Consider the following 144,179-nt stretch of genomic DNA (forward strand, 5'->3'; position numbering starts at 1 on the left):
ATATGAGAAAAGACTCTGAAAAAGAATGAATATATGTATACGTATAACTGAATCACTTTGCCGTATACTCTAAACTAACACAACATTGTATATGAATATACTGCAATAAAATTTTTAAAAAGGAAAATAAAATAAAATACTGAGTCCTGGGGCTTGGCCACAGATCTTCTGAGTAAGTAGGGCTGGGACAGCTGTATTTTTTTAAACTCCCCAACTATCAATAACTCCACTACACTTTCTGGTTTGAGAAACACTGAACCACTACATGAGCAAGAACTGATGTGTACAGAACAGGCCTAAGAGAGAGGATATAAAAATCTAAGTCAAGTTTTGATGACAGAGAAGGGTAAGGAAGCCTACTGCAGTTTGGGACTTTGTCTGGGGCCAAGAAGGGGCCACACAGGGTAACACTTGGATTTGGGAGATGGCACCCAGGTGAAAAGAACGCCCTTATGGGAGGGGTGGAGGGCTCTGAAGAAAGATGACTCATGCTGCTTGTCTGCCCCAAGCTGGTCCAGGCCCCAAGGCGCACACCCCTCACAGTTTGCTGTTCTGTCTTCTCTTCCACAGCTTGGCATCACCCAGTCCTGTTAGTTCTTCCTCATTGATCTCTCTGAAATGTGACTCTTCTGTGTCTACAGTTGCCACTTTAATTCTGGTATCAAGGCAGGAGCTAAGGTCAAAAGAGGAGCTTATTCGAAAGCTTTTTCCTTACAAAGCCATTTACTTAAAGATATTCTGCTGGTTCTGAGTATTTCAAAAGATACTTTCCACAGACTTACACTGGACTCCTCTTTCAATAAACTTTCACAAAGTGATGACATAAAGACACCTGGTTTACTATGGCCAACCGAGCACCCATATTACCTCCTCAATCCTTCTGCAACTTTGCTAAAGTAATAGGAAAGGCATATGAGAGGTATAAACCATCAGGGACAGAGTTACAGGGGAGAACATGACAGCAGATGTCCTCCTGGAGGGAAGAAAGTAAAGAAACACAAGAAAATTTCCAAGAACTGAAAAGATCACCTCACTGACCAGCAGAATTAAGTGAAAGAGATCCACACAAAGTAACATCTCAGAAAATTCCACGGGCCTAAAGATAAATAAAGCTTCTGGAAAGAATTAAAGCAGGTCGCATACTGAGGATCACAAATCAGAATGCCATCAAACTGCTCAGTTACAACGAGACAGACTGGAAGGCAACGGAGAAGTTCTGCAGGAAAAAGATTACCAACCTGGAAACACATATCCCACCAAAGTATATATCAAGAATTAAACCACGTTCAGACTTGTAAGGAACTCAAAATAGTAGCCACGCACGCTCTCTTGAGAAGTTCCTGGAAGATGTGCTATAAGCGAATGAGGAAATAAACCAAGAAAGGGAAAACGTGGGGCAGAGGAGAAACTGAGGCCTATTAATAATTTCAAGTGTTGATTTGAGCAAAAACCTCTTCACCTTGGGCAGCGCCAAACCAGAAGTGGTTAGGAGCACACTGCCAGCAGGAGCCAGGAGAAGACTTACACAGAGAAGGTGCAGAAGCAAAGCAAGATTATTGATTGGCTATAGCTGAAAGCCTGGTCAGCTGTTTGTGATGAGTTGTCCTTGGGTTTCAATTTCTTAACCTTGAGGCATTTACAGGCTTAGGTTTTGGTTTGTTCACGTAGGCTCCAAGGCATTAGAGCCCCTCCGTCTGGTGGACTCCTTGATACTTAAGTTAACACATGGGACCCAGACACGAGGAGATTCCACCGAGTAGAGGGAGAAGGCAAGTTGGAGGGTGAGAGCTCTGTACAGGCTCAGAACACAGGCAGTTCCGCTTAGAGCAAGAAGACAGAGAGTGGAAAAAGACATGCAGTACATTTGGTACGTTGGCATTTGACAAATCTGATGATATGCATGGAAAAATCAGTGACAAGGGCATTAAAAAAAAGCTAAGCCAATGAAAAAGTGAAGCAATGAACTCCAGGAAAACCAAGTATTTTATAAAAAAGGAAAAAAATTACTCCAGTATTTAGCTCAGCAGTAAGAATACTGTCTATCAAAACAATGTGATTATTATGTTTATATCAGGAGGTGGGGGAAGGCAGTAGGATGGGGAGTACAAGAGCAAACTTTCATCTGCCATGTTATCAAGCCAGTAGCTAAATTCTCAGGCTGATAAGTGGAGACATAGGACTTAGTATGTGGACTCTGCGAGACACAGATAGGAAGGACACTTTTCTTTGAATTCCTATTGGAAGCTTTTGAATTTTGAACTATGTGAATGTATTGCCTTTCTGGAACTGTTATATTTGTTAAAAGACTCATCACATGGAATCTCTCTGGCAGGATATTCAATGAATTAATTACAGTGGTTGCCACTAGTGAAGGGATTTGTACTTTTTTTTTTTTTGGAGGGGATCTGTACTTTTTAAATCTGTACTTTGTTACTGTATTATTAAAAAGATACATATTTTTCCCCAAGGCAAAAGAAGTAAGAGTTGAAAATGATGGCCTCTGGGGAGTAGGACTGGAGAGAATGAAGGGGTGGAAAGGGTAGGGATATTTTATATCATTTTGTGTTTTTATATACAAAAAGGTTTTTATGTTAATTTTTGGTATTATATTTTAAACAGTGTACATGTTGTTCTACATGTAAATTAAAATTAATTTTTTAAAATGAAAACTATGGCATTGTTTCTTGAACACCAAGTTTAAACACTGTATATTCTGCACCTTTAGGCAGGCAAAGGTGATTCTGAGCCTCTCTTCCTGTAGCCAGGGTGTTTCTAAATCATGGAAAGCTCTTTGGGCCCCTCTGCTGGTAAGAGATACACTTGTAAAAGAGTATTAAAGTCTTAGCTAAGAACCTCAGGTAAGCTAACAAATTCATTAACTGAGTGGTTTAATTTCCATTAAAAATCCCATTAAGCTTTCTGAGTATGTTCCACATTCACTGGTGATGTCATAAAAGGAAAAGTTTCATACTTTTCTGTGAATTCCAAAAATCTTATTTCCCCTCAGCCAATATTTTCACATACTCGAATAAAATCTTGTTTCTGATACTCAGAGATGCTTTCCTCTTGTGCTAGAACAGTAAAGAGAACAGCAAATTGTAAACTTATTAATTTTTTAACCTTGTCAGGTAAGTTCCAGATGCCAAGTGGACAGAAACAAGCTGTCTGAAGACTTGTTACTCTTTGCTTTTTGAGGCAACTTTCTCCGTCTCCTGCCTCAGGTGGTATGGCTCCCTGGAGAGAGCTCAGACAGGTGAAAATCTACCTAGTCTCACCCACATATCTGTAGGACATAGAGAGTTAAAGAATACCTTTACAGAATACTTTTACCTCTTTATTTCTGAGTACCTAAGTAATACATGCTTGCTTTAAAAGTTAGACAATATTTTTTTCAATTGGCAAGATTCTTTTAAAGGAAATTCCAGATCTATTTTAAAACTTTTTTTTTAGTTTTATACCCTATGGATCCATCAATTTCACTATTTGGTGACTCTCCTATAGATACAGGAACACATGTACAAGGCCACAAGAGTGGCCACTGTGACACTGTAATAGCTAAAAAATGGGAACAATCTAACTGCCCATCAACAGGGAAATAGGTAACAGATGGTTGATTACTTATGCTATGATGTCTTATTCAGCAATTTAGAAAAATAAGATAGTTTACATGAACTAACATGGATATATTTTTTTTAAACACTGTGGAATTAAAAAGTGTATTGTAGAAAGATCCACACAGCATGGTATCATGTATTTTTTTTTTTTTTTTTTTCGGTACGCGGGCCTCTCACCACTGTGGCCTCTCCCGCCGCGGAGCACAGGCTCCGGACGCGCAGGCCCAGCGGCCATGGCTCACGGGCCCAGCCGCTCCGCGGCATGTGGGATCTTCCCGGACCAGGGCACGAACCCGTGTCCCCTGCATCAGCAGGCGGACCCTCAACCACTGCGCCACCAGGGAAGCCCGGTATCATGTATTTTTAATACTATAAATTCTCTCTATGTACATATGGACACAGAAAATATCAGGAAGGCCACATACGAAACACATAACAAGGGAATGGGAAGGGAGGAGGGCCAGGATTCAAAAGGGGCAACTTACAAAATATTGATTCATTAATTACTTGAGTAATTAAAAAGTAATGTAAAGATAATCATCTCTCCATCCTCATCCAATCCCACCTCCCCAGAAGTAATCAACCTTAAGAGTCCTTCCATAACTTTCTCTATTTTCATGCAAAGATATACAAATATACATGCACATACAATGTTTTCTTTTTTTAATTATCTAAAATAGGATCAGACTATACATAATATTCTACAATTTTCCTTTTTCACTTAGTAATATTTCAAAGACACCTTTTCAGGTAATATATAGATATATTCCATTCTTTCTTAATAGTTTCACTATAATCCATAGTATGAATGCATCATAATTTATTAAAAATTCCCTTATTTATGAACATTTCAGTTTTTTCTAGTGATTTCTTGCTACCGTATCGCCTGAGTATATGACATATACACATGTATCATTTAAATATAATATGGCAGGGCTTCCGGGAAGATGGCAGAAGAGTACGACGCAGAGATCACCTTCCTCCCCACAGATACACCAGAAATACATCTACACGTGGAACAACTCCTACAGAACACCTACTGAACGCTGGCAGAAGACCTCAGACCTCCCAAAAGGCAAGAAACTCCCCACATACCTGGGTAGGGCAAAAGGAAAAAGAATAAACAGAGACAAAAGGATAGGGACGGGACCTGCACCAGTGGGAGGGAGCCGTGAAGGACGAAAGGTTTTCACACACTAGGAAGCCCCTTCGCGGGCGGAGACTGCGGGTGGCGGAGGGGGGTAAGCTTCGGGGCCGCGGAGGAGAGCACAGCTACAGGGGTGCGGAGGGCAAAGCGGAGAGATTCCCGCACAGAGAATCAGGGCTGACCAGCACTCACCAGGCCAAGAGGCTTGTCTGCTCACCCGCCGGGGCGGGCAGGGCTGCGAGCTGAGGCTGGGGCTTCGGTCGGAGCGCAGGGAGAGGACTGGGGTTGACGGCGTGAACACAGCCTGCAGCGGGTTAGTGCGCCACGGCTGGCCGGGAGGGAGTCCGGGGAAAAGTCTGGACCTGCCAAAGAGGCAAGAGACTTTTTCTTCCCTCTTTGTTTCCTGGTGCGCGAGGAGACGGGATTAAGAGCGCTGCTTAAAGGAGCTCCAGAGACGGGCGCGAGCCGCGGCTAAAAGCGCGGACCCCGGAGACAGGCATGAGACGCTAAGGCTGCTGCTGCCGCCACCAAGAACCCTGTGTGCGAGCACAGGTCACTATCCACACCCCCCTTCCGGGGAGACTGTCCAGCCCGCCACTGCCAGGGTCCCAGGATCCAGGAACAACTTACCAAGGAGAACGCACGGCGCACCTCAGGCTGCTGCGTCACGCTGACCTCTGCCGCCGCAGGCCCGCCCCGCACTCCGTGCCCCGCCCTCCCCACCCCCGCCCGGCCTGAGTGAGCCAGAGCCCCCGAATGAGCGGCTCCTTTAACCCCGTCCTGTCTGAACAAAGAACAGACGCCCTCCGGCGACCTACACGCAGAGGCGGGCCAAATCCAAAGCTGAGCCCCTGGGAGCTGTGAGAACAAAGAAGAGAAAGGAAAATCTCTCCCAGCAGCCTCAGAAGCAGCGGATTAAAGCTCCACAATCAACTTGATGTACCCTGCATCTGTGGAATACATGAATAGACAACGAATCATCCCAAATTGAGGAGGTGGACTTTGAGAGCAAGATTTATGATTTTTTCCCCTTTTCCTCTTCTTGTGAGCGTGTATGTGTATGCTTCTGTGTGAGATTTTGTCTGTATAGCTTTGCTTCCACCATTTGTCCGAGGGTTCTATCTGTCCGTTTTTTGTTTTTTTTTTAATTTTTTTCTTAATAATTACTTTTTATTTGAATTATTTTATTTTAATTTATCTTCGTTCTTTCTTTCCTTCCTTCCCTCCTTTACACAACAAATCATCCCAAATTGAGGAGCTGGACTTTGAGAGCAAGATTTATGATTTTTTCCCCTTTTCCTGTTTTTGTGAATGTGTATGTGTATGATTCTGTGTGAGAGTCTGTCTGTATAGCTTTGCTTCCACCATTTGTCCTAGGGTCCTATCCGTCAGTTTTCTTTTTTTTCTCTTAATAATTATTTTTTTATTTTAATAACTTTATTATATTTTATCTTACTTTATTTTATTTTACTTTATCTTCTTTCTTTCTTTTTTCCTCCCTTCCCTCCTTCCTTCCTTCCTTCCTCCCTCCCTCCCTCCCTCTCTCCCTCCTTTCTTCGTTTCTTTCTTTCTTTCTACCTCTACTAATTCTTTCTTTCTACTTTGTCTCCCTTTTATTCTGAGCCGTGTGGATGAAAGGCTCTTGGTGCTGCAGCCAGTAGTCAGTGCTGTACCTCTGAGGTGGGAGAGCCAACTTCTGGACACTGGTCCACAAGAGACCTCCCAGCTCCACATAATATCAAACGGCAAAAACCTCCCAGAGATCTCCATCTCAACACCAGCACCCAGCTTCACTCAACGACCAGCAAGCTATAGTGCTGGACATCCTATGCCAAACAACTGCCAAGACAGGAACACAACCCTACCCATTAACAGAGAGGCTGCCTAAAATCATAATAAGTCCACAGACACCCCAAAACACACCACCAGACGTGGACCTGCCCCCCAGAAAAACAAGATCCAGCCTCATCCACCAGAACACAGGCACTAGTCCCCTCCACCAGGAAGCCTACAAAACCCACTGAACCAACCTTAGCCACTGGGGACAGACACCAAAAACAACGGGAACTACGAACCTGCAGCCTGCAAAAAGGAGACCCCAAACACAGTAAGATAAGCAAAATGAGAAGACAGAAAAAACACACAGCAGATGAAGGAGCAAGATAAAAACCCACCAGACCTAACAAATGAACAGGAAATAGGCAGTCTACCAGAAGAAGAATTCAGAATAATGATAAAAAAGATGATCCAAAATCTTGGAAATAGAATAGACACAATGCAAGAAACACTTAACAAGGACCTAGAAGAACTAAAGATGAAACAACCAACGATGAACAACACAATAAATGAAATTAAAAACTCTAGATGGGATCAATAGCGGAATAACTGAGGCAGAAGAACGGATAAGTGACCTGGAAGATAAAATAGTGGAAATAACTACTGAAGAGCAGAATAAAGAAAAAAGAATGAAAAGAACTGAGGACAGTCTCAGAGACCTCTGGGACAACATTAAACACAGCAACATTCGAATTATAGGGGTTCCAGAAGAAGAAGAGAAAAAGAAAGGGACTGAGAAAATATTTGAAGAGATTATAGTTGGAAACTTCCCTAATATGAGAAAGGAAATAGTTAATAAAGTCCAGGAAGCACAGAGAGTCCCATACAAGATAAATCCAAGGAGAAATACACCAAGACACATATTAATCAAACTGTCAAAAATTAAATACAAAGAAAACATATTAAAAGCAGCAAGGGAAAAACAACAAATAACACACAAGGGAATCCCCATAAGGTTAACAGCTGATCTTTCAGCAGAAACTCTGCAAGCCAGAAGGGACTGGCAGGACATATTTAAAGTGATGAAGGAGAAAAACCTGCAACCAAGATTACTCTACCCAGCAAGGATCTCATTCAGATTTGATAGAGAAATTAAAACCTTTACAGACAAGCAAAAGCTAAGAGAGTTCAGCACCACCAAACCAGCTTTACAACAAATGCTAAAGGAACTTCTCTAGGCCAGAAACACAGGAGAAGGAAAAGACCTACAATAACGAACCCAAAACAATTAAGATAATGGGAATAGGAACATACATATCGATAATTACCTTAAATGTAAATGGACTAAATGCTCCCACCAAAAGACACAGATTGGCTGAATGGATACAAAAACAAGACCCATATATTTGCTGTCTACAAGAGACCCACTTCAGACCTAGAGACACATACAGACTGAAAGTAAGGGGATGGAAAAAGATATTTCATGCAAATGGAAACCAAAACAAAGCTGGAGTAGCAATTCTCATATCAGACAAAATAGGCTTTAAAATAAAGACTAACAGAAGAGACAAAGAAGAACACTACATAATGATCAAGGGATCGATCCAAGAAGAAGGTATAACAATTGTAAATATTTATGCACCCAACATAGGAGCACCTCAATACATAAGGCAAATACTAACAGCTATAAAAGGGGAAATCGACAGTAACACATTCATAGTAGGGGACTTTAACACCCCACTTTCACCAATGGACAGATCATACAAAATGAAAATAAATAAGGAAACACAAGCTTTAAATGATACATTAAACAAGATGGACTTAATTGATATTTATAGGACATTCCATCCAAAAACAACAGAATACACATTTTTCTTAAGTGCTCATGGAACATTCTCCAGGATAGATCATATCTTGGGTCACAAATCAAGCCTTGGGAAATTTAAGAAAATTGAAATTGTATCAAGTATCTTTTCTGACCACCATACTATGAGACTAGATATCAATTACAAAAACGATCTTTAAAAAATACAAACACATGGAGGCTAAACAATACACTACTTAATAACGAAGTGATCACTGAAGAAATCAAAGAGGAAATAAAAATATACCTAGAAACAAATGACAATGGAGACATGACGACCCAAAATCTATGGGATACAGGAAAAGCAGTTCGAAGAGGGAAGTTTATAGCAATAAAACCCTACCTTAAGAAACAGGAAACATCTCAAATAAACAACCTAACCTTGCACCTAAAGCAATTAGAGAAAAAAGAACAAAAAAACCCCAAAGTTAGCAGAAGGAAAGAAATCATAAAAATCAGATCAGAAATAAATGAAAAAGAAATGAAGGAAACGATAGCAAAGATCAATAAAACTAAAAGCTGGTTGTTTGAGAAGATAAACAAAATTGATAAACCATTAGCCAGACTCATCAAGAAAAGAAGGGAGAAGACTCAAATCAAAAGAATTAGAAATGAAAAAGGAGAACTGACACTGCAGAAATACAAAAGATCATGAGAGATTACTGCAAGCAACTCTATGCCAATAAAATGGACAACCTGGAAGAAATGAACAAATTCTTAGAAAGGCACAACCTGCCAAGACTGAATCAGGAAGAAATAGAAAATATGAACACACCAATCACAAGCACTGAAATTGAAACTGTGATTAAAAATCTTCCAACAAACAAAAGCCCAGGACCAGATGGCTTCACAGGCGAATTCTATCAAACATTTAGAGAAGAGCTAACACCTATCCTTCTCAAACTCTTCCAAAATATAGCAAAGGGAGGAACACTCCCAAACTCATTCTACGAGGCCACCATCACCCTGATACCAAAACCAGAAAAGGATGTCACAAAGAAAGAAAACTACAGGCCAATATCACTGATGAACATAGATGCAAAAATCCTCAATAAAATACTAGGAAATAGAATCCAACAGCACATTAAAAGGATCATACACCATGATCAAGTGGGGTTATTCCAGGAATGCAAGGATTCTTCAATATATGTAAATCAATCACCGTGATACACGATATTAACAAATTGAAGGAGAAAAACCATATGATCATCTCAATAGATGCAGAAAAAGCTTTTGACAAAATTCAACACCCATTTATGATTAAAACCCTGCAGAAAGTAGGCATAGAGGGAACTTTCCTCAACATAATAAAGGCCATATATGACAAACCCACAGCCAACATCGTCCTCAATGGTGAAAAACTGAAAGCATTTCCACTAAGATCAGGAAGAAGAGAAGGTTGCCCACTCTCACCACTCTTATTCAACATAGTTTTCGAAGTTTTAGCCACAGCAATCAGAGAAGAAAAGGAAATAAAAGGAATCCAAATCGGAAAAGAAGAAGTAAAGCTGTCACTGTTTGCAGATGACATGATACTATACATAGAGAATCCTAAAGATGCTACCAGAAAACTACTACAGCTAATCAATGAATCTGGTAAAGTAGCAGGATACAAAATTAATGCACAGAAATCTCTAGCATTCCTATACACTAATGATGAAAAATCTGAAAGTGAAATCAAGAAAACACTCCCATTTACCATTGCAACAAAAAGAATAAAATATCTAGGAATAAACCTACCTAAGGAGACAAAAGACCTGTATGCAGAAAATTATAAGACACTGATGAAAGAAATTAAAGATGATACAAATAGATGGAGAGACATACCATGTTCTTGGATTGGAAGAATCAACATTGTGAAAATGACTCTACTACCCATAGCAATCTACAGATTCAATGCAATCCCTATCAAACTACCACTGGCATTTTTCACAGAACTAGAACAAAAAATTTCACAATTTGTATGGAAACACAAAAGACCCCGAATAGCCAAAGCTATCTTGAGAACGAAAAACGGAGCTGGAGGAATCAGGCTTCCTGACTTCCGACTATACTACAAAGCTACAGTAATCAAGACAGTATGGTACTGGCACAAAAACAGAAATATAGATCAATGGAACAGGATAGAAAGCCCAGAGATAAACCGACGCACATATGGTCACCTTATCTTTGATAAGGGAAGCAGAATGTACAGTGGAGAAAGGACAGCCTCTTCAATAAGTGGTGCTGGGAAAACTGGACAGGTACATATAAAAGTATGAGATTAGATCACTCCCTAACACCATACACAAAAATAAGCTCAAAATGGATTAAAGACCTAAATGTAAGGCCAGAAACTATCAAACTCTTAGAGGAAAAGAACAGAGGCAGAACACTCTATGACGTAAATCACAGCAAGATCCTTTTTGACCCACCTCCTAGAGAAATGGAAATAAAAACAAAAATAAACAAATGGGACCTAATGAAACTTCAAAGCTTTTGCACAGCAAAGGAAACCATAAACAAGACGAAAAGACAACCCTCAGAATGGGAGAAAATATTTGCAAATGAAGCAACTGACAAAGGATTAATCTCCAAAATTTATAAGCAGCTCATGCAGCTTAATAACAGAAAAACAACCCAATCCAAAAATGGGCAGAAGACCTAAATAGACTTTTCTCCAAAGAAGATATACAGACTGCCAACAAACACATGAAAGAATGCTCAACATCACTAATCATTAGAGAAATGCAAATCAAAACTACAATGAGATACCATCTCACACCAGTCAGAATGGCCATCATCAAAAAATCTAGAAACAATAAATGCTGGGGAGGGTGTGCAGAAAAGGGAACAGTCTTGCACTGCTGGTGGGAATGTAAATTGATACAGCCACTGTGGAGAACAGTATGGAGGTTTCTTAAAAAACTACAAATAGAGCTACCATATGACCCAGCAATCCCACTACTGGGCATATACCCTGAGAAAACCATAATTCAAAAAGAGTCATGTACCAAAATGTTCATTGCAGCTCTATTTACAATAGCTCCGAGATGGAAACAACCTAAGTGTCCATCATCGGATGAATGGATAAAGAAGATGTGGCACATATATACAATGGAATATTACTCAGCCATAAAAAGAAACGAAATTGAGCTATTTGTAATGAGGTGGATAGACCTAGAGTCTGTCATACAGAGTGAAGTAAGTCAGAAAGATAGAGACAAATACCGTATGCTAACACATATATATGGAATTTAAGAAAAAAAAATGTCATGAAGAACCTAGGGGTAAGACAGGAATAAAGACACAGACCTACTAGAGAATGGACTTGAGGATATGGGGAGGGGGAAGGGTAAGCTGTGACAAAGCGAGAGAGAGGCATGGACATATATACACTACGAAACGTAAGGTAGATAGCTAGTGGGAAGCAGCCACATAGCACAGGGAGATCAGCTGGGTGCTTTGTGACCACCTAGAGGGGTGGGATAGGGAGGGTGTGAGGGAGGGAGACGCAAGAGGGAAGAGATATGGGAACATATGTATATATATATATAACTGATTCATTTTGTTTTAAAGCAGAAACTAACACACCATTGTAAAGCAATTATACTCCAATAAAGTTGTTAAAAAATAAGAAGAAGAAATAAATAAATATAATATGGCAGCAAAAATACAGATGTATACATAGAAATATAAGCTCATATGAAATAGAAAAAGAAAGAACCAGAACTATTTATCTTTGCACCCTGGCACTCACACACCCACCAGCAGTACACGAGGGTTCCCATTTCCCCCACATATGCTCACCAGTTTAGATGTTATCAATCTACTACCAAATACAAGATTTGGAAGAGCATCTAAGCAAGATCATCTACTACAACCTCCTTGCTTTACAAGTGCAGAAGCTACGATCTAAAGCCATTAAATTATTTACCCAAATCACACAGCACCTAAATAAATGAACTGGAAACTAGATCCCAAGTCACTTGCCTGGCATCCACTCCCCCTTCACCTAGTAACAGCTCCCTGTTCTGGCAGAGGGTGGTGGGCAGAATATTACCCACCCCGCCGCCACCAAAGATATTCATGTTCTAATACCCAAAACCATGAATGTGTTACCTCACATGGCAAAGGGACTTTTCTGGTGTGATTAAGTTAAGGATTTTGAGATGGGGAGATGATCCTGGATTTATCTGGGCTGGAGTGATATGAATGCTGCCTTTAAAGATAGAAAAGGGCCATGAGCCAAGGAATGCATGTGGCCTCTAGAAGCTGGAAAAGGCAAGAAATGGATTCTCCCCTAGAACATCTGGAAGGAATGCAGCCCTGCTGATACCCTGATTTTAGCTCAGTGAAACCCATTTCATAATTCTGACCTCCAGAACTGTAAGATAATAAATTGGTGTTGTTTTAAGCCACTTCATTTACGCTCATTTGTTACAGCAGCAAAAGAAACTAGTGTGGGGAAAGCACCGGCTTCCTACTCTGTAGTTTGGATGGAGAATACAAAAAAATCAGCCAAGGGCATATGACCCAGGCTTGGGTAGTCAGCATATGCCATGCCCCAGGCCTATGTGACCCATGGATCGGCAGGTCAACAATATTGGCCTATGAAAGTCAGACCCAAAATTTGTATTGGAACTGTTTGCTAAACAGAATTTCTATTTTTCACTGGACTTTACCTGAAAGCATAGAAGTTTGGCATTTCCCAGGGCTACCATGAGGGGAAAGCTAGCCTGAGAACAGAGTAACACAGAGATGGACAGAGCTAAGAGATGGATATAAACAGCTCCCTCCTCAATGCTGTTTACACACTTGATCAATCTGAGTCTGAAGGCAATTTCAGTCTGTTTTTCATCATTCGTAGCCTAAAACAAATTCTGCCTAATTCACCAAATTCCCAGTCATATGCTTTTGTCATTATGGTTCTTTCTGAAGATAATTTTAAGTTATTTTTTTAACGCAACTGATATACTAGAAAACTATACAAAACCATAGAGCTAACTAAAAGCACCAGATTAATAATTACCTGATAAAGCATTAGCCAAGATCCCAGGTTAGTGGGTTCCTTTCCTTAAGTACAATAAGGAGCAACACGTTTCAGTTAAAAGCAGAATGAATTTAAGTTTCACATGGAAATAAAAGACCTTATGGCCTTCATAGGTTGTAAGATATAAACATATTCTAAGGGACTTCCCTGGTGGTGCAGTGGTTGAGAGTCCCACCTGCCAATGCAGGGGACACAGGTTTGATCCCTGGTCCGGGAAGATCCCACATGCCACGGAGCAACTAAGCCCATGCGCCACAACTACTGAGCCTGTGCTCTACAGCCCGCGAGCCACAACTACTGAGCCTGTGCTCTACAGCCCGCAAGCCACAACTACTGAAGCCCACACGCCTAGAGCCCATGCTCCACAACAAGAGAAGCCACTGCAATGAGAAGCCCGTGCACCACAATGAAGAGCAGCCCCCACTCGACGCAACTAGAGAAAGCCCGTGCACAGCAACGAAGACCTAATGCAGCCAAAAATAAAAAATAAATAAAATAAATAAATTTTTTTAAAAAGAGTATATTACTAATATTAAAATATATATATTCTAAAATTACAGTGTTTTCCAGAAATCTTTGGGAATATGCAAGCCACTTGGGGACAAATACCAGGAGGAATAGTAAGTACCTCTAGCCCTTTGCTCTGACCCTTGGAAAGAAAGTGCATGTTCTGTTGGTTGCAGATATAAGTCTAGTTGTCTAGAGCAGGGGAAGCCACTTGGTTTTGTAAATAAAGTTTTACTGGAAAATATCCACACTCACTTGTTTACATATTGTCTATGGCTGCTTTCCCACTACAAAAGTAGAGTTGAGTAGCTGCCCACAAAGCCAAAAACATTTACATTTCTCTGGACCTGCAGAGAAAACATTTGCCAACCTATGAACCAGAGAGTTGCCTTATTCTGGGTCAGGCTGGGGAATAATGGCTCCACGAGAAGCATGGTTAAAGGTATGAAAGCAACCTAAGTGTCCATCAAAAGATGAATGAATAAAGAAGCTGTGGTATGTATATACAATGGAATACTACTCAGCCAGAAAAAAGAATGGAATTTTGCTCTTTGCAACAGCACGGATGGACATGGAGGGTATTATGCTAAGTAAAATAAGTCAGAGAAAGACAAATACTGTATGTTATCACTTATATATGGAACCTAAATTATAAAACAAATTAATGAATATAACAAAATAAAAAAAGAAGAAGGATTAAACCAGTCTACCAGGAGGGTTAGATTTCACATCAAACCAAACACTCCCTAATGCAGTAGTGCCTGTTACGTGCAGGCACTGGGCTAGGTGCTGGGAGTATAAAGATGAAGAGTATCCAGGCCCTGACCTCTAGGAGCTTTCTGTCTCTGGGGAAACAGATACATAAACAGAGCACAGCACATATGGGATTTGTGCATTTAAACAAAGGTGCATTTAAACAAAACAATAAGCAGAGAATGCTTGGCACAGTGCCTAATACATAGTAAGCAATTAATAGATGTAGCTCTTAACTCTTAACAATTTTTATTACAATTCCCCAAGTGCTTTGAGAGCCACCTAACCCTAGCGGAGGTCAGAGGTATTTCACCAGATTAGGCACTGAAGCAATGGAGCAAGAAGGAACAGCATGACTCCAGGCATGCGGGATTAGGCTGTGAGTGTGAAAAATATTTATTTTGTCAGAATGCAGTGAGTAATTTCGAAGTCTTGGGCTTAGCATTTGCAGAAGGGAAGAATCTCTTAAAGCATCTGAGACTCAATCATGAAAGATTCCTCATGTTACTAACATATAAAGAGCAAAAAGAAGAAGAGAAAGACAGGTTCAAGGAAGAGTTTGTTTTAGGATAAAGAAGCACTAAAAGGCTTGTAGGCACAGCGGAGGGAAAAGAAGGGAGGGACAAGGAGACCAAAATCCCAGGCCTTGGGAAGTAGGTGTGTTCCTTGGAGAAAGCAAAGAAGAAGGGTGTTGCTTGGAAAACTAGCCCCGTACACTGAGGGTAAGGAGAGAGGGAAGGAAGAGGCGGGCCCCTCATTCCAGATGGGCAGGTGGCAGGTTTAATAAGCAGGGAACTTACATACTAGGCTTGTCTTGGGTGCCACAAGATGGAGCAGACCTCCACACAGGCCACCAGAACCTTAAAATGTATATAAAGACTTTAATGGGGTTCAGTCACATATACGGACCATCCAGATGGTCTCAGCCACCCGTCGTACTCTCAAGGCTGTGTGCCCTTGGGGCAGCTCCTAGTGTGGGGAAGGCAAGCGGATGCATATTCCAAGGACAGGGAGAACGGAGGGGCCTCCAGCTGCCCTGGTCCAGCGCAAGGGTCAACCTGCAGTCACATCCTCTCCATGACCTCCTCCAAAATTCCACCCCTCAGACAGGCTCTTACAACCTTACACCCGCCCTCTTCCATAACAATCGATCCTTCAGCAGGGGGTCCATCAGCATGGAGGCAGCTCTCAGGCTACACTGGAGGCAGATCCCACAGCAGCAATAGAGGCACATGCAAGAGAAAACACAGATCAAGATAACGATTTTCAAATAAGTAATTTTTTCCACCAAGAGCTCCATGATCTGAACTATTGATCACTTAGTCCACAGGGCTGGGGGTCAGATCAACCAGGGCACTCACTTGTGTCCTCATGTGATTGAATAAAGATGATACATTAGCAGACTCATCAGGTATGAACACATAACACTTCATGTGGATAATGGCACAGGTGTCTCCTTGTGAGGCTGTCATAGTGTCCGAGGCCATTCTATTTTGAAGGACAGCTTTTCAACGTTCAGTAAAAACAGGCTTTGATAGCTATAATTTAAGACTTGCTGCGAGAGTTTAGTAAGAGCTTCTGTGTGTGCTTTCACGTCCTCCAGGCCAATGGAGCAGCCAAATGATGGAACCAGTGGAAAACAGACCACCTGGCCTTAAGGAGAGGGAGGCTGGCGGCGTTAGGGATCTGATCTGGTTGTGTGGATCATACGTGCTGGCCGAAGGAAGAGACAGTGTCTGACGTGAGATATGCTGGGGGCGGGCTGGGTTAGGGTTCAAAGCAAAGCTTTCCCAACTCTAGTGTTAATTACCTTACCATTTCCCATAATGTTCTTCAAGTGGTTAGCAATCATCTCCGGCCTTTGACACTTTAACCCAAAACGTGGTCTTCTCTCTTCGGCCACTTGCCAGCATTTGACGTCGTCATCCACCTCCCTCCCCAGCTCCAGTATACCCTTCTAGTCTTCTTGCCTTCCTGCCCTGCCTGTTCACTCGCTTCATGTCCCCTGCACCTGGCCTTCCTCTGCTGGGCTGCACCTCTGCACATGCTCCCCTCCCAGCTCAGTCTTGTCGACACAGATCCTTGTTAATTTCTTGCTGATTTTAAACGAAATACTGACTTAAAGAAAATATATAATTTACATGTCATTAGGACAAGAAAAATGACAACAACCTGGTTTATAAGTGTCACCATTTTAAAGATTAAGATTAGCCACTGGGACTTCCCTGGCGGTCCAGTGGTTAAGACTCCACACTTCCACTGCAGAGGGCACAGGTTCGATCCCTGGTCAGAGAACTAAGATTCTGCATGCCAAGCAGTGCACCAAAAAAAAAAAAAGATTAGCCACTGAACAAGAAAAATCGAAATGCCTAACAGTTCTCTGTGTGAAATGTGTGAAACACATTTGATAGAGGTTTTCTCCAATTAACAATTCTAAAAATGTGTAAGTTATGAAACTAAAAGAAACTTTTCTAAACTATCAATAATAAAAGATAAATTTCAGTTAATGACATTAGGGGGAAGAGTGGATTCTCTTTCTATTCCACTTTAAAAAATAAGAAAATTGGGGCTTCCCTCGTGGCGCAGCGGTTGGGGGTCCGCCTACAGATGCAGGGGACACAGGTTCGTGCCCCAGTCCAGGAGGATCCCACATGCCGCGGAGCAGCTGGGCCCATGAGCCATGGTCGCTGGGCCTGTGTGTCCGGAGCCTGTGCTCCGCAGCGGGAGAGACCACAGCAGTGAGAGGCCTGCGTACCACAAAAAAAAAAAAAAAAATAAGAAAATTGTGTCATATGAAAAAGAGATCAGAGAAAATGCATCCAAAAACTGTACTGGAAAAAAATATTATAGAAGTACGTCTGTGAACTAATTTTATTTTATTTTATTTTTTAACGTTTTTATTGGAGTATAATTGCTTTACAATGGTGTGTTGGTTTCTGCTTTATAACGAAATGAATCAGTTATACATATACATATATCCCCACATCTCTTCCCTCTTGCGTCTCCCTCCCTCCCACCCTCCCTATCCCACCCTTCTAGCTGGTCACAAAGCACCGAGCTGATGTCCCTGTGCTATGCAACTGCTTCCCACTAGCTATCTATTTTACATTTGGTAGTGTATATATGTCCATATATATTCACTACCACTCTCTCACTTTGTTCCAGCTTAGCCTTCCCCCTCCCCGTGTCCTCAAGTCCATTTTCTACTAGGTCTGCATCTTTATTCCCATCTTGCCCCTAGGTTCTTCATGACCATTTTTTTGTTTTTCTTTTTTTTTTTTTAGATTCCATATATATGTGTTAGCATACAGTATTTGTTTTTCTCTTTCTAACTTACTTCACTCTGTATGACAGACCCTAGGTCCATCCACCTCACTACAAATAACTCAATTTCGTTCCTTTTTATGGCTGAGTAATATTCCATTGTATATATGTGCCACATCTTTTTTATCCATTCATCTGTCAATGGACACTAAGATTGCTTCCATGTCCTGGCTATTGTAAATAGAGCTGCAATGAACATTGTGGTACACAACTCTTTTTGAATTATGGTTTTCTCAGGGTATATGCCCAGTAGTGGGATTGCTGGGCTGTATGGTAGTTCTCTTTTTACTTTTTTAAGGAACCTCCATACTGTTCTCCATAGGGGCTGTATCAATTTACATTCCCACCAACAGTGCAAGAGGGTTCCCTTTTTCCCACACCCTCTCTAGCATTTACTGTTTGTAGATTTTTTGATGATGGCCATTCTGACTGGTATCAGGTGATACCTCATTGTAATTTTGGTTTGCATTTCTCTAGCGATTAGTGATGTTGAGCATCCTTTTGTTTGTTGGTAATCTTTATATCTTCTTTGGAGAAATGTCTTTTTGGGTCTTCTGCCCATTTTTGTATTGGGTTATTTGTTTTTTTTGATATTGAGCTGCATGAACTGCTTGTAAATTTTGGAGATTAATCCTTTGTCAGTTGCTTCATCTGCAAATATTTTCTCCCATTCTGAGGGTTGTCTTTTCGTCTTGTTTATGGTTTCCTTTGCTGTGCAAAAGTTTTTAAGTTTCATTAGGTCCCATTTGTTTATTTTTGTTTTTATTTCCATTTCTCAAGGAGGTGGGTCAAAAAGGATCTTGCTGTGATCTATGTCATAGAGTGCTCTGCCTATGTTTTCCTCTAAGAGTTTTATAGTGTCTGGCCTTACATTTAGGTCTTTAATCCATTTTGAGTTTATTTTTGTGTATGGTGTTAGGAAGTGTTCTAATTTCATTCTTTTACATGTAGCTGTCCAGTTTTCCCAGCACCACTTATTGAAGAGGTTGTCTCTTCTCCATTGTATATTCTTGCCTCCTTTGTCAAAGATGAGGTGACCATATGTGCGTGGGTTTATCTCCGGGCTTTCTATCCTGTTCCATTGATCTATATTTCTGTTTCTGTGCCAATACCATACTACCTTGATTACTGTAGCTTTGTAGCATAGTCTGAAGTCCGGGAGCCTGATTCCTCCAGCTCCGTTTTTCTTTCTCAAGATTGCTTTGGCTACTCGGGGTCTTTTGTGTTTCCATACAAATTGTGAAATTTTTTGTTCTAGTTCTATGAAAAATGGCAGTGGTAGTTTGATAGGGATTGCATTGAATCTGTAGATTGCTTTGGGTAGTACAGTCATCTTGTGAACTAATTTTAAAATGCTATTTTTCTGGATTTTGTGAGTTTGTAGCACTTGTCATCTTTTTAAAATTTATAATTTGTTGTGATTTGTTCTCATTCTAAATAGTCTCTTCTGTAGTTTTTAATTTTTCTTAAAGGAAGTCCCCCAAACTGCATAAGTTTTAGATTCCACAAAACCTGAATCATCCCAACTAAGCTGCGATGGTATATTAGTTTTATACAGGCAAATTACCACACACTTAGAGGCTTAAACAACACAAATTTATTACCTTACAATTGTGTAGATCAGAAGTCCGACATGGGTCTCACTGGGCTAAAATCAGTAGCAGGGCTGTATTCTTTCTGGAGGCTCTAGGGGAGAATCTGTTTCCTTGCCTTTTCCAGCTTCTGAAGGCTGTCTGCCGTGCTTGGCTTGTGAGCCCTTCCTCCATCTTCAAAGCCAGCAATGACGGTCAAGTCCTTCTCACATCCCATCACTCTGACCTTCAGTATTCACAGTGCCCTGACTTACTCTCCTGCCTCCCTCTTCCACTTTTAAGGACCTCTGTGACTCTACTGGGCCAACCTGGATAATCCAAGACAGTCTCGCTATTTTAAGGTCAGTTGATTAACAATTGTAACTTCATCCACAGTCTTAATTCCCTGTTGGTATGTAAGGTAACAAATTCACAGGTTACTGGTCTCAGGACATGGGCATCTTTGGGAGTTATTCTTCTGCTTTCCACAGAGGGTGTAAGCCTGGACCACTGTGAACCGGGCTTCTCCACACCCATACCCACACCCAAAGGCTGAAGCTATCAACAGAAGGGAGAATAAGGGTAAACCTCAGGAGATAGGCAAGGTGTGTACTGAAGAGAGGAAGGAGAGGAGATAGGGAAAGAGAGAGAGGGAACACTCACAAGCCCTGGTAACACCGAGTTCCTGACTCCACCCCCTGTTCTTCCTTGCCCTTCTGCTTGAGCAAGCTAGAGTTCAGTTTCTGTCACTTGCCACCAGCAGAATCCTGATTCTGTCGGTCATTTATTGAGAGTACACTATATGGCAAGCACTGCAAAACACTTCACATGTACTTGGGCTTTTTTAATCCTCACAACCACCCTGCAAAATATTAGTTTTTTTGCATTTTAAATATGAATAAGCTAAGGCTCTATGAGCTGAAGTTCCTTGCCCCAGGTCACACACCAAGGCTCAAACCTAGTCTGTCCAAAGATTTAAACAGACTTTATAGATAGAATTTGGAGCTCCTCTTCTGTGGGTCTTTTCCTTCTGGAATTACCCCCTAACTGTCCTGTGGTTATTCAGCCAGAAAAACTACAGGTTTTCTATTGGGGTTTTAGCTGTTCCTAACTAGGGCCTGACTCAAGACAGAAGCCATGAAAACAGGAAACTCAGACAGTGCCATTCATTTCTCCAGAGTCAAACTCCCTCCAGATTTTGCTGGCTGGTCTCTCTCCAGTGGCCCTCTTCTGCCTTCCAAATCTGTATGACTAGACATTGCCATTTGAACATCTCAAATCCAGCATCCAAGGCTGAACTCTTATTCCCAAGGTACAATGTTCCTTCTGTATTTCTTATCTTAATGGCTGACACAACTTTCTAAGCCAAACACAAGGCAGGTATCTTTGACTTCTTCACTCCCTTACCTACCAAATCCTATTGACTCTCACTCCTTAACACTTCAATTTCATTCCCATTGAATTGAATTGCCTGGGCTCACTTCTTTTCCATTCTTTGCCAGTATTATTGTAACATCCCAAACTCACTCCCTATTCTTCAGTTTACCCCCTTCCTGTCCTTTCTTTACACTGTGGCCAAAGTGATCTTTCTGAAATATATGTATCTGCTCATATGACTCCTCTGCTTAAAACCCTTTAGCAGTTCATTGCCTCCAGGAAAACATGTCAGACATTTAGTTGGATTGTCAAGATCTCTGCCTGCCACTTTAGCCTTTAGATACTCCTCCACACACAGTCCTCCGATACTGTCCACACACTAACCCCTCTGTTGAAACACCCTTTCCTCCACCATCCAGCTAACACCTAATTATTCCTCAAAAAAGGATCAGAATTTTACCTCTGCAGAGAATTTTCTGACACGCCTTTATGAAGAGCTTCATGAAGGATGAGACTCCCTTTTCAATATCTGTGTTCCCAGAGCCTAGGACAATGGCTGATATGTATTTGATTCTCCATAAATATTTGTTGAACAAAAAATGAAACAAAATGTTTAAATAATAGAAGGTAGTCATATTGTAAATATACTTTGTGGATGCTTCTATCCTAGACTTTTCCCTATCTAGATAAAGAATTTTAGTTCTTCCAACCTTTCCTTTTAACACTTTGGTGAACCTCCACCAAAAAAAAAAAAAAAAAAAAAAAAAAAATCTCCAGCTTCATCATACTGCATTCAACCTGAAGTGAACATCCCTAACGCAAGTGTATTACTCTTGGTTCTTTCCACTACACTGACCATCAGTGTGATTGAGTGACCTAAAAGTTTTTTTAATAATTTGGGTAGCAAAAGGAACTCAATGCACCTAAGGCATGTCATCAGAATTGCCAAATTTCTTAATAATAACTGGGAAGAGCACCCACATTTTCCATTTACGTAAGAGTTCCCTGTGAATGTAGTCACCCTCGCTCTTTTGGTTAGAAGTATGCTAGTGAGAAACTATGCAGTAATGAATATTATCATTTCAACCTGTATCGACATGAAATGGCACGTAGGAATGGAATACATGCAAAGAATTTGTTTGACATTAGCAAGATAATTTGGAGTGGAAGTAAAGTCTTATTAATACAGAGAAGTAGCAACCCAAACACAAATTGGGCTCAAGATTAAAGAATAATGCATGCAGTATTTTTCCTAAGCTGCTTTGTAGTATTATGCCACTTGAGGGCACCAAAGATTTTTAAATATTTTCGTTTTCTGATGAAATAAAAAGTTCTCAAATGTTTTCAATGAACATTTATTGAATTTACTGTTAATATATTTAATGGACAAGGAGTCGTAATAACGATACAAAGATAAACAAAACATGATCACTGGCTTTGGTGAGCGAGCTCAAGGTCTGGTGGGAGTGGCCTTAGCACTACAATGGAGAATGTAATTTTTTGAATTAATTATTGGCATTAGGTATAAGCATATCTAATCTATCCTTGACAGTGGTTCTCTAAGTAGGGTCCAGACTCCTGAGACTCATCTGAGTCCCTTTCGGGGTTTAGGGAGGTCAGAAATACTTTCATTATAATACTAAGATGTTTTTTCTTTTGTAATTTTCATTTTCTGGTGCATGTACGGTGGAGTTTTCCAGAAGCTAAGTGACATGTGATAATGTTATTGCTCTGCTAACTAATGGAATGTGTGTTCGTATATTGTAATTTTTTTTTTTTTAGAAATCTCTAAGGTGTAGTTGGTTTAGGGTATGAATTCATGCATTTTCTGAGATTAACTAAGTTTGTTCTCTATTCTCCTACTGGGCTCTTGCTAACTATCTTCAGTTATACTTGCTATGATCTCTGCAAACTCATTATCCAATAAATCATGGTTTTGAAGCCCACAAGTTTTTCTTGTACCTCTATGGAAACAACACTACTAAGTATACCTTGACATTTTTATATTCTTTAATATTGAATATAAAATTCAATATTTTTAAGTTCTTGAAACTTTTAGATTTTTTTTACCTAAAATATTTCATAACAATATTTTATATGAAAATTAACTATATGTTATGTTTCTTATGTTTAAGAATAGATGGCTTAAAATAGGGAGATTGAAAGACTGGTTTTTTTCAGTGCACAGTTGTGCCAGGGAGGCTCAAGAGGGAGGGGATATGCGGATACATGCATGCATAAGGCTGATTCACTTTGCTGTACAACAGAAACTAACACAGTATTGTGAAGCAATTATACTCCAATAAAGATCTATTCAAAAAAAAAAAAAGAAAAGATGTTGAAAGAGCTGAAACCGACACCCAAGTGTTTTCTATCTCACTGAAGGGAGGAATCTACTCCAAAGAAACTGGGCAAGGATTTCCCTGGTGGCAGAGTGGTTAAGAATCCGCCTCCCAATGCAGGGGACACGGGTTCAAGCCCTAGGCAGGGAAGATCCCACATGCTGCAGAGCAACTAAGCCCATGTGCCAGAACTACTGAGCTTGCTCTCTAGAGCTCGCGAGCCACAACTACTGAGCCCGTGTGCCACAACTACTGAAGCCCGTGCACCCTAGAGCCTGTGCTCTGCAACGAGAAGCCACCGCAATGAGAAGCCCACGCACCACAACGAAAAGTAGCCCCCGTTCGCTGCAACTAGAGAAAGCCCATGTGCAGCAACTAAGACCCAACACAGCCAAAAATAAATAAATAAGAAAGTATGAGGCAAATAAATTATACAGAACATCTAAGGGAGAAGCAGTTTAAGTTATTTATGACCTTGTAATAAGTCACAATAAAAGATAACACTAAAAAGCATGAGTTAACAAATTTCATCTATGTAAGAGCATACAATCTAAGTCAAAAGAGCCATTTCAGTTATCTAGGTCAAGATTTTCCCAAATACAAAAAGTCCTTCATAATATCTATCAAAATTGGTCACCCAGCTCCTGCTTGACTACTGCCACTGCTCACACCCTCTCAAGCAAACCACTTTGTAAGAACTCTAATCGCACAATTTTTCATTCAGTGAGCTGAAAACTCCATCGTTCCTCCAACATTCTTTGCTTGGCCCTTAAGGTAGCCTGACATAGTGGAAAGCACACTAAATTAGGAAATTAGAAGACCCCATTCATAATTTCCACTGTACCCACATGCTAGCAGGGTGACTTTGGGCAAATTACTAACCTCCTAGGATTTCAGCTTGTAAAAATAAAAAGTACTAATCCTTTCAACTACACTCCAGTCACACTGGTGCAAGGAGCGAAGAATATATTTAAAACTACTTGGTAAACATAAAAATGTTTATTCATGTGACACATTTATTTAGAAAAATTCCTTGTTAGATTTCTCTCCACTATGCTGCACAGAAGAAAAATAATAACAAAAGCTAATATTTCTGATTGTTGACTACATGCCAAGCTCTCAAAATGGGCTTTACATGTTTTGGGGTTTTTATTGGTCTTCCCCAAAATTTTATGAGACAGCTCCAAATAGTATCCCATTTTATACCTAAGGAAATTGAGGCACACACGTTAGGTAACTTAGCCAACATCACACAAAAACCACCTAATTAATCCCTTTTTGTAATAGTCCTGCAAATACTTAAAGCCAGCTTCAGCTTTCCTACCTGCTCTCTAGTTGCCTTATCTTTGGGGGACCCTCACACATACATTTATCTTTTGCTCAGAATAGCCTGGAGTCAAAGCAATTGATAGATGGACCTTCTGAGACCCAAGAATGCCTGTGCTAATTAGATTCAACAAGACGAATACCCATGAAGAGCCACCCAGCCTGCATTGAGAGATATGCTAGGAAAATCTAACCTCTCTTCATAATTATCACCAAGTCAAAAAGAACAGCTTGAAACTTTGCCAAAGTGAGCAACTGCAATTTCAGCAAAATTCCTGTCTACCAAATCAATAGCTAAAACTCAAGGCAAACAACCAGTATTACTCTAGAAATTTTTCATTACATCTTATAAAACAAAGAAATGTGATTTTTATTTTTTAACACACTGGAACTGGAGCATCCAAATGACTATTGTCCTAGAGTAGTCACATTCGTAGGCTCTGTACTTCATAAGACTCATCAGAGCGCTGGGCACATAGAAGCTGTTAAGTGTGTGAATAATTTTGGTGATGCTGCCATTACTTAGGGGGCATTTTTGGAATTCTTTTGGTTATGTCCTCCAAAGTCAAGACATGTATTTATTTTGGGGCTTCCCTGGTGGTGCAGTGGTTAAGAATCTGCCTGCCAATGCAGGGGACACAGGTTCAAGCCCTGGTCCGGGGAGATCCCACATGCCGCGGAGCAACTAAACCCGTGCACCACAACTACTGAGCCTGTGCTCTAGAGCCCATGTGCCGCACCTACTGAAGCCCGCTAGCCTAGAGCCCGTGCTCCGCAACAAGAGAAGCCACCACAATGAGAAGCCCGCGCGCTGTAATGAGAAGCCCACGCACTGCAATGAAGAGTAGCCCCCGCTTGCTGCAACTAGAGAAAACCCACAGGCAGCAACAAAGACCCAACGCAGCCAAAAATAAATAAATTAAAAATTTATAAGACGTGTTTATTTTAAATAATCTTTGATAGTAGCACTTCTTGGCCTTAGAGGACACTGCATAGCAAGTTGTGAAATGCTTCCTTCCTCTCAAGTGTGAAACAAACCACGGAAAAGTACATACAACATATGAACAATTTGAACATGCTTTAAATGTAAATTCAATGTATTTTTGGAAATACCTAAAGCACCTATTCAAAGAGATTTTTTTTAAACAAATTTTCAGGTACTAAGAATGGACCTAGGTATCTATACAAAGAATCTAAGACTTACGTACCCTGGACTTAGTTATATATACAGATATTTAGGTAAAAAGGTCATGTCTCTTGAGGAAGGGTCACGTCTTTATATGCTGAGCCTCCTCATTCATTAACACTACATTTTGTTTATGGCAATTGCCAAATAATTATTCAATTACTTGCTTTTTAGTACGAGTTACTTTGGAGAAGAGAAAAAAGGTTTATTTATTAAGAGAAAAATTACTTATTAGAACCTCATTTTTGCGGGGTCATTACCTAACAAGGTATTATTGATGGACTGCCTTGGGGAACTTCTCTTGTGCAGGCCAGATCCTTGTTCAACCTAACCCCCAACATGCCAGTTATAGTTTCCTCTTCTATTGCTAACATGTACCCCTCAACATAGATGACTCTTTACCTACTCACACCTGCATGAGGCATTTGCAAGTCTTCCCTCCTACCTGTAAGAAATCATACTTACGAACCTTGATGTTAAAGGATTTTTAAAGCTCCAGCTTATACTGAACCCCATAAGGGTTCCTGAACTCTTAGCCTACACAGGCCTAAAATTTGCCTATAATTCCCTTCTGCCTTCTGTGTGCCTTAAGTTATTATTCGTTAAAACTGAGCTACGACATCCTCTGGAAAACCTCCCCTGAACCCTCTTACCCTGCCCTTAAGTAACCCTACACACTGCACATACTTGAAAACTCATTTGCAATATGTTTATCCTACAGAGCTGTGATCAATTTCAGCACAGGGGTTATCTTTATTCTTTTTACTTTCAGCACAGGGCCTGGCCTAGCAGGCCCTCATTTTACTGACTTTACTATTTTAACTTGGGAGGTTGCAGATGTAATAAATATTTACTACTAAAGAAGTCACTGATCAAATATAAATGCAAACTAACAGAGTTTGTACCTCCACACTTTTTCACTCTCCATTCTGGATCAGATCTCTTCTCATCTAGGCTGGATGACAGATCAGATTAACTGAACCTGGAGCCAGTTAGACTGTTTAGCCCTGCCTCTAGTGAAGTATGGTAGGGTTCTCAGTCCTTGCTGCAGCAACTTATTCCTTATTCTTTTCTATGGATTTAGAGCCCATGTGGTACCTGTGGAATGGCTTAACTACATCGTTTTGCAGCTTCACTAGTTGAGGAAGTTTCCTATCTCTAGTTTCTGGGTTCAGATTCAATACACTGATTTTACTTTTTTCCCCCATCATGAGACCTTTCCCTCACTCCAACCTCAGGAATAATTCTGGTTCTGTCCTCTGTGCCAAATTGTTGGCCTGAATATGCACTACTGAGAGATTATCTGAGCTATTATCTGGGCAGTCTTACAAGCATCCATCCACCAGACTTCAAAGGCAGGCACCAAAAATCTGATGGGAACCTGATGTCTTGTAATAGTAACTTCCAATACCAAACCTTGGACCCTGACTTGTTTCAACTTATTTCAACTTGTTTCAACTTATTTCCTGTTGCTGGTACAGAGTCGCTTCTGATTCTTGACTCGTGTTTAACAAAAAGGATAACATACTCTTCACCACAAACTCCCCCATCGCTTCAGAGAAAAGTTCTAATTTCTACCAAAGGCTTTGCCTAAAGGCTCTTCCTTTAAAATAACTGAATCATATTACTGTTGACAAAATCAAGAATGGAAAAGACATTTTTTTATGTTTATAAACACATGAAGTACAGAATGCTGGCAGAGTAACGAAGTCAAGAAAGAAATTACTGCACTTTTAGGGGATAAAAAAATTTGTCCTTCTAAAACTCTCCATGTTTTACTAAAGTTTTCCCATTTTCTCAATAGAAGTCTCTATTTGTATTGCATTGATAAATCTGCATTTCTTTCAGTGTGATTCAGGATTCAATGTATTTTATCCTGGATAAATACTAAATCATCTTTACAAAAACAGGAAAAATATTTTCTTAAAAGTATTTTACAAGACTGAAAAATCATCCAGGTAATGGTGCAAAGATCAAATACCACAACCCAACTTTTACTTGTTTCCAAAGGTCTGGTCCTTAAGACTTAGAAGGGATCAGCAAACTACTGTCCCTAGATAGCTAATTTTATTGAAACAGAACACATCCAATCATTTATATATTGTCTATGGTTGCTTTCATGCTATAATGGCAGATTTGACTAGCTGCAACAGATTATATAGCCTAAATATTTACCATATGCCCTTTATAGAAAGTCTGCCAACACCCAATTTTAAAAAAATCTCCCAGAAGGAAATTACAGACATCTTAATAGGTGGCATGAAGCCTCTATGCCTCTCTTTGGGCATAAAGATTGGTCCCTATATGCCTTACTTCTCAGTACCCAAGTTTTATCCATTCTGCCAAATGACTCACTCTACAACTCACTTCACCAAAATAATAAATGCTAAACATTGTCAGGACATTAAGTTCAAATTTGAGGGGAAATACTAACTCCAAACAAAATACTTTTTCACCTCACCAAATTAACTTCTTATAAAGCAACTACTACTATTACAGTATCCAGACTAACCGAAGAAAAGTATCAGTTAATTGCTAGTTTGCCCATTTCTCCAGTCTTTAAAGAAAACCACATTAAAGATGCATTAAGGCTGAATTTGACAACAAATTCCTTACTGAAAAGGCACTCTCATATCTAAAATGTCATTACAAGGGAACCGTCCTACACTGCTGGTGGGAATGTCAATCGGTACAACCACTATGGAGGACAGTATGGAGGTTCCTTAAAAAACTAGAGTTACCACATGATCCAGGAATCCCACTCCTGGGCATATATCCAAAGAAAACCGTAATTCAAAAAGATACATGTACCCCAATGTTCATTGCAGCACTATTTACAATAGCCAGGACACAGAAGCAACCTAAATATCGGCAAAGGAATGGATAAAGATGTGGTAGGGACTTCCCTGGTGGTGCAGCGGGTAAGAATCCGCCTGCCAATGCAGGGAACATGGGTTCGATACCTGGTGCGGGAAGATCCCACATGCCGCAGAGCAACTAAGCCCGAGCGCCACAACTACTGAAGCCCGCAAGCCTAGAGCCTGTACTCCACAACGAGAAGCCACTGCATGGAGAAGTCCGCGCACCGCAATTAAAAGTAGCCCCCGCTTGCCGCAACTAGAGAAAGCCCGCGTGCAGCAACTAAGACCCAACACAGCCAAAAATAAATAAAAAATTAAATCTTAAAGAAAAAAAGATGTTGTGTATATATATACAATGGAATTATTACTCAGCCATAGAAAAGGATGAAATAATGCCGTCTGCAGCGACATGGATGGACCTAGAGATTGTCATACTGAGTTAAGTAAAAAATATGATACTGCTTGTATGTGGAATCTAAAAAAATGGTGCAAATGAACCTATCTGCAAAACAGAAATAGAGTCACAGATGTAGAAAACAAACTTATGGTTACCGGGGGGGGGGGCAGTTGGGAGGAATAAACTGGGAGATTGGGATTGACATATACATACTATATATAAAATAGATAATAAAAACCTACTGTATATGTATAGCACAGGGAACTCTACTCAATACTCTGTAATAACCTATATTGGAATAGAATCTAAAGAACAGTAGATATACGTATAACTGATTCACTTTGCTATACAGCAGAAACACAACATTGTTAATCAACAATACTCCAATAAAAATTAATTTAAAAAACAAAATGTCATTACAGAATCACAAACCTCTTAACACAAAAGTTGATACCTAAATCTAATTTTCTCAAGTCATCAATGTCACCCAGACCTAATGAGCTTATTCCATGATCTAGTGTCCATTTAAGAAGGGTAAACAGCTTTTAAAAAGTCATATTCCTCTCATCACGATCTCCAGCCCATTATCTGTTCATCTTTAGCATCCCAGAAAAAGGAAGGAACCTTAAGAGAAATGGAGTTAGCAAGTCAAACCCCAGCTTTGAATTATTTCCACAAATCACATGAAATGATGTCATTGTTGGAGGCAAATCTATTTTTAAAAGTTTGAAAGCACTGAAGCCCATCTTTGTCATTAGTTCACAAGAATATGATTTACCACTAAAGTTTGATAATTACATTTCAGAAAACTGATTTTACTTTATCTTTAAGGTGAGGTTTACCAAATTATCAAGCTTAGTTCATAACTGAGCATAATGTCAAATAAATGAAGCAGAGATGAAACAGTTCAGTTATAGTTCACTGTGAGAACTCAACCAGATGTTTCACACCATACACAACCATTTAGAACAGTTTCTGCCTGTTTAATCTAACATAATTTTTTAAAATATGTACTACATGCTACTGGGAGTTCCTGTTGAATAACATGGTGTTAAACAGTAGTCATTAAACAGCTAAAATTTATGGAACACCTACTATGTACTCAGGATATACACCAAGTGTTAGTGATTCTCTTCATCCTTACAGTAACTGTACAGAATAAACATCCCAAGAAGCTGACTCCCTGGATTAAGATCACAGCTCACATAAAAGGCAAAACCAGAATTCAAATCCAGGTGTAACTACTTCCACCACACTGCATGTCAATACATTAGAATCGGGCTTCCCTGCTGGCACAGTGGCTGAGAATCCGCCTGCCAATGCAGGGGACACAGGTTCGAGCCCTGGTCCGGGAAGATCCCACATGCCGCAGAGCAACTAAGCCCGTGCGCCACAACTACTGAGCCTGTACTCTAGAGCCCATGAACCACAACTACTGAGCCTGCGTGCTGCAACTACTGAAGCCCACGCGCCAAGAGCCCGTGCTCCGCAACAATAAATCACAGCAATGAGAAGTCCATGCACCACAAGAGTAGCCGTCTCTCTCCACAACTAGCGAAAGCCCACGCGCAGCAACGAAGACCCAACACAGCCAAAAATAAATTTATAAAAAAAAATACATTAGAATCACCATTTTTTTAAGCTAATGACATCAATGTGCAAATTTGGAAACTACTACAACATGGAGTCTTATGTATACCAAGAGTTACGACATTGCTGCATTAAACATGCTACAGTAATGTCCTAACACACCTAATGATCTGACACAAATTTCAATCACTGTTTCAGATTAGGTTTCTACAAAACAAATATTACAAATGGATAAGGTAGAGTGAAACGTACAGGATAAGTTAAATGTCAGCAAATGATTAACTGCACAAGTTATGCCTCACAAGTATACAAGAGAACTTCAATTATAAAACCTTTTAAAGTAGGTGATGACTCAATTACACATATTCTCAAGCCCTTAACTACTAACTTTTCAGGTCCATGTGTTACATGGCACCCAGAATTATATATTAAAATAATCAAAGCTCTCTTGGGAGTGCCATCATTTTTCTAAATTCTAGCATTCAGCCCTAAGGCAGGAAATTAACATTAAATAACAAAGTAGGATCAAAACTTCTCTGCAGCACTTGGAGGTTTTAGGGATTTTACTATTGCTTGAAATGCTCTGCTCACTCATTCCTCAACAGCGAAGTAAGGATTACAACCTCCAGAAACACGACTGTGCAAAAGAAAAGTCACAATATCCACCTCTCACAATTGGTGATACTCTATTATTTAAAAGCCTAGCAATATATTCCTAAGTTTATAAGCCAAAATAAAAATCTCACTTCGAAGAAAAATTTCACAAGTGCCTTTTCTAATCCAAGTATCTGAATTCTAATAAAAGCACATTTTAATAAAACATCTTTCACAAACTTTTGGAGTAAAAGATTATGGATCATCCCAGTAGAATCTGATGTCAGGTTAAGGTCAATTATATTTTGGGGAGGGTCAATAAGTTATTTAAGACATTATTATTTAAACTTCTTCCTAAATAAGTTTAAAATGTTTATATAATCATGTTCTAACATCATTACATATAAACACTAGCAAAAGGAACTAAAAATGTTTAGATACCAAGCCCTTCAACATACTGAACTGTAATTAAGGTAAACCTAATATTATCAAGTCGATCTGATTATTTTTAGATTAACACTTCTACATTTTAACTTTAATAAAAATTATTTATGGAAATAAGTTATTCTAACCCTTAATATAAAACAAGATACAATTTTGGAAATGCTATTTTAAACCCATTACCATAAGAATTTTGCTCATTAAAAAAAAGAAAAAAAAAAAGGCTGGGAAGACAGGAGAGTAGTAAAAAGGAAGGATCACAAAGGAGGAAACACTAAAAAGCTTTTCAGCCTGACATATATTCACTACCCTTAGCTGCAGCAATAGTTTCACAAGTCAAAGGTTATCAAATTATATGCTTTAAATATGTAGTTTATGCCAATTTATACCACAATAAAGTGGTTGTAAAAAAGAATTTGCTGCAGAGAAACTGAGTTTGAAGCAATTAAAAGTAGTAAATTTTTTTTTCAGGCCTCTATGTCCTGGGTTTGGCAATTTCACACTAGATGTACAATGTAACTAGTTTCTATACTACTTGTGGGCTCCCTTTCAAACAATACAGTTCAAACTCTACCAGCTGCCCGTATTTCAACAGCAACTTAAAATTATGCTAAGCTTTAACCATTCTATCAAAATACATTTGTATGCCTCCACCCACTCAGTAGCCAAACTAGTTAAGGCTGTAATGTAACACATAATCACACTGTTGTGTCTTGCCACACTAAACACATTCAATGACAATGTGTGAATGCACAGTAAACAAGTAATAACTGCTGATAAAGAGTTAAGGCAAAAAAAGAAAAACAATTATCTGAATAGAAAGCAGAAAATGCCAAAAAATTAAAAATTCCAGAATATTTTCTGAAAGCTATTTAGAAAACACATTAAATTAGATCAAATGTAAACCACTTTTCTCAGATCCCTTCTAGCTTGTGTTAGCAAATACAATTTGCATCTGATAGATTTTATTAACCCATAAACGAAATAGTGAAATCTAAGAGTCCCCAAAACATTCAATATATGATACTGACAGCGCTTTGTGAAAGCATACTTTCAGGTTCTCTTGTGGCTAATGCTACATTTTACTTTAAGTGACTGGACTGACTGCAGCATATTGTATAATAAAAGCTGATTTTAAATGATAACTTTAAGATATATTTAATACTTTGTTACCACTCTAAGCCACCCTCCATAAGTTTTGTGGGGTTGAAATTGTGTTTTATTTAAATTTCCCCAACACCACCAGTCTCAGTGTAAACCAAAAAAATCTGGCTTCTGGTGGAAGCTGGGAAACTTGGGTAGGATTACTGAAAGGGAAACAGCAAAAACACTGAAGCCTTCTGAGAAAACACAATTTAAAAATCTTGAGGATTACCTCAATCAGACATAAAACCGAAAACATTTTTGCTCTAAGATTATGCTCTTTACAATCAGAATATATTTAAACATGGGAGTGGGATGGAGGAAGCTAAAGTAAATGTGGATAAACAAAATCAGAAAAATCAAAAATACAAAAAAAAAAGAGCAAAATTACTCTTCCAGTGAGCAGTAAACAGAAATGATTCTAAAATTAATGTGCAAATGAAAAATAAAGTGGTTAACATTCATTTAATAAACTTGTTAAGCAATTGATAATAAAAAAGCTATTTTCCATAGCTTGCTTTCTCTAAACTCAAAAGGTAATCACCATCTTTAATAAAGTTTAACTTTGTTTTAATAAGTGAATAAACCACATTATGTTTACAGACCAATACCTTTAACACTACAGAGAACGACAATATTCTGAAAATCCAGTTTATTTTTCATGTTGTGGACAGATCCAGTCAGTGTGATCAGTTTTTCTGCATGTGTAATAATTTATCAAAATAAGTTTTCCCACAAGACTCTTTTCCATCAACTCTGAAAATCCTGGTCTGACAACATACCCAAATAAAGCTCTTGAAAATCACCTCTTAAAATTTGGAAGAAAATGTGGCAAGTCTTTGCTGTAACATTTACTGAACTACAAATGGCTAAAGAGCAATTTATGTTTTAAAAGGTGACTAGTACAATAGTTGAGTTCAGGAAATTAATGTTTTAGTGCACTTTGCTCCAGTTTTAGCCAACATGCTACATTGTCCTTTTTTTGCAGGGGGGAGGGGTGAGAGTGGGGGGAGCCGCACAAAGTGGACTTGAGGATTTCCACTGTACGAAAAAGATATGACTCTGCAAGCAAAACAGTGTAAGCTGCCTTTTTTCTTAAGACCTGGACATTTTAAGACAGAAGCTTTGCAAAACATTACACAATTTTTTTATTATTAAATGAGAAAATCTCATTTGTTACATCGTCACATTGCTAGTCAGAGAAATGCTGCAGTGATGAAGAAAGTCAATGTTGGATCAACCAAAGTCCTCATTTCTACAACATTCATTTAACAAAGAAATAATGTTCAACACAGCCCAACACAACATTCTTGGTTTTCTTCATATTGAAGTTCCCCAAAAAAATCATCTTCTAATGGGGTATTTTACTACATAAATTATAGTTCTTCATTTTTACAATTCACCCCAAACTGTATGAGAGATGTATCACACTAAAATTTCTAAAGCTGTTAGGAAATCCTTCACACATCGTCGTCATCTGATGTGTCACTGCTACTTGTCTCTGTGTCATCATTCTCAATAGTGGGTTTGAAAGTGCTGTTTTTCCAGGGTCCAAACTTGAAGTCACAGATCAGGCCATTTTTCAAAATACCATTTTTCCTCAGACCGTTCTTCTGTAACTAAAATGTCAACAAAAATAAATGGAATAAATAAACTATCCTCCAAGAGTTACTACAAATTAAGAATGCTCTAATAATCAAATGTACCCATGAATGCAATAAAGGTAATAAAACTCCATAGATTATGATATCATTTTTGAAAAACTAGTTAGATATAGGTAATTGATCCAACCAATATAACAAAGTATTTCCTATGAATAAATCACTACCTTTGGGAGAACTGCATTTATAACTTACCAAACCACTATTAAAAAAAAAAAAATATATATATATATATATATATATGTATATGTATATGTATATATGTATATGGTGTATAGTACTAGTCTAGTGAAAAGATTTTGGATCCAGACAGGGTATGTGTGAATTCTAATTGTCACTTGTTAAGGAATTAACCTTCCCAAATTTTCATTTCCTTAATGAGAACTGTAATAAGTATCTTCAGGCACTGCCTACAATATAATCAGCAACCATTAAGCTACAGCTGTTATTTTTATTATTCTGACCTAACTAGGCTATTAACATACCCCACAATCCACTTTACTCATACTCTGCAGAATAACCAGAATACAAAGTACTCCAGTAAGTAATGAGTATTCAAATAAGGTAAGTACAAGGTAACAAAATCAAACAGAGGCCTTTGCTTAACCACAGAGATTAAGATATTGAAAAAAATAATAAGTTATTTCTGAAAATCAGAACTGAAGGGTTAGTATGGTAAGTATGGTATAAGTAAGAAAAATGTCTGAGACTCTGGTAAGTTTTATCAAAATGAGAAATACAAATTTCTGTAAGACCAAATCCAGTTATATAATAAGTTAATATTTGGAACTATCTATAGGTATCATAGTCTAGAGGGCTTTTTTAAGTCATAAGGATAGGGTAAGATCCAAACCCAAAGGGCAACTTACATCACAGCTAATTTTGCTACAGACCTTGATAACTAGAAATAACAAGTCTAGAGTCTTATTAGCTCTCAATTTTCCTTTTTCCCTCCCTATTTAGCTACCTCCCTTTACTTTGAACAAATGACCTCACCACCAACTTTACTAAGAAAAACAAAAGCCATGTTCTCAGTGTTCTCAGTCTCTGCCGTTCTCAGACACTGTGATGGTTACAAATACGCCTCATCTCTCTCTTAAAGGTACACCTTTCTAATCCCTCAAAGTTCTATCCTTGCTTCACATGATTTATCACCCAGTGCCACCTAATCTTTCCACAGCTTAAAATCAACTGTGGACAATTATGATAAAAACCAAATCTGATCTTTATCTCTGATTTCTCTAAATGCCTGAACCCTCCCCCCACCCAGGGGGTGGGGGTGCGTGGGGGGGAAATACACACGCACACACACACACACGTCTATTTTACATATACATGTATTTATGTAAAATGCATAGAATTACACATATACATACATATGTGTGTGTATATATATATATACAGTCTCCTAAAACCAGCTCCTCCTCCTCCATTCCTGTCTATAATAATGATATAATTATCAGTTCATAAGTTGAAATTTCAAAATCCTGCTGATTCTATTTCAGATCTCAGTCTCATCAAGACCACATTTTACTGTCATTTCTCTACTTCAGGCCCTCATTTACCCCTTCCCTAATTATTACAATATATTCCCAACTAACCATCCTGATCCTAGTCTTCACAATTACACTTCCAATATACCTTACACTATACCTGTACTTCCACATGTACAAATGGTTTCACATACCTAAAAATACCTCAAAAGGTTTCCTATAATAAAACACAATCTATACTCCTGACATGGCATACAAAAACCTTAATATGACCACAATGTGTTTTTTCAACCTTATATCACAGTTATAGGCACAGGCTATGAAGTCAGCCAGACTTGGGCTCAACTTCCAACTCCACTAATGATATACACTGTACAGACCTAGAGAAAGTTACCCAACCACTATGAGCCAATTAAGTTGTGTCGTCTACACAGCAGGACTAATGATATTACCGACTTCATACAAATACTACAAAAATGCACTTAGCACAATTACCTAGAGGGCATTAAGAGCTCACATGACGTTACTCACAATTAGGGAGGCCACGTTAATTTATCATTCAAACTAGGGCACTTTTGAGAATGAGTAAACATGTGCCATTAATAAATACAGTGGGATTAACATGCATAAACTGGGACTCTCCAAGGCAAACTAGGACTTAGACTCACCCTACTTATTACTGTTATCAAGATCTTTCATTAAGATCTTTCTACCCCATGCTCCAGCCACTCTGAACCCCAGCATACCCTGAACTCTTACTTTTGCCTTTGTTCACTCCCTACACCAGGAATGTCATTCCCTCATCTTACCTGACAAAGGCCAATTCAAACCCAACTCAGTTATGCTTTTCCAGATCACTGCAACTGGCGCTTACCTCTAGATTAATTAATTAATGTAAATTCTACGTGGGCAAAAATTTTTGTTTTCCCAGCACTCTAGAATAGGACCTCAAGAAACATTTGATGAATTTGCATGACACTCTCTCTCTCTCCTGTCCTCACCTTAAATATTTTGAAAACTGCTATACCACATTCTGCTTTATGTGGGAATCTACCTATCTTCATTAAACTGCAGCACTATGAAGGAGCTCATCTCTATAAACTCTAAAATCTTGGGCATAGTGAACACTTAAATGTTTGCAGAATTTGAGGAGAATAAAACTCAGATTAAACTCAGATTCTCAACTGTTACCAGATACAATATGAATACTTTTATAAACAGCATCAGGCCCCAATGATTTTTTAGGCATCTAAATGTCAAATGATATGTCATCATTAACATAAATATACCCATGTCTTTATCTTTAGTTTTTTAAAAAATGGACATTATACTTACAGGCCATTGCTCTCCAACCCACAGTATGCACAAATTTTTTATATCAGTTAATTATTTTATTATCAATAGGGTTTTATCTACCTGCCCCAGTCATAACAGGGTTTTAAAGCCACTTATCTTGGTCAGGCAATATTATGTTTTCCTTGACTACTACCTTATGGTAATGATATTAAGTGGTTTTTCTTGATGCCTTTCTTCAGATTCAAAACAAATCCTTCAAAGAGATACACAAAATGGCAAACCCACACAATGGGCTACTACTCACCAAACATGGGTGAGTTTCAAAAGCATGAAAGCAACTAGATCCAGGACTATAACAATATATGGTTCAATTAGTAAAACACTGTGTAACTTGGGAGATTGGGATTGACATATACACACTACTATATATAAAATAGATAACTAATAATGACCTACTGTATAGCACAGGGAACTCTTCTCAATATTCTGTAATGACCTATATGGGAAAAGAATCTAAAAAAGAGTGGATATATGTGTATGTATAGCTGATTCACTTTGCTGTACAGCAGAAACTAACACAACACTGTAAATCAACTATACTCAAAAATTAATGTAAAAAAAAAGGTATCCAGGAAAAAAAATTGTGGAAAGGCAAAACTATAGGGACAGAAAGCAAATAATCAGTGTCTGCCAGGGGCTGGAGCTGGGAGTGAAAGAACTAAATGCAAAGAGGGACAATGTGGAACTTTTGGGGATCATAGTCATACAGCTATACACATTTGTCAAAACTCACCCAACTGCACACCTAATGTGAATTTCTTGTTTGTAAATTGGACAATATAATAAACATAACAAAAAAAATCCTTCAGAAGTATTACCCATCATCAGCTTGTGAAAAATAACATGGTTCACTAACTTCTGAATAAAAAATTTACATTAACTGGGAAGGAAGAAATATGAAAGTGGAAAAGAAGTAAAATTATCTGTTTACAGACAACATGATCTTATATGTAAAAAACCTAAAAATTCTATTTAAAAACCTGTGAGAACTAACACACGTAGCAAAGTTGCAGGACATAAAACCAATACATAAAAATCAGCTGCATTTCTGTAACAATGAACAATCCAAAAAGTAAATTAAGAAAACAATTCTTAAAAAAAGAAAACAATTTTATTTATAATAGCATTAAAAAGAAAAAATACTTATTCTTAATTATAAGGAATAAACTTAACCAAGGAGGTAAAAGACTTCTACACTGACAACTACAAAACACTGCTGAAAGACATTTAAAATACATTAACAAACATCCCATACTCACGGATTAGAAGACTTAGCATTGTTAAGATGCAAATATTACCACAAACAATCTACAGATTCAATGTAATCCCTATCAAATCTCACAGGTATTTTTTTGCGGAAACAGAGAAACCCATCCTAAAACTCTTCTAAAAGCTCAAGGGATTACAGAATAGCCAAAACACTCTTTTGAAAAGAAGAGCAAAGTTGGAAGTTTCATACTTGCTGATTTCAAAACATATTACAGAACTTCCCTGGTGGCACAGTGGTTAAGAATCCGCCTGCCAATGCAGGGGACACGGGTTTGAGCCCTGGTCTGGGAAGATCCCACATGCCGCAGAGCAACTAAGCCCGTGCGCCACAACTGAGCCTGCGCTTTAGAGCCTGCAAGCCACAACTGCTGAACCCACGCACCATAACTACTGAAGCCAGCACACCTAGAGCCCATGCTCCACAACAAAAGAAGCCACCGCAGTGAGAAGCCAGCGCACCCCACCAAAGAGTAGCCCCCTCTAGCCACAACTAGAGAAAGCCCACGCGCAGCAACAAGACCCAATGCAGGCAAAAATAAATAAATTTATTTAAAAAAAAAAAAAGAAAAAGGTCCTGGCTTTCCCAGGGTCCTGAATTTAGCTGAACTCAACACTAAACATAGCCTCCTCCATCCTTTAAAACAAAAAACAAACCCAAAAAAACCATATTACAGAGCTGCAGCAATCCAAACAATGTGGCACTGGCATAAAAACAGAACTGAAGGGACTTCCCTGGTAGCACAGTGGTTGAGAATCTGCCTGCCAATGCAGGGGACACGGGTTCAAGCCCTGGTCAGGAAAGATCCCACATGCCATGGAGCAACTAAACTTGTGCACCGCAACTACTGAGCCTGCACTCTAGAGCCAGTGAGCCACAACTACTGAGCCCATGTGCTGCAACTACTGAAGTCCGCACGCCTAGAACCCGTGCTCCACAAGAGAAGCCACCGCAATGAGAAGCCCGTGCACCACAACGAAGAGTAACCCCGCTCACTGAAACTAGAGAAAGCCTATGTGAAGCAACGAAGACCCAACACAGCCAAAATTAAAAATAAATAAATAAATTTATAGGGGAAAAAAACCCACCACAAAAACAGAACTGAAGACGAATGAATAGCAAGCCCAGAAACAAACCCCTGCATATACAAATGATTTTTAACAAGGGTGCCAAGACCATTCAATACAGAAAGCACAGTCTTTTTCAACAAATGGTGTTGGGAAAAAAATATGAGAAATGAGAGGGAAGAGAGCACCACTGGTGGGAATGTAAAATGGTGTGGCTACTACAGAAAAACAGTAGGACAGCTTTTCAAAAAGTTAATGATAGATAACCATATGATGCAGCAATTCTACTTCTGGGTAAATACCTGAAAGAATCAAAAACAGGGACTCTACAGATATCGATAGAGTCTACAGCTATCTATAGACTACCTATCTATCTATAGATATAAAAGCTGCTGTGAACATGGGTGTATAGGTATCTATCTATAGATAGATAGATATAGATAGATACAGATACCTATACACCCATGTTCACAGCAGCATTATTTATAATAGCCAAAGGTGGAAGCAATCCAAGTGTCCATCAATGAATGAATAAACAAAATGTGGTACATACACATATAATGGATTATTGTGCCTTAAAAAAAGGATACCTTAATGCCAAAAAACTGTACACTTAAAAATATTTGAAATCGTAAATTTTACGTTATGCGTATTTTGCCACAAATTTTTAATTAGGACGATGAAGTCTATTTTATTATGAAGTAAATGTAACTAATTTCCTCAAAGATTTCATTCAAAACATTTAAGAAGTGTTTTGAAGATTATAATATAAATTATAATATCTCCGTATAGAAAATCACTTCTGCATGACCAGAACTATTTTAAAAAACTATAATGGATTTGAAAAAGAAAAATCTCAACTCCCTGACACTCTACTGTACATTTTCTAAGGAATACTCTTTCAAAACGGCAACTATTAAGACATTAAAAAAAAGATGTTCTAGAATATAAAATATTCCTGTGCAAAGGATAAAAAAATGAAGCTGCATTTGGCAAAGCTACTGCTGCTACTTCTTATCCCCAAGTCATTTTTTAAATACCTGAAAAGTGACAAATCAGACATATTCTTTACACTAATTCCTAAGCACTGCAGATCCATGGATTTAAAGAAGTCAGCATTGCAGACCTATTTAAAAGAGAGGCAAATCTGACCTACAGTGTGATGTTTAACAAATTCCTAAATAAAACTGTAAAACTTTCTTTCTCCCCACCCCCCCAAAATGCTTAGTTATATGTTGTTCTGATTAAGGAAGGGCAATTTTTAAAGTAAACTTATATGATTCAGCTCTTCTTACCTGTTCACTAATAACCTGGAACTCTCTCATTTCATCCTCAGTTAAGGGAGCACATGTTTCATCATTTTCACTGTCTTCTTGCCAGCCCATCTCCTTTAACAATCTGGAAAGGGGGGAAAGAATAAATTTAATTTAGAACTTAACCCAAGTAAGATAATTCCTTTTACACTGTGAGCAAGAAAACATGATCCATTTTATTGGGTTAGCCAAAAGGTTCGTTCGGTTTTTTTTCTGTAAGATGGCTCTAGTAGCGCTTAGTTGTCTTTAACTTCTTTTGAAACAATTTTGTTAGACTGTATTGTAACAGCTGTCATATTCAACATGCATTTTAAAAAAAGCTTATCAAAATTGGTGAATTTTTGTGTAGCCATTTTCACAGTGAAGATGGAACAAAGAACATGTTTGGCATATTATGCTGTATTATTTCACGAAAGATAAAAACGCAACTGAAAAGCACAAAAAGATTTGTGCAGTGTATGGAGAAGGTGCTGTGACTGATCAAACGTGTCAAAAGAGGTTTGAGAAGTGTCGTACTGGAGATTTCTCGCTGGACGATGCTCCATGGTGAAGTAGACCAGTTGAAGACAATAGCGATCAAATCAAGACACTGAGAACAATCAACGTTATACCATGCGGGAGATAGCCAACATACTCAAAATATCTAAATCAAGCGCTGGAAATCATTTGCACCAGCGTGGTTATGTTACTCACTTTGATGTTTGGGTTCCACGTAAGTTAAGCGGAAGAAAAAAAACCCTCTTGACCATATTTCCACATGCGATTCTCTACTTAATAATTAACAACGAAAACATTCCGTCTTTAAAACAAATTGTGACGGGCGATGAAAAGTAGATACCGTACAGCAATGTGTAATGGAAGAGATCGGACAAGCAAAATGAACCACCACCAACCACACCAAACGCCAGTCTTCATCCGAAGAAGGTGATGTTGTGTAGTTGGTGGCATCGGAAGGACGTCCTCTATTATGAGCTCCTTCCGAAAAACCAAACGATTAATTCCAACAAGTACTGCTCCCAATTAGACCAACTGAAAACGGCACTCGACAAAAAGCATCCAGAATTAGTCAACAGAAAATGCATAATCTTCCATCAGGATAACGTAAGACCACGTGTTTCTCTGCTGACCAGGCAAAAACTGTTACAGCTTGGCTGGGAAGTTCTGATTCATCAGCCATATTCACCAGACATTGCAGCTTCAGATTTCCATTTATTTTGGTCTTTACAAAATTCTCTTAACGGAAAAAACTTCAACTCCCTGGAAGACTATAAAAAGTACCTGTAACAGTTCTTCACTCAAAAGATTAAAAGTTTTGCGAAGACGGACTCCCCTGGTGGTGCAGTGGTTAAGAATCCGCCTGCCAATGCAGGGGACACGGGTTCGAGCCCTGGTCCGGGGAGATCCCACATGCCGCAGAGCAACTAAGCCGGTGCACCACAACTACTGAGCCCACGTGCCGCAACTACTGAAGCCCGTGCACCTAGAGCCCGTGCTCCGCAACAAGAGAAGCCACCGCAATGAGAAGCCCACGCACCGCAATGAAGAGTAGCCCCCACTCGCCGCAACTAGAGAAAAGCCCGCATGCAGCAACAAAGACCCAATGCAGGCAAAAATTAATTAATTTTAAAAAAGAATAGATAAACAACAAGGTCCTACTGTATAGCACAGGGAACTATATTCAGTATCCTGTAATAAACTGTAATGAAAAAGAATCTGCATCAGTTTGCTGTACACCAAAAACTAACACATTGTAAATCAACTATACTTCAGTTAAAAAAAAAAAGATTAACAGGGAATCAACCACTTTCTCTAGTTGGGCAAACAAGAATACTGTAGCCATGCTGCATTTGACTTAGAGCCTTTAAAGCTTCTGTTTCTTATATGGCCACATATCTTGTACTAGTCTGATTATACTGTTGTTTTTTTTAAAACATCTTTATTGGAGTATAATTGCTTTACATTGTTGTGTTAGCTTCTGCTGTATAACAAAGTGAATCAGCTGTACGTATACATATATCTCCAAATCCCCTCCCTCTTGCGTCTCCCTCCCACCCTTCCTATCCCACCCCTCTAGGTGGTCACAAAGCACGGAGCTGGTCTCCCTGTGCTATGCGGTTGCTTCCCACTAGCTATCTATTTCACATTTGGTAGTGTATATATGTCAGTGCCACTCTCTCACTTCGTCCCAGCTTATCCTTCTCCCTCCCTGTGTCCTCAAATCAATCCTCTACGTCTTTGTCTTTATTCCTGTCCTGCCCCTATGTTCTTCAGAACCATATTTTTTTAAGATTCCATAATTACATCCCTTAAACATACTCCTTTTTACACCTAACTCATCTTTCAAATTGAACCTGTCACATATTGGCTACTTTGTAGCCTTTACACATTTTCAAACAATCTCATAAAAGTGCTCAGAGACTGGAAAGAAAATGTAACACTATACCCATATTTTACAGATGAAGAACCAGGATCTCTTAAGTAAAAACAATTTGCCTACTTGACAGCAAACAAAGAAGCAGAATTCTGGTTTTTTGCCTCCTAAGTTAGTATACATTGCACCAAACTCTGCTGCCTCTGAACTAAAATGTCGTAGTCACCATCACTGTTAATTACTATTTCTCACATTTCTTTTAATCATTTAATGCTTTGTCTTCACTGTAACCTATGGCCTCCCTGTGGAATGGCACTTCCATTCTCAATGCCACCCAGTCCAGAGTCTACAGATCTAGACTGGTAAAAACAATCTCACACCTTTCACTAGATCCTTACTTTTACTTGTTTCACTTTTAAAAACTGAATCATAACTAAATAATAATGCAGATGGAACAAATTATTTCAAATTTTATGAAAAACAAGTATTCCTAACTGTCCATTCTCTCCTCTTTCCACTTCCCTCCAAGGGCTGTAACTGTTAACTGTTTCTAGAATAGCTTTCAAAACAAAAACTCTGTATTTCCCTATTCCCCACAATTAGGAATACACCACAACAGTGATCTGCACTTTGCCTTTTCATTAGCATTTCTTCCCATTCTCTTTCAAATTATTACCAAATCACCCTGATACCATTTTCACAATTACCACCCTCCACTAAATATTTTCAATGGCTTCCCACTTCCTAAAGAACAAACTCCTTAACCTTAACACCATGACCACAAATTCAAATTCCTTACATTAGAAAAAGGACAGGACTAGAAGTGGAAGACTGGGTCACAAATCCTACTCTCCACAAACCAGGTATAAGACACAGGCTAATTTGTTCACTTCCCTGAGCTACTTCTTCATCTGAAGCATTGAAAGAGCTTGAATAGATCTCTAAGGCCCTGCCTTTTCAATTTATCTCTAATTCCATTAAGGACTCCACACTCCTGTCAAGATATTCTATTCACTAACCCTAAAACAAACTAGGTATGTGTTCAACTCTAAATATCCTTTCATGCCCCTTTTTATTCCAAAATGACTACCCAGTACCCTTGCCCGTACTGTCTCACCCTTTAAGATTTAATTTAGGTCCCAATTAAAACTCTGACTGGTACTCAAACCATAATGCTATCTACCCCAAAACTCCCTTGAATTTCTCTGGCACTCATTTCTATTAATTCATTTGGTGCTTAGACAAGGTAACAACTACCCCCCTGATGTTGAAGCTATCCTCAATACCTTGACGACATACTGAAACTTGATAATAACAGTAATATATGTGCCTATTTCATATATTTTTTAACAAAAAAACTGTCATCCTTGAGAACTGTATCACTGATGCCTAAGTTGTTAAATCAAGCAATATGAGTACTTAAATGTGTATGTAACTTAAGAATCAAAGTTTACAGGGAGTTCACTGGTAGCCTAATGGTTAGGATTCAGGCTTTCACTACTGTGGCCCAGGTTCGATCCCTGGTTTGGGAACTAAGATTCCGCAATCAAAAAAAAAAAAAAAATTACAGAAAATTTGAAGCCATGTAAAAGAAATATCACTCAATTTTCAGAGAAACACATGCTATACACCATGGATGAACCTTGATAAAGTATTACTGAAAGCAGACTGGTGGTTACCTAAGGACAGAGAGTAACAATGAGGAGTAACTGTAAATGAGCACAGGGTTTCTTTTTGGAGTGAAAGAAATGTTCTAAAATTAGACTGTGGTGACAGTTACACAAATACACCAAAAGTTAGTGAATTGAGTAAAAAATTTATAGTATATAAATTATATCTCAATGAAGCTGTTAAAAAATAAATCAACTTTCTATAATAAAATCAAAATTCTGGGTAGAGACAAACGCAAAAACACTAACCTGTGTTCTGCTTCAAGTGAACTAGAAAGAACATCAGTTTGTGGGAAGGTTGAAGACCGAATGATCTGTTGGGAAATTACCGAGGCATTGCCATTCTCTTGTGGAATTTCATTTTCATCAAAGTTTCGGTTTATATCCCTTTCTTGGTGAGTACTATTGCTGTTATGCAAATTAAATGAGTCGTCATCCTGATTTTTGAAGGGTTAAAAAAAATGAGTTAGAGAATAGAATTGTTTAAAAAAAAAACTTTAATAGATCCTGGTTAGATTTTCATTGATAAAACAACTGTAATGATTATATAATCATTTAGGAGACAGTTTCATAAGATGTAAAACTAAGTTGTGAAGGGTACCAACAGCTTTCTGACTCTATGTATTCACATCTATTCAATAAAGAGAAAACTAACAGGATAAATAAAGGTAGGCAAAATGGGGAAAACACGAACATGAACAGGAATTTTTTTAATTTCATTTTTGCTCAGGAACTACAGAGTAAGAAAAATCTATTTTAGAAATGATTTCATTATTTATGCAAATAGCTAGCTAGCCTTGCTTTCAGAAATATGAAAATATTCAAAGGTCCTAAATAAATAATATTGGCCCACCTATTCCAATGACATGCTAATGTCAAACCAAGAATTACACTGCAAGTTCAATTACCTTTTCTGAGCCCGCATGGCTTTCATCTTCATGTTCCTCTTCTACTCTGTCCCTTTTCAATGCTTTCAAAAATTCACTCTTCTTATCAGTGCGCATACGTGTCAGTTTGGTTAGACGAGGCTGCTGATTAAGTTTGTCAACAGGTGAAGAGGAATTTGAGCGATTACACTAAGAAAAAAAATCAAAAATGTTAATAAATGTAGACAGAGAACTAATATCAATATAAAGTTTACAACTACCATAACTTTCTATTTCACCTTCTTCCCAATACAAAATTGATTTTAAATTCTATTTTAAACTCTGTTTTCCACTATGACTGCCATTTTTATCTATCCTACTGAATGAGTAAACATAAAAATTTTACAAAACAATTAAGGTCTGATAATACCAAGAACTATGATTCTAAATTAGGACTTTAAATACTATTTTATAAAATGAATCCTGAAACTGCTTAAACATTTCTAGAATTCAAAAAAAAAGCAGTTTTTAAAATTGTGTTCCACAGAGTTCTAAGGTTCTAAGGTTCGTAACAGCTTCCCATACGTATTATAATTCTTTACACACAGGTACACATTGAGTTTATCAGATAGTGTTTTACGAGGGAAAACTTTTGTGGAAAGAGCAGGAGGGGACAGTAACAGAACATGTACTGGAGTCCATTTTGACAGTGGAGTACAAAAGAAAAGAGAATGTTAGAATTCTGTGTCACAGGTATTTCAAGCCATGGGAATAAACCAAAATGCTTAACTGTTGGCAATAACGTCTACAGAATTTAAGCCACAACCGACCAGCTGAGAATGCTTGTCCTTCCATCAGAGTTCTAAAATTCTATGATTGAGAACTAGTATATGAGGGGTTATAATGTTCCACTATAGTACCCAGACCAATCTCAGTTATAACAATACAGTCACAAGTGTCTTTTGACCCTGAACTGGGCAGGGAAGTCCCTGATCTAGAAGTTTCAGAAAGCTGGCCAAATGAGAAAGAAACACGTAAGCTACTTCAAGGTCAGTAAAATAATAATATGCACCTTTCCCTCTTCTTCCTCCTCTCTGCCCTCTCTTAGTATCCATCATCCCCAAAAGAAGATTATATAATAAAAATCCTTATTTTTAGTCAAGGTTCAATCAGACAGCATAGCATAACTCTGTGTCAAAAGTCAAAATACCCGTTTTCATAATTCTTCCCTTAAAAATTACTCTTTCTGGTTGATAAGTATATGGGTGTTTCACTGTATGATTTTCTCTACATTTTAGGACATTTGGAAATTTTGTTAGAAATTTTAAAAATTATCCCTACTTAAACTGCAAAAAAAGTTAGCAAACGGAGGGAAGTATCTGAATCAAGTTTTCTGAAAGAACTAAAATATCTCATTTTAATGCATTCATTTAATGCATCTATGCCTTTTGTTCACTGTTAATTAAATTACCATGATTAAGACACATTTCGCTCCTCGGGAGTAATTTTTTTTTTTTTTTTTTTTTGCGGTACTCGGGCCTCTCACTGTTGTGGCCTCTCCCGTTGCGGAGCACAGGCTCTGGATGCGCAGGCCCAGCAGCCATGGCTCACGGGCCCAGGCGCTCCGCAACATGTGGGATCTTCCCGGACCGGGGCACGAACCCGTGTCCCCTGCATCGGCAGGCGGACTCTCAACCACTGCGCCACCCGGGAAGCCCGACTCAGGAGTAATTTTAAATGCCATACCTCTTTCACTGAAGTTGTTGATGGACTAAAATTCTTGGCAGTTGATTTAAAAGTATTAAAGTTTCCAACACCATATGTAGACTCATGAGGGAAAGAAGTCCCAACTTTATTTTCTTTAGTTTGGCTTTTCCACTGTGTAGGCTAAAGAAAAACACACAAACGTTAATGTGTATCTAAAACAGAGTATATAGAAGAGAGAGAAAACAAACTGAACACATAAAGATGACTAAATGTGGCTCATAAAAACAATTATTTTTGTATTATACCTTAATCATTTCTACATGGTTCTCTTCCATCTTTTTTTACAAATAAAATCAAAACCTGGTATTCAGATAAAACATCTAACTACATTGCTGTTTTTTCAAAGTTTTATAAACCTTAAGTTAGGTTTCTTTTGCCTAATACCAAGAAAACACAAGTGAGTTTTCTTGGTTTCAAAAAACCTAAAACTGAACACGAAGGACAGAGCATTTTATACATTATTATTAAGTAAATATATCACAGATACATCTTGCAAAACAAGTATTTATAGATTTCATTTACTACTGACTACTAAAATAATAAAACATACATGGACAAACACACAAGCCACTTACAAGACAATTAAAATCAATGACACACAGTGGGCCAACGACGCTTTCCACTTAGAAATCAGCAGCCCACCAATACCCCCACACTTCAACGTGAAATTTTTTTTGTCAAAGTAATTCAATTGATAATCAACTTAAAACTTGCACGTTTAACAACTTAGAACTTACTTTTGTAGGTGGAGCAGCAGGTTTAGGGACTAAGCCTTTATAAACACTTGGACCAGTCCCATTCTTAACTGGCTGTGACTGAAGATTTCCTACTACTGGGAATCCAGATAGCTGTAAGTCTTTTGTATTACCTTTCTTAATGACCAGCATCCTTTGAGTTCTAGATTTAGGATTCGGGGGATATTCTGCATAAATAAAGCACGAGCAATAGTTACACAGTTTAAATTTTAGCATAAAATTAAACTACCAAAAGAATCGTATATTCCAAACTTGATTATATTTAAAAGTTACAGCTGCTTCCTCACTAAAATAATTATGAACTATATTCCTGCTTGAGAAATAAAGCTAAAACAATCAAACAAATCATAGCAAGAATTGAGCAATGTCAAGTAACAAAGATGAATTCAGCTAGTTTCCTAGAATGGTTAACTATGACCCAGCCAAAATTAACTACATTCTAGCATACTTTTCATTATTTTTTTTAAATTACAAATTTCATCCTAATGGCTCTTAAGACTTGAAATATAAAATATATTTTCCTCTTCTCCATTTTGAAAAGAGAATTTTCCTAATTCCTTCATTCTTTTTATCTCACTCATAAAGTTATTACTAATTAGAAAGAAACTACAGTCCCTCTATTTCTAAATTCCTACTTAAGTTATGACTAATGAAAAGGGGAATTGTTTTCATAATACCAATTCATTCAAATATTTACTGGCCATCCAAACTACACAGAAGGCATTGTGTAAGTCACAGGGGATCCAACTCAGTCCTGGCTTCTGAAGATAGTACTAGAAATAATATTTGCTAACTGAAAGCTTTTCTCAGTACACCCACAGTTGCTAAAATATGAAAAATTACTCCTAGAGTTGAATCAGTCAATGTGTAATCAAACAGATGTTACAGTGAGCATATTCACAATTATGGCAGAGACGTATGTCTTTCTTCCCTTAGAAAAACTCTGAAAGCATCAGTTTCACAGTTGGAGAGTTTAGAAGAAAAGAATTAAAGAAAGAAATCGCAGAAAAACTAAATTAAAATTAGCTTAAGATACGACTCTGTGAGATGGTGAGTAGCACAGATATATATGATGATGCCCTGTGTCAAACAAACCAAACTTCCTACTGCATTATCTCAAAAACTAAACTAAACAAGGACTCCTAGGGACATGGAGGGACTCTCGAAGTCCATCTGGAACTTCGAACTCTTCAAACTATCGACCTTATATGGTATGTCATTTACTGTAATGCTAAAGGATTAAAGAACAAGGACCTGGCAATTCCTTAGCAGTCCAGTGGTTAGGACTCAGCGCTTTCACTGCCAGGGCCCAAGTTCAATCCCTGGTTAGGGAACTAAGATACCGCAAGCCGTGTGGTACGGCCAAAAAAACCAAACAAACCAACACAACAAGAACCTAAAGCAAAGTGAGAAAAGATTCATCTTTCTGAAAGTTAAACACTGAATGTTCATCTACTAGGGCAAACATTCCAACTGCTCAGCTGCCTACAAAGGCCCAAGATATTAAGGCTAAGAAAGATATTTTCAGGCACATAAGGACACAAATTACATCACCAATATATAGTTTTTCTGAAAAACAAAATGAAGTCAAAATGAAAATGAAGAATAATGATCTCAAACAGAGGCCAATGAAGAACGCTAGAAATAGTGCTAAACAGTTTAAGTTACAGTTACTTCTGGTAAACAGATGGTTACAGCATAACTAAAATTCTTGAAATTAGCAATTATTTAAATTAAAATATAAGATAAAATCTTAACAGTCTGGTACTGAAAATCTAAATTAAATGAAGCTCAGGAATCTGAAGAATGACTGACTGATGCTGGGAAATGCAAAAGGTAGTAAGAGCCTGCAAGGTCTGATCTCAGAGGAATTCAAGTATTAAAGCAGGGGATGTTTCTTTCAGTACAGCACAATTAAGTAAGTTCAAACATGACTGATGAAGACTTCTATTCCAGTATTACAAACTAAGCACACAAGTTTATCTTCTTTCTCTTCTAGATCCTTATGTTAGAATTACTATAAGGGAGGAAAACAAATACAACAGTAAAGAAGAGGAGAAGGGGACTTCCCTGGTGGCGCAGTGGTTAAGAAGCCACCTGCCAATGCAGGGGACACAGGTTCGATCCCTGTTCCAGGAAGATCCCACATGCCTCGGAGCAACTAAGCCCATGTGCTGCAACTACTGAAGCCCACACGCCTAGAGCCCATGCTCTGCAACAAGAGAAGCCACCACAATGAGAAGCCCGTGCACCGCAACGAAGAGTAGCCCCCGCTCGCCGCAACTAGAGAAAGCCCATGCACAGCAACGAAGACCCAACGCAACCAAAAATAAATAAATAAATTTATTTAAAAAAGAAGAAAGAACAGGAGAAGGTTCATCAGCAACGGATGACCTCAACACATATTTCCAGAGAGTGAAGTAAAGGAAAAAACTTCAGCTTAGAGTGTGTGCACAAAGGAACCCAACAGCTGAGGAGGGGACTAATCTGCCCTGTAGAATCCTAGATTGTAGAACTGGGACTTGGAAGTGCCATATAAGGCAGAAGACAGAAATGAAATATTTTCAGACAAAAATCAATCTCAATCACCAAGAAAAGATCTTTACTAAAGTAAATCCTAAACAACGTATTGATACTTTAGGCAGAAGTAAAATGATCCCACACTGAAGGCAGAAGGTACAAGGAGAAAAAAAATATTTTTATATGTAAATCATCATTGATCAAAACCAGAAGAGGAGAACAGATAAGCAAGCAGGCATTGTTTAAGCCTCAATATAATTCCTGACTACAAAGTTCACCTTTCCTAAAACAGGTTTTCTAGACACCTAAGAGCAAGAAATATTCTTACAGTTTCCTCAAAGAGGTCTTCAGGGCAAAGAATGAGAGAAAATCCTATAAAGAAGAAGGGTGAAGCTGAAGAAATCAGTCATAGAAGAGAGGTAGTAAAGTAAAAGATGATAAATGTACCTAAAAGATGATGATAGGGATTGGGAGGAAAGAGAAGCAGACATAGTGCTAATGTACTTACAAAGTATTCACAGTCAAATAGTACAGAGGTTAAGACCATGTGTTTTTGTGCCAGATTTACAGAATTTTAATACTTGCTCTAACCTCACTAGTTAATCTCTCATCTGTAAAATGAAAAAGAGTTCCTGTCTCAGAGTTGCAGTAAAATGTTTTCTTTAAACCAAATACTAGAAAAAATGTCCAGAAGTCATATACAATCTCTACTGTAATAGGTTTCCAATTGTATTTCAAATTAAAGGTGTCCTTTTTCAAGAATTTTAAACCTAAAATTGAAACCTAAAATCCACGAGAGTATGGAAGATGAGAAAAATTATAAAAGAAATAAACACCTTTAATAAAGACTAACCTATATCCTATATAACTATGCTGAACATACTACATAAACCTGCATGTTTAAGAACAAGCAAAGTGTTCTTAGTCTAATGGGCCAGATGGCGGCCACCAGCAGTGGTGTTCACGCGGTAGAGTGTTCCCAAGTGTGTGTGCCACCAGTGTGTCTATGTCCCCAGGGTAAGCTGCAGCCTCTCCAGAGAGACTCTCCAAGACCAGCAGCTGCTGGTTATTGAAGTGCTGGTATCATGAGACTGACTGACCAAAATCGAGGACTTGGACTCCAGAGACCCTGCTTTTGATCGGGAGACACCCTGAGAGCCTGAATTAATAAGAATGTGTTAAATATCAATACAAGAACAAACAAGCCAAGAAGAACGAATGGGGGCAGAGGGAGGAGGGGAGGAAGGAGGGGAGGGAGGGAAAGCTAGTTCTTGATAGTAATTATCACATATAAGTAATGGAAAAGGTGATGGCAGCACTAGTAACTTAAATTTGCCTCATTTATATTACTTATAAACTGGCTCATCTATTCATAGATTATCTCTACAAATTTTCCTCACATAAACCTTCTGAGTTAAAGTGTTGAATCTGTTGGATTCAAACAGTATCCAACGACGACTCCTACACTTTCTCCATTTACTTTATCAACTGGTAAACTACATGAAAAAGACCCAAATTGTTCATTTTTTTAAAGAGAAAATTTATGTATTGATGAAAGACTTTAACACTTATAAACAAGAATTAGAAAGTAAGTGACTTTGGTGACTTCCTTCTATAAGTCATATGTGCTTATTATCAAGCTCATATAAACAGTTACTCTTATTCAAATTGCCTTCAAAATATCTAAAGGCAAATGTTTTGGATTTTCATATCATTATTTCCCTCTATCCTCACAGACAACTGTGATCTGATAATAACTGACTTTAAATATCCTTTTATTATCTTGTTATTTCATGCTCTCCCAGTATCTTTGAATGTTATAATTAGTTTTGTTCCCTTAAATCCAAAGCCAATGGTGGAGGGGAAAGGCTCAAGCCTTTGAAGAAAGATTAGAATTAAAATACTGCCATGTATAATATTGATACAAAGTAAGCTGGGCAGACATAAGTCAGAGCTGACATCTCAATTCCTCATCTTCTTTTCTGTCTTTAACTATACTCTCCATATAGTTGCCTTATACATACATATATACATTCTGATTCAATCAGTTTTTACTTTTATTTTTCAATCTATCACTTAGGACACTTTTTGCCTTTTATTAAATGTACCAGAATCTCCCTCACTTACTGGATTTCAACATAATTAACTAACATGTATTAAACACCTGTGACATGACCAAGGATATGACACAGTAGACAATTTAATATTAACAGTGCTTTTTCCATTAGTGTCAGTTCAGTGATCCTTCTCATTTCACAGACAAGAAAATCACTCAGAGATTAAGTAGTCTTCCCAAAGTCTAAATAACTAATAAGTAAAAGACCTAACATTAGGGTCCAGACCTATCTGATGCCAAAACCAATGCACTTAACCACTATATTATACTACTGGAGAAAATGGAAATTGAAGTATTGCTAGGTCAGATACTTCAAAATGTATACTATCTCCAACTAAAACACTAATAACAAGTCTGTACTGAATGGTCAAAATTAAGAGGCTTGTAAGTGTTCACTACTAAGTCAGGGGTCCGCCCTTTCCCTCACCATCACAGTGATGCCAGTTAATAATTTAATTTGCTCATCTTGACATAAGAGGCAACTTTAATGTGTGAATAAAAGCATACAGCCAAGGGAAGGATAAACAGTATTTTAATTAAGTTTTCACACTAATTTGAAGAAGAAACTTAACCACAGAAGATACAATAACATACAAATATCAAAAGCAAACAATCAGCACCACAGCAATTAAATCCAGTTGAACACTAATTTTAAAACAAAAATATTTTAAGATTTTTATACAGATTGATGTTGTTTGAATTTTGCTGGTTTTGAATTTTTAATTTAATGTACAAATCTTTTGTTTTATAGTAATATGAGAGTTTTAATCAAGTGAGTTTCACTAACATAATTTATGTCAAAGCAGGAGTATGCTATTCTTTCCTTTAACAAGGTCCCCATGTTACTCGTATGAAAACAGAGTGGGCTTAAGTAAATATATTTCTAAAACAAAAACTTAAATGATGAACGCTATGTGTAACTCTGACCAAATAAAATTTACTTGTGTCAAGTTGTCTAATCAAACTATTAATTTTTCCTTCTCAACCTTGAACATGTGTTGCATTACCTTTTTCTTCTTGTTATAATGTTAACAATTGTTTTCATATAAGACACTGAAGGAAAGTGTAGTCATATCAATATATAAACAATCTACCAACAGAATGCTTTCATACAAAGAAATTTGATAAAGATTACTCCCTTCTCTTAATCCTTTTACAAGGTCACTTTAAAAACGTCACTTGTTTTCATGACCTAAACGCATTTAGTGCAATCATGTCACTCTCAACCTGTATGCTAGTGGTTAATACCATTAGAATTCTCTAAAAAAACAGCCCACCTTTAAGAACTGGTCACCAGGGACTTCCCTGGTAGCACAGTGGTTAAGAATCCGCCTGCCAATGCAGGGGACACGAGTTCGATCCCTGGTCAGGGAAGATCCCACATGCCACAGAGCAACTAAGCCCGTGCACCACAACTACTGAGCCTGCGCTTTAGACCCCACGAGCCACAACTACTGAGCCTGTGCACCACAACTACTGGAGCCAGTGCGCCTAGAGCCCGTACAAGAGAAGCCACCGCAATGAGAAGCCCGCTCACCACAATGAAGAATAGCTCCCGCTTGACGCAACTAGAGAAAACTAGTATGCAGCAACAAAGACCCAACACAGCCCAAAAAAAAAAAGAGCTGGTCACTAATTTGCTTTGATTTAGAAGGCTAAAAAAATGAATACAGTTCTTAAAGATGAGCCTTGATGCTCTTAAGTACTGTATCAAATATGAGAAAAACTCAGGAATAAATTCATCAAATTCTCAAGGAATAAACACAAATATATACGCTGAGCTGAAACAAGACTATGCTTAAGTTAATTACTAGTGACTGAAGTTTTTCATTATTTAGTATCTTAAGCACAAAATGCTAGGCTCTGCTAGTGATATGTTCCTGACATATTACACCAACACAAATAGCCAGCAGGACTTCTAGAAACACACAAATCAATTTGATAGTCACTAATGTCTCAAATTGCATACAGACACACAAACACATCATTTTCTCTCTCTCTTTCTCACTACCCAAATCAGTCACCCAGGTAAATTATTTTAAAATTCTCACAGGCACACTGAAGTGCCTTAAATTTTTGTTTAGTTTTAAATTATTAGGTATATGAGATAAATTAATTAGTAAATATTAATCTTACGCATCAAGCAATAGTGATCCTGGTTAAGATCAAAACACTACAGAAGTTACAGATATAAACTGTAGGGTGTTTCCAATAAAGCTAATTAAGATCTAAATAGAATTAAACTTATATTTAACTATAGTTTAAATAGCCTGACTACTTTCACTCAAAGTATTTTTTATTTGGGATATTATGTTTAGACTCTTGCAATTTTTGATCTACAAAAGGACAGTTTCAGGGACAAACTGGTGGTGGTTGCTTTTTAATACATATTACATTTCCGTTATTAAATTTTGACTTACCTGGCAGGAAGTAGCACTAGAAAAGTTCTACTGAAGTCCTTCCTAAAATTCTCTCATGTCTTCCTCAGGAACATAGCTATTTTAAATGTTGCAATGGGGAAAACAATATTTGGGAACCCAGGGGGTAAAGTAAGAAAGGAATAGTGAAGTGTGATACAATGGAAGTTTCATTGTATTCCTATGGGAAGTACTGGGAATTTAACAATTAATCAAGCCACAATTAACCATTTTCTTTTTTCTAATGCAGACACACTTTTTAGTTTACCTAAGACACAGTAAAGAGTACATCCTCCTTTTAAACATCTTTTCAACTAGTGCCCAAAATCCTTTGACCAACCCTGAAACAGGAGAACCAAAATCTTTATATTAATACATTTTATTCTCAATATTTTCAAAGATGTATTTGCCTTTAAATCATTTCTAAAATTATTATATTAACCAAGGATCAGTACCAATAGTATCGATAGGTAGTTTTATATGACAAATGCTCACTAACATTCTTGATTTTTTATTTACTTTCATTTTAATCAAATCCAAATTATTCCTAATTTCTTAGAGATTTTATTTAACACCTTCCAGGTGGTTCTATATTCTTATGCAATCAGCTGTTCCCAGAAAAACTGAATAATAAGGAAACATACCTAAGAGAGGAGCTTGGGAGATTTTTTTGGTTGGGTATGTGTGTGTCTGGGCGTGTAGGCCTGGGGAGAGTGGCAGAAATACTAATTTGCAATACAGAAAAAACAATGCCATTCACATGGTTCTAACAAAAGTGTCTGACCACCCCCACCCCCACCCGCAAGAAGCCCTTAAATTGGGAGATCAAAAGAAACAAAATAATTCCCCCAGCGTATCACCCCATAAATACAATAAAGAACAGCACAGGAAGTGGCAAAGTTTAAAATAATGCCTTTACTGTTAGGACTAGTATGCTGTCATAAGCCACAATCCTTTTGTTTTGTTAAGTTGTTGATTTTCAATAGAAAACACAAATGAACATGTGTACAAGTTCCAAAGTGGACACATCACCTCTGAATTTGGTATCAAATAATTAAATTTATTTTTCAGATATCAAATCTTCATATTTTAAGTTTTTTCCATTATTTTAAACTTCACTTGAATCTCTAAAAACTAACTAAGTTGTACTATATGTGCAGTTTAATCTTCTGTAAGATGCTATCAAATTAAACTCTCAGCAGTTTTAAAGAAAAGGGAGTTATTACCAGAAAAACTCATTAAGATCTGACAATCAAAAAGGCAAATAATTTCAAACAGACTAGTTCGGTAGGCAAAATTTATACAATTATTTTTTAATACTGTCTATGTATAACCATTTTCATAAGTAAAAAAATTAATTTTTTATATCATACTATGATTGATTAAAAGTACTTATCTTTCCAGTTAAGTTTTCAACTTTGAAAAACTACAAATTAAGTTAAACTAAATTTTTTTGTTTCGTTAGATTATCAGGCTGCTCTCAAAATGACTTTAATTCATTACATTAACTTACGACCATTTTTTTCAAAATGCATATTTGAGTGTACTTAATGGTACTAACGTGTAAATCAACTATCCAAATCAAGATCTTCTCCTATCTGCAATATCTTGGTTTTTAAAAGGTAAGTGCTACCTTTTTTGTAGCTTAGCACATCAAAAACAGGTATTTAAAAGAGAAAGTTTAATTCTAGCCTATTTATTTTAAACAACACAAAAGTGAAACCTAAAAATAACATTTTGTATCCCTCAAAGATAGATCAAGAATTACTTACCCCATACACCTGCAGCTAAAGATTTATTCTGATTTGGTTCTCTCTCATACTCAGGATTTAAAGATGGCTGAAAAAAAGTTGGAATAAAAAGAATACAATAAATGTTTAAACGCTCACGTATAAGAAAAAAATCCTTTTAAAAGTAATCTCAGGGACTTCCCTGGTAGTCCAGTGGCTAAGACTCCATGCTCCCAATGCAGGGGCCCAGGGTTCGATCCCTGGTCAGGGAACTAGATCCCACATGCTGCAACTAAAGATCCCGTGTGCCGCCACTAAGACACGGCGCAGAGAAATAAATAAGGATTTTTAAACTAAAAAAATAAATAAAAGTAATCTCAAAACTATACGGAAAAATCTGACATAATATAATGAACTCTTAACTACTAAAGACTAATTATTCATAAATCTTACTTTCTGCTTATTCTGCTAACAATTAAAATGGTTGCTATCTACACTCACTCCAAGTCGAAGAAAACAAAGGAAGGGTCTTTAAATATTCTCCTCATCCTCAACTACGTGAGGAAAAAGTATGAATTTTTTTAAAAAAAAGCAAATGCTAAGAGAATGTAGTCTTTGCATCAATATGAGAAATCATCCTTTCTTAGCATAAGGTCAAGAGCAGGGAAGAGGAAAATCAGACAATTAATTCCTCAACTCTTCTGTTAGGTTTGCATCACTGAATGTTTAGTTAAACATGCAATTTTCAAAGCAAAGTACAAATTTATATTTCAAAAAGTGATGCTCAGGGTATTAAAAAGAAAACTGAGGTGAAACACAATTGAGCTATTTGTAATGTGGTGGATAGACCTAGAGTCTGTCATACAGAGTGAAATTAAGTCAGAAAGAGAAGGACAAATACCATACGCTAACCATATATATGGAATTTAAGAGAAAAAAAATGTCATGAAGAACCTAGGGGTAAGACAGGAATAAAGACACAGAGCTACTGGAGAACGGACTTGAGGATATGGGGAGTGGGAAGGGTAAGCTGTGACAAAGCGAGAGAGAGGCATGGACATATATACACTACCAAATGTAAGGTAGATAGCTAGTGGGAAGCAGCCGCATAGCACAGGGAGATCAGCTGGGTGCTTTGTGACCGCCTAGAGGGGTGGGATAGGGAGGGTGGGAGGGAGGGAGGGAGACGCAAGAGGGAAGAGATATGGGAACATATGTATAACTGATTCACTTTGTTATAAAGCAGAAATTAACACACCATTGTAAAGCAATTATACCCCAATAAAGATGTTAAAAAAAAGAAAGAAAACTGAGGTGAGCACTGAATGTGTACTCTAAAGCTAATCTTATTAGATGTTTACTCTCTAGAAAAGGGAAACTGTTTAAACTGCTATGAAGAATAAAATGACATAAATTTATCCAAAGTTTTATAAAACCACACGGTGAGACACAGGAATATAAGTAGGAGGGAAGAAGGAAGAAGACTGGGGAAGGGGAGAGTTATGTACAAAAAGCCTCACAAAATGTAAGGATTAAAAATAATTGAGGGACTTCCCTAGCAGTCCAGTGATTAGGACTCCGAGCTCCCAGTGCAGGGGGCCTGGGTTTGATCCCTGGTCAGGGAACTAGAGCCTGCATGCCGCAACTAAAGATCTCACGTGCTGCAACTTAGACCCAGTGCAGCCAAATAAATAAATATTTTATAAATAAATAAGTAAATAATTGAACCTGTCAAGTGTGATCTCTGTAGAAAATGAGCTGTGCTGATAAAATCTGAGAGAGACTTGATGTTTACATAGCACTTACAGAAACCTCATTTGTATTAAAATTATAAGAAACTTACAAAATCCTCAGCCTCAAACTGTTTGCGTTCTCTCTTGTCTTCTTTCCTCCCCGTTTCACTGTCAGGTATGCTGTTTTCATGTAGGCCCTGGCTTTTTCCAGAATGAAAAATACTGCTACGAGAACGGGAACTTCCACCATGGTATCCCCCTCGATGATTTATGTTTTCAGTACCATTTCTTCCATGTGTACGCCATCCATTTTTTTCTTTCCTTCCAAAGTTACCTTTATTTAATAATGGTAAAGTATTATAAATTCAAAGAAGATGGTTATGCTTAAAGATTTAATCACAATCAAAACATTCTTATAAGAATGTGAAGAAAATTATTCTTAAAGTCTACTGTTCCTTAGCAAATTTTACCTCCATTAGGACGTCCAATTCCAGAATCAAAGCCATCTGAAGAGTTGTGTCGTCGACGATTCACATCATAACGATTTTCTGTCCATGAAAAGTTTTCAGAATGCTTTTCAAAATTCAGTGACGACTGAAACAGATTATAAGCATACAGGTAAACATACATATACAACTTAACTATAACTTGAAAAACTAGTAATACTCTGGTTTAATTTATTTCCAAGAATTTTAAATGGTTAAGAAGAACATTTTATAGTTATTTTCAATGTGTTTGGTAACTGGTAACTTATAAGATGAGTTCCATTGTTGATCTATTTTTTTCTACCTAACAGAAACAAGAGCACCATTCTGAGCTCAACAACTATATTTATCCAAAAACTTTAAAGGTAAAAGACCACTGTAAGGAAATCAAAGCAAATAAAGTACCCTTCTTTTGTAACAAAATGTAATATTGTGTATCACACACTATTTGATTTAAATAGCTCAAGGTTTTCTTCAACATCAGAAAATTATGGCAAATGAAGCTAGTTCTATTTTAAGTTCTGTAGATTTATTTCCAAACTCCTCTTCTCCAAAGCAAATGTTTTAAGAAAAAGTTATCAAAGGAAGAATGCGTAAAAATGATTTTAAAGAATTAGAAATGTATAAAAACTCACAATTCATAAAGGTTGCTGTTTTTCCCCAATATTAATCCACTAATCTGATAAAATCACAATCAGAACTCCAGAACTTTTTTGTTTTAATGCCCTGACCATTCCTCTGGATTGTACTAATATTACAATTCTCTCCAGAACAAAGAGTAGGGTTCCTCAGTTACAATACAAACCCACTGCACATACCCATTTCATCCAACATGGCTGCTGTGGGACTTAACTGGTGCAAGTTCCCCTACTGCCCCTGGCTTCATCCTCATGCTGCTTCTGTGCATGGAAGGTAAAGCCTTTGATTATCTGTCTTCTGCCAGCATCCATGAAACAACAGTAACAGGCTAGCTTGCTAAGCTTTTAAGTAAGGTAAAAACCCAAGCCCTTCACAGACCCTAACAGTTTTGGTGATGAGGATGTCACGCTCTCAGAGTTAAAACCTTCTGGAAAAAGAAAAACAAGGGTATGGTCTATTGGGCCAGACTGGGGCATAGGAGAAGACTCTCCAGGATCTGGCAGCAATTGCTCTCACCCAAGTGATGGGTGGAAGTAAGGGTCCCTCACTGTTTAGCAACCAAGTGGCAAGGGGCAGGACCGAAACAAGGTGTCCGTACAGTGCTCTGATTGTTGCAAATCTCCTCTGAGTAGAAGGAAGGGATGTATTGTCATGAGATGGAGTCCCACCTGAAAGGCAATATGGCTGTGGCAGTCGAAGTCAAGAGGTCTCCAAAGCGGAACAGCAATGAATATAGAGAGTTTTGGAAAGACTGAAAACATTAGAAGTAAGTTTTTTAAGGCTGAACTGCTGCTACTACTGGAAACAAAGAAAAGGCAGAGTGGAAGTATTCTGTGCTCTTCGTACTCCCTGATCCCTTCCTTCCCCACACCAAACTCGGCTGCTTTAACAAGAAAGTCAACTGTGCAAGAACATAAGGAAAGAAAGAGACAAACTCTTTTAGTTCTGTTGCACACAGGTACCCAAGACACCATCCTAACCACTCCCATGGAGGGGAGACAGTACTAAGCATAAGAGTGGCTGAAAGTTTTCAGTATGGGGCAAGCTATGGCAGTATGGCACATGGGGGCATGAAAGGTCCCAGCATGAGTGTTGCTGGGGCCAGGAGGTACACAAGAGAGAAGGCAACACCAATCCTGGCTTCAGAAGCCAGAATAGCAAAAGCCTCCAAGCCACCCATGCAATTCCCAAAGGGGTAGTCTTTCTCTCCACCCTGTACTTTCCCACATTCCAAGCTAAAGAAATCATGTAATCTCCTGAAAGCTTAGACTGTAACTCTGATATGCATGTACTAAACTCCTTAGTCTGTGTCCCCATAGTGGGAAAAGGCACCCCAGTGCCCCAATGTGGCCAATAGTTTGGGAAAAAACTCAGCAGGAGAGAGAAATTAAAAGCAATCTTGCAGGGCTTCCCTGGTGGCGCAGTTGTTGAGGGTCCACCTGCCGATGCAGGGGACACGGGTTCATGCCCTGGTCCGGGAAGATCCCACATGCCACGGAGCGGCTGGGCCCGTGAGCCATGGTTGCTGAGCCTGTGCGTCCAGAGCCTGGGCTCTGCAACGGGAGAGGCCACAACAGTGAGAGGCCTGCGTACCGGGGGGAAAAAAAAAAAAAGGCAATCTTGCAGGTGGGGCTATTAGGCCAACTCAATGTACTGTTTTGTTTTACAGTTAGTGCTAATGTTACATGCTTGTACTGAAAATGCTCAAGATTCTCCCATTCAGGAAACGTCGCAGGTTGACAGGTGATTCCCATCCCCTTCCAAGTGGTCTAATAAAAAGCACAGCTCCCAGAAGGAAAGAAAAGAAAATCAGATTATGTGGCTGAAGACCTGACGGCTCTGGAGTATTCAGAGAGGCTATTTCCCAGTACCACAGTGCCATCTGCCTGACACACGCACAAAGTACTCTCCTTTTTAAAATGGAATGCAGGGACTTTCCTGGTGGCCTAGTGGTTAGGATTCCAGGCTTTCACTGCCGTGGCCCAGGTTCAATGTTCAACCCCTGGTCGGAGAACTAAGATCCCAGAAGCTGCACAGCCAAAAGGAAAAAAAGAAAAAGTGGCTCTTGCCCGAATGCTGAGCTCTTATTGAAAGCAAACAACTCAAACTAAAGACTCACCAATAAAGTGGTACACCAATAAAGAGCCCAAGAGGGCTCCTGACAAAATGGAAATCGTGAGTTCAACAGCACAGCTGGCCTAGCCCTAGAAGTGGCAACTACACTTTGGAGTAAACTTTATTCCTCCGCCTGTCACCTGTAACAAGCCACTATTTCAATAAGGCTCTCAAATCAGAAAAGTTCCCTTAAACGCCTGAGCCTGGCTCACTGATGCTTCAACCAAGTTAAAAGATGATGGTGCACACAGCAGCCATCCAGCCCCAACAACTCTGGAAAACCAAATGGGTTAAGTGCTAATCAGCTACACAGAATAAAATAAAAGCTACGACCCTCGCCTTAGATAATATTCTTAAGGACAAGACATTTTATATTTTTCTAACTCTTGGTCTGTTGCCAATGGCCTAGTCATCTTGTCTGTCACCTGAAAAACTATAGACTAGCAGATTAAAAACATCTCTTCGGGGTCACCCACTGTGGGAAATTGCAGCTGTTGCTGAAGCAATCTGAGTCACTCATGTTGATACAGTAAAGCTTGCTGTCTGATGAGAGTGAATGGCACTGAGAACGACTGAAATTACAATGCTGATCAAGTCTTTGGCATACCACCTAGATCCATCATCACATCAGACATGAAACACACCCACTATCATAGACTGGCTACAAAATAAAGGACTTTATCTTTCTGATGCAGAAGCCACCACTGCATGCCAACTTGTGACTCCTGCCAAAAGTTGGTCCGTTTGTCTCACTGTGAAGAAGACCGTATCACATGAGAACTACATCAAACCTTTGAATACTTCATGGAGCTCTCAATGGAGTCTCACTACCACTGAAACTTTTTCAGGCTACACTGTTACTGCTGCAGTCTGATGGGCTAACTCTGGTCACACTACTGTGGCTCTTGAAATTAATTCATGTAATGTTTTTGGCATATTCCAGACCACTAACAGTCCACTAACAGTACATCTTCTGTCAAAAAGGTCATCCCTGCAATGAGCCAATATTCAAAGTACTCAATGAACATTCTATATTCCCTAGCCACAAGTACTAACAAGCATTTTAACACATCCCTCATCTCTTCTCACATCTTAGTAAGACAGTCTGGTCAATGAATGCAGCATAGCCAAAAAAGGATCATCTCCTCTTAGCCACTTCCTGGGTAATAATCAGGATGAAATAAGTGGTGAGTTATGAGATTATACAGACCTATATTAAAAATTCAAGATTCTGCCCGGATTATCTTGACATAATGTTTCTTTCTTTCCCCTAAGAACAACTGCAGGCCAGGCCACCCCTCAGGCTGATGGCCAACCAAAAAGGAATTCAAACAATCTGGTTCGGCCACCTGGATTCTCTTGTTGAACTGGCATGGTCCTACACATACAATGACCATTTGCTTGTGTACACTTCTCACCAAGTCCCCACTACAGTGTCCAATGTAGACCAAGGTGAGGGCGAGACACCTTTATAATGGGTCTCTGAAAATCATTTTAAAATGCCCCTCTCCCAGTCACGTCCAGTTCCTCTAGATAAAAAAATCTGGGTGCAGGCTTTCCTGGTGGCGCAGTGGTTGAGAGTCCGCCTGCCGATGCAGGCGACGCGGGTTCGTGCCCCGGTCCGGGAAGATCCCACATGCCATGGAGCGGCTGGGCCCGTGAGCCATGGCCACTGAGCCTGGGCGTCCGGAGCCTGTGCTCCGCAGCAGGAGAGGTCACAACAGTGAGAGGCCCGCGTACCGCAAAAAAAAAAAAAAAAAAAAAATGATAACCTTGCCATGGGCCAAATATTCAAAGTACTCAATGGACATTCTATATTCCCTACCTGTACAACCTGTTTCATTCTGACTAATAAAAATTCATATGATTCTCTTAAAACTTAAGTGGTCTTAGGTTATGTCATGTATGGCAACTAAGGTTGCAACTAATGATGACACTGTCCATGTTTCTTAACCAAACCAGTGAAATAGTAATCCAAATCAAGTTTAACAACAAATTGGAATGATCTGTGTCCCTTTGGACAAAATGGAGTGATCTGTGTCCCTCTGGGTGGTATGTTTGTAAAAGGGGCAGGGGGGGTGGGGAGGATAAGCCACAGAATGTCTTCTATTGAGGATAAGTGTTGCTTTTTGGCCCATCTTATTGCCCCTATAACTGTAGGTAATAACACCAAACCTAAGGTCAGTTTCCCTTGAGTGGATTTGGGGGGTGGGGGGCGCATGCTACGCAGCATGCAGGATCTTAGTTCCCTGACTGGGGATGGAACCTGCACCCCCCACAGTGGAAGCGTGGAGTCTTACCTTAACCACTGGACTCCCTCCCTTGAATGGATTTTAATGGATATAACAGAGTGGTCTTAGACCATATACTGGTTGGCTGAAATAAATCATTTACTGGTCCCCCCCACCAAGTTATTCACAATTGCCTAAATCCTGGTCTCACTCACTGTGCTGTTTGGGACACTGGTAGTAGCCTTCATTAAATGCTGTGTAAAACAAATTAAATGGATTTGGTTCTAGCCTCTGTTTGTCAGATTAATCAGAGTAGCTGACTGAGTACAACCATGTGAAAATTCAAGTTTGGCCAAAAACATGTATGGCTGATGAGTGGACTATTGGGACAGGCAACCCATCATAGGCCCTGAGCATCCCTGCATGTTCTTATTGTATGCCAAGAATGCAACGCCTTGACAGCTCTTTGTATGGCTCATTTCTCAGGGTTATGTTCTCAGAGAACATTGAGGAACAGGTAACGTCCTACTCTGAGACAAAGAGCAGGCTTATTATAAATGCGGTAGATTTCCCTCTCAGTGCAAGAACAACATCCACCTGGGCCCCCTCCATGTCAACTCCCAGAGTTTTTAAGGGACATGAAGAACCAGTGCCACAATCATGCTGTACTGCTTGTTGTGCTAAGAGTAATAAAGCTCTCTGGGACTTCCCTGGTAGCGCAGCAGTTAAGAATACGCCTACCGAGCTTCCCTGGTGGCGCAGTGGTTGAGAGTCCGCCTGCCAATGCAGGGGACGCGGGTTCGTGCCCCGGTCCGGGAAGATCCCACATGCCGCGGAGCGGCTGGGCCCGTGAGCCATGGCTGCTGAGCCTGCGCATCCGGAGCCTGTGCTCTGCAATGGGAGAGGCCACAACAGTGAGAGGTCCACGTACCGCCAAAAAAAAAAATACGCCTACCAATGCAGGGGACGTGGGTTCGAGCCCTGGTCCAGGAAGACTCCACATGCCACGGAGTAACTAAGCCTGTGTGCCACAACTACTGAGCCTGCACTCTAGAGTCTGTGAGCCATAACTACTGAGCCTGCACTCTAGAGCCCACGAGCCACAACTACTGAAGTTGTGGCACTATACGCACCTAGAGCCCATACTCCGCAACAAGAAAAGCCACCGCAACAAGAAGCCCACACACCACAACGAAGAGTAGGCCCCACTCGCCACAACTACAGAAAGCCCAAGCGTGGCAACGAAGACCCAATGCAACCAAAAATAAATAAATTAATATAAATAAATTAAAAATAAAGCTCTTTGTCTCTGACCCGGAAGTCTCATGTCTTTTGCCAGCATCCATGAAACAGTAACAGGCTACCTTGTTATAGTTACCTTGAAAGTAGGATAAAATTTCAGACCCTTCACAGACTCTGACATATAGCCAGCACAATAAAATATGAATAAGAAACACAAATAAGAGGACTGAAAATGCAGAGAGAAAACTGATATTATTTGTGAATGAACCTTTTTCCACATTAAAAAATCCAAAAGACATTAGAGTAAAAACTACTGAAGTTTGCTAGAAACAATACTAACACAAGAGACAATATATCTGCAACAAAGACAATATGAAAGCTTTTTAAAACAGCATTTAAAATAGCAACAAGTACTATAAAGTACTTGAACATATATCTAGTGAAATACATGGGAGACAAAAAAAGAACTATGTGACTTTACTTAAAACATTAAAGATCTCTCACACACACACACACACACACACACACACACACTTCCAAAACCAATCCCCCCCAAAAGGCAACCCAAAAGAAAACAAAGGATGTGAACAAGCAATTCAAAGAAATATAAGCCAATATCCAAGAAACAGTGAAAATACATTTCACAACAAAGATTGGCAAAAATGTTAACTGATAATCTAACAAAGTTTTGGCAAGAGTACAAAGTAAAGACAATAGTTATGCACAGCATACAGGGGTATATATCTGCATACCACATGGAAGAGGAATTTAGCAATATAGAACTAAATTCCGGCAATTTTTCTTTTAACTATAGGTTAGAGCCTTGCTATTCAAAGTGTGGTCCACAGACAAGCAGAATCAACAGCATTTTAAGACTGTTAGGACTAGGACCCCATTAGAGACCTACTGAAATTAGAATCTGCATTTTAACAAAATTCCCAGGTTATTTTCATAGGCATTAATGTTTGAGAAGCAGAGGCCAAAAGAATTCTTATCCAGGACTTCCCTGGTGGCACAGTGGTTAAGAATCCACCTGCCAATGCAGGGGACACAGGTTCAAGCCCTGGTCCAGGAAGATCCCACATGCTGTGGAGCAACTAAGCCCGTGCACCGCAACTACTGAGCCTGCGAGTCACAACTACTGAAGCCCGCGCGCCTAGAGCCCATGCTCCGCAACAAGAGAAGCCACCGGAGAAGCCCGTGCACTGAAACAGAGTAGCCCTCGCTCGACAACTAGGGAAAGCCCGTGCACAGCAATGAAGAGCCAATGCAACAAACAAACAAAAGAATTCTCATCCATGTATACAAGGAGACAGTACATGAATAGTCAATACAGTTCTCTCTAAAGTAGCCTAAAAATATAAATAATCTCAAATTAATGAGACAAATGAAATGTGATACAGAGGCACAAAACAGAATACTGTACAGAGTTTTAAGATAATTACAGCATATCTGCAGATATCAACAGGGGAAAAAAATCTCAAAGATATAATGAATATAAAAACAAGGTGTAGACATAAATGATAATCATTTATATAAACGTTTTAAACATACAGAATAATACTATTTATTGATATTCACATACTTAGTAATAATATAAGAACATGCATCGAGAATACCTCTGGGGAAAAAATGAAGACAGAAAAAGGACTGTGATGAAGCATACAGCAGACTTCAATTGTTTATTTCTAGAAGAGATACAGAACTAACATGACAAAATGTTAAGATGTGACTCTTGGATGGTTAAGTGTTCGTTTAATTATTCTTTATGCTTCTTTGCATGTTTAAATATTTTATTAGAACCATCCACATGGTTCTTTTAGAATTATCAAGACAAACACACTGGAGGGAAATATCTGCAGAATATATAGCAAACAAACCCCTCAATATGAAAAGAGCTATCACAAATAAATCACTAAGAAATAAATTACATGAATAAGCAAGTTCTTAGAAACAGTTCCTAACACAAAAATATGCTCAACCATAATAATGCAAATCAAAACAATGAAGTGCCATTTTTCATCCAATTTCACAAAGATGAGAAAAATGGAAAAACATCCAGTGTTGCCAAAACTGAAAAAACTGGTCCCCCCTTATAAAATTTTTATAGGATTATAAGTTGGTACAACCTTTTTGGAGAGCAATTAGGCACTACCTACCAAAATGTATAAATCTTCCAATTTGCTGATTCTGCTGCTAGGAATTTCCCCTACAAATATATAATCAAGAGATGCCCAGGCATTCCTGCGGCTTAATCCATTAATAAGTAACCAATTAATCTCTGTAAATTCACCCAATAGAAGATTACAGTTGACAGTTGAACAATACAGGGGGTTGGAGTACCGACCCTCTGTGCAGTCAAAAATCCATGTATAACTTTACAGTCGGCCCTCTGTATCCACAGATCACACAGTACTACAGTACATATTTATTGGGAAAAAATCCACATACATGAACACAAATAAGTCAAACCATATTGTTCAAGGGTCAACTGTACATAGCCACTAAAGAGTTAGATACCCATGTACTAAGTATAGAAATATACTGGAGATGCTATCCTTGAAGGAAAAAAAAAAAAGCAATTTCATTTGTTTATCCAAACCAGGATAAAAATATATTCTGGTGTATGCATAAAAACGTCCTGGTATTTCACTTCTAAAAATTGGTCTACTTAATAATCAAGAAAAGAAAGTTATTAAGCTGATTAATCTTTAAAGTGAGGCACACATGGGCTCCTATCCTAATTCTAGCATTTTGGGTCAGGTTACTTATCTCGCTCAACCTCAGTTTCCTCATATGTAAGTCGGGGGAAGAAAACAGTACTTTACCTCTTATGATTTTTTTAGCCTTCTTATAAAGTGTTTTACACAGTGATTGGTATGCAGTAATGACTCAAGAAACACTAGTTATTACATTTTAAATCTTTTTCTGAATTCTTTTTCAAAATATAGCACAATTTTCTGATTCTCAGAATACCTAAATCAAAAGTTAACAGAAACTACATAGTAAACAAGAAGTTTCAATGAACTCAACTACAAGTCTGACTACATTTTCTCATCCTCTCACCCTCATCCTAAAGCACACATTTTCAAGGCAAACCAACACTGCTTACATTATTGAAGGAAAGTAATTATAATGTTACTTTTCAAACTGCAGGTCAGGGCCCATTATAAAGGACATGAAATTAGTAGCAATTTGCATTTTTTATTGGAATAAAAAAGACCAAAAGAGAAAGAAGAACACAGGTAAATGACTTTTGTTTTAGTTATATCAATGTGCATTTAAAAACATTATGTAAAATTTCTTACTGGGTCCCAATCAACTGTTCAAAAGCCAATGCCCCACTTCATAGACATAAACAACCACATGCAGTTTAAAATTTCACCACATGATGGGGCTAAACTTCTGCATACCTCAGAAAACTGCTCAGGTGCAGTGCTGAAAACACTGCTACCCTTAACTCAAGTGCTCCTATCATTCCTTCAAATAACAAAGAAAAGACTTAACACTGAATTGAGGCGGGGTGGTGGTGGGATGAATTGGGATATTGGGATTGACATATATACACTAATATGTATAAAATAGATAAGTAATAAGAACCTGCTGTATAAAAAAAATAAAATAAAATTCAGAAAAAAAACCCTCTAAGTTGAAATAGAGAACCCAACAGTAATTTAAGTCTATTCTATTTATTCAAGATAAGATTAAAAGGGCTCTGGCAGAAAACAAGAGGTTAATTATAACTGAGAATCCATGAATAGTGATTTTGAGCAATACATACAGTATAAGAAGTCATTACTAAAAGTGTATACTTGCTTGTGTTCGTCAAAACCACTTTGGGTAAGGTCTAAGGAGATAGTTTCAAATACTGCTAGTTAAGAGTTCAAACTGATACTACTTTCTGCAGGCAATTTAAAATAAATTAGAATAATTGATCATTTAGAACAGGCAATCCCAAGTCTCAAAATCATCATCTTCATTCATGATCTATATAGCCAGATCAAGAGTCTGGGTCTAGAAAGCAATAAGGATTCAAGAGTCTAGTTCTAGGGCTTCTCTGGTGGCACAGTGGTTAAGAATCCGCCTGCCAACGCAGGGGACACTGGTTCAAGCCCTGGTCTGGGAAGATCCCACATGCCGCGGAGCACCTAAGCCCATGCACCACAACTACTGAGCACGCACTCTAGAGCCCCTGAGCCACAACTACTGAGCCCATGTGCCACAACCACTGAGCCCATGCGCCTGGAGCCCCTGCTCTGAAACAAGAGAAGCCACCACAATGAGAAGCCCACGCACCACAATGAAGAGTAGCTCCCGCTCGCCACAACTAGAGAAAGCCCGCGTGCAGCAACTAAGACCCAACGCAGCCATAAATAAATAAATAAAACAGGCAAAGTACATAAATAGACATAAAAAAAATGAAAACAAGTTTTATACTCATTTCAGAGAAAATGAACTAAAGAGAAAAAGGAAACAAAGTGAGGAGCAAGAAACTCATATGTATCCAGGCTCTGAAGTAGGCCTGGAAAAAAATGAACCCAGGAAAAGCATAACTGAGAGCAGCCTGGGGGGTGGGGGGTGGACACAAACAACAGCAGCAACAGCGAAGCAAATTCCAGAGACCTAAACAGAAGAGGAAAGGGGGCAGAGTCTGTAACTAAGAAGTGATCTCAGTTACTTCTCAGTAATAGTCTACATTTCCTAACAACTATGATCCATTTTATGTCTATAAATGAAATGTTCAATCATTTTATGAAATTCCAAAATGAGTCCTATGGAAATATCACAGAATAGAAAATGCATCCTAGATTCTAGTCTAGGCTCACACTAATTACATGAAAACAGGCCAATTAACCTTCCAGAGAACCATCTGTATAAAATAAAGTCAGTTCACATGATCATTAAAAGCCATCTTCAAACTTTAAAATTCCCCTGTCTAGGAGAATTTTCTCTCTCCAATGCAGCTTTTTCAATATATTATGATCTGACAGGTCCTTACTGGGGAACAACTTTCCAAATTGTAAAACTGTTCCTATAAGAGCTGTTTCAGTAAACTCTTCTATAAGAACTGCCTGTACCCCCAAAAGGTCCTAGATGAATGCCTTAGCATGGCAGAGCTTGATTAACAGGCAAGCAGATGATCAAGACCCCCTCTTGATTCCTTTGCACTATGGAAAAAATAAAGTGGAAGACAGCTTTTGAGCCAGACAGATTGATTCTAATCAATTTCAAGGTCCCTCTTAGCATGCCTTGTAAGTGGATGACAATTTCAATGTCAAGCAAGTCTTATACAAACTATGTTCTGTTTTGGTTATGTAAAATGAACATTTTTAAATTAGTGAGTCACCTTATACGTAACAACACTGCAAAGTTCTCAAAACTTCTAAAATTTGAGTAATATGCCATTCACAGTCTCATTTATTTGAAAAAGAAGTCTTCTGGTTATAAGAAATGACTTCAAAAACTTCTGATTTTTTAAAAAAACATTATCTATAGGAAAGTAAGTAAAGCAAGTTATCAGAAGAATAGTATAGGAAAAGGTAAGATGCAAAAGTAATGTGCAATGTACTTACCTGGTTTGAATTTTAAAATGCAGAGCTTTCAAAAGACAACTTTTGAAGTAAATGGTTTAGTATGTTGATGGTATATTGAAAATTGACTTCTTAAATAATAAAAACCAACAGATTAAATATAAAATAACTTAGAAAGTAATATAAAAAGTATTTCACGACAAAAACATTAAGCTTTAGTTTAACTACATCTGTGTAGAACATGAACTAAACAGAGGCAGACAGAAAGACAAAAAGAAAAGAGAGATGCAAGAAAAAATACCTTTGTTGATGATGGTGGGGTAGGAAAATTAAGCCAGGCTGGAGCAAAGTCATGCTGCGCCATTTAGGTCCAGTCTCTCCAACTCAGCGAAACAAGGCTTCAACACCTCATGGCAAGTCCCTGTCGTATAAAAATAGAAGGTATTAGATCTATACAGCTCCTGGCCAAAATTATCTTCTTATACGTCCTTTAAATTACAATGATCTGACTACTACAAGATTTCAATTATAATTCAATTCTAGAAAAGGCAAAAATATAGTGACAGAAACTAGATCAGCAGAGTGCAGGTGAAGGGCCTGGGGAGAACGGAAATGACTACAAAGGGAAGGAAGAAGTTTTCAAGGGTAATTGAGTATTTATCCTAATTGTGGTGATGATTGTACAAACTATACACTTGTTAAAACTCACCAAATTGTGTACTTAAAACTGGATAATTTTATTATAAACTATCTCAATGACGCTTATTTTTTTAAATTACAATAGTCTTATCACAAATAGATGAGTTATCAAGTGTCTCCTGATGTGACACAACAGGATGTATGCAGCACTATCTATGTACACAGCACAAGTTATTCTTGCCCCCAACCCTTACAGAATCTGAAATCTGATTTAACTAACAATTTGCAGGAAATTCAACATAGAGAAACAAATTAAAGGACAAATGAAGGAAGTAATCCACCAAATGCAGATCACACGATGAGTCAAATGATCTGGTTTCTTCAACAAATAAACAGCTTTCACAGGCAGAGCAATCAAATACAACATGTGGCCCTTATATAAATCCTTACTCAACCAAGTTTAAAAAGTGAAAATTATGAGTCAAAAATTTGAACATGAGCTGAATATTAAATGACTTTAAGAAATTACTAATCACTTTAGATGTGATGACTGTTAGTGCAATGCTGGTACAGTGGACCCTTAAAGAACAAGGTTTAGAACTGTGAGGGTCCACTTATACATGGATTTTTCTTTTTTTTTTTTTCCACTAAATACATACTGTAGCACTTCACGACCTGAGGTTGGCTGGATCCAAGGATGTGGAGCATCGGGTGTGGAGGGCCAACTGTAAAGATTTTCTGACTTTTCAAGTCAGACTTTTCAACTGCATGGATGGACAGCACCCCAACCCCCACCCTGCTCAAGGGTCATCTGTAATAAAAGGACATATACAGAAGTCTTTGCAATTAAATCAACACATCTGGAATTTGCTTCTTTAAAAAAAAAGGGACCGTGAAAACGGGTGTCACTGAAACAAGGTTGTCCATATGTTTATAAATGTTAGTAGAAGTAGGTGTATAGTCTCTCTACTTACACATATGCTTGAAAATTTCCATAATTAAAAGGTTTTTTAAAATTACAATCATCACAATGGGTATCCACTGCTCTTGCATTCTAAACTTAACTTTTTGGAAGCCTCTCTCAATTGCATCAATAAAAATTTCAAGTTGCCAGCACAATCTAAACACAGTAAACTCAGTTTTTTAAAATGAGGGAGAAGCCAACTGGGCAACTGTACTCATTTCAATATAGAGCTTACATATTAGTCAATGAAGAAATCAAATTTTCTGAACATTAATGTCTAAGTTTACTAATAGATGTTTCATATTTACAACTACATAATAATCTCAAAAGTGGAACTTTAAAAAGCAAAATGATCAATACCATTGTTAGTCTTCCTTTTTCAAAATTCTTTCAAATATAAGTAAGTGCCATGGCAGAATTTGTCATACCAATTTCCTAAAATACTTTAAAAATTGTCAAGATACTACAGGAACATTCTACTTCTACCCCAAACTGTACTGTTTCATTACAAGAAAGGTTAAGGAAAAAAAAACAAAAAAAACAGAAAAAAAAACCCTGATACAATTTACCAATATCAATAAAACACTTATGAAACAAATGCAATATTTTAAGACTGTACCTAAATCAAAATGAACTACACAAAAATTTGGACATTTTGAGCTCTAATTCTACCACCACCATACATTATATTTTAAAGTCTTCTGAAATAAAAATGAAAACTCAAGTGTTTTAGGATATAAAAAATTTTTATTATCTATTTTGACATGAAGCTAAATACTGTTTTGAGGTGTCTGTGATAGGATGTTACTTGTCCAACAACTTTTTAGAAAATTTTTGTTGGAAACTCTTAAAATTATAGGTCCAATAACTCAATGAGAATGAAAAATTATTTTTATAGCTTGTTCCAAATAAAAATTCACAAAAACTCCAAAGGACCTAAATAAAATAAACAATAATTTAAAGCTTTTTCATTTTATACAGGGTCTCATCCCAAATGATGGTTAAATAAGAAGTTATATTCTAAAACTTATCCCTAGGAGGCAAACTACTACTACTGTCTCTATTTCTGCAATGTCTTTATGAATTCTAATTTAAATCGAGTTCTTACAGAATAAAGCATGGATAGCTAATGGCATAGGTTTTCCTGTTTTGAAAAAAGGTAAAGAGCAATACTAGCTAATACTAGGACATTTATACAAGTGTGTGAAAGGATCAGGATATGCTATCCCCAAAATATGCCACTTTGACATAAGAAAAATTTTGAGCTGAAGGCATGTGAGTTCCTGAAATCCCTTACCTACCTCAAAGCAGAGCCTCCCAAAAGAATTTATTAATCCCGTCCCCTGGAGTAACTCTAATCTTCTCCTTTTGGGAAACAAACAAACAAAATCCAGCACCACCACACCCAGACATTGCCACAAACCCCTAAGGACCCAGTTATCTATCTCTTCTCAAAAGTCATTTGCTTTTTCTATTAAGTATCCTTTTTCCCTGTGAAGTTAGGTATAGAGATCCCAAATTCTACTCATCTCTTTGAGTTACTCATCTCTAAGTACTGCCAGGTGTGAGGACGCGCTAATAAACCTCTGTTTGTTTTCTCTTGTTAATGTCTTTCCTCAGTCTAATTTACAGGGCCCCAGCCAGAGAATCTAGGAAGGTAGAAAAGAAATTTTACCCCCTACACATATAAAAGCAAATTAACGTTTAAAAGCTCCACCCTATCTATTTTCTTTTTTTTTCTTTGAATTTTATTTTTTATACAGCAGGTTCTTATCAGTTATCTATTTTATACACATTAGTGTATATATGTCAATCCCAATCTCCCAATTCATCCCACCACCACCATCCCCGCCTCTTTCCCCCTCCATTTTCTTTTAACTGTGCTTTATGCCATCTGATTTCATTCCATCTTCCTCTCCCTGTATGTTATAGGCTGAACTGTGTCCATTCCCCAGCCCCCCTGCCCAAAATTTCATCATGTTGAAACCTAACATACCTCAGAATGTAGAAAGAAAGAAGGAAAGAGGGAGGGAGGGAAAAATGCTGCCAGTATGAAAATCCTAATTTCTCATCTCACCCAATTTACAACTTGTTCACCACTGACAATAAAAATCCACCAGGGGAACACTGGTTCTGAAATAACCCAAATCGAAACTCTATACGTTCTAAGTGTACATGCCTGACTTTAAAAAAAAAAAAAAAAAAGACCACTAACTACTTAGAAGTCCCAAATACAGTTCTTTGAATTGAAAACTAATATACTTTGGCAAGAAATACACAAATAGATGGCACTTTCCTATTTCTGGTAATGTTTTACTTCTGAATCCACAAAAATTTGTGCCAAAGAATGAGCATCAAACTCATCTTTATAACGGTTTATATTTCAAATAAATAAGCTTTAAAAGTCACGAAGCCTATCAAAAACACCCCAAATCAACCAATGGCTAAAGCATTCTAACTAGAGGCAGAATACAGATTACTGTTAAAAAAAGAACATGGGGGGACTTCCCTGGTGGTCCAGTGGTTAAGAATCTGCCTTCCAATGCAGGGGACTCGGGTTTGATCCCTGGTCGTGGAACTAAGATCCCACATGCTGCGGGGCAACTAAGCCCACACACCGCAACTACTGAGCCTGTACCAGAACTAGAGAGCCCACATGCCACAACAAAAGATCCCACATGCCACAACTAAGACCTGACGCAGCCAAAAATAAATAAATATTTTTTAAAAAAAGAAAAATAGAACATGGGCTTCAGAGTCCAACAGGCCTGGATTCAAATCAGCTCAACCAGTTACTAGGCTGAGTCTCAGTTTCCTCTCTTCATTAAAATTAAGATAACTACTGCTTACTTACCTTATAAAATTCATCCTGAAACCTGTTAAAGTTATTTAAAAAAGAAAAAAAACTAGTACCCTTCACCACCATAATGGTTTTATAACAATCCTTGAGTAAGGTTAAGTTTTTCCATCATTAAACAGCTAACATTCCTTCATTAGGAAGGCAAGAACCAGAAGACCACTATTCATAGTCATCTTTAGTTCTCTTATTGGTAAACCTGTGGAATACTCCTTTAGTAAGCTTAGTTTAATACATTAACAGATTTCCTTTAAAAAGTAGTCTTCTTCCCAATTCAGGCCTAAAGCCATTATACAGGGCAGAGCAAAGGAGCCAAGGGTCTAAAACTAAGTGTTAGAGCCAGAGTAGGGATGAGAGGGTATCAACACATGGAACTGGCCCAGCACAGGACGTCAGCATCAAAGCAGAGCAACAAAGGACATCCATGAAGGGACAACCAGGGATGGGGCAGCGAGCCCAAAAAGAGTGAGGAAGGCATCCATGCAGTAGAAAGGAAGCAGCTAGAATAAGGAGTTATAAGACTAAGCAGGGAGAGAAGGGTATCCACATGGAAGTGGCAGCTGGGGCTACAATAAAAAATTGGTTATATACAAGGAAAACGATCAAATAAATATATTTAGAATGATGAAAGCTAATAAGTTTCATACTGTTAAAGACAGTAACTAATAATGGAAAGGATGAAAACTAGAGTGAATGATGTGTTGTTGTATGATTAACACAAGTCACATATTAATAAAATACTAATATTCATATATATCATAAAGATAAATATTTCTGGTTTTGTGTGTGTGTGTGTGTGTGTGTATGTGTGTGTATCCCTCCTCTCCCCCAGCTCTGCCCACTGAACGGGCCAGGCCTGAGCATAGTGACACTCCAATAGCAGTAAGCATACTTAACATCCAGGTCTTGTCTTCTAAAAACCATTTTCCAATAAAAGAAACCAGGGCTTTTTTGAGAAATGAACAGCTGATTCCAGGGCTAGGAAAAGATGACAAAGTAAGTTTGGAATATTTTGTTGTAGCAAAAACCAAGGAAGTGTCCAAATAATGACTGGGAAATATCAAAAGGACACAGAAACCAGCTTGAGTGAGCTCCCCACTGGTCAAATCAGGGACAATTTGAGCATTAAAAATGAGAAAATATATGGGAAGGACATCAACACAAATGGTGAAATACAGAACTCCAAGAGCCTACCCCTCCACACAAACACCAAAAAATCAAGCAAAATCTGTCAGAACCAACTTTATCAGAACTCTGAAAAAGTCAAAGGTTTACAACAATTAGGGCAGCACTGAATCAAGAAAATGGAAACTTTAAAATGATAGTAAAGCTTTATGGCATTTTCACTTGCCCTTGACCCACATCTTCTCTGTGGCACAATGGAGGTTTTGAAGACCCAGTGTAGGGCTCTGGTCTCTGGTTCCAGAGTGAGCAGAGTAGACCTTATTCTCACAGAATTACGTTTGTCTGTGTAAACCTGTCTGGGGTCTACGTGAGGACCGAGAGGCACTTGCCTTTGTTTTGCCTAACAGGGAAGGAAAATGTGTCAAGCAGAGAGCAATCCTCCAAAACACTGTAAGGCAAATGAAGAGCCCCCTGCCAAGGACAGAGGTTTACAATTCAGTGAACAATAGCACACCCAAAGCCTGGGAGAAAAGGCTGAGAGGGAATTGGGTGGAGGGTGGGGGAGAGTTATGGCATTGCAACAAACTCCCTCATGCCCTATAAGGGAAATGAGAAAACCACACCAACGCTCAGAGCAAGATGCATGCTCAGAAAAAAAAACACCTGAGAAGGTCCTAAGCTTTCACCCCTGGCTGATCATTAGGTTCAGCAAAACCAGTACATGAAGGCTAAGACAGTTATAAACAGTGTGTAAAGAAATGCCCTAACACAGATCCAATAAGAAAAAAGTGGGAGAGTTCTTATTTTTTTCCTTTCCCTTTATTTTTATTCCCTTTTGGCTCCAGGCATGCATCTGCAACAAAACACTAGCTGACAAGGTAAAGATGGCTCTTGTTTGAAGAGCTCGGAGAACAGCAGTATCCGTGGACAGCTGAAATAAAACTGCTATTGTATTGCACTGAAACTACTTTTTGTAACCACTGAACCTTTAGTAAAGCCTTACTAAAGGCTGCAACCTGTCTCAGATGTGTTGTGAGCGCCAAGATGGTTTCTGGCTTGGCCCATGTGTGAAGGATTTGCAACCTTGAGACAAGATACTATATTGACCCTGATAACTTTTATATTTTGTTCATCATGGATTTTTTGCATTAATTTAAATTTCATTAAAATGTTATTTATCTCAAACAACAACAAAACACTAGGTGATCGCAATCTAAGGGACAGAGACTTCAGAAACTAACCAACACAAAGAATACAGACTTTCAGAAATAGTTTAGAAAAGTCACTAAATGAACACAAAACCAAACCCACAGCAAGCAACCCCCAAGGATAGGGAGAAAAAACATTTGATTCCTAAAGTCTCCAAATTACAATATTCAAAATGTTCGATTTTCTAACAAAAATTACAAAGCGTGCAAAGAATAAAGTATGGCCCACTGTGGGGGGGGGGGAACGTGGAGGGGAGGTTGTGATATTAGCAGACACTGTCCCTGATGATGAACAGACATCAATTGTCTTAAATACAAAGAGCTAAAGGAAACCAGAACAATGTCTCAACAAACAGAATATCAATAAAGCGACAGGAATTACAGCAAAGAACCAAACAAATTCTGGAGCCAAAAAGTACAATAACTGAAATGAAAATTTCACTAGAGAGTTTCAACAGCAGATCTGAGCCAGCAGAAAGAAGAATCAGAAAACTTGAAGAGGTCAATTAAAATTATCAGTCTAAGGAGCTGGAAGAAAAAAAAGAAAACTGAACAAAGCCGAAAAGACCTGTGGGACACCATCAAGCATACCAACATACACATAATGAAAGTTTCAGAAGCAGAGAAAAGGAGGGGGTAGAAAGAGTCTCTGAAGAAATAATGCCTAAACACTTATCAAATTAACTAAAGACACAGAATATACATATCCAAGAAGCTAACCAAACTCCAAGAAAGATAAACACAAAAAGATTCACACCAAGACACATAACCAAACTGTCAAAAGCAGAGAATCTGCAAAGCAGGGAGCCAAAGGCCAAAGCCAACTGGTGGCATAAAAGGGATCCTCGAGCTTCCCTGGTGGCGCAGTGGTTGAGAGTCCGCCTGCCAATACAGGGGACACGGGTTCGTGCCCCGGTCCGGGAAGATCCCACATGCCACGGAGCGGCTGGGCCCCTGAGCCACGGCCGCTGAGCCTGTGCGTCCGGAGCCTGTGCTCCGCAATGGGAGAGGCCACAACAGTGAGAGGCCCGTGTACCGCAAAAAAAAAAAAAAAAGGGATCCTCAATCAATAATAGGCCACATTGTAATGAACAAAGACCTACTATATATAGCACAGGGAACTATACTAAATATTTTGTAATAACCTATAAGGGAAAGAATCTGAAAAGGGATATTTATATGTATGTATACTGAATAACTATGCTGTACACCTGAAACTAACATGACACTGTATATCAACTGTACTTCAATTTTTTTTAATTTTTAAATAATAATAATATGCCACATTAACAAAATGAATGAAAAATACCATATGATCATCTCAGCTGCTGCAGACAGGCACTGGACACAATCTAACAACCTTTCATGATAAAAACACTCAACCTGATAAAGAACATCTATGAAAAAACCAGAGCTAACATCATACTCAACACAACTTGTGTATGTATTCAATGGAAAAAGACACATTCTGTTAGGATTAACCATGAAAACATGCTAAGAAAAAGAAGCCAGACACATCCAGAAGCCAGATCACATGTTGCAAAACCCCTGTTTTTATGAAATATCCAGGATAGACAAATCCATAGAGACAAGAAGCAGAGACAACCAGGGACTGTTGGGAGGGAGGAACGAATGGGCACTGGTTGCTAGATGGATACAGATTTTTCTTTTGGGGTGATGAAAATGTTCTGGAACTTGGTGAAGCTGGTGGTTTCACATCATTGTGAATGTACTAAATGTCAGTGAATTATACGTTTTAAAATGGTCAATTTCATGTAATGTGACTTTTGCCTCAATAAAAATAAATAAAAGTGCTGTATTACAACCCCTTGAATAAACCACGAATCCAGAGAGATGAATACATACACTGAAAAATTTTAGGAGGAAGAGGTTATTTATACAATTTCTAAGAACCTCAAAAAAGAAAAGTTACTACAGTTTTGCAGTGAAATGGCCTGGCAAATAGCCTGGGAAATCCTTAATCAACAGATCAAAGTGAATCATCAGTAACAGAACAAACTGAAATTGCGTGCCAATGAGCAAAACAGAGCACCACTTCACTTTTATAATATTCTAACCAAAGATAAAGAAGCACAGCCCGTCTCAACAGGAGAAAAGCTAACCTTAGAGACATTACATGTACTAAAACAACTGGCCCATAATCTTCAAGAATCACGTTATACAAGTCAAGAAAAATCATTTTTTAAAAATGATGACGCTGTAACATGTTTATTCTATAATTTTATGAGTCATGTTTTTAACTTTTGAAAAGTATACTTAGACATTTTATTCCATTCAGTTTTGTTTGCTTCACTACTGCAATACCATTAATAAAATTTTATTAATATTTAGTAAGCACTAGGTAATTTCCAGACTTCCCTAATAAAAAGCAAGAGGCCCCTCCCCTATGGAGTCTGATTCAACAGGTCTTAAGCAAGGCCTAGAATTCTGTTCTTAAACAAGCACTTAAAGTAATGATAATCAGGAAAAGATGGTAAATACTGTAATAAATATTTACCAAGAAGAAACAAAATCCTTGCCTATGGAACATGACCTCTAAAGGAAGCAAAATAATCTATTACTTTACTATTATTTTCCAGTTTTGGTCATGACACAGTGTCCAATATCTTCTGTTATCAAACTCAAAATTACAGATTACACACTCAAATATAAAACAGCATTAGCAAATTTCACAAGAAATCTAGACTACTAGAAATTTCCATCCTTTAAGAAGTTTCATATTATTAATGCTTGCTTTAACCTGGAATTTTGTTAGACCCCCTATCCCCCTCAGCTTACCTCATTAAGTTGTTCAGAAACTTTCTATGCTTTACTTACATGGAAAAAAAAAAATCATAAAAAAAAGAGGAGGAATGTTATGAGAATTGTTATTACTTGTTAAATTGCTACATATGAAAACTGCTACTTTCACCCCTACAAAAAAGAATTTTATTTAAGGAGAAAAACACATTACTGGAAACAGCATGCTTTCAATTCTCAAGTTTTTAGGTATAATACACAAAATGTAACTGAAGTACTCCAAAACTTATAATGAGCTGACCTAATTTTCATATAAAATGCACCACTACAAAAAAATAAGCCTTACTCTATAAACAAATTTTTACTCATTGAGCTTCTCTTTCCCTAACAAAACTAAACAGTTTAAGTCACCCCTGAATAAGATTTTTTTTAAAGGTTGGTAAAGGTAAACTTTAATTCAGAATTATACTGCAAACAATATGGACTAAATGGCATAAAATTTAATTCAAATCAACTCATTTACTAAACAGCCAATGTAAGCAAAAACAAGTACTAAACACTGAATATCAAGGGCAGTTTTGCTTCTAACAGCTAACAAGTTAACAACTGGAAAACAAGGTTGCTGCCTCAACTCCTTTATCAGAAAAGGTATAAGCAAATTATTTATCTGAAGTATTTAACCATCAGAAAAGTGCCAACATTATCAGGGTTCAAACAGAGTAAACATATACACTTAAAAATATATATATGCTGGGATCAGCTTAGATATGTTCTCTGAAAAGTGGGCAGAATCAGAAGAGATAAATAATTTACCGCTAAGCTACACAGCCAGTAATATGAATTCAGATTCTTCTGCCTCAAAAGCCATGTTCTTTGTTCACTACCAGTATATTTCTCAAACTTTCCCACAGAAATTACTTAATGCTAATAATTAATCCATTCTCCTGCCCCACCAAAATGTATTTTCAGAAAGTAATCAAAATAACTCATCCTCAAGTCCTATTTTTTTACAAACTCATGAAATTTCTGCATTATACTATAATATATCCATGTATGTTCTAATATAAAAAATTTTAAGTTACTTACTATCAAGTAAAATAACCTTGCAGCAAGAGATGACTGGTTTACCCTATGTGTTTCTTAAACTATGTGTTTGAGAAAACACTGCTATAACAATGTAAAATCCCAGCGATGACTTAGTTCAGCTGGAATATCAACATGAACAAAAAAGAATGTAAGTACATATGACTATGGTTAAAAAAAAAATATCTTGGATACAACTGACAATGTCTCATATAATGCAGAATTGGATTTTTTTAAAAACCAGGATATTATATACTACAATCAAGAAACTTCTAAATTACCATCCCTTAAGAGTCAAAGATAGTCCTTCTTATTTAATATGTTCAAAATTATTTTATTTAGCCCAAGACACAAAACCATAATGCTTAATGTTTTATTTCAATTAAGCAGAAAACAAAACTACCCTCTCCGGCACTGATGCAGGAAGGAAATGGAATTTATCACTGTTTCTCCCCACCTGCCCCTGGCACCTTGGCCAGTAACATAATTCTAAAAAATAAAAAATCTGAAGCAATCAGTCACTCTGGTGAAGAATTTAGAGTAAGCATGGAATATCTCTAAACAGGTCTCTTAAAACTACTGGGGCTTCCTTTCTAAACGGTACTAAACCATTCTGCTACAAATATATCTGAACTAATGAATCTAGTCACTATACTCTCAACACGTCAAGCCAGTAATGAACAGGTCAACCAAACACCACTTAATACGCCAGGTATATCTAAAACCAAGTAGAGAAAATACTCTGGGGACAGTAAGCAGCGTGCTTTGAACAGCACACAGGAATAAGAAATCTGAACTACATTTAGCAGGCAAGGGGAGTACTCAGAAGTTTTAAAGTTGCAATTACATGTCTGGAAATGTGCTTTCAGAAAATAAATCTGGTAGCTTGTTGTAAAATAAAGGGGGTGGGGAGGATTCAGTAAATCACTTGGAGAGGAAAATATTAAAATCTAGAACTTTAGTTCCCATTACCACCCATTCATAACAAATGTTTTCAAAAGTTTCATTAATTTTTTTAAAGGACTATTCATGAGTTCAATTCCAATGGAAAAGAGCTTCCCTCAACTTCCTAAAAACTACAATATAAAAGCCAAACTCAAAGCTCTCTTATAAAAAATGGAAGTAAAGAGAGCAAGAGTAAGGGAGTAGTACAGGCAATTCAATAAAGTTGTAACACTCCCTCACACCATACACAAAAATAAACTCAAAATGGCTTACAGACTTAAATGTAAGACATAACACCATACAACTCCTAGAAGAGAACATCGGCAAAACATTGACATAAATTGTACCAATATTTTCTTACATCAGTCTCCCAAGACAATAGAAATAAAAGCAAAAATAAACAAATGGGACCTAATCAAACTTATAAGCTTCTGCACAGCAAAGGAAACCATAAAGACAACCTACGGACTGGGAGAAAATATTTGCAAACAATGTGACCAACAAGAGCTTAATTTCCAAAATATACAAACAGCTCACACAACTCAACAACAAAAAAAAAAACAACCCAAACAAAAAACGGGCAGAAGACCTAAATAGGTTTTTCTCCAAAGAAGACATACGGACAGCCAGCAGGCACATGAAAAGATGTTCAACATCATTAAGTGTCAGGAGAAATGCAAATGAAAACTACAATGAGGTATCACCTCACCTGATCAGAATGGCCATCATCAGAGAGAGTGTCTACAAATAATAAATGTTGGAGAGGGTATGGAGAAAAGTGAACCCTCCAACACTGATGTGGGAATGTAAATTGGTGCAGCCACTGTGGAAACAGTATGGAGGTTCCTTTAAAAACTAAAAAGAGTTACCATATGATCCAGCAATCCCTCTCCTGGGCATATATCCAGAAAACACGAACACTCTAATTCAAAAAGGTACATGCACCCCAATGCTCATAGGAGCACTATTCACAATAGTCAGGACATGGAAGCAACCTAAATGGCCATCAACAGATGAAAGGATAAAGGAGATGCGTGCGCGCGCACACACACACAATGGAATATTATTCAGCCGTAAGAAAGAATGAAATAATGCCATTTGCAGCAACATGGTTGGACCTGGAGATTAGCACACTAAGTGATATAAGTCAGAGAATGACAAATATGATCTTTTATCACTTATATGTAGAATCTAAAAAAACAGTATAAATGAACTTATTACATAACAGACTCACATAGAAAACGGTTACCAAAGGCAGGTGGGGAGGGATAAATTGGGAGTATGGGATTAACAGATGCACAACACCATATATAAAATAGATAAACAACAAGGATGTAAACAACTACACTTCAATTAAAGAAAAAATTCAAAAAAATATAAATAAGGGGGTAGTAACAATGGATATGGAGTGGGGAAAAAATGGCAGAGAGAGGAAGACTGCAGAAACAATCTACAGGTGGGTGATAGTAGATGACTGGATGTGGAGAGCTAAGGAGGCTGAGAAACCAAAGATGAAAAACATTTCAAAGTTAGGAAATGAGGGGGACACAAAGAAGATTTGGGGATGCTAGTAAATGGTGTTAACATTGTGTATTCATTTTGTGAGAATTTATCAAGTTGTATACTTAAAATTTGTGCACATTAGTGCATGTGCGTTACAATTAATGAAACATTCAAATACAAACTTTTTTTGAACAGAAAAACAGGAACAAAGTTCCCAAGAACTATTTGGTAACTTGGAGTGAATCACTGAAGGTCAGTGATTTAACCATTCATGCCTAGGTACTAGAACCTCTGTAAAAAACCCAAAAGGAAGGGGTACAGAGAGCTTCCAGGTTGTGGTACACCCCAAACTCCACAGGGACCCTTCCAGACCTCACCCTATGTACCTCTTCATTTGGCTGTTCAGTCGTGCCCTCTAGCATATCCTTTAGAATAAACCAGTAACAGTGGTGTTTCCTTGCATTCTGTAAACCATTACAGCAAAATATGGAACCTAAGGATGCAGGAGGGTTTTGCGGGCATGGGAATCTCCCATTTGCAGCCAGATCAGACAGAAGTGTGGGTAACCTGGGAATCTACTACTTGAGGTTGGTATCTGAATTGGGGGCAGAAGGGCAGTCCTATGGGACTGAGCCCTTAATCTGCAGGGTCTATACTAAAGGGTCTATAGTAACTCCAGGTAATTGGTGTCAGAAAATCCTAACTGAATTCAACTGTAGAACACCCAGTTAAGTGTGTCCACAAAAAATTGGAGAACTGCTTGCTGCCTGGTATATGAATGCACACAAGAGTATCTAACTATCGTTCAAAAAAAAAAAAAAAATAAGGAGTCGGGGTAGATTCTCCAAATAAAGAGCTAACATGAGTGCTGACGCCACGAAGATATTTGGATTTTCAGAGTCTTTCAACATAACGGTCATTCAATAAACAATGCTCACATACACAAAAGTCCCAAACAGCTTTTTATCACCTCATTCTTGAATATGAAATAATAATCAAACATTTTAAGGAAAGTGGCAATAGGAAAGGACCACTAAAAACCACGAACACAAAGGAAAAAAATAATTCAAGAAATAACTAGCAAAATGGAATTTTCAGAACCCCAAAGATAAAGAGCAACTTCGGGACAGATAAAAAGAGAACACTCCTGTAAAGGAAGGAAAAAAATCAGAATGCATCAAAATTCTTAAAGATCTCCTGCTATAACACAACAAAATAGCAATCAAAGTGCTGAGGGAAAAAGTATTTTGAATCGTGAAAGCTATACCCAAAATATGAAGTGTGAGGCAGATAAATACGTTCTCAAACAGTTCCTAACAGCCAGGAGGAAAGAGAAAGACCAATGGGACTTCCCTGGCAGCCCAGCTGTTAAGACTCCACGCTTCCACTGCAGGGATTGTAGGTTCAACCCCTGGTCAGGGAACTAAGATCCCACATGCTGCATGGTGTGGCCAAAAGAAAAAAGAAAGAAAGAAAAAGACCAGTGACCAACATTTTCTGTGAGTCCATAAAAAAATTAACTATTAAACAGGAAAAGATGCCCTGCTATTCTCATAACAAGAGAAGTACAAATTAAAATACTGGAACTACTCACCTACCAAACTTGCAAAAATCTTTGTTAGGGTGGGTCCAGAAAAGCTTGTAGTCTAGAGTTAATTTTTGTCCCACTAATTGGAGCTCATCCTTTTGAAGACTTTGCCTATACTCCATTTACTGCCTGTGCTCCATCTATTAGGTGGTCTTTCCACTGAGGCTGATGGAAACAAAGACTTTTCCTGGTCCTATGTAAATCTTTGGAATTGTTTCACCTACTCCTTTCTGGTGGTTCTATTCCCTGGCTTCAGTCACTTCCAAACGCGCATGTGCAGGTCAGTCCTAAGTCAAAGCCTTGAGTGGACCCTTTTGAGTTATCTCTCCTGCCAAGTTTCCTATTACAATACTTTGCCCCACAAATTCTACCTACTTTGACCTTTTCAAATTTTCAGTTGTCTCCTTAACTTTTAGTTAAGACCACCAGACTATGTTTGAATTCACCCTCCCTGTGCTGTAGCCTATTAATTTTCTTCAAGCAATGAGCTGGGGCATTTATAACACTGACCACCTCCTGTCAACCAATATCTAAAAGCCTGTTTCATACATTTTAGATTTCTCAGATGAGTGGGTAAATCTGGTTATCTGGTTGCCTGTTAGTCCATCACAGCCAGAAGTAAAAGTCTGCATGCCAATTCAATTTTTTTTAATTTTTTTTACCAGAAACGTGTCTATTTTATTTTATTTTTAATATTTATTTATTTATTTGGCTGCGCCGGGTCTTCGTTGTGGCATGCGGGATCTAGTTCCCTGATCAGGGATCAAAACCCAGGCCCCCTGCATTAGGAGCACAGAGTCTTAACCACTGGACCACCAGGGAAGTCCCTGCCAACTCAATTTTAACACTACAGGATTTTCACTAAATTGAATGTTTTACTTGTATGAATTTTCTCATGGAGTTTTTCTTGAAAGGATTCAACTAATTCCAATTTAACTGTTTCCCAAAGCAAAGTCCAACAACAAAATCTAGCACCCAACAAAATGAAATTCATAATTTTCAGCATTCAATCAAAAATTATCAGTCATACAAAAAGGGGGGGGGGGCCTGCAGGAAAATGCTACCAATAACAAGAAAAAAAATCTATCTTTATAGAAAGATATCCAGAAATGATGGATATGATGGAATTAGCAGACAAGGACATTAAACCAACTATATGTTTAAGGAAAGGGAAAATAGGAACACAAAGGAAAAACAGAAGATATAGAAGATACTCCTAAAGATTAAAAAAAAGTAATATCTGAAATGAAAAACATTGAATAGGATTAACAGCAGATTAGACAATGCAGAAGAAAATGATCAGTAAGTGTACTGCTACAGTAGCGTTCAAACTAAAAAGCATTAAAGGAGACAAAGACAGACACTTTATAACTGAAATGTACATTTAGCAAGATAATTCTAATATTTATGCACCCAATAACAATGAAACACTTTTATAAACCAGAAAATACAGGTGATACAAGAAAAACATAGAAGACTTGAACACACCTTGCTCAGTCCAATAAAAATCTAATGGATAAAAAATTAGTAAGAGTATAGAATATTTAAGCCATACTCATTTAGGTGTTCACAGATTTTATATATCAAATACTAAACCCCCAAATACAGAAAGTATCTTCTTCAAGCACCCATCTTAGGCCACCAAAAAATCTTTAATAAATTTCAAACATACCTACAAACAGCATTATTTGACCACAATTCAATGAAACTAAAAATAACAAAACAACAAAAAGACTCTTCTACACGTAATTTTAAAATAAAGTAAGTGAAAAGAAGCAAATTCACAAAACCAATAGTTAACAAACTGGAAAAGCTGTAAGAACTACAAATAAATCCCAAAACTGTTTTGGGGGGGGGGAGATCAATAGAGAAGCTACTAGAATATAAAATCAAAAATGACAAAAAACCATAAGAAATCATCTGAACGACTCTATGTAAGGTTGAAAATATAGAAATGGACAATTTTTAGAAAAATACAATTTACTAAAAATATCCCCAGTAAAGAGAAAACCTAAACAAATTACCATGAAAGCGTTCCATTACAAAAAAAAAAAAAACAGTCCAAAAGTGTCCTTGAGAACCAAGATTCTAAGCACTGAAGGAAGGAAATACACATGGTAAGACAGAAAGCAATAAATAAAAACCCTGTGGTCCTAAAATTGAATTGGAAGTATCAGTATGAACTTGTGCAGTACTGTAGGGTAAATATACATTAAGACTGGCTTAGAATTTAAATTCTACTTTAAATATCAAGTATTCAAAATTTAATTCAATGCGATAAAACAACTATCACTTTTAAAACTCTTCCATCCATGGATGAATGGATAAAGAAGTTGTGGTACACGCTAAAAACAAAAAAAACAAGGAAACCCTGCCATTTGCGAAAACATGGGTAGACTTTGAAGGCATTATGCTAAGTAAAATAAGTCAAAGAAAGACAAATACTGTATGATCTTACTTATATGTGGAATCCAAAAAAAAAAACACCAAACTCACAGAAAGAGATCAGATTTGTGGTTACAGAAGTGGACTGAGGAGGCCAATGGATAAGCGTGGCCAAAAGGTACAAACTTCCAGTTACAAGATTCCCAGGGTGGAATCCCACTAAGGGTGGAATGTACAGCATGAGATAATGGATGGTAACTAAACTTACTGTGGTAATCATTTCAGGATATACGTGAAGTCAAAATATTATGTTGTACACAAACTTACACAATCATATATGTCAATTATATCTCAATAAAACTGAAAAAAGATCCAAGGCATAAAAAAATTTTTAAAGAAAACCCTTAACCATTTCACTACACGTTACTTATCAAAACATTCAGCATATATACATATATGCTATTCCATTAAACACAATTAAGCTCCCCATAAAAAAATATTTGACATATTTGTTTTCTGAATAACACAATTCATCAACAAAAATGACATTTATGGAGCAGATACTCCAAAACACCACATTAAACAACTTTCTCCACAAGAACACATACTAGTATGGAATGAATGAAGAACTGAATGAAGAACAGGAGGGAGGCAGGGAGGGAGGGAGGCAGGGAGGGAGGGAAGGAGGGAGATCAGCTCATTCTTCCCAGGTATCAGGAATGGCAATTACACGTAAAAAAACAGAGGCGCGATACTAGCAATGATTATCCACAAACTACCGAAATGTGAAATCCACCACACTAAATTACAATGAATGTGGTATCAATTTAATTCCATAATTGGTTACTTTGTGCTGAAACTCCACATAAGTAGATTTATTAACAAAGAACAGTAAAAATCTTTAAGAAGAGAAGCAGGTAGAGATAGAAAATTACTGACAAAAGTAAACATTACAGAAAAGGGAAAGAGAATACTTACTGAGCATCTACATGCAGATACCATGTTAACACTTTACATCTCAATCTTCTTAATAAGAAAAAGTATTTTAATCCCCATTTTACAAATTAAAAAAAAAAAAACAACTTGTACCCATGGTGTCACAGCTAGTTCCAAACTAGCTGTTTGGAGTTAAAAACACAAAAATCTTACTCAGTCTTTTCATCTAAATTATGGCACAGAATTCATTTTTTAAAACACAACTGTCCTATTTAGAAAATAATGGGCTTGATAATTTGCATTTCAAATCAATTTTCTAGAATTAGGAAACCATGAATTTAAGAATACAGTTTTCTTAATTCCAGATTAAACAGTTCTTTAACTCCTTTTTATCTAACGAGTCCACTTTAAAAGCCACAATTTCACCATAACATTAATATGCAAATTGAAAGAAACATCATTGGTAGACAAAATACACCTGACACATACAGAATTTAGTATGTGAGTAAAGCTGGGACAACCCTGCCTCAAAGCTTACTCAAAATAATCATCAAATGGATCAAAGACTTAAAGGAGAAAAAAGCAGTCATTATATAAAAAGTAGAGGAAACTTTTATTATCTCAGAAAGGGGAAGGAAGGCCTTTCTAAGTATGACACACAAAAACAGAAGTAATAAAAATATATTTACATATAAACTCAAAAAGCATTCTATATGATAAAATTCACAACCAAGATCAAAGAAAACATCACACTGCGGGGGGGGCATACTTGTCACATAAAGCACATATAAAGGGGCTTTTCCCTTCCTACATAAAATGTTGCTATAAATCAACAGAAAAAGAACTCAATAGAAAAATGAGGAAAGAATATAAAGAGTTCACAGAAAAAGATCTTATATATAAAATTTTCATTCTCGGGAGTTCCCTGGTGGTCTAGTGGTGTTAATATGGAATAAACTTCTAAGATAGTTCCTTAGTAAAAAAGGTTACAGAGCAAAGCGGACATCATGCTACTACTTGTATAAGAAAGAAAAATATAATGTGCTTATATATACATAAGGTCTCCCTAGAAAAATTCATAAAAAACAGTTTCTTCAGACAAGAACTATTGCTGGACAAAAGGACAGAGAGGGTGACTTTTCCATTAAAAACCCTTGTACTATTTGTAATTTGCACGAGGTGCATGTATCCAAAATAATTTTAAATCCTCTTTAGTCTGATTCAGCTTTACCACTTCTTGAATCCTCAAACTCTTTAACATAATCCACCTTTTTCTGAAGCCAAGTTAGGCTGAAGAGCAGGATCCCAAGAGCAGCAAACAAGTTTCAACAAATGAATTTATAAAGCCTAACCCTATGAATAAGTTCACCAAGGGCTAAGAGATACAGGACCCTTGATATGAAATGAAAAGATTTGGGGAATTCCCTGGCCGTCCAGTGGTTAGGACTCTGCACGTCCACTGCAGGGGGCATGGGTTCAATCCCTGGTCTCAGGGAACTAAGATCCCACATGCCTCGTGGTGTGGCTAAAAACAAATTTTTAGAAAATGAAAAAGACTTGGAAATTCAGGTACCTTAACTTAAGGACATAAATGGTTATGAAGACAAAAATATACACTGAATATATATATTCTCTCTCACACACGCACACACAGATGCACACACAATCTGCTAAGCGATCTGCTTTAGGGCTTTACAAGTACTATCTCATTTAGTCCTCACTACATCCCCAGGAAGTTGATATTGTCTTTTCTACAAAACAAGAAAAACTGGTTTTTATATAGATGTGAAGCACATTTTAAAGTTCCCAGGGTCACAGTACAGTCAGTGGCAGCTCAAATTCTTACACCCTACACATGCTGTAAATAACCCAGGATACATTAGGTAGAGACCATGCGTTATATAAAATATTAGCTTTAAGTTTAACAAGCACCTAGGTCAGTCTCTAAGCTCTGAGTTTAAGTTTTAATCTTACCTGTCAGGCACTGTCTTCAGCCATAGCTTTATATCAAACCATACAAAATACAGATTTCAATCTGCTAGACAAAAAGTCTCTTACGTGGCAAAAAAAACAAACAAACAAAAAAAAGACGAGGAGTAATTTGAACTACCGCAGCAGTCACAACTTGCTTTCCACTAACCTAGCCAACTTTGTCTCCAAATAAGACTCTTGTCCTCTCATCGAATTCAGTCCTTGGAAGGCCCTAATTTTAAGGACTAAGGTGACAACATTTTTACTCACTTTTCCCCATTTCCACAATGTGCATATAAAAGGTACTCATTTTAAATGAAGAAAGACCAGAGACTACAAATCTAAAACTATCAGTTGAGTTAAAAAAACATGAGGCAACTAAGCTTGCACAGGAAAAGTCCTTAAGACATCTTGATTATCAGGTAGTTTTCAACCTAGCTAGCGTGCATGAAGCAATGATTTCATTATTCACCTAATGATACTTGCTGCAGTAGCCTCAAGTTTAGCATCTTGCTAGAGCTTTAGTAAATAAGGTCCCCTGCAAGGGATCTGTAAGATCCAAAGCTAGACCAAACTGAGAAAATTTGTAATAATACCAAAAATAATTAAAGCTCTACGGACATAAATCTGCATTTCCATCTTTGAGGAGATAATGTAAAAGGATTATGTTTTCTCAAATAAAGACATTAGTTAATATAAATGAACAATTATGGCCTTCCTGATTTCCAAAAATGAGGAGCCTGAATTAGCCACCCACATATTTTAAAGTCACTCCTTGAACTCTAAAATGTGTTTTATCTTTTTAAACCTGAGAGGGCAATTTCACTAGATTTCAATCCCTCTGACTCAACACTTCAAAACTGGGGACATTTTTTGAAAGGCCAGGGTCATAATAAAGAACTCTTTATCAGGCAGTCCCCTCAGAAAGGCAACAGCAAATCCAAAGCCAGCCTTGAATCTAGCAAACAGACTAGAAGCTCATGTAACAATTTAAGTCTAGGCAGATAAAACCGCTTCTAAATGATCAGATAGCAAAGAAACTCGGCTGTAAATAATCTCCTAACAAATTTTACCTAGTCCCCACACAGTTAAACAGCAGTTCTATAATAAAAATAACAATTATATATACTCAATTTGGGGGGAAAAAGTGAAGTTACATTATCTAAGATGTTAACAATTATTTTGCTGTTAACAATTCTTTTGCTCTGCAAGTAACTGCTCTGCAAATAACTGCACTGAGCATATAACAATAAACAAATAAGACAAGGTACCTGCCCTCAGAAGTTTATGCAATAAACATGGGTGAGAGTAAATAAGATAACTAAGAGACTGATCTGAATGAAATAAACAGGATAATATAGAGTAACAAGACAAATCAAAGGATACAGGAAGGGGGATGACCACTTTACATAGATAGAATGGTTAGAGAAAGTCACTCAGAATGTAACATGAGTCAAAACTGAGCTAACAAGGAAAAAAAAAGAGGCAGAACATAAAGGCCCAAAGACAGGAAGGAAAATGCTTAGTGTAGTCAAGGAAGAGAAAGAAGGCCAAAGGTCAATGGTCTAGGAAGACAGTAAACAAGGCTGCAGAGAAAGGAAGGGGACAAACAATAAAGACGCTGGTAGGCTATAGAGTCTGCATGTTATTCTTAGGGTCCAATGGAAAGACACTCTGCTCTACGAATCATAAACTACAGGGGTGTAAGAATAGCACAATAACAAAGTTACAAGGCTATACAGCAAGTAGTTCAAATAAGAGACAGATGGCAGCTTGTATAAGCCCAGTGACAGTGGAACAGAAATGGACATATTTGGGAGAGCAAATAGATTTGCTAATTGATTAGATGGGAGGAAAAGAAGGAATCAAAAGTGAGCCCTGGTTATTTAGCTTGAGTAGGTGGATACTGTATCCATTTGTTGAGCTAGGGAAGAATGGAGAAAGTATGGGGCTGTGAAACACTCAAAAAAGTTCAGTTTTGGATATGTTAAATTTGTAAACTAAATGGAGAAGTCAAGGTTAGTTAAATTACAATAGTAGAATACGGGGAAGATCTTTTGCATAAAGATCCCATTTAAAACTATGGTACCATACTGCAGGTTAAACAATTACCTCATAATGCATTATGCTTCAACACTTTTAAACTGGTCATAAATGCAACCTAAAGATACCTGGTTTCTGCTCAGTTCTGTCCCTTCAACTTACATTTATCTATTTTCCCTTATCCACAATCTTCCTCCTGGTCATATGATCCTCACACACTACTATCTATCTGACCCAGCCGTAACAATACTACTACTACTGTTGGTTATCATCTTACAATTTCAAAGCATTTAGCATTCATTATTTCACTTGATTCTAACGATAACTTTGTGAAACAGGAAAAGAACCAGTTTTACTACGGCAGGAAATAAAAGTCTTACAAAGGCTGGCCGGGCCAACAACAAATAGCTATTATTTACTAGATGGGATGAAATCAGTGTTCATATTTAAGGACTCTGTTTACTCTGTATTCACAGAACTTCAGAGCAGACAAACTACATGAGTTCAAGAACTACATTTTTGCCTTGTTTGTTACTAAACAAGAACCAGTGAAAGTACAGGCACATAGTAGACACTCAAATATCTACAGGCAATGAACATCTCTAGCATAGACTAGTACTCAAGAAATAAAAATCCCAGATCCACTGTTGAGCCAATGTTTTACAGTAAATAAGGTGGTATGTTTGTATCCTACTTTCTCATTTCCAATACAGAAATGTTGTCATTTATTTTCCAAGTATGCTCAAGTATAAATTAGATAATATCTAACATTTCAAGCTACTCAAAAGAAGATTGCTCTATGAATTCAGGATGGCATTATTTTGCAACCAGTCTTATTTCACATATCCATAAAAAAAATTTCCCCTTTTATTCCGAATTTCCTATAAAAGATTTTAGGAAAGAAAAGATGTCAAACAGGCTTTACAATAGAGCAGAAAAAAAGATCAAAAACTACCATTTGTATTTATCGACTACTATTTTGTGGAACTGACATAATACATACATATCAAGGAAGAGGCCAAATAGTTCCACATACTTAAGGTCAATTGATATTCAACAGAGGTATTCCAACATGATTCAATGGGAAACAAAGTCTTTTCAACAAATTGAACTGGGAGAGTAGAACATCTAAATTAAAAATAATAATAATAGAGAAATGAACCGAAACCCTTTCACAGGCCAAAAAATCATTCAAAATGGATCACAGACATAAAAATATAAGCTAAACTACAAACCTTTTAGAAGAAAGCTAAAAAGCAGAAGAAAATCCTGTGACTTGGGGTTAGGCAGAGATTTCTTATGACACAGAAAAGCACAAATCAGGGACTACCCTGGTGGTCCAGTGGGTAAAACTCTGCGCTCACAATGCAGGGGGCCCAGATTCGATCCCTGGTCGGGGAACTAGATCCCACATGCATGCCGCAACTAAGAAGCCACGTGCCGCAAATAAAGATCCCACATGCCGCAACTAAGACCTGGCACAGCATGCATACATGCATGAATATTTTTTTTTAAAAAGCACATATCACGAAGAAAGAAGTAACCAATTTTACTATAAATTTTGAACTGCCTGATCTTCGAAACACAGTTAAGAAAATGAAGACAAACCATAGATGGGAGAAATTTGCAAAACGTGTATCTAATACACTTGTAGCCAAAATATATAAAGAATTCTTACTATTTAATAAAACAAGCCAATTTTTTTTAATGGACAAAAGACTTTAATAGACACTTCACCAAAGCACATAAAAAGATGCTCATCACGTCGCTACACCATATGATAGCTTTAATGTTTGCTAACTACCCACTCAACTACCCTGGCAGTAAATACTATAAAAATAAAGGAATGTACTCCAATTAATCACTGTATTATTAATCAACTTGAGGTACTTTTCTTCCTTAAAGGACAAGAATACTTAAGAACAATAGATCATCTGCTTCTTTTAAGAAGGGCAAATAACCTGTACACAGTGTTTTGGAAATTGGAAGGCAGGGAGGTGGGTGTCTGATCACACCTGTGCTATTACATATTGCAATACATTATTATAAATGTCTTTTTTTATAGCTATATATCATTGTGATCTTATTATATGCATAGGATATTTTATTTCAGGATAGTATACACACTTTAAAAAGTGCACTTTAAAAACGTTAGGGATCTGACTGGATTCTGTACCACTGCTCTAGAGCTGTGCTTTCCAATACGGCAGCTAGTAGCCATATATTGCAATTTATATTTAAACTAACATTAAATAAATCTTAAAATTCAGATCCACATCTGCACTAGACACATTTCAAAACTCCATAATGACATACAGCTAGTGACTATTATACTGAACAGTACAAAGAAATGCTTCCATCTTTTCACAAAGTTCTATTGGACAGCACTGCTCTTACAATACAACCTATTACTTAGAACACTAAGGAAGTTAACTGTAACAAAAATGAAGATAAACAGAATTCAAATTATGGTTCTGTCACCTACTGTGAAGCCTGGGTAAACTAATTTCAAACTGAGTTTCTTAAACCACTGAATGGAAATAGCATTTCTTCTATATGATAACTGGGAAAAGCACGTTCTAAATTAAAATATTATATAACATTATTTATGAAGTGATCCTAAAGGAGAATATTCCTGAAAAAGAACTCATTTGAACATTTTATTATAAACAACTCACAACTGTATCACATTAAGGAAAATAAAATTTAGTTGCTGGCTAAGAATAAAATATCTTCTAAGTTCCTGAAACAAAATAGTATTTGACTTTCTTTATATTGTCACCCTACAACTCTAACTATGAGCCATAATGGGTGGGAGTCTAAGTTCCGGATACAGAATGTACGGATTCAGAAATACCACTCGCTTACTGGCTGTGTAACCTTAGCAAGCAATTTAAAATCTGTGACTTCATTTTCTCATCTATAAAATTAGGACAATAGAACCTTCCCACACACTGTGTCTATGAAAATTAAATTAGTTAATACAGTTAAAAAGCTTAGAACACTGCCTGCAACATGGTAAGCATTAATATTAGTTATTAAAATCCACTCATTATGGTAAATGTTGGTATCAAGAATAAAGAACTATAACTCAACAACAAAAACAATCTGGTTTGGGGCTTCCCTGGTGGCGCAGTGGCTGGGAATCCGCCTGCCGGTGCAGGGGACACGGGTTCGTGCCCCGGTCCGGGAGGATCCCGCATGCCACAGAGCGGCTGGGCCCGTGAGCCACGGCCACTGGGCCTGCGCGTCCGGAGCCTGTGCTCCGCAGCGGAAGAGGCCACGGCAGTGAGAGGCCCGCGTACTGCAAGGAAAAAAAAAAAAAAAAATCTGGTTTAAAAATGGGCAGAAGACTTGAATAAATATTTCTCCAAAGACATACAAATGGCCAATAAGCACATCAGACATCACTAATCATTAGTGAAATTCAAATCAAAACCATAATGATACCACTTCACACCCATTAGAACACAAAACATGGAAAACAACAAATGTTGGGAAAAAATAGGGAGAAACTGGGACCCCTGTGAACTGCTGATAGGAATAAGAAGTGGTACAGCCACTATGGAATACAATATGGTGGTTCCTCAAACAATTAAAAATAGAATTACCATATGATCCAACAATTCCACTTCTAGGTATCTATCCAAAAGAATTAAAAGCAAATCTTCAAACATATATTTGTACACCCATGTTCACAGCAACATTATTTAAATAACCAAAAGGTAAAGGCAACCCATGTGTCCATCAATGGATGAATGGATAAGCAAAATGTGGTACACACACATATAATGGATTATTGTGTCTTAAAAAAAGGATATTCTGATTGACCCATGCTACAACATGGATGAACCTCGAAGACATTCTGCTGAGTGAAATAAGCCAGTCACAAAAAGACAAATATTTCATGATTCCACTTATATATGAGGTACCTAGTCAAATTGATAAAGACAAAAAGTAGAGTGGTGGTTTCCAAGGGTTGAGGGGAGCAGGGAATGAAGAGTTATGGTTTAATGGGTACAGAGTTTCACTTTTACGAAATGAAAAGAGCTCTGGAGCTGAGTGGCGGTAATGCCTGCATAACAACGTCAATGTACCTAATGCCACAGAACTGTACATTTAAAAATGGTTGAATTGGTAAATTTTATTGTTGTATTTATGCATAATATGTCATGCATATTCTGCCACAAATTTTTAATTAGGACAATGAAGTCTATTTTATTATGAAGTAAACATAACTAATTTCCTCAAAGATTTCACTCAAAACATTTAAGAAGTGTTTTGAAGAGTACAATATCAATAGGTATGAGGTACCTAGAATAGTCAAACTCATAGAAAGTCAAATGGTGATTGCCAGGGGCTGGAGAGGAAGGGAAATGGGGAGTTAATGTTTAATAGGTACACAAAGTTTCAATTTGAGAAGATAAAAATGGTTCTGGAGATGGATGGTGATGATAATTGCACAATAATGGAAATGTACTCAAGGTCACTGAACTGCACACTCAAAAATGGCTAAAATGGTAAACTTTATGTTTATTTTACCATAATAAAAAAGTTCCCTCATTACAAATATTGGGAGATTAGTGAGTGCAAGGAGTGGAAAACCTTACTTACATATCTCACACTGGTTCAAAAGGTAGAAAGACTTAAATCTTCTAAAGTGATACAAATTTAGAATACACTTTCTCCTCTAAACTTATAACAACTCAAACCTCCTATTTGTGGGGCAAAGACTTTTAGCTAGCTATACTGACACAACTACTGGTTGTAAAGAAATTACCCCTATTGTGCTTTTTAACTATGTCCACAAATTCTTTTGACAAAAGGTGGAGCCTAACTCCTCACCCCTTGATTGTGGGTTAGACTTAACGACTTGCTTCTCATGAAGTGAGTGTGGCTGAATTGACTTCTGAGAATATGTCATAAAAGGCATCACGCTTCTATCTACCTCTCTTCTCAGATCACTTCCTCTGGGAGATGCAGCTGCCATGTAAAGAAACTCAAACAGCTACAGGTCTGTATATGGTAAGGCATATGGTAAGGAAATTGAGTTCTCCAGACAACAACCAGCATCAACCTGCCAGCCCAATGAGTACACCTTCTTGGAAGGAGATCCTCCAGCCCCAATCAAGCCTTCAAATGAGTGCAACCCTTGAGATTTTCATGAAAAGACATGGAGGGAGCCAGAACCACTCAGCTAAACTGCTACCAAACTTCTGACCCACAGAAAATCCATGTGCGATACTATTTTTCTTTAAACTCATTCGTTAAAAGAATATACAGTTGACGCTTAAACAACACAGGTTAGAACTGTGCAGGCCAACTTATATGTGGATTTTTATCAACAGTAAATACTACACTATCCACAACTGGTTGAATTCGTGGATGCAGAACTGCAGATACCGAGAAACCTCAGAAATGGAAGGTCAACTATAAGTTATGTGTGAATTTTCCACTTCAAGGGTAGGTGCCCATAATCCCCGCGTCATTCGAAAGTCAACTGCGTAATTTATGTTCACTGAAAAGCTAACTTGTTTTTACTAGTATACGTATGTAAAGACAAAAATGACACTTTTTCAGTTGAAGAATGTTTTTTAACATATCTGCAAGTTGAGTTTCAAAAGAAAAAAACCTATGTAACTAGAATTTTTTTCTTATTCTTGCTTAAAAAAATTGTTTTAAGTATGGAAAAAACTTTTAAATGTAGTTTTAAAAATATATAACCTGAAAACTGGATTAAAGGGTAGAAAATGAAGATCAGAAACACTGCACTCCTCAAGCTGTGAACAGAAAGATGACTAAAGAACAAGAAACTGAGTAGGATATCATATATAAAATGATGCAGAAACCAGCAACTACTTGAAAAGATACAGAGCAAAAGCCTGTAACTACTCTGCTAGGTGAGGCAGCTAACAAAAAGGGAAAAAGCAAGCAGGTAAAACTGAAAAAGACAGACCCAACCACAAAGGGTCTTCAACAATTTTAACATTTTGTTTTTCACAATGCTACTGTTGAAAGAAATGAACCTGCTATCCAAGAAAATACATGGAAGCACCACCAAAATTATCAATTTCGGAGACTTCTCGAACCACACAGCCAAAAAGAATTCATGTTAGGAGCCCCTCACACATACATCATTAAAAGCAGGGAGGGCAGGGAATACATTTCTTTCCAACCTACTCTTCCCTAAATATTCCAAATGCATGACCCTAAAGGCTGCTAAAGCAACAACAACAAGAACTATAATTTAGCTAGATTTCTCTGGCCACAGGAGACTTTGTGGAGACTGAATGTAACTAAAGGCTAACACATGAGTTAGGAGGTTATTTCCTTAGTCAAGGACCAAACTAGCACAATAAATGGAACTGGAAATGAGTAGGCAGAGCTGACTGGCATGCAGGTAATGCCATTAACAGAAACAAGAGAATAACTTCAGAAACTAAAATACTGGTTTGACATGTAAAATACATTAAGCAAAATTTTAAAATGTTACAATTAGAATAAAACTTTACCTCTATATCACACCTCACAATTAACAAAGCCATCAGTTTTATGAAGAAACTAAGGCCAAGAGAGGTTAAGTAAATATACAAGGTCATACAGGCCCTTTTCTAGATATTCCAAATCCAAGACCAAAAATCTCCTAACTCCCAGAAATTACCCTTTTTCTACATCACTATCCTTACCTGGAACTAAATTGTTATCAAAACATTTTCATCAAAAATTAAGCAGAAAAAGTGGTTGACTCAAAGATAATCTGGCCTGGGTTTAGGTTCTATCCTCACTTGTAATTTTACTTTCAGATTAGAGGTTCCCATCCTTATTCCCTTCTCTTGCTAACTTTAAATTTTATTTTCTTCTCTCTTATGTTCACTCCATAACCTGAAACAACATTTTTATTTTTAGCTAACCAGGGTTATCCCTCAAATAGCTACTAACAAATAGCAAAACTAACAGTAGTTTATCTTCTTTCAGCTGGTCTCCAAGCTCCACTAGTAATCAATATTAACCAAAGAGAAGCAGTAAATAAGAAGAAAAACAAAAACATCAGTGATTATGCTCAAAAAGAATGAGTTAATAAAGTAAAATCCACATGAAGGCAGTATTAAATATGACTAGTGATTAAGCATTTGGGACTCTGGAGTCCGACTTGGAAATTTGGTCAAGACTCCAACCTAACCTTGGTCATAACCAAGTAACTCTCTCCCAGTCTCAGTCTCCCTAAAATCTTAAATTTCTCACCTATACCGCTGTAACAATAGTACTTTCCTCTAAGATATACTATGTACACAGCAAAATACATGACACTATCATCATCTATAAACGTTAGTCATTATAATTGTCATTTTAGACCTATATATTTTTCAGGCACAGGAGGGGGAAAAAAAGGGGGAAAAAATGGGAGTAGGGGAGACAGGTACTTAAGGGGGGAAAAAGAAGCAACCCAGCAATTGTTCCAGTTACTACTGGTACTGTATATTTCAATGCAAAGAAAATAATTAAATATTTATCAAAAACTCAAGTTGAGTGAATCTGTCCTTGAACAACTACTGTAAGCAAATTTCACGAATGTCAGACTATCCAAGGATTAGAGCTAACTGAACCTGGTCGGGCTTCCCTGGTCGCACAGTGGTTAAGAACCTGCCTGCCAATGCAGGGGACACAGATTCCATTCCTGGTCCGGGAAGATCCCACATGCCGCGGAGTAGCTAAGCCCCTGCGCCGCAACTACTGAGCCTGAGCTCTGGAGCCTGCAAGCCACAACTACTGAGCCCACGTGCCACTACTGAAGCCTACGTGCCACAACTACTGAAGCCTGCACGCCTAGAGCCCATGCTCTGCAACAAGAGAAGCCACAATGAGAAGCCCACACACCGCAACGAGGAGTAGCCCCTGCTCACCGCAACTAGAGAACGCCCGCACACAGCAACAAAGACCCAACATAGCCATAAATAAATAAACAGATAGATAGATAGATAGATAAATTTATATTAAAAAAAAAACCCTGGTCACTGAATAATCATTATCCTGATACTACTGCTTGGAGTAACATCATCAATAGGAGAAATTTAAAGAAAAATAATCACAAATAGTAAATGTTATGTGGTTCTTTTCTATAAATAAAGGCTATTCACTTCCAGTTCAACTTCTCAATCACGTTTAAAATGAATGTTCTTAGACAAGTAACTTGAAAATCCACTAAGTTAAGGAACACAAAATACAAGCCCTCTGAAGCATAAAAAAATAAGGGGGGGGGAAGAGGGGTTGTTCTCATCATAATTTTACATAAATCAAGGTGGAAACTCAATTAGCAGTACTACACACAGCTCTGACCCAGAAAACACAAATATCTTATTCTATTCTAACAGAGAGATTTATTGAACTCTAATCTCAATTTTACATCAGAAAGTAAATACCATATATGTATATCTAAATACCTACAATCTTTCGGACTCGCCTACCTCTTCTGCTCTAAGTGAGCTAACAAGATACAACAGTGTAACAACAAAAAAAAGTTCTGTGTTCAAAATAAATGAGCAACTGACCAGTTATTAGGCCATCTTGGCAAAGTGTTCAAAAATTACAATTTTTTAATCTCAGAAAAATAATTAAATGAAATAAACTCTAATTTTAGCTACATTGATCTGTTAATATAAATTGTTTAAAAATAAACTTAACTTTTTAAAAACAAACACTTCTACTCAATGCCTATGATTCAGTGAAAAACTAAATGCAGTAACAAATCGTAACACCACTCAATCCTCAAATATACAAATATTATTAAAAGATGATACTCTTATTTGTCAAAAGATTTCTATTACAGCAATTAACATTCACAACTTTTTTAACAAGCTTTGTTTATAAACTTAAGGCAGCATAACCTTCCAAGGGAGAAAACATACTCGTTTTTTGTGGGTTTTTTTGGTTGTTTTTTTTTTTAAGTTATTTGAAAGGTTCTTAGTGCACCTTGCTCACTTCCTCTCAGTTTCTGTTCCTAGTAATGAACTGACTTTTTGGAAGTCAGATCTTAAGGAATAATTTGAAATACAAAACCACTTCAAAAATTGTTTCAAGAAATTTCTATAATGGATTAAAAAGTTAGCAACTGTTACCCCTTAAAACAATTTACTTCATGAAATACCAGATTAAAAGTCAAGCCCTATAATTTGTTTTAAACAACTACCTAACTCTAAATTGGAACACTAAACTGTATTTAGAACACAATTTACACTCATATTTAGAAAAGTAAACTGGCTATTTGTTGTGTTTTTTTCCTACCTTTCTACCAATCCATAAAGCCATACTGACCATATGGATTTTGTCTTTTACTTTAGAAGCACAAAAACTTCAAATTTGGACTGTTCCATCTGAAATATTCTTAACTTTTAATTCTTTCTGCATTTCAATTTACTTAATAGTTGTTTTCAGACTGTTCAGGAAACTGAAGCCAAGCAATCTTATTGCAAGAAACTGAAAGGCTTCCAAGAATAACACAGGGATAAAGTTTACTCTCATTACAGTTTACAAACAGACATTTGATTTGCTCACCATACAGTACTTACAAATTCCAACAGGACTGCACAAGAAGGTGTTGGGTTTTTCTCTGTAATCTTTATGTTTTCCAGTTTGTTTTTTTATTTTGTATCCTCTGAAATAAAATCCAAGTTCTTTGAAGATACTTAACCTATGGCTACTTGACATAGAGTTACTTCAGTCAGCTACCCATACTTCTGCTTTAAAGTTTTCATATGGTTATCTCCAGAATTAGCCAAGTTCCTTGGATTTAAGATTTTAAAGTCTTCTTTATTATTCCATGTACTTGTCACTGTTGTACTTATCCACTCCAGATGAAATATCCAATTTACGAGCCAAAAAGCAAAAACAAAAAGAAAATTTCACATCTGAAGAGCATTCCTAAACATCAGCATAAACAGAGACACACAGCTATCTCAATACTACCGTGCTGCTGGGAAACTGCAACATCTTAAATTTCCATGTAAATAGAAGATAAAAGCAAAAAAACTGTATTCGTTCAATGTCTTCATTTAGAGAAGCTGTCCCATTGTGACATGAAAAGGGCTGAGGTCAAAAATTCCTAAAACTTTAAATAAAGGTAAAAATAAACTGCCATGAAACTTCAGCAATATTTAAACAGTAATTTGAAACTGCAGAGAAATTACTCAGTACACAAATCAAACATATCTTACAGTTCTGGCTGAAGAACACCAACAAGAGGGGAGGGATTGGGGGGCGGGGGAGGGCAAAAATACTACCAGCTGAAATACTTTAACCAGTTATATAATCCGTTTGAACCAAAATACTGAAGAAATGCCTGGGTCTCTTTAAAGCTTGTAGAATTGTTCACTACTACCAATTCACTTCAGAGATGATTCTTGCCAATTTTAATAAACTTCTGGGGCAAAATTATCCAGAAACATTGTAATTCCAAAATGGCCACTTGAAATATCCGGGGCCTTTTACACAAAACCTAGAAGATGATCTTCATATCTGAGTAATTCAATCACCTGTAAAAGTTATAAAAAACAATTTAAATTACACAGTGAGCTTTAATTTTGAGCTAAAAATTAATCCCCAACCTAAACAGTCAACCTCTGGACAGAAATGCACTTCTATACCAAGCAAGCACGCCAAAAAAGTCAAGAGTATGAAAAGGACTTCAGGATATGTAGAGACAAGGGAAAAACGATGGGAGGTGGTATTATGGAGGGCAAGCGCTGATTTCAAGTGGGAAGGGGGTGCGGATATAAGCTAACAGGATTATATAAGCAAACCTCCTTATACGTTGAGTAAATATTACAAACTATGAAACAAGCAAACAATCTTACAAAAAACCTTCTGTATTTTCTATTCAATCTACCAAAGGAAAACAAATAGACAGGTGTGCTGCCACCGAGCATTATTACTAAATGCAACTTAGAGAATGAGAGATATAAAGAGAAAGACGCTCCCTCCAAATCAGAATGTCCAAAAGAAGAGGCATGTTTTCCCCGCTCAGAGTAGGAAGGTTAGTGCCTGAGAAGTGGGGCGAGAACATTCCTTAAATTCGCCCGAACGTGAGACTTACCCGGCTTCTAAGGGCAGCAAGGAAATGTGAGGCTTCCCAATTTCCTTGAATTAAGGAAACAGGTTTCTTTCTCACAGCACTGAGGGGGTGGAAGAACCTAGCCCTTCTCGTAAACCGCGTTCAGAGTGGTTCTCTCTCCCAAACAGACCAGTCCCCTCAGACCCCACGGGACTCAGAGGGACTAGACAGCGCTCGCCTCAGTCCATAGCTCGGGCCACGGACCTCGAGAGGCGGGCTGACCGGGCGCGCTGAGAAACCACCGAAGGCCACAACTCGGCCTCGACTCCCTCAGCCCTCCGAGAGCGGCAGCGGTGCGGAAGGAGGCGGGCGCGTGCGAGAGGCCGGAGCGGAGAAGACCAAGCACGGACGGCGCCGGACTCGTTCCCAGCCTCCGCCAAACAACCCCCCCCACCAGCCGCCCAGGCTAAGCCACCCACCCCCTCCCCACAACTGCCACCTCCGCTCCACCAGGACCAACACCTAGAGGGGCCTCCCCGCGCTGTCCTTCCCTCTCTCTCCTTGCTCTCCCGCCACCTCCCCCCCGCCACCGCCCGCGGACAGCCTCACACCTCGCGCAGCCAACGCCGCTCCCGACCCCTCAAACCTTAACGCCGACACGGGCACCCCCCCCTCCCCTCCCCAGACCCCGGCGCCGAGCCCAGAGGACGCTGTTACCTTCTGCGACACCAGAGGTGCCCCTGGCCTGGGGGTGCCGCTGCGCTCGATCCCGGGAGGAGGTTTTCGGTACTTTGAATAATCCCCTTTTGCCGCTTTTCCCTCCCCCACAACCAGTCTCAGTCCCAAAATGGCGCCGACCCGATCCGCAATGTTCTGGGCCAAGTCTCGCGAGATCGTGGAAGGTGGCGAGGCGGGGAAGGAACTAGAGGAGCTGAGGAGACGGGAGAAGAAAGGCGGGGCGAGGAGAAGGAGGAGGGAGATAGGGTGTGGAAGAATCGGTGCGAACGAACCTACTGGGCGGGGCAGCAGGAGGAGCGCCTCCACCAAAGAACCTTCTGGCCCAAGTAACCGCTCACGCCCCGGCCAAAGAAGCTCCGCCCTCTACGTCGGGCGGCTGGGGGGAGGGGTGGAGGGCGTGGTTATGCCTAGGGGCGGGGCTTCGAGGAGGTCCCGGAGGCAGGGGCGCGCAGGGGGCGGTGGCTCCGTGCGGTGACGTCAGGAGCAGCTGGACTTGGGGATTACCCCCTGCTGCTGACGTGAGGACGGTGAACAATCGGGAAGGTTCGGTGGAAGGGGGAATTCCCCGCTGCTCCCTGAGGAGCCCCCCCCTCCCTTCCCCCAATCCGGGGCCAACCCGGAGCCCGGGATGGTGGGGCCGCCGGGGGTGGGGGCCAGAGGGGAACGCTGCTTCGGGAGGCGGCCGAGCGCGCTCAAGTGGCGCGCGCCGCGGCGTCTTCCACTGCTAGATGTTCGGAGGTGCCGCGGCGCGCGCGATACGCGGACTACCGCGCTGGGGCCTGGGCGGCTGCGAGATCACATGCTCGCCTGTACACTGCCCCTCCGCGGGCGGAGCGCCGGCAGGGTTGGCGCAGGGCTAATTGGGCGCCCTGAAGCAGTGGATCCACTACCGTGTGCAAATATTAGAGGGTGTCGGACATAAATAATATACGTATGGGAGGCTGGTGACTGAAGAGGCGAGACTCGCTCTTTGGAAACGAAGCCCAGATTCTCAAGGGATAAAAATGGCTACTGGATATAATCGTGCTAATTATCGTTTCTGTCTTTATTAAATCTACAGCAGGGGAGAATTATTTCAAGTGTCCCGGTCCCACACAGTTCAGACGATTTTGTGTAGAATTCTGTGGGCGTCACCATTTTCTAGTTGCGATACCTTTTCGCGTTGTAACTGAAGGCTCACTTTGAAACCTGTGAAATTAGCCTTCCAAGAGGAAGAAAAGTAACAATGTTTGTTTACGGATTATGTGGGGGGAAGGTGTCTTAACGAGGGAAAATCCAGAGAATATAAAGTACTTGGCTCTTCGCCCTCCTCCGAGCCACAAAGACTTCATACACGGAAACTTTATGGTTCTTTTATATGCATTATGGGGTTTGTAGTTTAATGGACTGCTTCTAAAAGCTCCCTGAAAGAATATTTGAATGTAAACTCACCAAAAATTACACCTCCCAATCTTTTAGTCTTCGTAGGGGAGGTGGACACTTGGCAATTAATAGTGCCTCGCTGAGTGCAAAGAAATTAACACTTGCTAGATTCCTTGTCTGTGCCAAGCACTTAATCCTTATTCCAGTCTCTGAAGTGGGTGTTACTTTCCCCATTTTGTAGATGAGGAAACTGGTTCAGGTTACACGACATGGAAGTTGGGTGCCACAACTTGCCTGTACCAGACTTTATCGCAAGTCCGTTTGGGTCTTAATTCACCTTCTTTCCACCACACCACATTGCTTCTGTAGAAGTAACTTATGTATTGGGACAAGACCTGCTTCTCCTTCTGTTTCTAAGCATGATGTCAATTCAATAAACAAAGGAAAAGTATTGATAATTTAAAAACACTAATTGTGCCTTTCCTGTGGCGAAAGACATTGTAAAGTTGAAAACCAAATAATGAAGTAGAGAAACAGTTGTAACATGGATGACAAAAAGGTTAATATTTAATTATAGACACTTGGCTGCTATCCTTAATATCTAACAATGTTTAATTTACATAGTAAATATATCAAGAGCTCTTAGAAATTAAGGAACAGATAACCATACTGACTCTTAAAAAAGTCAAAGGACATGAACAAGCTAATCATGTATGTGTCAGTAATTATATGGAAAGATGCTCTACCTCACTAAAATCAGAAAAAACGAAAATAAAACTAATAGTGACGTACTACTTTCTCCTAGCAGATCGGCAAAGATTTAAGAGTAAAACCTAGATGAAGGTATAAGGAATAGGCATTTGCATTAACCCGTATCAGCTGCTCTTCTACATCTTAGAATTTTTATTTGTAAAAAATAGGAAAGGTGTCCAATAATTTATAAAGATACTCATTGATAAGTTGCTTAAAAGTACAAAAAAAAAATTGAAACAACCCAAATGCATATAAATACAGTGAGTAAATAATGGTACATCCATAGATGGAATATGAAGCCGTTAAAAATGAGGATATAGGGCTTCCCTGGTGGCGCAGTGGTTGAGAGTCCACCTGCCGATGCAGGGGACACGGGTTCGTGCCCCGGTCCGGGAAGACCCCACATGCCGCGGAGTGGCTGGGCGCGTGAGCCATGGCCGCTGAGCCTGCACGTCCAGAGCCTGTGCTCCGCAACGGGAGAGGCCACAAGAGTGAGAGGCCCACGTACCGCAAAAAAAAAAAAAAAGAAAAAGAAGAGGTAGATTACAGGACTGTCCACTTTTTGTCATCTAAAAAAAGTATATATCAAAGGATAAAGTCTGACTGAATAGATACCAAAATGTTACCAATGCTTATTTCCAGGTAGCAGAATAATAGAGGATCTTTATTCTTCATACCTGTTAAGGGCCTATGTTACTTTTCTAATCATTAGGAAAAAGCTAACTAAAAAATTAAATACAAGAACTTGTCTCCAACCAGTAACATGTTCTCCATTATTTTATTCATTTAGTGAAATCTAAACAAAGGATTTATCACATAGTAGAGGATTTTAATTTATTAAAGAACGTACATTATAGTAGTTTGAAAGAACACTTTTTTAACCAAGCCCTATATAAGAAATATTGAATAAATTTGGTAATTTTTTCAATGATTTTATAAATATTAGTCACAAAGAGATTAAGTAGCTTGCTCCAAAATAATGTTAGCCCAAGTATATATGATGTGTAAATGAAGGTATTCATTTCCAACTTATTTGTAATAGTGAAAACCAGAGAACCTAAATGTCTACCAACCGAGTACTGGTTAAAAAACTAAGGTACATCCATATAGTAGAATGCTGTACAGCTGTTAAGAATAAGGTAGGCCAACATATGCAAAGATGTTCAATATGTTAAGAGATAAAAGTATGTGGAAAAACAGTATATATAGCATCAGAATCTATTATTTTTTCAAAGTAGGTATATTTATATAGAAGTAACTAAAGAATAACTTTAATATCATTAAATCAGGATTCTTTTTTGTTTTCTTCACTGCTGTACTATTTGAATATACTATTTTATAATAATTTAATATTTAAAACTTTATTGCCCCAAAATCTTCAGCAACTGGGGAGCAAAATAAAATATTTCTGTAGGAAACCATGTAACTATATCCAGTGTTCCTTTTCTGTGTTCCCATTGTACAACCCTGTCTTTACCTCTATGATTATCTACCCATTTTTACCTCTACCTTTATCCTGGAAAGTGTCCAGGAGCTTCCTTATCATCCCCCACATTTATTATACTAGATTATAGTTGCTGATTTTCTTACTTGTCTCTACCATGGAACTCAAAGATCCCTGAAAGCAACAACTATGTCTTATTCATACTTATTCATAGCAACTAGTATAGTTTCCGCCACAGCATAAATATTTGCTAAATGCATGCCTTCCCTACCTTTAGTCTTTGTTTTAGCCACACACTACTTGCAGTTCCCAGAATTTCCCTTGTTCTTGAACATTCTGTGCAGATATTATTCCCTTTTACTAGATTACCATTCTCCTCTCCTCTCTCTACTTTGCAAATTCTTATTTCTTATCCCTAGAGACCCTGTTCAAATGGCACTGAGGTAAATAACAATCAGATAAAGGTTGGAACGTCCTTCTCTGGACTCTGGACTCTCACATGGATTTACACTCACTTTTATCACTTTGTGTCCCCCCCTTTCTAGACTGTGAGACTGTGGTCAGGGACAGTGTTCTATTCATCCTCTGCCCCTAAATCAATGCTCAGCCCATAGAGCATCCTCAGTGAATATGACTGGCTGGGTGGTTGAATGAAGGGTCCAGAACCCACTCAGCTCCGTTCCTATGCACCAGCACAACACTGACCAGTCTCTGAGGTCACTGCCGAGGTACAGAGGTCCTCTCATATTCTCTGTTTACTGCCGATTGTGGTCCTACTATTGACAATCTGAGTTAAGGCTCAAATATCTCGCTTGAAGAAAATCAGAGACTCACACAGGTTTTCTCCTTGCTATCATCAAAAATATTTGCATGCTTCTCTTTTTTCTTGGCAAGTTTCAAAACTTTGTGCTGATCTGATTAATGGGTCCCTCTCCTCAGTGGGTTTGGTAAGTGGAGAGCCCATTCCCGTTTTGTTCATTGCTGTGTCCCCAGCACCTGGCACGATGCTGGGCACAGAGTAGGCACGCCATAAATATTTCCTGGATGAATGAAGGATTGGTTAATGAAAATAAAAACATTTTGAAGAGAAATGTTTCAGGAACAACCCTGCTCTACAAGAAATAAAAAGTTTTTTTTCAAGTTATGTAACAAATGAAAAAATGATAGAGTATAATTCTAACTTTGAAAAGATCTGTTTTGTCCTTAATCTTGATGACATTTAAAGATAAATTTGATTGATAAATTTGGGGTTCATTAATAAAATTTTTAAGTACAGAAGTTGTACGCGTACAAAGTTTGACAGACACAGAAGAGTATAAACAAATGAAAATTACCTATAATCCACCACCCAGAAATAACGGCTCTTAAATATTAATGTATTCCTTTTAAGTATTTGTTCTTTGTATATCTTTGTATCATAGTGTATACAAAGCTTTATATCCAGGACTTCCCTGGTGATCCAGTGGTAAAGAATCCGCCTCCCAATGCAAGGGATGCAGGTTAGATCCCTGGTCAGGGAACTGAGCCCTGTGCACCACAGCTACTGAGCTCGCACACCTCAACTAGAGAGCCTGTGTGCCGCAAATGATAGAGCCCCGTGCCCCGGAGCCTGCAGGCCACAACTAGAGAAGAGAAAACCCGCACGCCACAACTAGAGAGAAGTCCGCGCACCACAACAAAGATCCCCCGTGCCGCAACTAAGACCCAGTGCAACTAAAAATAAAATAAAATAAATAAATAAATCTTAAAAAAAAGAAAACACATTTATTTAAAAAAATTTTTAATAAACCTTTATATCCATTTTTTTGATCCATGTGTTCAAAATTTCCCATATTTAAAAAATTATTCCTTTTTTCTATGTTCCATTTTAAGGATTAACATAACATTTGATTTCTAAATTTAAAAATTTTGTACTAGTCTTTATGATCTCTTTATTTTAACACAGTAAGGATGGTTACTATTTTTGAGCCACTTTTCTAACCTGCCTTCCACTAGAAAACGTTCCTGATCCTATTGTTTCACTCAATTTAATTCATGATTATAAATCTAAATTTACCAAGCATTTTCTCCTTTTGATGAGTTTTTCAATTGTACATAGAATTAATTACTGGAGAATTGACCACTTACTCCTTAATCAAAGCCGATAAGTGGGTTGACAATTATTCCTCCCGGGTCCAGTTATGGGTGGCCCAGTTTTCCTAATTGGCACTTCCACGTCTGTATTCCTCCCTCTGTCCTAGAAGGTATGGAGGAACACTATTAGCATGAACACAATTATCAACAAAATTTTTAAATGTTCTCTCCAATATGTGACTTCCAAAACACAGACTCTTCTTGCATGGCATCTATAATTTTAAAGCTACAGCAGGAATAAATGCATGTAAATCGTTGTACATAAAGTGAAGAAAACGTTTTGTAGAGTTTTTAAAAGATTTGTGATCTATTTCAATATGTTGTTTCCTCTGTCATCTCTAGAAATGGAATACGAGGAACCCTGGAGGTGTAATTGCCACCAACCCCTGCACCTTGTTACTGACCGAGTGACATGAGAGAAATTCAGTCAAGAGCTGGGCTACTCTGCTACCTCTTGATTCTAGGTACAATAAATATGGGGGATACTGCTTAGGAATATTCTCTGTGATGGCATTTCCCTGGTATTTATCCTCTTAGCTTTCCAAATTCATTTTGGGGTAGCACCCTCCAAAACTTTTGGTTCGGAATACCCATTTTGTGAGAGGAAATCCATCATGTACTTTAGAAACTTTATTGAATCAATAGCTTCCCAGTGCAATTCAGTGGAAACCCCTGCCCCTCCAAATAATACTACTTAAATGCATTAATGCCTCTTGTAACACTGAGTCTAATTGCCTAAAGAGCCTATAGGGATACAGACTGGAGGCTAAATGGCATGATCAAAAGCCAGTCAAAGGATATCAGATATGGAAGTAAAACTAAAGATTTCTCATTTTGATACCTAGTATTAAGCCTTTAAGTTTCAGAATTAAACAATCATAGATCACTTCAACTTTACTAAGCTGTGTTCACACTAACTGGCTTTTAAAAAATTCATAGGAATTAATATGGTAATAGTTTATGTTACCAGAGCATCTTTTAAATTTTCACCTTTTTCTTCCTTTTTAATTATGAAAGTGATACAAGTTTATTATAAAATCAAATAATACAAAAGTGTATAAATTAAACAACAGGGTCCTACTGTATAGCTCAGGGAACTATATTCGATATCTTGTAATAAACTATAATGAAAAAGAATCTGAAAAAGACTATATATCTTTTTCAGTTGTATACAAATATACAACTGAATAACTTTGCTGTATACCAGAAACTAATACAACATTGTAAATCAACTATACTTCCATAAGACATTTAAACATTAAAAAAAAAAACCTATTGGAGATAAATAACATTCATTGAGGACGTCCTAAGCATCAGTACTCTGCATAGATGGCTCAATTTATTTTAGGTCAAGGATCATTGTGAGAATCTAATGGTAATAATGTACACCATCCCCAGGGGGAAAAAAAGTACATTTCTACATACATACAAAAGGTACATGCTCTGTCAGAGGGTGCACAGCCCCCTGTAGCCCATCTGACAATGATCTAGGAGAGTCAGGGTTGTCTCTAAATTAAGAACCACTGTCCGACTCACAGACATAGAAAACAAACTTGTTACCAAAAGGGAAAGGAGGGGGGAGGGATGAATTAGGAGTTTGGAATTAACATATACACACTACTATATATAAAATAGAAGATAAGCAAAAAAAAAAAAAAAAAAAAGATAAGCAATAAGGGCCTACTGTATGGCACAGGGAACTATATTCAATATCTTGTAATAACCTATAATGGAAAAGAATCTGAAAGAGAACAGATATATAAATATGCATAACGGAATCCCTTTGTTGTACCCCTGAAACTAACACAACATTGTAAATCAGCTATACTTTAGTAAAAAGTTGTTTGTTTTGAAAAAAAAGACTATATAAATTAGAAGTGGGCTTCCCTGGTGGCACAGTGGTTAAGAATCTGCCTGCCAATGCAAGGGACATGGGTTCGAGCCCTGCTCCGGGAAGATCCCACATGCCACGGAGCAACTAAGCCCATGCACCACAACTACTGAAGCCCATGCGCTCTAGAGCCCGTGCTCCGCAACAAGAGAAGCCTGCGCACCGCAATGAAGAGTAGACCCCGCTCGCCGCAACTAGAGAAAGGCTGCGCACAGCAACGAAGACCCAACACAGCCAAAAATAATAAATAAATAAAAATAAATTAATAAAAAAAGCACTCCTTTATGAGTGGACATCTGGTTTAAAAAAATAATAAATTAGAAGTAAAATCCTACTATACCTCCAGAGTTAAGCTTTTGTGAACGGTTTGTTGTGATCCTTGTAGATTTTTTCCTATGCATACATGTACATATATATATTTTAACAAATTGGTCTATACATACTATTCTGCAATTTGTTTTTTCAACTTAGTAATGTATGGACATCTTTCTATGTCAGTACACTTACTGCTAACTTATTTTTAAGAACTGTGTAATAATCCATTGGAAGAATTCACCTTATTTAACCAGTGTCTTATGGAAGAACATTTAGATTGTATCTAATTTTTTCTTCTATAAACTGTAGAGTAATAAATGTTTCTGAATTTAGAGAGTGTGTTTGGAGAGGAAGGAGAGGGAAGTGGTGGAAAAATTATGGTAATATGCCAGAGGGTGACCCATTGAGCCAAGGATGGTAGTTTAAAAGGAAGATTTGGCAAAATAACATTATTTATTGAGCATTTACGATGAACCAGGTCCTAGATAGATGCGATCCATGCTGCCATTTTTCATTAATAGTGTTACTACTTTTACTTTAATAGACTCAGATTCACCTGGATTCCACATAGTAATGGAAAGATCATGGGGCTTTGGAGTTAGGCAGACCTTGGCTTGAATATTAGCTCAATTCAATTCAGATTTAATTATGTGAGGCACTGTTGTCGTGCTGTTGAGGATACAGAAATAATTAAAATACAATCTGTCCTCCAGATTCTTACAATCTGAGGGATGAAGCTGACATAATATCTGTTTTGTTCACTGCTGTATCCTCCAGTGCCTAGAACAGTGCTAGCAATAGTAACCACTCAACATTTGTCAAGTGTATGGATCTCAAGACTTTATCCCAAGTGCTATGTTAGAGGTATGCAGAGTGCTGTGAGGTGGCTTCCAAAGAAGCCTTTAAAAACTTGAGTCTGATGAGTTGAACAGAATTCCGGGAGGCAAGGGCCTTCCAGTTAAAATCTGTTGCAGAGCCAGAGGTGCAAAGATGAAAATAAACCAGAGCAAGGCATTTCCAAAGATGTGAAAGAAGTGACTGCCACCACAGACCGCTAGGAGCCATGAGGGAGGACCAGAGAACAACACAGAGAACACATCCCAAGAGCCTTGACCCTGTGCTAGGGAGATTAGGTATTTATCTTGAAGGCTTTGGAGAATCTTTATTTTAAGTAAGAAAGAGACATGTTGGATTCATGTTTTACAAAGAGCCTCCTTGTAATCCTCTGAAGAAGAGATTAGGAAAATGAAACTCCACAAAGGGAAAAGCTAAAATGCTATGGCAGTAATCCAGGTGAAAGATGATGATGCCTTAAGACTGCTGTGGCCATCTTTCAGTTTCTCCTACACACCATAATTCTCCTCCATGATTCTTCTAACACACCATGATTGTGTAAAGGGTCATCACACAAACTGTTCCTTTTGGCTGGAACACACGTGATCTCCCACTTTCTGCCACCAGTTCTTACGAGCTTTCAAGTTTCAGCCTAAATGTCACTTCCTTAGGTAGTCGTCCCTGACCCCCTAGTTCCCCTGTACTCTCCCTTATAGCACTGATCGTAACTGTAAGTTCAACAGTTACTTTTATGGTTATTTGTTTGATATATGCCTCACCCACTGGACTCTGGATTTCATGAGGAATTGAGTGAGTGAATAGGTGAATGGACAGAGAAAGATATGAACAGATTCAAGAGTGGATACAGAAAATGTTATGTTTAAATGTTTGTGAAGGTAAGGCAAGAAAAAACTAGTTTCTAATTTGGTCACCTGTGTTGATGCTGGTGGCATTTTCTGAGCTATGAAATCAAAGCAGAGAAACAAATTAGGTGGAAGATGGAAATCACAATTCAGATTGGGACATGTAGTGAGTATGAATCTCAGATCACAAACTCAAGTGGGCAAGAAATAGGTTTCCATAATAAGCCCTATATCTCAGTGTTAATTTCAGTAACCTCCAGCGCTGACTCCAATGATAACTAAGGCTACTGATTGTCTCAGTCATAACTATCCTGCTTCACTCTTGGAGTTATTTTGCATCTATTTTATTTGCATCTTTTCCTCATTTTTTTTTCTTTTTCTTCCTAGTTTTCTCTCTTTCCAAGCCATTAAATCATTAAAGCAAAGTTGTCACAGTTGTTTGACATCTCTGTCAAGATTCCAACAAAAGTACGTGTGCTTATAAATTAGAGCATGAGTGATCTTGATTGGAAATAAAGAGATGATTTCTGGTAGAAATTTACTATTAGAATGGATAACAGAGTAGTTTGAAGAATCGCCATCTTTTAAGTTTCAGACTTGAAAGAAGTTTAAAGTGGAGACTTTAAAAGAAAAATGGTGAGGGAGGACTTCCCTGGTGGTGCAGTGGTTAAGAATCTGCCTGCCAATGCAGGGGACACAGGTTCAAGTCCTGGTCCAGGAAGATCCCACATGCTGCAGAGCAACTAAGCCCACGAGCCACAACTACTGAGCCCACGTGCCACAACTACTGAAGCCCGTGGGCCTAGAGCCCATGCTCTGCACCAAGAGAAGCCACCGCAATGAGAAGCCCGCGCCCCACAACGAAGAGTAGCCCCCGCTCGCTGCAACTAGAGAAAGCCTGCGTGCAGCAACTAAGACCCAGCCAAAAATAAGTAAATAAATAAATTTTTTAAAAATGGTGGTGGGGCACCTAGTCAGCACTCCTTCCATTTGAAAACACCAGTTCCTTAAGAGAAAATGCCAGTTTCTTAAGAGAACCCATTCTGTGTGGTATGAGTGGGACTGATCCCACCCCATTAGCTATTTCCCTCCCTATTCCTCAGTTCCAAGTGTGGATCTGTGTCTTATTCCTGCCTAATTGGAATACTATCTCCATGGCTACAGTGTTGATTTGGAGCACCTGACTCAAGCTAGATCCATCAGAACCTTCTCTGAGACTTTTCTACAGATTCTATCAGGAAAGCATTCTCTTTCTACTGGGGTTACTAAAAACTGACGGGGTGTAAATCTAGGATTTCCAGTGGAGAAACTCTGGAATTTCCATCCTGCTTACCATGTAGCTCTCAGAGGCAAACATAATCAGAGCCCTAACATCATTTTAGTCCTTGGATCTAGTCCTTCCTGAAGTAATGACCATCTCTGGACTTCATAGTAATGCAAGCAAATAAATTTCCTTTACTGCTTTACTAGTCTGTGTTACGTTTCTGTCACTTTCAGTCTAGGAGTGTCTATGAATTCAGGATCTTTGTCCTTTAGGCTGGCTGATACTATGCAATGTTTTCTTTCATCCATGATATCCAGAGTCAATTGTGAAAGACCTTTGGTTTCTGGTAAAGGAACTGGCCATCTGAAACAACCAATGGGATAAATGTAACAATTCTAGTGTTTTTCTCCCTTCTTGTGTCAACACTGCGGCTAGCCCAAAGAAAAATCAACTTTACTTATTCTATCTATAAATAAGTTTCCCTTTAAAGGAGGATTTCTTTTGTGGAAAATAAATTGACAAAGCGGCAATTTATCCTATCCAATTGTCCTCCATCATCCAGGGCAGAAGCTCTTTTCACTTCAACAGAATGAAAAGGGAATGTGAGGAAGACTCTGGGAAGTCACTCTACAGTTAGCATTCTTTTCTACTGCAAAGGATGAATTCAACCAGACTTCCAGAAGTGTAAAATGAATAGGTGAAGGAAGGCAATCACTTTGAGGGGAAAAAGTTGGTGACTCAAAGAGTGAGAGAAAAGCAGAATTGGAATGAGAAAATAAATTGGATAAGAGAGAAAGAAAACTGAAACAAAAATAACCTGATTTAGAATTTTCTTTGTTGTTCTTTGCTTTGACTTACATGCAAAAAATTTATTTATCGATGCCATAATCATTCATCCATTAAAAAAAACAAAGTCACGTAAAGCCTACTCTGACCTAGGTACAGGCTAAATGCTGAGGATGCAACAGGAATAAGATACCCATGACCCCATCTATATTAATAAAAATCAAAGTTTGATTGTAGGCAGGATTGAGGAGAAGAGAGAAATAGTTGAGGGAGATTAAGAGGTACAAATTTCCAGTTACAAAATAAATCATGGGTATGAAATACAGTTGATAAGTATGTAATATCTGTGTATTGTAATAGATAGTTAACTAAATTTAACATGGTGATCATTTTTTAGCATATTATATGTAATATATATGTAACATATATTACATAAAACATGCGTTGTATAATAATGTAATCTAGTGTAATGATACATAATTATGTGATCTATTATATATAATAGATTATATGTGTATGAATCTTTATATATAATTTTGTACCAAAAAAGCAGTATTACACATTCCTGCATATAATGAACATCACTAAAAATCATCAAGTATCATCAAGTAAAAATTATCAAGGAAATTTTCAACAAATTACTGAAATCCCGGTCTTAAGTTTGTTTGGGTCATTATAACAAAATACCATGAACTGGGTGGTCTATGAACAACAGCAATTTATTTCTCAAATTCTAGAGGCTGAAAAGTCCAAGATCAAGGCACCAGCAGATTCAGTGTCTGGTTAGAGCCTGCTTCCTGGTTCACTGTGTCCTCACATTGTAGAAGGGTCACTGTGATCATTTTGAAATGTATAGAGATATAGAATCACTATGTTGTGTACCAGGGATTAACATAGTGTTGTAGGTCAATTAAATTTCAAAAACAAACCAAACAAACAGATCAGATTTGTGGTTGCCAGAGGCCGGAGGTGGGGGAGGTAGGGGGAGGGGTACTTGGATGAAGGTGGTTAAAGGGAACAAACTTCTAGTTAAAAGGTATGTAAATCCTAGGGATATAACGTACAACATGATAAACATAATTAACACTGCTGTACTGTCATCCATACCAGCCCCTGAGAGCTAAAGGATCCTTGCCTTAATTTATCCCTGTGTTTATTTCTAAAGCACCTGGTATTTGACAGAGATGTTTTGCAGCTGTGCTTTAAGAGAAATGCCGTGGTCAACTGCTCTGAACCGGCCAGCTCTGACCTGACCACAGGAACATGCCTGAGCAGATGAAACCTGGAGGTGTCCAAAAGTTACCTTTTTTTTTTTTTTCGGTATGCGGGCCTCTCACTGTTGTGGCCTCTCCCATTGCAGAGCACAGGCTCCGGACACACAGGCTCAGCGGCCATGGCTCACAGGCCCAGCCGCTCCCTGGCATGTAGGATCTTCCCGGACCAGGGCACGAACCCGTGTCCCCTGCATCGGCAGGCGGACTCTCAACCACTGCGCCACCAGGGAAGCCCCAAAAGTTACCTTGCTTCATTACCATGCTAAGGTCTCCGCCCAAGAGGGAATGTGTACCCTGCTAGGCACAATTTGTGCCACGTGAAAAGAATCGTGGAAGACTGCGCAAGCCCCAGCTGCCTCTGGCTGCTCCAGGAAATCTCTGCCCCTTTCCTAGAGCCCTGATGACAAGTCTGCCTCCTACCCCTTAAGAGTCCCTTAGTCCTCTCCCCTGGGGGAGAAGGGAGAGCTCATGCTCTAAAAACATGCTCTAAAAACCCATTCCTTGGTCAATGAATAAAGTTTCTGCTCTGCTACGTCAAATCTTCGATTGGCATTTGCAACTCCGGGCAAAGGACCCATCGACGGGTCATTGATCCATTGGGGGTCAGTAACAGTATGTTATATATGAAAGCTGTTAAGAGAGTAAATCCTGAGAGTTCTCATCCCAAGGAAAAAAATATATCTATGTATCTATACATATCTGTATTTTTCTATTTCTTTAATTTTGTATCTATATGAGATGATGAACATCCACTAAACTTATTGTGGTAATCATTTCATGATGTATGTAAGTCAAATCATTATGCTGTACACCTTAAACTTACACAGCCCCATGTATCAATTACATATCAATAAAACTGGAAGAAAAAAGTTTAAATAAAGACAGGATGAGTAAAAAAAATTTGATTGTAGGAAGAAAAGAGAAATGAATAGCAAGTATCTACTATATTATTGTGGTGATATTCTCCCTGCCCCCAAATGCTCTGGGTACTGGGCAAAGGGAGGAGGGTGCTTAGACCATCCTCAAATCAGTGAAGAGGGAAGCTTAGAAGACGGGACACCTGACTGAGGCCTGAAAGTCTCAAAGTTGTGGTGACCTGCTTTTCCGACAACAGAGCTAAGCAGAGAACTGTGTTGGGAATGGCCTGCACCTGAAGCTTGGTGGGATAGGGCATGCATGAGTGACCCACAAACCAGACGTGAACTCAGGGAAGGGAGCTGGACTTGACCCAAGATGACCACCTGAAAGGGTGTGGTGACTTCAGCAGAGAGGTGGGTCACTGGAAATCCCTGAAAACGATCAAAGTAAAGCAAAGCCGGACTCTAAAGTGGTAAGGACAAATTTTAATCAGTACTATACTACTGCAATAGGAAAAAGAGTCCAGTGTGAACTGAACTCAACTTTGAGTTGAGTTTGTTCAGAGGTGGCTGGGCAGTTTAAAAGGAGAATAGTGGAAGAGGGGAGAGCAGGGGTTCAGTACAGTCAGGGAGGTGAAAAATTATAAAAAGCTGGGAGAGCAAGTTGGTGCCTGTGAAACCCATCTGTGTTTGTTAACTGGCCCTTATCAAAGCTAGACGTCTATGTTTCCTGTTTCCGCAGAGACTAGGAGGCAAGGCTCTATCTGCAGGTGTTGGCTGGAACAGTCAATTCTTTTGGCAGCCTTGAGGTTTCTAGGGAGGCACTTTAAGGGAGTGAGGCTCATCCTGGGGATGCGGCCTTGAGCTGTTAGAAACTATGTTTGCATTTGTTCTAATCTTTATAGGCCAAGGTTGAGGCCTTCTGGAGAGAGGGGTCAGAGGTGCCTCGCTAGAATGCAGTCAAGGAGAGAACCTTTGTCAAAACCAGGGGCCAAGGGAGGATCACACATGGCCAGTAGAGGAGCCAGTAGGAGCCTACGAATATAGTTTTTAAGGTTAGATATTCTCAAAGTAGGAAGGGTTTACTAAGTTTTTAGAAAAGCACTCTGTGGGAGAGAATCAGCATTTGGAATCTGTCCAATCCACAAGGCACCGACACCAGATTATAACTGTGTAACACCTTTCAGCCCCTTGTCCCAGTTTCCTCTTCCCATTCCTCTCTCAATAAAACAAGAGGCAATGCAACCTTGACATTGGGGGTAGGGGAGTAGAAAACAGGGAAGAAACTGACCACACCGCTCCCCCCACTAAAGGTTTAAAATCTGAAAAGATTAGAGCCTAAGGAGGGAGCTTGACTTGGTGGGAGCTTGAAATACAGATTATTGGACCGAATTGGCCTATTTATTATCTGAAAGTGACAGTGAAAATACTATGCAACATGCCCAAGATTTTGTGCTGAGACAGACGAGAACCATTCTAGACAGTTTAAACACAAGGCTGCAAAAGATAAAGGTTGTTTTCTGTTTACACCCTAGCAAGTCTACCTTATTTATGAAACTATTCACACACCCTCCTCCAGTACCTCATCTTCCAAATATCCCTTAAAAATGACTCTATTTGCATATGCAAAGCATAGGGTGCTTATGCAAATGTCTATGCTTCTATATAGAACTTATAAGAAGTCTCCTGGTTTTCATGATGTTCTGAAAGGGTCTATTGATCCCAAAGTAAAAAGGTCTTACACTAGGCCCAGTGGGTCTTAGCTCTACGAATCTACTCCCTCCTCACTCCCTTTTTTAATAATAAATGTTTTGTGTTGCCCCCGTTACTCTAATAAACTGGAAGTCATTTATCATAAAACAGTTCAGTGTGTAAATGCTTAGTCACAGTTTGACTAAAAGGAATGAATAATGGGATACCCCTATGTTTGTAGTGTTAAAAAATAAGATAACAGGCCCCAAATGAATCACTTATGCTAAGGCCCATGTTGCCAAACCAAGACAGTTACAGTTTCTGTTCTCGCAGAAATAGAATCTTAAACCAGTTAATCAGGAATTATCTGATCAGCACTAGTTAGGTACTCTTCCTGATAGATTCCTGCCACCCCTTGAAGGAAAGTAACTTTGCAATAACAAAAGGCTTTTTTGCCTCCTGTAACTTCCTTGTTCCTACACCCTTCTACAGATAAGTGTTTCATGTTGTACAGCTCCTCAGAGCTCCTTTCTACCTGCTAGATTGGATGCTGCCCAATTCTAATCAATTTTTGCCTAAACTCTTAAAATTTTTAATATACCTCTGTTTATCTCCTAACAGTTCCCATATGTGGAATTATTCACTGCGAAAGCTACAAGTGCAGACTAAAACAAGTGTATTATATTGATTTAAATAACATTAGCTGACATGTTACTAGTGGTATTATTTGGAAAGATCTGAATGCTTCTTGGTAAAGTTCTCCATAAAAGGAGGTACAGTTTTCCTTCAGTTTATTCAGTAGTTGCCTTCCTAGAAAATTCAGCGTACCTTAAAGCCAAGCAAGAGAAGTGAAGTTGATTAGATTTAGCTTTACTAAATGCTATCTTTGTTAACAATCAAGAAAACACCCTCACAAATTCCCAGCTCACCCTCAGGGGCTATCCTGCCCTTAGCTGTTGTGGTACTGGGAGGGTCTGTGAAGGGCATCTACTCCCACTTCTCCCTCAGCTAAAGGAGAATTTCTGGATTAAAGAGAAACCTCTTTGTAGTATTTTTCTTTTAGAAAAATTGAGATCTGCTAGATCTCATTATCTAATAAAGCTAAATCTTGATTGTATTTTGGATGCTCTAAAACTCCCCAAATCACTCATGTTCTCAACCCTTCCTTTGCAGTGATTTTGTTTTCAGAGGGTTCTCTGTCTGTATTTGGGGACTCTCCTGCCGAAAATCCCAGAACCATGCTGACTGACCCCATTACAAATTTACAAGTCTCCATGTCAGGTCTTCTGGAGCTGCGTGATCAGCTTCTCCCATTTCCCTCAGCACTGATCCCCAGCCCTTACCCCTTTCTTCAAGTCTTCTAACCAATCCATCACTCCAGCTGAACCTTAGTTCCTGCCTCACTGAGATAAATTTATATAACCCTTCCATTTCCTTGCTTCTCTCACAACAACTTTCCAAAGTTGCCAAAACAACAACTTTCTACAGCAGAATGCATCCTGGCACCCTGTTACGGAGGAGTGCTGAAGAAAGTTTTTACTGCCAACAGGAGGGTCCCAATCCAGTTGAGTCTGGTCTCTAGGGGATGAGGTTTAGGGAGAGAGAAATGGTGTAGTATTTTAAAGCCAAAACCCACAAACTGCCTCTATTCTGTATTAGGACAGTGTTGCTGTGAGCAAGCACTGGGTGGGGCTGGAGGACATCCTCTGCATTTGTGGGGTTCCTGTCTCAGGAGCAGAACTTTCAGCTGCCTCTGCTTCAAGCTAGGTGGCCAAATCACGATTTGAAACCACCTTCCTTTTGGTGCAATCTCCATGCCATCGCCTCCATCTAGAAGGAACCGGAAGTATAATTTTAATCACCCAAGAGGTCCACTTGGGTCAGAGGAAACCAACTGGCAGAAATTCCTATAGAGATAACTTTATCATTCATACATTGGGTGAAGAAATAAATTTGCAAAAAGCATTTTGCTACTTACAGAACCAAAGGAAAATTGTTTTATGAGAGTGTTTTTTTAATATATATAATTTTTAGAGAGAGGATTTTTTTTTTTTTTGCGGTACACGGGTCTCTCACTGTTGGGGCCTCTCCCATTGCGGAGCACAGGCTCTGGATGCGTACGCTCAGCGGCCATGGCTCATGGGCCCAGCCACTCCGCGGCACGTGGGATCTTCCCAGACTGGTACACGAACCCGTGTCCCCTGCATCGGCAGGCAGACTCTCAACCACTACGCCACCAGGGAAGCCTGAGAGAGGATTTTTTTAAATTGAAGTATAGTTGGTTTACAATGTTGTGTTAGTTTCAGGTATACAGCAAGGTGATTCAGCCATATATATATATATATATATATACATATATATATATACATATTCTTTTTCAGGTTCTTTTCCTTTATAGCTTATTACAAAATATTGAGTATAGTTCCCTGTGCTACACAGTAGGTCCTTGATGGTTATTAGAGAGTGGATATTTTTTGGAGTAAATGGTTGTGTGAATTAGAATGGCAAAGTTCTGAAACGTGTTCATATGGAATTAAAAGTGTTGCATAAATTATTACCATTGCGTTGTAATGTTCTGATTGTCTTAAAATTTTACTGTTCTTCATCTGCGTCAAGTTCGCCTTTATGGCCCCTGACTTATTTTTAAGGATCTGCTATCACTTGTTTTCAAGTACAGTACTTTCCTCTGCTTTCAGATGCCACCTCCCTAACCTTCATAAAACTCTTAGATGGTTGGTCCATTTTCCCTTCACTAAGAAATGGGTACTGACATTTAAGAGTAACCTCCAGGTGGCTAAATTATGAGTAATTATTTTACTATTTTGTATTTTCCAGATTTTAAATAATAAACATGTATTGTGTTTTTTTCTTTTTTAACTTTGAGAAATGTTAAAATACAGAAAAGTGCAGAGAAAAACATAACTAATACCTGTGTTCCCATAATCCAGAGCTCATCTATAACGTTTATAATCAAGAAAGTAATACAAAATTAGTAGAGGTTACAGAACGGAGGCATGAGATGATGTGCTTACCTGAAAGCCTGAAATCCACCAGGTGGGCTTTCAGCATGAACTCACTCCATCCCTATCACCTTTGTGCTGCTGATTTTTTTTTCTAAATATAAATAAAACATTATCTTGTAAAACGTAAAAAGGCAGACTGAAAGGGACTTCCCTGGGGGTCCAGTGGTAAAGAATCCACCTTCCAATGCAGGGGACACAGGTTCGATCCCTGGTAGGGGAACTAAGATCCCACATGCCACAGGGCAACTAAGCCGCAACTACTGAGCCTGTGCACCTCAACTAGAGAGCCCACGTGCTGCAAACTACAGAACCCACGCTTTCTGGTACCCGCACGCCACAATTACAGAGCCTGTGCACCACAACTACAGAGCCTGCGTGCCACAACTAGAGAGATGGCCGCACACCGCCACGAAGATCCAGCGTGCAGCAACTAAGACCCAGTGCAGCCAAAAAGAAAAAGAAATAGAAGAAATGTGTATACTTAAAAATAAATAAATAAATAAAAGCAGACTGACAGTGGAATCTGAATATAGAGGTCATTACTAAATGTGTAAAAAGTTAAATTGTATTTTCTCAAGCCCATCTACTCTAGAGAGTGAAATCACAGGTAAGGAATAATTTTAAAAGATTATGAAGCTGCCTTTGCTCTGAAAATAATGATATAAAGCTTACTATGTGCCAGATACTGTTTAAGTGCTCATTTAACCTTGACAACAATGGGGTAGGTTTATCATTGTTATCATTGTTGTCCTATTTTATGGGTGAGGAAACTGAGGTATAGAGAGTATGAGACTTGCCTACAGTCTCTCTTGCCATTACTCAACTGGTAAATGGGAGAACTGGGAATTTTAACCAAGAAGTTCTAACTCCAGGGTCTATATGATTAACCTCTATACTCTGCAGACTTCTCACAGGTGGAAATGTTAGAACTTCAGACTTAAACCAAGTCCACCTTTCTCCCAGTAGAACCCAAGTTTTATACCACTTATGCATTGCCTCACAAAAAGCCATGCCAAAACTCAGTAGTTTTAAGCAACAACAATCTTATTTAGCTCACAAGTCTGCAATGTGAGTAGGATTTAACAAGGAAGGCTTGTCTCTGCTCCATGCAGTGTCAACTGGAGCAGGTCATTTGGAAGCTGGAAGATTCACTTCCAAGATGCCTCACCCTCACGGCTGGTTAGTTGGTGCTGACGATGCTGAGAATCCGCCAGTGATGACAACCGGGGGATATGATTCCTTCCCGTGTAAACCTCTCCACAAGCTGTTTCAACTTCCTCATGGCATAATGAATGGGTTCCTAGAGCCAGTATCCCAAAGAGATGGGAAGTGGAGTCTGCCTGGAGCTGGAAACTATCATAGCATCAATTCTGCCATATTCCATTGGTCAAACAAACACAGAGCTACCTCTCAATGGGAGGAGAGCCAAAGCATTTGGGACCATGTTTTAAAACCTCCACAGTCCCTGTTAGAGTTCATCTCCAAGTTTGTATAGCTGGGATTCCTCAGCTTTTATTGACCCTTTGGCTCCAATGAATTGAACTGACTTCAGGCTCTGTTGTAGCCTCCATACCAAATTTACTCCTCTCATCCACACCTCGGAAGACCTAATAAGTAACACCCCACTCTAGGAAGGAGAAAGATCCACCAGCCCCCATGCTCCACCAGTGTTGACAGTGGTATTAGTCCTCAAACCTTAAACCAAGCCTCCTGCCACTTACAACAGTTCTCTTGTTGTAGGACTTCTCTGAAGTGCTCTGTTAGTTTCTCACAATATCCCACCTGGAGCCATCATCTTGTAAGCCTGGGTCAGAAGACACTGGAAGACAAGGACCTACTGTAGAGCACAGGAAACTCTGCTCAATGTTATGTGGCAGCCTGGATGTGAAGGGAGTTTGGGGGAGAATGGTTACACGTATATGTACCGCTGAGTCCCGTTGCTGTGCACCTGACAGTATCACAGCATTGTTAATCAGCTGTACTCCAATATAAAATAAAAAGTAAAAAAAAAAAAAAGACACTGGAAGAAACAGCACACAATACTACTCTCGAAATCAGACTGCTTTCTATTACCAGTCTTCCCTGCCTCTGCCTGTGTTCTCTGACTGTCCTACTTCAGGATGAATTCCTTCTGCAGCCCAGGTACTGAGTCTATGAGGTTAAGAGGGGCCCCTAGGAGTCCGCCCCACTCATCTCCCTATTATTCTCACTGTTCCCATCTTTATCCAATACACATCTTTTTTGAGAGCTTCAGCTCCAGGCAACACAGGCTGCATAATTTTCTTTTTTTGTTGTTGTTGGTTTTTTTTTTTTAACGTTTTTATTGGAGTATAATTTCTTTACAATGGTGTGTTACTTTCTGCTTTATAACAAAGTGAATCAGTTATACATATACATATATCCCCATATCTCTTCCCTCTTGCGTCTCCCTCCCTCCCACCCTCCCTATCCCACCCTTCTGGCTGGTCACAAAGCACCAAGCTGATCTCCCTGTGCTAAGGCTGCATAATTTTTGAGGCCCAGTACAAAATGAAAAGGTGGGACATCTTGATCAAAAAGCAAAAACAAAAATGCCCTTAAAGACACCAAAATATAAAGATTTTTCTTTTCTTCTTCCGTCTCTCCTGACTTGTAATGGTGTTTTATTGTTCTAAGTAAAGAAAAATTAAAACAAAAAATTATTGGCATGAATTTTGCCATTCATGTATGCAATGCAATGTTAGTTTTGAATGCAAATATCAGAGCATTTACTTGCATGCAGAGTCACCGAAATTACACAATTCATATTTCATAATTTGTATTTGCATTTTGTATTTTGCTCTCACCAGACAGTGAGAACAGCGAGACAGTGAAACCCTGAACAAAACTAACTCAACTGTTTTTATTTTACTTTTTTTTTAATGCTATAATTAAAACCCAGATTCTTTTATTCATTTCCAAAGAGAAATTAGAAGGTAAATGTGAAAAGAGTTTCAAATGACTACTACTCTGGGTACAGGGGTTCTTTTGGAGTGATAGAAATATCTTGGAACTAGATAGAGGTGATGGCTGAACAGTTATTTTACTTCTTGATATACATACATTCTACTAACACATTCTACCTTCAGCTTTCTGATGAATAAGGAATGACGAAAAAGGAAAGAAAAAAGAAAAAATGAGTTGCCTTATATTATATTTCCCTTTCCTTTTACGTCATCATTTTCACTTGGTTAATACAAGGGATTAACATAGGTAAGAAAGGATATGATAAAGTTCCTTGGTGATTGTTGTTTCTTAGGACACCACTGCCTTTTCCCTCCCCCTGTTTTGGAAACAAGTTCTGGTTCGAGCAGATAACATAGCCTCTGGGGGCTGTCAGGGCCTTACTCTTTACTCAGTCATAGATGCAGTATGCTACCTTGCACTTGCTTTGAGTCTCATAGAGCTCCCACACATTGTTAATCCACAGAAATTCTGTGCCCATGGGCCTCACGAATGGTATGTGGCAAATAGAACAGCAACAAGTAGTAGACACATATATTGTGCATATCTCCTCTCTTGTTGCATGGGCTTCATTGTCCTAACAAACTTCACTTGCAAAACATAAGTTCAAAGATACAATTTTTAAGAATTTTAAGACTCCGACAGCAGAGCATTAAACCCTTTCTGAGCTCAGAGTCCTGTGCTACTGCATAGGTTGTATGTCAGTGAAGCACACTATGGTTTCAGGGCACAAATTCAGCCTTCTCAGGATGTTTACCAAGTCCTTAGCAAAAGGCAGAGCCTGGGAAACTACTGCGATATTTGGTGACCTCATTTGGAATCAGAATAGATTTTAAAAAATTATTTTATTTGAAAATGGGATGGAGAATTTAATAACATTATGGGTTGAGAACTTAGACATTCTCTAACTTGCAGCTCTCTTCTCTAGCCCTGTCATGGTTTGATTTTTCTAATTTCCTTTCCTTTATCTATTCTATCTCTCTAGTTTAAATTGAAATATAATCGACATTTAGTACAAGGCACAGATTTTAAACATATAGCTCACTGACATTTTACCTATGTATACACCTATGTAACTACTTCCTAGGCATGATGTGGAATATTTCCATCACCCCAGAAAGTCCTCTTGTGCCCATTGCGAGGGAGTAATCACCAATCACTCGCTAAAGTTTGCCACTATTCTGATTTCCAGTACCCTAGAATAGTTTTCCCTATTTGTCTCTTCTAAAACTTTATAAAAACGGAAGAAACAAAAAATAATTTAAAAAAACAAAAAACAGAAGAATTAAAAAAAAGACAACGACGGAGCCCAATATTCTTTTGTGTCTGTTCTGCATAATGTTTTTTGAGATTCATCTGTGCTGTTGCAGGTAGAATTTGTTTATCCATTCCAGTGTTAATGGACATTTGGGTTGTTTCTAGGTTGGGGCTACTGTAAATTAAGCTGCTCTGAACATTTGTGTAAAAATCTTTATGTGGACATTTGTTTTCATTTGTCTTGGGTAAGTATTTAAGAGCGAAAACACTGGGTCATAGAGTGGCATATATTTTACTTGAGTAGAAACTGCCACAGAGTTTGCCTAAGTGGTTATATAATTTTACACTCTCACCAGCAATCTATGCGAATTCTCTTTTCTATTACTTCCTCCTTTTTCTTTTTGTTTTGCCTCCTTGCTTCCCCAACCTCATATTCGTTTCCATATAATTGAGAGGAGAGCTCTTAATTTAGGAGCAAACTACGTTCATGGCTAAAGAAGAGAAGGAATTGAAAGTCTGAGGGTCCTTAGCAATTTAATTCTTAGTAATATCTCAAAGTAAACTTATGTGTGTGTACATCGTGTGTGTGCATGCACGCGCGTGTGTGTGCGTGTAGGGAGTGTATGTTCTTCATGTATTCTTAGATAATCCATGGGCCAGCCAAATTTAGGAACCAATGTTCCTGAAGTTCTCACCCAGCTGGGAACTTTAGGAGCATTGAACATATTCCCCTACTCTTCATATTTCAATTTAATCTTAAAAAATTCGCCATCCAAGAATAATGTAAGAAATTACTTTATTAAAAATTTTCAGATATTTATTAATGGTGATGATGTGTAACCTACATGTGACATTTTTAGAAGAGATAACAGATAGTACCAGGATAATGTTATCTGTTTTTATGGAATTCACTTAATGGTTTATTATTTGAGAGGCCTCAGCATTTCTTCTTCTTTTTTTTCCTTCCACAAAATCTTCCTTGTTGGTAAAATAACTACAACATTTGAGAGATGAAAAAAGAGATATCTATAGGTAAAATAACATTGCTAAGATTCTATGGCAGCAGTAGGGTCCAAATATACATCTGTGATTACCCCACCAGTCCCAGTTCAAAAAGAAGCTGGGCTTGCTGGTCCACAGCAGTGGCTGAGGGACCTGATCCCAGAAGAGGGCAGCCAAGAGCTGAGGAGAGACTCGGCTGAGACCAAGGGTGACTATAAACCCGATTCTTGTCCATTGTAGGAATTCCCAAAGAGATATAAGACCAGTTTGGGGCCTGATGAGCTCCAGCTTGACTAGACTAGGAATAAAAGTAGAGGAAGCTAGGAACCAGCTCGGGTAACCCAGGGTGGGATTAAGAAAAAGCAGAAAATTGCTGGCATGTGTCAAAGTCAGGGACAAGACAGAGATGATACAAGATCAAGATCCACAAAAAGAACAGATTGACCTACAAGCTTTTTCTATTTTTTAAAAAATATTTTTCCTTTAAAAACATTCATGATCATTATGATACACTGGAAATTACAACAAAGATTCGTTCTAATGATGAGTTTGGGGACACTTCTAGGGCTAGAAGCTAGAAGAAAATTGTGATATACCATTGTACCAGGCCTTCAGCCTCCCTTGGAGTAGTTTTGGGATTAAGGGCTAATGCTTAATTAAAAGCCATCCAGATGTTAACTGAGGCCTCCTACATTATAAGACCTAGATAGTATTGTCCCAAATGTTCATTGCTTACTGTGGGAAGTCCAAAGCCCTCTCTGAGATTGCTGGGAATCTCTGGGAAGGAGGAGGCAGGTGTTGGGTGTTACATTCTCATGGTCACCCTTATGTGTGAAAAGCAAAAGCAAACCCTGGATTACTTTACAAATAATTGTTATTTCCCCCTCTTCATTCTTCTTTCTCCTTCTTTTCTGCTTCCTCCTCCTTCCCCTTGTTACTGTGATGGCCTCTGGCTCTGAGTTCCTGTTTCCATTGGACACTGGTCAGTTAACAGATTGTCTATTTCTTACCTAGGATGTCATATTCTGCACCATGTGAATCCATTTGTGAATTCCATTCCCTTTCTCAGCTGATACATACTCATTAACACCACCACTTCCCGTTCCCCCTCAATACACACAGATGTGTTTATCTGTTAATGTGAGATATTTTTGCTTTGATCAGAATTTAGTGCAAATTTAGGGTGACCAATGGGGTATGAATATTTACAGCTCAACAATGAACTCCTACCACTTGAAAACTAGGCAATTCTTAAAAGTCTTTTTCCCAGGAATTGTTCTGTTGGCTTCCCACCCATATATGGGCTCAGCAACACACTAGCTAGCTTGTTTCTCTTCCTTTCTCTTGGGTCCTATTTCCTCAGCACTCTCTCCTTCCTGGATTGCAGCCCCCAATGCAAATTCTTATGCTTTATGCAGAGCACACAGTTCTGGCTGGTGTCTACTTCCAAGCTAAGGACCAGACCCACTTTTGCATATCCAAACCCATCCAAATATTCAGCAGAACAAAAAGGCTTTTATTTATCATGCTCTATTCTCCTTCTAAGAACATTGTGGTTGTAAATTTCATTTTCTACTTCTCTGCCTTGAGCAAGTAGAGTGAAGGAGATTTAGCAGGAAGCTGCTGGGAAGAAGACACACTGGTAGAGAAGTGGACCATCCTAAGGAAGAGATTAACATTGGAGAACAAGTATCTGCACTAACATGGCAGTTTCAGTCTGAAACCCAAAACTTAGATGAATTCAGTTTGTAGGGAATAATGCATGCTAAGAATTCTACCCAAAACAAATCAAAGGAGAGTAGAGACAAGACCCCCAAAATGGGGCTAACAGGTAAGGTGATCAACAAGTTCCAGTGCAATTACAGTCTTCCCTTGGTATCCATGGCGTATTGGCTCCAGGACCCCCTGTGGATACTGAAATCCGGGGATGCTCAAGTCCCTTACATAAAACGGTATAATAGTTGGCCCTCAGTATCTGCAGATACAGAAGGCTGATTTTACTAGGACACCCGATAAAGCTCGCCCATATTCCTAGCACCTGTGTTGTGGGACCTGAAGAAAGGGAATGGAAGAAACCCCAAACTTGAAAAATCCATGTGAAAAGGACTTAAGCAAACATCCTAGCTGCTTTATATGGATCTGAAGACTCTCTGACATCCATGATGTAATTAATATTTTTTCCATTTTGGGGGGAAACAAGTATCATTAAATAAAACTTGTTGCTGTCTACCACTCTTAAATAAGTCACAGTAATCACTATGCAATTCCCCTTCCTATAAGATAAATTGTACCTATTACAACAAGGGTAAAGAAAATGTATTGATAGTATAATTTCACTGAAAATCTATGATAACGATAGTATAGAGCTCATGTAGGAAGACAAACAGACCACTGGAACAGAATAGAGGGCTCAGACGTATAAAGTTGATATTTGATAAAGATAGCACCAAAAAACAATGGGGAAAGGACAGTTGGCTTCTTAGGTAGCATGAAAAAATTGGATCATTATACAAAGAAGAATTGAGCTTGATCCTGCATTTTTACTACATGTTAAGGAAATTCAAAATGGATTTTACAACCTACTAAGGTAATAAAATATGTGAGGACTATCTATATGAACCAGGGGGAAAACTTTTTAAGCAACACCCAAAAATACAAACATGAGATAAAGAAACAATTCTTGTGACTGCATAAAATTTAAGGATTTCCGTTCAATGAAGTACAAACGTGGGAGACAGATGACTAAGAGAAGATATTAGCAATGACTAAATTCTACAGGGCATTAAAACTAGAATATACAACAAGGACCTACTGTATAGCACAGGGAAATATACTCAATATTTTGTAATAACCTATAAGGGAAAAGAATCTGAAAAAGAATATATATATGTGGCTGAATCACTTTGCTGTACACCTGAAACTAATACAACATTGTAAATCAACTATACTTCAATTAAAAAAAACCTAGAATATACAAAGAGTTCCTGCAAATCAGTGGGAATAAAATTGGAAACTGAATATAAACATAGATAAAAGATACAATTAAGCAATTTGAAGCAAAGGAAGCCCAAAGGGCTAACAAATAATGAAAAGATACTCAGCCTCACTAGTAAGCAGATAAATAAAAATTAAGCAAAAATGATACACCATTTTACACCCATCAAATTGGCAAAAATTTAAAAGGATGATACATATCAGTTTGGCGAGGATACGGGGAAGTACTGTGAACTGGTACAGGTATTCTGGAAAGTGTTCTGGCAGAATTCAGTGAAAATAAGTTAGTGCATGCCTCAGACTCAATTATCTCGGGGAATATACGTACTAGAGAAATTCCTGCATGAATCTGAAGGAGAGTTATACAAGGATATCCACTGCAGTGTTTATCGTGGTGGTGAGCCAGAGGTATGCTAGGGGACAGGTACATAAAATGTAGTGAATGTGAAATGCTATGCAGGTAGAAGCAAGATGTATATACAGCAATATGGGTAGATCGTAAATCTTAGGGCTGAGGAGGAAAGAAATAAGAAAAACAGAACAGAATACGTAGCATGTATCATTTATGTAAATTAAAACCACAGAGGTATGCGATATAAAACTATATATTTTACAAGAACATATGCATATTTTACAACCTGTATCAAGCACATTAGAGTGAGGAGAGGAAAATGGGATTTGGACTGAGGTTAAAAGAAACTAAAATAAACCAGTAATAAACATTACATAGGTGGTCTTAATATTAAGCAATGAATTGAGAGGTAGGATTAACTAAATTTTCCATAACTGAGGTCTAATATAAAAGGTAAAAGATAAATAAATGATGAAAACGTATGCTTATTGAGCATTAACCACCTTGAAAATATTATAATAAAAGTAACAGATAATTACAATAAACATGGTAAAAATACATTTAGGAACAACTGCATTACTGGATATTTAAAGATGACACGAACTACAGGATTTTGGAAGGGGGAAATGAAAACAAAACAAATACCAAAAATATGTTATTGTTTCCAAGTCACTTTATAACTTAACATCATTCCAATCAAAACACCAATAGGATGTTTCCTAGCACTAGATAAAGCTGATGGAAAGTTCACTAAATATAAAGAGTACTAAACAGGTGAAGGTATCAAAGAATAGCTTCAAAAAGAAGAGCAAAGAGGAGACAGTAGCTTTCAAGATGGTAAATCATATTATGATGAAACAGTAATTAATACAATGGCACAAAATAGACCCATGTAACTGAATAGAAACTTCAGAAACAGAGCATTATTACATACCATAATTAAATATAGAATTAAAAATACACTATGAGAGGCTTCCCTGGTGGCGCAGTGATTAGGAATCCGCCTGCCAATGCAGGGGACACGGGTTCGAGCCCTGGTCCAGGAAGATCCCACATGCCGCGGAGCAAATAAGCCCGTGCGCCACAACTACTGAGCCTGCGCTCTAGAGCCCGCGAGCCACAACTACTGAGCCCGCATTCCACAACTACTAAAGCCTGAGCGCCTAGAGCCTGTGCTCCGCAACAAGAGAAGCCACTGCAACAAGAAGCCCGTGCGCTGCAACGAAGAGTAGCCCCCGCTCGCCGCAACTAGAGAAAGCCTGCGTGCAGCAACCAAAAATAAATAAATTAATTAATAAATTAAAAACAAGTACACTACGAAACAAAGGTAGAGGAAAGGATGATTTCTTAAAACAACTAGATGATAATCTAGAGAAAATTAACTTAGAACTATAACTTATATATGTACCAAAATAAGTCTGAAGAATATTTTCTTTTTTAAATCAACTCTTCTAAGCATTTTACATGTAGTATTCCATTTACTCTTTACGATAACTCTGTAAATGGGTATAATTATTATAATAATTTTATACATGAAAAACTAAGGCAAAGAAAACAAGATTTTGTTTTTTGGCCACACCATGTGGCTTGCGGGATCTTAGTTCCCCAGCCAGGAATCGAACCCTGGCCCCGGCAGTGAAAGCTCCGAGTCCTAACGGCTGGACCATCAGGGAATTCCCCAAAGAAAATTTTAAAAACTTATTCGCCATCAAACCATTAGTATGTGCAGAGTCAGGATTTGAACCCAAGCAATATAATACCAGAAATATGTTTTGTTTTTCAGAAATCTGCTTTTATCCAATACATTATGAAGAGCCCACTATTTGCCAGGCACTGTGCTCAGTGCTATATATACATTGTCTCAAGTAATCCTTGTGGTGGATTGTTTGCTAAGAGAGCAGCCAAAACTCCTCCCATCGCTGTAGGCACTTACCACTCCTCCTATCAAGAGGTGGAGCCTATTTCCCCTCCCCTTGAACTTGCACTGGCTTTATGACCTGCTTTGACTAACAGAATGTAGCAAAAGTAATTGTATGAGTTCCAGACGTCAAGTCTCAAAAGGTCCCGCAGCTTCTGTTTTTATTCACTTGGAGCCCTGAGCTGCCACGTAAGAAGTCTAGCCACCCTGCAGGAGAAACTAGATGGAGAGGCCCAACCAGCCCCCAGGTGTTCTGGCCATCCCAGCTGTGAATGATTTTGGATCATCCAGCCCCAGTTGAGCCTAGGCAAGATGAACAGAAAAACTACTCAGCTGAGCTCAACCCAGAATGCAGAATCGTGAGCAAATAAATTGTTGTTTTGAGCCACTAAGTTTTGGTGTAATTTGTCACACAGCCATAGATGACAAAAATTTTCCTTTTAATTCTATGAGGTAGGAATCATTATTGTTCCAAGTCTGCAAAGAAGGAGCCAAGGTTCAGGCTGGCTAAGTAACATGTCCAACATGTGACCGGTCAATAACTTGAGCTGGGATTTGAAACCAGGTGTGTCTGATTGCAGAGTGCCCGCCCTCAAACTCGGGTCATTCTGTCTCTGAAAAGAGAACTCACACCCCTGAGTCATTCTGTTTCCCACACAGAATTTATTATTCTGTAGAGACGCATTCCATGCTGCTTCTTGGGGGTCAGATCCCTAAATGAATCTTCAGGAATATAGAGAAATCTGTGGATTAATAATGGTCAACAGAATCTGAAAGAGGAGGAATGCACACATTGAGGGAGGAGTATTTCAATCTTAGGTATAAGTTATCCCACTTCTGCATTTTCAACATAGGCAGGTCATCACCTGGAAAGGACAACTCAGGCATCTCCAGTGCAGAAATATGTCCCCCATGGAATGCTGGGTGAGGCTTTGGTTTCCTGTCTGCGAGTATCACTAGGCAGCCTAATACAAATGTCCCAAAAGTGTCTTTATCCCTTTTGTTGGTTGGAATTAAAGTCATTCTCTCCCGGACATTTTCTTCCTTCTGTACCCAACCTGTGAAGAAATCAATTTCTGCTTTTAATCCAGGCACTAATAGTGACTGTATAAATTGGCCGTACCTTGGGGGAGAATTTACTGGAGACCTAAGTAAGATGTTTGGGAACTCCAAGACCTTCATTCTGATCCAATTTTGAATACAAGCATTGCGATGGCATCCAGAGTGTTTCTTAGAACCTTTTCCAAAGGAAAAAAAAATGTCTACTCAAGGTCCTAGTAATGGAATTTAGTTCCAAAGACTGATTTTGGCAACTGAAGAAGTTTGTATGCCTTTGTTATGACAGTTAAAAGATCCAGGGCTTCCCTGGTGGTGCAGTGGTTGAGAGTCCGCCTGCAGATGCAGGGGACACGGGTTCGTGCCCCGGTCCGGGAAGATCCCGCATGCCAGGGAGCGGCTGGGTCCGTGAGCCACGGCCGCTGAGCCTGCGCGTCCGGAGCCTGTCCCCCGCAACGGGAGAGGCCACAACAGTGAGAGGCCCACATACTGCAACAACAACAACAGAAAGATCCAACTCTGTCATCTCTCATGAGATCCAAAATCAATGTTCCTTAAATCCTGTTGCTTTGTTTGATTATTCTAGTAAATTGTTTTTGGCCCTCTTGTGCTCTAAATCTATATCTTTTTGGCTAGGCACTATGTGAGTTGTATTTGTCTGTGCTTTCCACAGGACAGACACCACAGAAACATTTTTTGTTTGTTTTTTAAAATTAATTAATTTATTTTTTTGGCAGTGTTGGGTCTTCGCTTCTGTGCAACGACTTTCTCTAGTTGCGGCGAGGGGGGCCACTCTTCATCGCGGTGCGCGGGCCTCTCACTGTCGCGGCCTCTCTTGTTGCGGAGCACAGGCTCCAGACGTGCAAGCTCAGGAGTTGTGGCTCACGGGCCCAGTTGTTCCGCGGCATGTGGGATCTTCCCAGACCAGGGCTCGAACCCGTGTTCCCTGCATTGACAGGCAGATTCTCAACCACTGCGCCACCAGGGAAGCCCAGAAACATTTTTTCAAAGGAGAAATGACAGCATCAAAAGCACATTACAGGGCTTCCCTGGTGGCGCAGCTGTTGAGGGTCCGCCTGCCGATGCGGGGGACGCGGGTGCGTGCCCCGGTCCGGGAGGATCCCGCGTGCCATGGAGCGGCTGGGCCAGTGAGCCGTGGCCGCTGGGCCTGTGCGTCTGGAGCCTGTGCTCCGCGGCGGGAGGGGCCACAGCAGCAAGAGGAAAAAAAAAAAAAAAAAGCACATCACAGTTCTGTTAGCTCATGGCCTCAGCTTCCCATTGTGCACGTACCTTTGCTTTCAGAAGAACTAGCTGCTTATAATTTAAGAATATAGAAAAATAATAAATTTAACCAAGCAGTTATCAGGTATCACTGAAATTGCAGGTTTGAAAATTCTCTCTCTCTCTCTTTCTTTTGGGGAGAAAGATTAAAATGAAAATATTGTGGTTAAAAACTAGAACAAAATTAAAAGAACTGGTAGAGTAAGATCAATGGAGCTAAAATATCACATGCATGGGGATTACAGCAAGGTACTTCCCAAATGAAAGTTAATGAGAAATGAAATTAGGTAGATTCAAAATGTAATGGATGAGTTCAGCCACCTGTACAAATGATATAACAAAGAAATTGTCTTTAACATAAACTGAAGAATTTGGAAAATATCCAAAATCTAATCAAGGAGGCTTGCATTTCAGGGAGGCATGTTAAATGTTGTGACCAAGGAAATATCAGGTTGGGGTCAGAAATTCAAATGCCCAAAGGGACCATGCAGGTAATATAAATATGTAAATCAAGATGAACTTTGAAAAAAATAGCAACCTATGGATTGGGATATTTGCAAATCATAGATCTTATAAGAGGCTAATATCTAGAATATATATATATATTTTTTTATTTTATTTATTTATTTTTTTTTTGCGGTACACGAGCCTCTCACTGTTGTGGTCTCTCCCGCTGCGGAGCACGGGCTCCAGATGCGCAGGCTCAGCGGTCATGGCTCACGGGCCCAGCCGCTCTGCAGCATGTGGGATCTTCCCGGACCGGGGCACGAATCCGTGTCCCCTGCATCGGCAGGCAGACTCTCAACCACTGCGCCACCAGGGAAGCCCCCTAGAATATATTTTTAAAAATTTCTGGGAATTCCCTGGTGGTCCAGTGGTTAGGACTCCTTGCTCTCACTGCCAGGGACCCAGGCTCAATCCCACAAGCCACGCAACATGGCCAACTAAAAAGTTAAAGAAGAAAGCTCATGTTGGCCAAATAAAATATTTCAGCTGGCCACGGGCTATAAATTATAATCATAGTGCTCAACACTAAGAATACAACTCCTGTGAGGGCAGGGATTTCTCCTCAGTGACTAGAATGGTGCTGGGAACATAGTAGATAGTCAATTAGTGTTTGTGAAATTAATGAATGAAGGAAGGAAAACACATGTTTTAGTAGTACTTGTGCAGGCATTGTGCTGGGCCCTTAACACTATTGCTGTATAATTGTGCTTTATCTTTTTCTAGAGAAAGATTTAAATTATACAGAATGGTTTTCATTGCCTGTATAAAAGATGAGTTTAGAGAGACTGTGTTTGTTTTCTATTGCTGCTGTAGCAAATTACCATAAACATAGTGGCTTAAAACAACACATATTTATTCTTAAAGTTTTGGAAGTCAGAAATCCCAAATGGGTCTCACTGGGCTAAAGTCAAGATGTTTAGCGGGGCTGCATTCTCTCTGGAGGCTCCATGGGAGAAACTATTTCCTTGTTTTTTCCAGTTTCTATAAGCTACCTGCAGTCCTTGGCTTGTGGCTCCTTCCTTCTTTTAAAAAAAAATTTATTTATCTATTAATTTAATTTGGCTGCATCCGTCTTAGTTGCGGCACATGGGATGTTTGTTGCAGTATGCAGGATCTTTCGTTGTGGCACACAGTCTTCTCTCTAGTGTGGGCTCTTCTCTCTAGAGTGCTTGGGCTCAGTAGTTGCGGCGTGTGGACTTAGTTGCCCTGCAGCATGTGGGATCTTAGCTCCGCAACCAGGGATCAAACGCGGGTTCCTTGCATTAGAAGGCGGATTCTTAACCACTGGACCACCAGGGAAGTCCCTCCTTACTTTATTTTCAAAACCAGCAATGATGGATCCCAGTCTTTCTCACCTTGCATCACTCTGACTGTGACACTTCTACCTGCCTCTTCCACAGTTAAGGGCACTGTGACTACATTGGCCCACCCAGATAATCCAGAATAATTTCTCTCTCTCTCTTTTTTTTTTTAAGGTCAGCTTATTTGCAAACTTAATTCCATCTGTTATCTTTAATTTCCTTTTTACATAGAACCCAACATATTTATAGGTTCCAGGGGTTAGGATATAGACATCTTTGGGGAGGGCATTTATTCTGCCTTCCCAGGGACTAAAGTTGGTACCATGTCTCCATATCTGAGCAGCAAAGAGGGCACACTAGCCACTGATAGTATCCCCATAGTGCAGACAGGTGGACCTATCTTTCATACACAGGTGTGTCTGTCTTTCATACATATGTGTATCTTTCTTTCATAGATAGGCATATCTGTCTTTTTACAGCTTGACCACAGTAGATATTAAAATCATATAATTTCCCTTGTTCTAATACCACATTCAACCAGTTAACTTATGATTTTACCCATGTACATATTTTTTCAAGATAGAGAATATTCTGACCAGGCAATATTAATACCTTCTCCATTTGGCAGGTACACCTCTGAGATGCTGGTTTTAGCCTTTTCTACATTTCCTGGACAATTAGAAGCTGATTCTCTGGGTATATAAAAAAAGGTGGACTTTTTGAACTTGAGGACTCACCTCTAGATTGTGGTGAACCCAGCAAAGTTCTGCCATTACATGTGGCTGTTCTCCAGTCACTACCTGTCTGTCTCACTGGGCATTTCTTATAAACAAAGCAAGGACCATCCGTCATCATTAATGGAAGTTTAAATGAGTTCTGATTTTTATACAAAGATGACATTACAGACAAAGATGGAGAACTCTGACTCTCATGATATGAAAGCAAGAGCAAAGACTTTTAAGGCCAAGAAGGCAAGTGGAAAGGCAGCCACAGCCTCCGGAAGGCCCAATAGTTACTTGTTTTCCTGGAGTATAACACGCTGCGACTCCAAAGGAAGCTTGAGGGCCAAGGAACACACTAGGTCACAAAGAAGATGGAGGACAACACTGGTTTTTCCTGTGGCTTCCAAGGCCAGCAAACCTTAGATCAAGCACTCTTTGAACAATCCTCATGACATTGATGTGGATGAAATTGATACCTTGATTAGGCCTGATGGAGCATACATTCAAACAGGCCTTGACTCTGGTGATTTAATGCTGCCAACAAAATTGGGATCATCTAAACATTTCTAAACATTTTTATTATTCAGAATAACGTTGGGGGGTGCACATTATGAGTAGAAAGTTATTTCTGACAAAAAACTGTTTAATATGTGCAAACTCTTTAACATGTGCAACTCAGAATATTTTGAGATATTAGTTTCATATTTCTCCCCACATTTTCCACTTGCTCTTCCCTCATTCAAGCAAATAGCTGGTTCTTTGCTTCTTTAACAGTGCAGAAAACACAAGCCTGTCAGACACCTGGTCTGTATTTGCAAAATCTCAATCCCACAAGGGAACCGAGAGTTTTCCAGAAGTAGAAAGGAAAAGGTGTGTGGGACAAAGGGCTTGGATGAAGCCGTTGAGAGGTGAGAAGGTCCTTCATCCAGACTGCAGAGAGATTCCCAGGCTGCAGGGCAGAGAGGGAAGTCTCTGGGGTTTTTTGAGCAGCTGAGAGCCCCATGGTGCTCCTAGACAGCATCCTCCAGAGGATCAGCAAGATTTCCAAGAGAAAAGACCACATGGGACGCATAAGGCAGGGACTTCAAACTCAAATAACTGCAGGGCCAGGTAGGTTCCACTAATCAGTGAAGGAGCTTTCAAGGATGAAGCCACTACTTAGACCCAGCCTAGTGTTGTCAGGTGAGAATGTGGAACTCAAGCAACCATATCTCCCCATTAAAAAAATTAATAAATCTGGATGTTGTAAAACAAATCTTGTGATTGTTACATGTTGCAGTTAATTCACGTCTAAATTTTTAGCCACTATGTGGGCCAGAATAAAATCATCTACAGAGTCCCGTGTGTCGAGTGTGACAGGACCACACAGAGCCACCGGACTGGTATGGGCTATTTGCATAGGAACTAGGGCCAGCTCCACCGTGGCCTGTGTACAGAGATAGCCAATGACCAGAGGACCCTACTCTACCCCTGCTGCTTTGACTCTATTAGAGCTTTCTTGGTTGGCATATATCTAGGTGAAACGCAAAGAGTGACTGAGGTTCATTTCTCATCAGCCCAGCAGAATAGATCTTGAAGAAATAATTAAATTCATTCATAAAAAGTAATGGATTGTGACATATCTTTCAGGCATGAGTTTATGGGCTGAGATTCATGCCTGTTACACAATTAAAGACATCTAAACCCCTGTAATTAGGCCCATGTCCTACCTTATAACCTTTTCTCCACTTCAGTCCATCCTCATGCTAACTGAACTCACTCACACCATGTTCTTCGATGACAAAGCCAGAAGGGCCATTCCCTTTATGTGCTCTCTCATTTGCCCCAGGGCTTTGCTTACTCTGTTCCTTCTCCTGGAATGCCCTTCCCCATCCTCATTTCTGCCTACCAAACACTATCATCTTTTGAAGAAGCCCAGAATTCTATTCAGAATCCATCTTTACCTTTTACCCGTCTGTTCTCAGCAAGTTGCCTTGCCTGTACTGTGACTCTTCAGGAAGTGGCCTTGTGTTACACTTAATCATAAATGTTTCCCTTTGCTTTATGAATGAGCCTTGTCTTATGATCTTTGCTTCCACCATGGTCTCAGAATAGGCCTGAAAAGTGATGGCTGACTGGACTTGAATGAAGAAATGTGTTGTGGCTTAGGAGATGCAGCCAGGTGACTTTTCTTAGAGTTTGGAAACCAGTGAGTTATACTGTTTCTGTGGTGGACACTGTCATGTACCATCTAGAGCCCTTTCAGAAATGAAGAATTTGTTCCCCCAGCTGCTAGGAGTGTTGGGAGGAGTCAGGCCTCAGTTGTCAGCCCTCTTTGGTGATTGCCTGGCTTCAACGAAACTGTCTTGCTTAAGACCACCTGTCCTTTCAGGGCTGGCCAGCAGCCAGTGACTAATAAATGTGCAGCATAAAGGCTGACTCTTTCTCCCCAACTCTGGACGACTCTGAAGGGCCATCAGTCTGCAGGATAACTTTGTGGGGCTAGCTGATGTCTTTGCGGGCCTGCATCTCAGCGAGATTTCCTAATCCTGCTTTCCACCTTCCTTTCCTTGGGTGTTGATCCTGAGAGCATTCCCTAATAAGGAAATTACATGCTAACTTCTGTCACAGAGTCAATTTCTGGGAAACCCAACCTGAAAAAGGTTTCATGTCAACTAGCTACTATTTTCTTGTAAATTTACTGCTTTTCATACAGACAACAGAAATGTCAAATCCACATTAATTATGTTTATTTTGTAATAGAAATTCAGTGAAAGAGAAAGGGAGGAAAGATGAAGGCGTAGGGTAGGAAAATAGGTAGTAATTATTGAATTGTTAAAAGCACATAAATTAGTGTCATGAATTTAAAATTGAGTTTATTACTATTTCAGTTCCATGAAATAACTTGGTGTGTTAGCGATCATTTCAATAAAATGAACATTGTGCCCAGCAAAATTTACAGAGCATTCTAGCTTTTGTGCTGCTTGCTTTATGTCTGTCTCCTCAATTTTCTTCAATCAGCAGCTCTTTGCCATGAAAGTTTGTGTTTTGGTTTGTTACCAGGAGCATCCAGGCCAAACATCTTCTGTGGGGAAAAAGAAGTTAAGTGAATTCCCTCTCAGTAGCTTCATCTCTAAATGTGCTCGACAAAGATAAGGAAGAAGACTCATCTACGTCAAGCAAGTGGGCAGCAAAGACGCTGGCAAGATCCTTTCATCTTGTTTTGCTCTTAACGGTGAGCAGTAAGTAAGAGCAGAGATAACATGAAGGTGGTCCCGTAGGCTAAGGGTGAGCAGGGAAATGCTGAAGGCCAGGAAGGAGAGGCCACAGAGCTGCAAGAGGTGGAGGGCACAAAAGGGTGCCAACCGCAAAACTGTAAGTTGTTCATTATTATTATTATTTTTTTTGCGGTACGCGGGCCTCTCACTGTTGTGGCCTCTCCCGTTGCGGAGCACAGGCTCCAGACGCGCAGGATCAGCGGCCATGGCTCACGGGCCCAGCCGCTCTGCGGCATGTGGGATCTTCCCGGACCGGGGCATGAACTCGTGTTCCCCGCATCGGCAGGCAGACTCTCAACCACTGCGCCACCAGGGAAGCCCTAGTTCTTCGTTATTAACATTTAAGGGTACAGGGTCTGGATCAGACTGCTTGGATTCAAAATCCTCTAGCTGTGTGACCTTGAACAAGCTCACTTAACTCTTCTGAACTTCCGTTTCCTGAAACTTAAAATAAGGATAAGGATAATCCTTACTCTATAGATTTGTCAAGATGAATAAATGAGTTATAACCTATAAAGCACCTGGAGCAATGCCTGGCCAGGAAATTGCTTAACGAATGTTAAGCCTGGCCCTTCTAGATGGGAGTTGGAGGCCGACCTCCCCAGGCCTCCAGGAATGACCAAAGTGCATTGGAAACAGCATCAGCAAGAGCAGGGGAAGACGGCCTACCTTTTATTATATTATTTAATTCAGCAGACATTAATTAGCACCCAATAAATGGGGTGACCTGTGGGGACACAAAGATAATTCAGAGAGAGACCCTATGCCCCCAAAGCCTACTGGCAGGTAAGGAGCATATGGTCACCTGGCTTCTGGTGAGTGGAGACCCATCCTTTGAGATTCACAGTAGAGTGAGGGTTGAGGTGACACCCCACTGGCCAGCAGTCATTCTATGCAGAAAGCCTTCCTTGCATGAGGCCACCAGTGTAGGGCAAAGAGCACAGGTGTTGGAGTAAGACAGGCCTGACTTTGAATCCCTGGTCTGCTTTGGGCATTGCTGAGCATTGCTGAGCCTCAAGCAGCTCCATCTGTAAAATGGGGATCACATTTACCTTATAGGATGGCTGTAATAATTGAGATGATGCAGATTAAATGCCTGCACAGATACTCAGTGAGCATTAATTCACTGAATAAACATTTATTCTGTACCTATTCTTTCAGGCGCTGTGCTCGATGGTGGTGATATCAACCAAAACAAAACAAAAAGAAAAAAGACCTGGTTCCTGGTGTATTTGGGAAGAAAAAAGAAATATTCAGAAAGAGAGAATATGCCCAGAAGGATTTGCTGATAATATGTTAGAGTGCTTACTGTTCCCAAGAGCTATGGCAAGTTGAATGCTTTACACAGGTTAACCGGTTTGCTTCTCGTATGATTAGCGGTTATGAATTGGACACTGTTATCCCCTATTATCCCCATTTTACAGGCAAGAGGCTAGAGAAGAAGCAAGAGAGGTAGGTGGTGCTCAAATCGCAGTGAACCTCAGAGCACAGGTCATACAAAGGGTTTGAGGCCTGTGCCGGACCCTGTGTTTGCCCCTCTCAATCCCCTCTCCACCCGGTCCTGCCCGGCTCAAGGCCCAGGAGGCAGAAATGTGAGGCCTGAACCATGGGCTCTGTGCCTGTCTTCCACTGGGCTTCAGCCACTGGTTATCCCCAAAGAGGACACAGGGATGAGCTGAAGTCAGGGCACTGATTCCCCTGGCTCTCTCCCCGTGAGCTGGACTTAGCTGGCTGTGCTCCTCACCAAAGGCCACTTCTTTTCTAAGGGAGACCAACTTCACATGACTCTTCCCCTCTCCGTTCCAGCTAACGCTCCCTCCCCTCAAATCTCTACACTTAAAAAAAAAAAAAAAAATCTCTACACTTGAGGGACCTGCATCCAGTCTGCCACCAGCAGTGATCATGGAACTATCCTTTGTGGGTTTCCCCACAACCACAACTTTGTAAACAGTACTGTTGATGAAAAAATTAATCAGTCTAAGAAATGGAAAATTGTATTTAAGCCGAACTGAGGATTATAACCCGGAACAGCCTCTCAGAAACCTCCAAGAATTGTTCCTCCTGTTAGAGGTCAAAGCAC

At 38.7% G+C, this 144,179-nt stretch overlaps 1 protein-coding gene and 1 long non-coding RNA gene across 4 annotated transcripts; one reads left to right on the forward strand and one right to left on the reverse strand.

The window, feature by feature from the left end:
* Positions 1–33,482: 33,482 nt before the first annotated feature.
* GPBP1 (GC-rich promoter binding protein 1) lies at positions 33,483–105,225 on the reverse strand. 3 transcript variants are annotated; one of them, XM_027101081.1, is made up of 13 exons: positions 104,959–105,225; positions 102,761–103,723; positions 71,492–71,611; positions 59,418–59,541; positions 59,058–59,281; positions 57,257–57,323; positions 56,129–56,188; positions 48,414–48,598; positions 47,656–47,796; positions 45,952–46,119; positions 45,293–45,480; positions 40,985–41,087; positions 33,483–34,464 (listed from the first exon to the last, which is right to left on the reverse strand). In XM_027101081.1, the coding sequence occupies exons 3-13, from the start codon at positions 71,552–71,554 to the stop codon at positions 34,306–34,308; spliced, it is 1,482 nt and encodes a 493-aa protein (XP_026956882.1). In that variant the 5' UTR covers positions 71,555–71,611; positions 102,761–103,723; positions 104,959–105,225; the 3' UTR covers positions 33,483–34,305. The 3 variants fall into 3 exon arrangements, with proteins under 3 accessions (XP_026956882.1, XP_026956884.1, XP_026956883.1); XM_027101083.1 differs by lacking the exon at positions 56,129–56,188; XM_027101082.1 differs by lacking the exons at positions 102,761–103,723; positions 104,959–105,225 and adding an exon at positions 72,489–73,024.
* A 36,829-nt stretch (positions 105,226–142,054) lies between these two features.
* On the forward strand, positions 142,055–143,299 carry LOC113613878 (uncharacterized). Its single transcript, XR_003430401.1, has 2 exons — positions 142,055–142,196; positions 143,261–143,299. It is a non-coding gene; the product is annotated as an uncharacterized LOC113613878 (long non-coding RNA).
* Positions 143,300–144,179: the final 880 nt, after the last annotated feature.

Source organism: Aethalodelphis obliquidens, unplaced genomic scaffold (genome assembly GCF_003676395.1).
Source record: "Aethalodelphis obliquidens isolate GAN/ISIS:26980383/991018 unplaced genomic scaffold, ASM367639v1 scaffold4, whole genome shotgun sequence".
Taxonomy (NCBI): Eukaryota; Metazoa; Chordata; class Mammalia; order Artiodactyla; family Delphinidae; genus Aethalodelphis; species Aethalodelphis obliquidens.

Excerpts from the sequence above, each read along its gene's own strand:
- GPBP1 (XM_027101081.1), bottom strand. The coding sequence starts at position 71,554 with ATGGCGCAGCATGACTTTGCTCCAGCCTGGCTTAATTTTCCTACCCCA. Across the intron at positions 56,189-57,256 it reads TTTAGCTGCAGGTGTATGGG|GCCTACACGCCCAGACACAC; the intron begins GTAAGTAATTCT and ends CACTCTCCCCAG. Across the intron at positions 34,465-40,984 it reads TCCAGGTTATTAGTGAACAG|TTACAGAAGAACGGTCTGAG; the intron begins GTAAGAAGAGCT and ends TTGACATTTTAG.